Here is a 136,581-nt window from a genome sequence, read left to right on the forward strand (position 1 = left end):
AATACTAGAGTTGCAATTCTCTCTATTATTTGTTTTAATGGAATATAAGAATACCGTAGTCCAACGTCATGCGGTCGTGTCTTGAATACCACCCCCCTACTTTTTCTGTTGACTCATGGGTTACTACGATTGATGTTGCATGGGTAGTTTCACCAGTGCGTGATAGCATTTTTGTAATGCAAACGTTATCCCGTTATCCCCGTTATTTGTTTATATACCATACACAAATTGTTTCCCGTATAGTATCTTAACCTTTTTTAAAAAAAAATCACATAACCATTGACATACCATATCAGCTTCAGTTTTGACCATCTAGTTTATAGTAAACTGAGAAATAACCATTTGGTGAACTAGGCGTTAGGTATGGTTACCATTCAAAAACAGCGATTTTCCCAAACATATTTTTTTCGATATTATACACGATATGGTAAACTGATAATCCAAAATTTTGTACTAAAACTATTCTTCAAATAGTATAAAAATGTTATTTTGCAGTAGTTTCCAGTTGTTCAAGTATCATTTCATGAATGGTATATTTATATTGATTTATATTCTGATAATCGTTCGTGGAATAGCCGTGATATTGTTTTGAATATTATAAAGATTGTTAGTGGCGATTTCTTAATTTTTTGCAAAACATGATGTTTTTGTTTTTCACCTGCAGATATCATCACTTACCAGCCATGTAGCACATTTCACTTTGTGAGTGGTCATATTTGTATTCTTCCAGGCTGCGAGGGGTGCTGTTTTGCATTCGTTGTGCAATGTCGACTTCGGGTGGTGGCCAATCATCCCTAGAATGTGCAGGTTGAGGATCAAAGGCCGTTTCTTCAACACTAGTATCATCAACGTGCATAGCCCACACCTCGGAAGTACCGATGACGACAAGGACGAGTTCTACGCGCAGTTGGAGAGTGAATATGACTGCTGCCCAAAACATGATGTCAAGATCATCATCGGGGATTACAACGCTCAGGTTGGCCAGGAGGAGGAGTACAGACCGATGATTGGACGATTCAGTGCACACCAGCTGACGAATGAAAATGGCCTCAGACTAATCGACTTCGCCACCTCCAAGAACATGGCTATACGTAGCACCTTCTTTCAGCATAGCCTCCACCATAGACTCACCTGGAGATCACCGAATAGAACAGAAACACAAATCGACCACGTTTTGATAGATGGTCGGCACTTCTCGGACATCATCGATGTCAGATCACATCGAGACGCTAACATCGATTCGGATCACTACCTAGTGATGGTTAAGATACGCCAAAAACTATCCGTTGTGAATAACATACGGTACCGTCGCCCGCCACGGTATAATCTCGCGCGACTGAAACAACACGACATCGCAACACAGTACGCATCATCGCTCGAAGCTGCACTGCCAGAAGAGGGAGAGCTTGAAGAAGCCCCTCTAGGGGATCGCTGGAATGCCGTGAAAACAGCTATCAGCAGTGCTGCGGAGGAAGTCCTGGGACACGTGCAACCGAATCGACGTAACGAGTGGTTTGACGAAGAATGTCGGCAGATTTTGGACGAGAAGAACGCAGCGCGGGCAACAATGCTGCGTAGAGCCACCCGTCAGAATGTGGAGCGATATAGACTGAAACGGAGGCAGCAAGTTCAACTCTTCAAGGAAAAAAAGCGTCGCCAGGAAGAGGAGGAATGTGAAGAACACGAGCAGCTGCACCGCACACACGAAACACGAAAGTTCTACCAAAAACTCAACGGATTCCGCAGAGGCTTTGTCCCACGAGCCGAAATGTGTAGGGATAAGAATGGAGGCATTTTGACGGATGATCGTGAGGTAATCGAAAGGTGGAAGCAGCACTACGATGAACACCTGAATGGCGTGCAAGCAGGAGACCTCAACAGGAGCGGAGAAGACGTGGTCGGTGCAACGAACGACGAAGATGTGCCACCCCCCACAATAAGCGAAGTTAAGGATGCGATCCGGCAGCTCAAGAACAACAAAGCGGCCGGAAAAGACGACATTGGAGCTGAGCTTATTAAGATGGGCCCCGACAAACTGGCTAGCTCGCTGCATCGGCTGATCGTCGAGATCTGGGAAACAGAAAGCTACCGGAGGAGTGGAAAGAAGGGGTTATTTGCCCCATATACAAAAAGGGCGACAAACTAGACTGCGAGAACTATCGAGCGATCACAGTCCTGAATGCCGCCTACAAAGTGTTTTCCCAGGTCATCTTCCAACGCCTGTCACCATTAGCCAGCAGGTTTGTAGGAAGCTATCAGGCCGGCTTCATGGAAGGACGGTCTACAACTGACCAAATCTTTACACTGCGGCAGATCCTCCAAAAGTGCCGTGAGTTTGGAGTCCCTATACACCATCTTTTCGTCGATTTTAAAGCCGCATACGATTCAATAAACCGACAAGAGCTATGGAAAATACTAGACGAAAACGGCTTCCCGGGGAAGCTGACGAGACTGATTAAGGCTACGATGGAGGATGTGATATGTTGTGTGAGAATTTCGGGTGGAACGTCGGACCCATTCGAGTCTCACAGGGGGCACCGACAAGGTGATGGTCTCTCTTGCTTATTGTTTAACGTCGCGCTAGAGGGTGTTATGAGACGAGCGGGGTTAGACATGCGGGGCACGATTTTCAACAGATCGGGTCAATTTATTTGCTTTGCGGATGACGTGGATATTGTCGGCAGAAAATTTGAGACGGTGGCAGACCAGTATACCCGACTGAAACGTGAAGCAGATAGGATCGGGCTGAAGATTAATACGTCAAAAACTAAGTATATGCTTGCAGGTGGGTCCGAGCACGACAGGGCACGCCTAGGCAATACGGTAACAATCGACGGGGATGAGTTCGAGGTGGTCGACGAGTTTGTGTACCTCGGCTCTCTGGTAACTGAGAATAACGATACCAGCCGGGAGATAAGGAGACGTATTATCAGTGGAAGTCGTGCCTACTATGGGCTCCATAAAAAACTACGGTCGCATAATCTGAGTCTTCGCACCAAGTGTATCCTGTACAAAACGCCAATAAGACCGGTCGTTCTCTACGGGCATGAGACGTGGACAATGCTCGAGGAGGACTTGCGAGCACTCGGAGTTTTTGAACGTCGGGTGCTAAGAACCATCTTTGGCGGTGTGCAGGAGAACGGAGTGTGGAGGCGTAGGATGAACCACGAGCTTGCGCGCCTCTACGGTGAACCCAGTATTCAGAAAGTGGCTAAAGCTGGAAGGATACGCTGGGCAGGGCATGTAGCTAGAATGCCGGATAGCTACCCTGCAAAATTGGTGTTCGCTTCAAATCCGGCGGGAACGAGAAGGCGAGGGGCGCAACGAGCGAGATGGGTGGACCAGATGGAGCACGATCTGCAAAGTACCGGGTGCCCGCGGAACTGGAGGCAGGCAGCCATGGACCGAGTGAATTGGCGGAACCACGTTATGCAGGCCATGTAAGTAAGTAAGTAAGTAAGTGCAATGTCGACTTAAACTTCGTTCTGCTCGGAGATACTGGATAAAAAAAATTATTGTATAAATACTAGAGCCGAAAGATTTGTGACCAATTTGATTACCTTCCATTATAGTTTGACAAAAACCTGCGACTACAGCGTTTGCTGGAAGATATCTCTTCGTTTTTCGATGGAGCTTCAACCGTTGAAGGTATGGTGAACAAATAGTGCTCACTATCCTATTTGGGGATACTGAATATAATATTGTAGCTCAATAGTTTAAGTCATTCAATTTAGTACAGTAATAACTGATAAAAGATATTACCACGAACAGTTACCATACTTCATTAAGTACAGTTAAAGTCCTTACCGATTCAGCAATGGTTTGTGATTATGCGGGATCGAAAGTTGTGGATCGCATCTTTCTCCCTAGGGGTTACTCTTTTCGCGCATGCATACACTAGTAAAAATAGCAGCTAGCGAAAACATGAGCGAAACATTCCAGCACGTTTATATTCTGTCAGTTGCTGCCAATTTTCACTACTTCCGAAGTGTAAGTAAACTCGTGCACTTCGCTTCGCATAAATTGTGAACTGCAGGCTGGTGGAATACCTGTGTATTCCACAATCGAGTTTCCACGACAGATTTCGCTAGCGAAAATTAACGCTTTTCCACATGTCAAATTTTTCACTTCGCTTGGAACTGTAAATTATGCTTAATATTGAACAAATTGGAGTTACTCACAAGCAAAAGAGCAACTTGGATAAAAGCAGTCTTGCCCCTCGGCTTGAATTAAAATCTTGTTTTATATCTCTACAACCTATTTCGCATTTTTTACATATCACACTGGTTCTTAACTGACAGCTCTAACGTCATTCGGCTGCATTGTTACAGAAGGGAAGGTACTTCTGCTGCAGGAATGCCAGATCCGTCATGTTTGCGCATTGTGAAGTAATAATCTCAATATTCTTGTTCAAAACATAAACAACTAAATTGAAAATCAACTAACGTTTCTCGTCATGTAGATTCAATTTTTATTTTTTGACAAAAAATGCAGTTTGCACTTGCTACAGAATACAATCTTAACAAACCTGGACATATAATGATTTTGGTACACTCACAAAAATTTGTTTTACGGTAAGTCTGGCACCCTTGCTTGTCATGCTTTTGAAGGTTTTGTTTTGTTTTTCTCGGCCAAGAAAAGTTTCACGAAAAGAATTCATTGTGCATTTGCATTTCATCGCGCCATTCGCACTCTAGTTTCAAATTCCAGCAGTGCTTTACGCTTTCGGCACGTCCATTAGAATAAAATTCATATTGATACCGTTTTTTCTGTGCTTGTGATTACTGCAAATAAAATAGTATAGTGTTTTGGATGCGGAGGTATTGCATATGTTTTGCTGAAAAAATGGTATAGAACAGATCACGATATGTAAGGCGTATCGATAAATTGATTAGCAGCAGCACATTTAGCAAAACAATTGAGCTATCTATCTATCGACGTCTTCGTTTGCGTGGCAAAAGGAAATAAAAAGAAAAATGTGCATGTAATATTCGAATCGATAAGCCGAGCTCAAAGTTCACGATTACTCAGAATCCGGGAGCGGCATGATAAGAGCAAGAAACGCAGCATTATCTCGGATTGGTCTCTAATCACTCGTGAAAGAGCTGCGTTGTGATTCAATTTAGCAGAAATCGTTTAGGCGTACGTAATCATGTCGAGCCCAAAAGCGGAAACAGAACCAATCGTGTCCTATAATCCCGATGCAGATGATGAAGGAGCCGTTCTACTAGCGGTTAGTGCAAAAAGCGAACCTGATCTGACTTCGGAGTTGAAGCAAAGTACCGACGAGTTGTATTTGTTTGATACGTTGATAGAGTTGTGCAGGAATAATATAAAATATTTCGAGGAGGATGAGACGGAGTCCGGGCTGAGGATCCATGGTGCCTTTGTAGGATTGATTGACCACATCGAAACTGCGAAACCATTGGTAACGGAAGTTCAGGGATTTGTCCATGAATACGATCTTGATCCAGCTAGTCCGGGCAATGGCTTTAGAAGCTTTTTGTATGTAATGAATAGTTGCGTAAAAACAACACTGAAACTGGCGAGATATGTTATGGAAAATCGGGGAACAATTTTGTTCCGAAAGGCTGTCTATGTCAAAGAGGTAGAGGCATACAATCACCTAATGGCAAGTCTATGTACTTGTCTCAAACACTGTCATACACTCCGAAAGTGGAGCAAACCTGGAGAACTTTTTCCCGAGGCACATTCCGTTGAAGAATTACTCAGTAAAGCTGAGACAATAAACCAATTTTGCTTCTACGGGCGATGTCTTGGCTTTCAGTTTTGTGAATCTATGAGGCCGCTTCTCAAATTTATCTCTATCGGAATGGCAGGTTTTTCCGAGGGGTACTATTCCGAAGGCGGTCGAATTTCCAAAGCCACTAGCCTTATGTATACCAGCACTAAATATATGTTAGATCCGGAACTACGAGCCCGTCGGATCGTTAATATCTCTCAGCATTCAAATGTAGACTTTTGCAAAGCCTTCTGGTTTCTTGCGGAATCCGAACTGTTGCACTCGCTTCCGTCCTTTGTTGGATTTAAGGTAAAAGTTAGCCGTGTCATTACTATCCCTCCGGAGCCGCTCGCGCTTAAAGCCGAGAAATCTGACAAAATGATAGACATTCCCGTACCAAAAAGCTATAGCGGACCTGGCCCGATAAGTGCAAGACTAATCAGCGCCGTCAAACGTAAAGGCATGATAGGAGAGAAAGTTAATACTCGAAGTACAATACATCCTCCTTCTTCAAGTTTGCTATTTCATTGCCATGGGGGAGGTTTTGTGGCACAGAGTTCTAAGTCTCATGAAAGCTACTTAAGAGAGTGGGCAGTGCAGTTGAACGTGCCAATACTCTCTATTGATTACAGCCTCGCGCCAGAGTCGCCATTTCCTCGTGCTTTGGAAGAAGTATTCTATGCTTATTGCTGGGCGCTCAAAAATTGTGAACTATTGGGAACGACGGCAGAAAAAATTATCTTCGCTGGTGATTCCGCTGGAGCCAATTTAAATCTAGGTTGTGTAATGAGATGTATCGAAATGGGTGTACGACGACCGGATGGTATTTTCCTAGCCTACTGTCCGGTGCTCATCAGTTTTGTTCCCAGCCCTGCTCGAATGTTGTGTCTGATGGATCCGCTATTGCCGTTCGGATTCATGATGCGCTGTCTTAAAGCGTATGCTTGTCCTAGTCGTGACGTTTTGGAACACAATCGCCGTCGGTTGCAGGAAAGACAAGCTGTTGTTAATGCTGGAAGCTCTACGGTAAACAACTCGACGTCTTCTTACGAATTAGTTCAGCATAACCGAGACGCAGAAGAAAAACCTGAAATTAAATCTGTCCTGGACGACGCCAGATCAGACCACTCCGGATCTCCGGATAATTCCGCTTGGGATCAACTAAATAGTATTAACACTGTACAGGTATGAATATCTAGGTGGCAGGTTCTTCTGCAACAGATTTATTATTTTTCTTTTTTAGCTTAACAATCAGCATCTAAGTCCTTTAAGTGACACAATCAGCGACACTCTGGCTCTGAAAAGTCAGACAGTCGGAAATACTATCGATCTGATGAGCCCTGATGAGAGTAATACAATTACTTCGCTGGAAGAGGATTCCCAACCCATTACTCTTCAGCAGGTCAACTTGGGAACTGAGCAAAGCAATGTCACAGTTATTGATGACCTCGATATTGACTTACCCAGCGACATGAGTTCCGAACAGAATACAAATAAAAACGTCTCCGATTTCATTGAAAGGTGCGGCAATCCGAGCTTGGCGTTTTAATAAAAATCCTAACTGACTGTTGGTTCTTTGCAGATACGTGCTGGACACGACTACGAACGCCGCCGGCGAACTTGAACCTATATTGAGACCAGTTTCTCGCACTGCTTCTGAAGAAAATGTCGTACTGGACATTGGCAGAGAAACACTTAGCGTTCAAAACCTGCAGGAGAAGTATGTCAGACAATTTTTACTCGAGTTGAGGAACTCCAGGCATTAATAACATTCGCTTTACAGAGTCTCAACTGTTGCCAGCAGCTTAGTCAATCGTGTTTCGTCTACATTCAACGCTATCACCATGTCAAAACCGATCAGCAGCAGCGAATCGCTGTCAGAGTTTCAGAGTAATTTGGATGCTCTCATTGCCCGCAGTCCGTCGGATGAATTTATTTTTGAGGTGCCGAAAGATTCGCACCTTTCACCGTATTGGGCTACGGACGAAGTGCTGAGTCAATTTCCGCCAACTAAAATATTAGTAGGAATTATTCTGATGCAGATGATTTTTTGTTGCTACTCACACTGTTCTTTTCTAGACGGTTGTATTAGATCCATGTCTGGATGATTGTGTTATGTTCGCGAAAAGACTGAAGAACTTGAACAATCCGGTAACACTGGATATTTTGCCGGGGCTTCCGCATGGCTTTCTCAATTTTGCTTCGGTAAGTACCTATGAGTAAAGCTTGTTTAGTGAAACTTGTTTCACAAATCATATTTTTTGGCTTGATTTTTTCAGATTTCCAAGGAAGCGCATGAGGGCTCAAAAATGTGCATTAAACGAATCGCTGAGTTGTTGGAACAGTCCGACCAGGCGCCGGACGACGGAACCTCGAAAAACTGTTGTTAGCGATTCAGTGGCTGCCTCTTCGAATCAAAGCATTTGTTTCGCAAAGGTAGTGAGCGTATTGCTAACGTTTAAAGCAGCTGCAGCAGCATGTGCATAGTGATTGTTGAATTTATAATGCTAAAATTTAGCAAATGCTTTCAAAAGTTACTGTTGACAAAGACTAACAGCCGAAATTTTTGTGCAATCATATTTGTTACTGTTTTTTTTATATTAAAAACATTGCTCTTCGTTAGCTCTTAGTAAATACTCAGAAATCAGTAAAACAAAAATCAAAGACTTTGAAATGAAATGGAAATACGATTTCCCAAAAATCTTTTGCCTTTGCTTAGGGTCCAAAATTGTTCGCAAATAAAAAAATTAAACCCGAAACGCCTGAACCTTTTAGAAAAACATTCAAGCACTTAAGCTCAAACAAAATTTACTTGAAAGCAATACTACGCTTAGCAGTTAGGCGCAACCTCTCGGTTTGATATTTATGTTTTTTCATAAAAAACTACAAAGAAACCTGAAGTATTTAACTCGAAACTAAACCACTGATCGATAAGTTTTGCTCACAATCATTAAACTAACTCTAACCGCCATTTTTTCGAATAATCGAAATTAATATTGCTGTTTATCTAGTGTCTATTCGATTGACTGCTATACAATCTCATTGTGTTAATTCGTGTACTTTGAATTTCAAAAAACCAAAGATATACAATGATGACAACTAAATGTTCCATCTACTTACTAAGTGCAACTATACTGAGTTTCGATTATTAGTTTTTAAAATATTTACTCGGGAATGGTTTGGAAAATATATTTACAACCTCATCTAATTTCCACAAACGACTAAACCACGTCATCAAACGATAATAGATGTACCTTCGGAATGAACATTTCAACTAAAACTATTGTTAATTAAAACGCAACTTACATAATATATTTTCAGTGTTAAATCAAAATGAATATAATACTGTATAAATCATAAATTATATACATGTAATAAATTGAAATCACTGTTCAACACTTTACTTGTAGTGTTTGTTCGGAAGCTCAATAACTCCGAAACCCGATTTTTTTATAAGAATTGAAGACCGTCCCAGAAACTAATAACACATTTCTAGAGAGACCTCTCAAAAGGTCCTATATGCTTTGATAGATTTTTTGATCGATCACTTTCATTCAATCGCCACAACTTATTAAATACCTTTTATGACACGTTATTTGCACAAGTTGATAGCGGGGGGATCACTCTAGCCTTCTAAAAGAAAACTACGCTAGGGAAAAATACTAAAGCTGAACCATTACCAAAATTAAAAGACGCTACGGAAAAACGATGAAAGAACCATTTTCTCTGGTCTGCTGTCCGACATCCTTATGACAGCCCACCTCCCGATTTTCACCGTTTGGATGAGGAGTGGTTCTCCCAGTCGCACATGCAATTCATGGTTCATCTACCTCTGCCACGATCCATCTACCATCTGCCCTCTACCTTCCGCTCAAAAACTCCGTTGGTCCACCACGAGGTCCAAGTTTCATGGCCCCAGAGGACGACCGATTTGAAAATGTAAGAAGCTTCTGGTTCACCGAATTTCTGAGGACCAGCTAGAGTATGCGAAAGACAAAAAGACGCCCACAGATGTCTAGGGCGGTCTGGAGAATCATTTCGAGCGCGTTGGAATTGTGAGCAAGTAAATTAAAAAGTTATTTCAAAGAGCTGGATCTGGCTGCATGCGAAGACGTGGAGCAACTTGCTGAAAGAAGATATGATATGTGAACTCTTGCAAGTGCTACCCAAATAGAGACGGAATAGCCCACTCGTACGAAAGGTGATTTTAGTTGCAGGCGAAAACAGATTCGGCGCTTTCCGCTCATCATTTTCAAGTTTATATTACGAGCATTTTTGATAAACGCTCATGGAGAAGACGTAAAGACGTTTTTCTGTACACTTTTCCTTGTTCGGTAACGTTTGTCTGAGTTCGTTTTTGTCTGTCCAAGTCAAAGTCCGAAGTTATTCTAAAGGCAATGCGAAGAAACACACCCCGCAACTGACTGAACCGAATTTCGAAAAATGGTGTTTCCAAGCTGAAATTTCATTTGAAGGTAGATGAAGTTTGATCTGTGCTGACAGAACCAACTTCGGTGGAAAACGATGCTCTCACGAATTGAAGAAACTTTTGATGAAAAATCTGCTTCAAGACTAAGCAGTTCACACGATTACGAGAAAAATCTTCATGCAAACTCATTTTGTAGCATTTGGTGATTTTGTCCGGCAATTCAAGACCGCAGGAGTAAAAATGGTGATATGGTACCTCAACTATATTTAACTTCACGCGACAGCTATGATCCCCTGGTGACGGTACTCGAGAATCGGTGGTTGACCGAAGAGATAAAAAGGCAAACCGCCAGGATGACTTGAATGGTTCGGGATTTGTCGGAGATAGAAAGAAGCAGCAGAAGAAGTTTACTGGCAAGTATCACCGCTGTGGCGAGATCGGGCACATCCAGAAGAGCAGTCGTTCGCAAAAAACCAAGATAAATTGGATCTCGAAAGCCGGAAAAAGGTAATGATTGACTGTACTCCAAATAGATACCGGCTTTGGGACAAATGGGCGACAAAGATCGTTATTGCAAGAGACTTCAAGTTCAACTAAGAATGTTTCTCTCACACTGAGGCGGACACAGAAGACCACTTGTCAGTAAGTTGGCCTTGGAATGTTGACAAGCGCTCTTTTTTACTTACTCACCTTAATGGCGACAGTTCGTTGAGATCTTATGCCGAATCCAGAATACGCCTCCACAAAACTCGGTCTTGGGCTGCTCCTTTCGCCATCCGTGCTATGTAGCCAGCCCACTGTAACCTGCCGTGTTTCATCAGCTTGACACTATCAGCGTGTTTGTATACTTCGTACAGCTCGTGATTCATAGTTTGCCTCCGAGTATTGATCGCAGGATTCTACGCTCGAAGACCCCAAGCACTCGTCGATTGGTCTCCTTCCACGTCCACGATTCATGTCCGTAGAGCGCCACCGGGAGGATCAGAGTCCTATAGAGCGCAAATTTCATACAGATCTGTAGGCTACGGGACCTAAGCTGACTACGCAATTCATAATAAACCCTATTCGCTGTCCCAATCCGTTTCTTCACTTCGTTGCCACATGTCACGAGAGTACCAAGATAAACAAATTCGTCAACCACTTTAAAAGTACTCCCCATCCATCTCCACCGCAGCACCAACACCCGTAGAACTATCACGCTCCCTGCCAGCCACCATGCACTTCGTTTGGAAAGTATTTATGGTGAGTCCAATTCCAGCAGCTCCCCTTCTGAGAGCCAAAGAAACTCAGAAGCACGTGTGACTTCGTGATGATGGTGTCATCCTCTGCACACCTGCCCTTTGTTCTGCAGTTTTTAAGCAATGTTGAAAAGCAAGTTCGAGATCCCGTCACCTTGCTTCCGACCATTTAACGTCACAAACGCGTCCGAAAATTCGCCCGCTGTCCTGACGCTTGATGTGAAACCGTCAAGCGTCGCACGTAACAATTTATTTAGTTCTGTTGGAAAACCATGTTCAAGCATAATTTGTCACAGCTCGTCGGGTTTTACTGTATCGTACACCGCTTTAAAGTCTATAAACAGATGATGCGTCTGCAAGTTGTGTTCTCGAAACTTGTCGGTGAACATATGGTCCGTTGTAGATCGTCCCACTCGAAAACCGCTTTGGTATTCTCCAACAAAGGGTTCCTGCAATGGCCTCAGTCGCTGGAACAGGATACGGGAGAAAATTTTGTAAGCGGAATTGAGAAGGGTTATGCCTCGATAATTACTACAGCCGAGTCTATGTCCCTTTTTGTAGTTAGGGCATATAAGTCCCTTACAAACAGTGCGGACTAGTTGTGCGGACTGAGTAGTTTTTACTCAGACCATATCCTTAGGATAATCTGGTGGATTGCACTACACAGCCGCTCGTTCCCGACCTTGAAAAGTTCGCCCGGTAGCCATCCTTCCCAGCAGCTTTGTGGGTCTTTAGCTTTTTGCTAGCATTCTTCATCTCGTCCAATGTTGCTATTTATCGGTAATCAAGTTCTCCTCCCTGTCATTACACATGGCTGATACTGGCACGGTCCAGTTCCTGGTTCTGTTGATCGTTCCATAGAAGCTTCTCGTGTCATGCCTGATGAAGTAATTCTACGCCTTCACGAGGACACGATCGTAGCGCTCAAGTTTCTTACGGTAGTGATGCCTCTTTTCGATAGCTCTTGACTCCCGGTATTTCTTTCGCATCTAACACGTCACACATTTAGCTGATACTAACGTGTTGGCGTAGGTCCGGTTCTTCTCTTCCGTCACCTCAGGACACACAGCATCGAACCACCCACTAACTACGCGTGGTTTCCGTTGTCAAGCCTATCGCATTATGGTTGTGCTTCCCCTGCTCGTTCATGTCCACTCCAGCTGGTTCATCGATGAAGCCTGATGTTCAAGTTATCTCTGCAGAAACGTGTAATTACTTCCAGCTGGTAGTTTTTCACCATGTTTTCCGTGCCAAAAAAGGCATGGTTTTTATCCGATGAAACATAGATCTAAAAACGGTATTTGATCGAGTAGACCACAGAATACTTTTAGCTAAACTGGGAGTGTCACCTAGTCTTATGCAATGGTTTGCATCCTTTTTGATAAATCGAACACTCTGTGTGAAGATAGGGATTCAGTTTGAGTACCGCAAGGTAGCAATCTTGGACCGCTACTTTTCATGTTGTTCATCAACGATATTTCTCTACTACTTCCGGATTGTACGCCGAATGATGTCAAAAATTGTACGCCAAGGATGTAAAACTTTTCAAAGTTGTGAGAAATACTGCGGACTGCATTGAGCTTCAGCAATTTTCTTTCTGTGAGCATTCAGGAATGTAGCGTCATCTCCTTCTATCGGACTCTCTTTCAAACTGCACTACAACGAAATCATCTCTGAAGCTAAACGACAACTTCGATTTATGTTCGAGTTAACCAACGAATTCCAAAATCCGTTTTGTCTTAGATCGCTGCACTACTCTTTATTAAGATATATTTTGGATTTTTTCTCCGTTGTATGGCGTCCATTATAAAACTCCTGGATTACTAGAAATGGCAACGTGCAACGAATATTTGTACGCCCTTACACAATGTACAGTACGTTCAGATCGACCCAATACGTTTCACGTCGGCCAGCTGCAATGCGGTTGCCGATTCGTTTGACTTCAATGCTACTGCTTTTCAAAATAGATTTCATGTTCGTAGTTAGTTTTCTGTCATCCTCTATTGACTTTGTTTTAGTTTCAAATTATTCATTGAGATTAATACCATATCAAATTAATTCTTAATGAACTATACAAACAGTGCTGTATTTGAAAATTCTGTCCCTTGACCTCAATACATTAATAGGCCTGCAGGTAATAATACGATCTATCAGTTCTCTAGTAGCACGAACTTACACTTCATTCCGCTTTGTCGCCTCGCCGCTACTTTAGTAGATGAGGTATTTGAAAGAAGAGCTCACAGTTGGGACTGCCGGGTTCCAATCGTTATCCTTTTTCGTTTGCCCACGATGCCTAGTTTCGCGAAGCAGTTGCTGTCAGGAATGTAACTAGAGAGACATCGCATATCATAGTTCAGTCGACCGCTCCGGATCAGCTGCTGCTTGAGTCGCCCCTGACATGGAGACAAGGGAACAGACGTTTAGATAAGCTGCCCTTAAAAAAGCAGCTCTGCCTTCTCTGTCGGCATACGGCCAACTTCTCAGCGGTTCACTGATCTTTACGGATGACTAGTGTCCTGGATGGTACCACGTGGAGGTAGGGATAGGAGTTGCTGGGCATTATTATTCATACCTTTTTTATGCCACGGGTTTCACTGCTGGTACGCACTACTCAGCCTAAGAAGCCGATTGTTGTTACCTAACCGCGACTTCCGTTAACAACGAATGAATAACTTGATCATTCATCCTTTTCCAATCACACAAATAATATAATTATGAAAGCATGTTTTGCTTCTAGACACCAGTGTAAATCGAATGCTAACAACTAATCATTGAATTGGCTGGAAAAAGATTTTCGAAAACTTTTCAAAAGAGCTTCACATTTAGAACATCCAGTTGCTCAAGGGCTCTGCAAACATTAATTAAGTTTCTGAGACAACTTCTCTTCGACACAGATATAAATTGGCTCTAAAAGCATAACTGTCCCATATTCTGTGCAAACCTTATGGACGCTGGGACAGTTATGCTTGGAGCGGCAGTAAAGGATGTAACAAAACGTGGCAGGCATCTACTCTTGACATCCGTAAATGGCGTACTCGCACGTGATTGGTTTATTGTACACGGTAACCCGACCTTGAAACTTTTCCATATTACAGAAGTGTCGGCAACTCGTTGCCATTTGAAAAGAATGGTCGAGTCGAGATGACATTATGTGGTTAAACAGTTATTACCGTTTCAAATCCGATATAACATCCGAAGTAATTTATAGATTTGCCTTTCAAAGTGAACAAACCATAAATTGCTCCTTTTACTGGAAGGACCTTCTACGTGAAACTACCATAGCATCCAGGCTAACATTTGTACTAGATCAGAAACGATATTCGTACGCGCGGGAAACGCAAAGAGTCATACATGTTAGTAATCTGTTGTATTAAAGTTTGAGAGAATGCACTTCTACGCTTACTTTTATTGGATTTCTAGCAAACACAATGAGATATTGATTCATCTAACGTCCTCTTGGTTTCCAGCCATACTAACTTTAATGGCTCGTTAAAAAACACAACACCTTTATAAGTGAAACTATATTATTAAACCATTTTTACTGTTGCGCAGCAAACTGAACTGTAAAATATGCCTAAGTCAACGATACAAGTGGTTTTCATCGTCGAAAAAGCATCCAGAAGCTTATAAATTAACTCACAAAAATTGTCCACCTTCCCATCATTCGCAGCTTGCTGAGAATCGACCTCCGCTTATCGATTCTTCTCGGGCGCCTGCTGCTGTGAGGTCGAATTCTGAATACTTTGACTACTCTGATTGACCTGATTGTTGTTATTGTTATTATTGTTTCCCACTGCTATACCGTTGTGATGATGGTGCTGCTGATGGCCAGATCGTTTGACTAAAGTTTTCTGCAAAACATGAGCATCCGCTGGCTCGATGCGCTTGTAGTAGTGCTGTTTGGTTTCGACGATTTCGAATCCAAATTTCTTATAAAATTCGATCGCTCCTTCGTTGTCCACCTTGACATGCAAGAATATGCTATCAAAGTTACCGTCCTTCTCCACGTAGTTCAGTATGTGCTTGACCATCACGCTGCCGATTCCGAGCCGTCGATACGGATGCAGGCAGCCCAGCGTCATAATGTACAACCTTCGCATATTCTCAGTGGTGTCTATGCGGGAACAGACCGCTCCGACGACGACGTCATTATAGTAGGCAAGTTTGGCCAGCTCTCCCGATTCCAGCACGTCCAAGTAGAACTTATCATTGTATAAAACCGGCAGCACCACCGTGTTGATTTTCTTCAGTTGTTTCAGGTTGTGGTGGGTCACATCACCCAGTTCAATGTTAGCTCTGCAAAAGCATGTTAGGTTGAACGTAAAAAGCTTTCATCGAAGATAAAAAAAAACGACAAGAGGAAGAAAACTTCATTTTGAGGTTAAATGTTGAAGAACGGAGTTAATCAATTTTAAAAATATATTCAAACTTACCGCGTCATAATATCCTTTACGAGACAGAATGGTTAAACAGTGGATTTCTTCCAACAGCGCTAATTAGTTACGATAGCACTAACGATTAAACAGGGAAATATTCCTATTGATTGAGAGCTGCTAAAGAATTTCTGCACTGTCTGCGCTGAAAAAATAATCGAAACTTTGTGAAAGCAAACGTCAGATTGATGTTAACTTGCTTTTGCATGTTCTTATGCTGCAGGGGCACCAGAAAAAAGAGAACCGAAGAGCACAACGAAACGTAAAAATTTTGTTTTTTCGTTCTTATGCATTTTAATTCTGTTTCTGCATTACGCTGTTTCATGGTGTAACATTAGAGTGCAAAATCTTTGTTGTGAAAACGAAAAATACTTGAGTAGAAACGCAAAAGTGATTTTTTGGGTTTATTATCTGCTGTGTTTTGAATTTAAAAGCTGAGAAGTTGATTCATACTATTTAATTAAAATGGGAGCCGTTTTAGGCCTGCTTTCGGCAGCAAATGTAAGTATTTTGAAGATATTTCAATTTATTTCATGCGAAGGTCAAAACAAATATTTAAAACTTGATTCGATTACCGATAAGTTGATGATTCACTAAAAAAAATATTCTGCATGAAAATGTAGTTGAATTGAAAATGTGCAACACACAAAATCAATATCTTCTTCCACTTTTCCTCAGCTTGCCTGCTGCTGCACCGGAACGGCTTGCTCACTGTGCTGTGCACTGTGTCCGTCGTCGCTGAAATCCAACTCGACAGCCACCCGATTTATGTACGCTCTGATGCTGCTACTTGGGGCCATCGTGGGAGCAATAATGCTTGCCCCCGGATTGCAGGAATTCCTGCAGAAAGTGCCATTCTGTGCGAATTCAACATCCACTACTGGGCATCTTATTCCAACGGCGGACACAATAGATTGTAGTTCCGCCGTCGGATATCTTGCCGTTTACCGCATCTGCTTTGCACTTTGTTGCTTTTTCGCCCTCTGGGCAGTGTTAATGGTGGGAGTACGTTCATCCAAAGATCCTCGGGCCGCGCTTCAAAATGGGTTCTGGGGCATCAAGTTTATGATCGTCACTGGCATCGCTATCGGGGCGTTTTTCATTCCGGAATCCGGATTCGGTCCTGCGTGGATGTGGGTTGGTTTGATTGGTGGATTCGCTTTCATTCTCGTCCAGCTGGTTTATATTGTGGATTTCGCCCACCAGTGGGCAGAAGCGTGGGTTAGCAACTACGAGGAGGAAGAATCACGCGGATGGTTTGCAGCGCTGTGCTGCGTTACCGGTTTGCAATTTGCCCTATCGCTAACTGGAATCGCTCTGCTTTACGTTTATTTCACGCAAGCCGATGACTGCTCCTTGAACAAGTTTTTCATTACATTCAACATGATTATCTGCTTGGGAGTCAACATTTTATCGATTTGGCCGAAAGTTCAGGAATACGCACCGAAATCCGGTCTGCTGCAGAGTTCGATGGTGACTCTGTACACCATTTATTTGACATGGTCTGCCGTTGCTAACAACCCAGATGCTGAATGTAATCCCGGCTTTTTGGCCATCATCGGAGATAAGCATAACAAGGTTCACTTCGATGAGACTAGCATCATCGGTCTGGTTATCTGGATGCTGTGTATTCTTTATTCAACCTTGCGCTCGGCAAATAACGTTTCTCGCTTGGCTGATCCAGAGAAGCAAGGTAAGTAGATTTTTTGATGTTCGCTTCATTCACCTCATATCTTAATTCCCCTAGACCTTTTAATATCCCAGTGCGTTGTATGCTTTACAGTTCTTTACTGTTTAATTTTTTGTCAATCGATTTTCAAGAGCCAGTTTTCCTTCGAGACTTCAAAAATGAAGTAATCTCTCACAGCAATTGATTGAGACTGTCAAAAATTGGTCGCGTAAAAGTTGTACTTCTTAAATTCTAGTGTCGTGTCTAGATCTCAATGAAGACTTTTGTTGGTTCTAAATTTCTAGTAGCCTTCCGATATCCATGTTGTTATATCCGATGTAATGAGACTAAGGTGCGGGCTAAGAGTATCAGCTTGCTTTATACCACGTCTTTTCGTCATAGTTGGAGTTGTTTGTCCAAACCATTGCAAACATGTTCTTTCCACTAAGCCAGCTTTAGTGACTTTGTTGATGAATTGTAGCGAGATCCCCATGTCAAGTAATATTGGATCCAGTTTCGATACATGGATTGTGTCAAATGTTTGTTTTAAATCTATTCAAACAAGTGTTGGTAGGTGATCGAAAACTTTTTCTTTAGTGTTTTAGTAGTGTTAAGTCAACGCAAGCGGAAGAAATAACGAGAACCGGGGACTTTCCATTCCGAGTCAAGCCACGTTTTTTTAGACGCCTTCCATGACACGTTTACAATTTTTTGGTTTCGACTTACTTTTGTGATTCTTTATTACCATTGGTAGATCCGATATCGATTACTATTCATTGTAGCCTTTGCGTAGATTCCGTGGTCACATAAATATTGCATTATACCATGCGTAGAGAAATACCAAATATACCAAATGCAATGTGATTTATCACCAGGTTTCCCAGTTTAATTTAGAAACGTAGTCCGTCTCACCATCGGCTCTGGTGCAGACCTTGTAGCCTCTCTTATTAGGTTTGATTGGCATATATTATTTGAGAGATGATTTTTCTTTGAAAAGAATCATCGATTCATTAATGGAGTGAGATGATGCCGGTTTTGCTCCTCTCTGACATGCAGCGTGCAACAAAGCTAGAAAAGGACGGACTTTTATTGCTTGATGGCATCAAACGGTTGTCATTCAAATGCAAGGTCTCTACGATCTTTTTAAACCTCCCAAAGGGCATAATAGATGCAATTTCGCCTGGTCGAAAGAAAGGGTCAGTAAACCAATGCAGTTCGATTCGTGGCAATGGTTTGAATCCCATCAAAATTGTGAGACTAAGAAATGCCCTGGTTTCCACTACTGAAACTGGTTCGGTATAACCGTCATCCGACTGATCATCATCTGATTGACCCTCTGAATCCCCCATCAGATATATTTTTAAATGAATTAACTCGAATTGGAGTATCATTTCGAAGAAACTGTAGTTCCAAAGTACTAAAACACTTGCGATTGTTGCGATAGGAACAGGAAGTTGGTTGATTATCTGGATCGCTCCTTTTTGGTTCAATACTAATTGTTCGTGAACTGAGAGGGCATCCCTCTTTTATTCTTCTCGTTTTGTTCACTGTTGGGCACTGTCCAAACCATTGTATAAATGTTGGATATTGATTGTTTTCAGCGAAGTATGAATACTGTCAGTACTTTTGAACAGTTATTTTACAAGGAATAGTGAAGTTTTGGAACTAAGATAAAAACGACGTTAAGCAACCAGTGTGGGTGAAACCGGCACCTCTTGGAGGTAACACCGACACCTAAGTTTGACAATGAATTTGCTCGAATTAACTGAACGAATTTGGATTCGGAAACCGCCAAATGAAATATCTTAGGTTTTTGGCCGTTGCTGTTGAATTTGGTTGTTGTGGGTTAGCTGGTTCTGAAGAGATTGCCGGAACAAGTTCCGGTGAACATTATGTATAAAAACAATGAAAGAATTTGATACTCGGCAAGTCTATCGTGTGGCACCTTAACTAGTTCCATCGAAGCCACGATCACATTGAGCACATCGGAGTATATTCCAGATACCACCGGGGAAGCGGTAGGTTTTGTGGCTTGATTCAGTACAGTCGACACCTCTAATAACCCTTAGATTCAATCATAAATCACAGAAGAGCTTGAGTTTATGGTTTTAAGCAGTGACGGAAACGAAACGAACATGATGCAATCACCGTTTGATCTCCACATGTACACATCATGAAGTGTACAGACCGCGACTAAACTTGAATCCTCTCAACCCATTGGCCCCGACGACTCTGTTGATATTGGTGCGGTTTTTGCATGCGAAAGTGAAGGAAGGAAATATTTTTGCTTTTGTTTCCACACATAAATTGACAATTGTATATGAGAATTCGCGTAAGTGCGAACAGCCTTAAAAACCTCTTTTACTTGTGTCAGGGCCAAAAATGAAATGATGATATCCGGAGTACTTCGTGATAAGGGCGAATCTAACAAACTGTAAACAAATAGAGATTTTACCGAAAACGTATAAAGTGAGCTACTATCTACCTTCAAACTTCGAAAAAATAATGTATCTCTATTCTAACTATTAAAAATTACGATGTTTGTGAAGAGCGAAATCTACTTTATATCAAAATGAAAAAGAATTAGGAATATGCCCTTTTTGTTGTTTACGTTAGTAAAAGGCGAAACTTGACTTCGTCTTGATGAATGGGCGGAATCAAAGTTGTCAACAAAATAAACAATAAAAGCAAAGGGCGTATTCCAATACTATAACGTAAACACGGCGTATAGTAAAGGGCGATACTGTCGAGCAAATCAAAATAAGGCGCAAAGTAAAGGGCGATACTTTCGAGCAGATCGAAAAAGTTGCATAGTAAAGGGCGAAACTATAAATTATCGAATATACAATGTAAAGCGACTGAAATTCAAGATTTAGGTTTACCATGTGTTTAATTGTAATTAAGTTTGGAGCAGTAAACAATTTAATTTTAATTTTAATCTAAATTAATCACTATATTAACTTATTTTTAAATTGTATAATACGGGTTTGATCTGTGCGTGGTGCCAATGAAGAATGTTGACCGTTGCCTGGTCTCAAGAGTACTGACTTTGATAAGCTAACGATCCTGTGGTTTAAGCTGCTGAACGTTCGGATAGCATAGTGTGAGATCTCTCCGTTTGAGTGAGAGAATTAGCGTAGATGGGCTATGAGATGAAGTGGAGTCCTGATCGGATGACAATTGTTCGAACTTGTAGAGTGCGCGACAATCTTAATTAACCCCTTCGTGACTGGTGGAGCGAACATCTTGCCCCGCCTGGAATGACCATTTCAGATATGACGCGGATGAAGTAGATAGTTTTCGACCATGGTGTGAGAGCCTCCCGATGATGTCCCTCGTTGACATGGGGCGTACTCGATTAATGCGGGAAATAGAAATGGAAAGATAAGACCCCGGTAGCGGGTTTCAAATAGCTAAGATTATTGGAGAGGTCCTCACCTGGACCCTAAGGTTCAAGGGCCTTGAATAATAATTTTCCATTACCGTACTGGTTGATCTACAATGCAGTAACCGGGTCGTCTGATGTAGATGTTGTTGAAAGTAGGTTGATTTGAAGAGAAACCTCTAGTTCGACTGCGGCTGCGCTGTTGGTACAGGTGATTTTTGTTTGGATTCAAATGAAGGTATCGGAAGAAACCCAAGTTTCGCAACTGGCCGTGTAAGGAAGCCATTCGCTGTCTGAAGCGTAACTACCCGTGTCACTCCGTCTCTTCCAGGATGTAATGCGTGTATTCTTGCCGTCACCCAGCGCATTGGTGGCTGGGACTCATCTGCGATGATAACGAGCTGGTTCTTATTAATCTCGACTGGTGGGTGTGACCATTTAGGACGAGGCTGAAGCGAAGTCAGATATTCTACGTGCCAGCGTTTCCATATATCCTGAAGTATTTTCTGCACCTGCTGCCAATGGCGCAAACGATTGAGAGGAATGTTGTCATAATTGAGCTCTGGCACTGATTGGAGAGCACTACCAACCAAAAAATGGCCTGGTGTTAGTACGTGCAAATCTTCGGGATCATTCGTAAGCTCGATGAGCGGGCGTGAGTTTAAGCAGCATTCAATCTGGGTTAACAAGGTTTCCATATCGTCATAGCGCAATAGACCCTTTCCCAAAACACGAATGAAATGCTTTTGAGCGGAATGTTTTGCTGCCTCCCAGAGTCCCAGAGTGCGGTGCCTCCCAGAGCACCGCACCAGCAGTTTCGTAAAGGGGTGTGATTCCGGTAGTAGGATCTGGTGTTTGGTATCGTACGATTGTGCTGATTGACCTAAACGGCCACCGATTCGCATGACGTTGTCGGTTCCAATTATCGGACTGAAGCGGAAAAGGCGAGATTTTGACGAAATCGGTTGCTGCTGTTGAAGAGCCTTCCATTCGTCTGGAAAGCAATCACGTTGTACTAATCGCACGAGAGTTATTTCAGCGTTAAGGATTTCTGTCATAGTGGGTGCAGCATATGGTATTCTTTCATTTTTTTAAAGTCGAAAGTTAGCACAAAAACGTTGACAAAGGGCTGTAGTCCGAAGAAGACGGTGATACTTAGAAAACTTCGAGGCAAGAGTTTCTACGAACGAAGGACCTTCCGGTGCAGCTTGTATTGAAGCCTCTTTAGTTACTTCTGGACTGGAATGCAGCTCAGGAGCTGGTAACGGCCACAACTCTCTTTCTTTTTCAAGCCATTCAGGACCCTCCCACCACAACTTGTTGGACAACAGGTGTACCGGTGTTAATCCTCTCGAAATATGGTCGGCGGGATTCTCGCTGGTAGGAACATAGCTCCATTGACAGTTCTGAGTTGTTGTTGAATGCGAGCCACCTTGTTAGCAACAAACGTAGTCCAGGAAGAAGGTGATGCTTGTAGCCAGCTCAACACAATTTTTTAATCCACCCAAAAGTAGGTAGTATCGATGATCCGAAGCGCATCTCGAACCTTGACATATAGTTCAGCTGCCATTCTTGCTCCACATAATTCCAGTCTCGGAATGGTTTGTTGTTTTAGTGGTGCCACCTTTGAGCGTGATGTCAGCAGGGCAACCCGTGTTTTACCCGATGCGCTAACCGACCGCAGATAGCAGCAACAACCGTAAGCCAGCTGTGATGCATCGGAAAAAAGGTGTAACTCCAGCGAACGTGGGCTTGGGCATGAGATAAACCGATCGATTCGAAGGTCGTTCAATGAAATAAGCTGAGAGCGATACGAATTCCAACTCTCAATCATTGTCTGTGGCAGCTCGTGGTCCCAATCCCAAGGTTTTCCATTTTTTTCTTTAAGCGTCCACAATGTTTGCATAAAAATTTTGGAAACTAATACCACAGGGCCGACCAAGCCCAATGGATCGAAAAGCTTAGCTATCCGCGAAAGCACTGCTCGCTTTGTTATAGTTGTGCGAATTTCGAGGTGCTCATTACGGATTACGTATTTCAGTTTATCGGTGCTTGGCTCCCAGTGCAGGCCAAGTGTTTTAATTGATTGGTCCTTGTCTAAATCAACTAACGATTGTAGTGCCCTGTCAGCCTGGGGGACGCCTTCGAGTGCTGCAAGACTGTTGCTCGCCCACTTTCTAAGCTGCATACCTGCTGATGAAAACATGGAATCTAGCTGGTGGCGCAGTACTGCTGCATTTTCAACTGTGTCAGCACCTGAGTATAAATCGTCCACATAAAAATCTTCACAGGTGGCCTTTGCTGCAGCAGGGTAATTTTCGCGTTCATCTTCAGCGAGTTTTTGAAGGACACGGGTGGCTAAAAATGGTGCTGAAGTGGTACCATATGTAACCGTTTTTAATTCGTACACAGACACAGGTTCCGAAGGAGAAAATCGCCAAAATATCCGGTGCAGTGGTGTGTCTGCTGGATCCAGCCGTATTTGACGATACATTTTTGCAACATCTGCAACAAGTGCCACAGAATGCAATCGTGATCGCATTAGTATGGAGCGAATGTCCTCCTGTATAACCGGGCCAGCGAACATGGCATCATTGAGAGAAATTCCATTTGTACCTTTACATGAAGCGTCAAACACGACGCGCACCTTGGTAGTGCTGCTGTCTTCTCTGGTAACCGGATGGTGTGGTAGAAAAAAGTTTGGTTGTGTTGTTTCCTTTGATTCATCGATGCGTTCCATGTGTCCTAGAGTTATGTACTCTCGCATGAATTTATGGTAGCTTTCCGATAACTGCGGGTTACGGCTCAATCGTGCCTCGAGCATGCGGAATCGGTGAAATGCTGTGCGCCGATTATCGCTAAGTTTGTTTCTGATCTCTTCGTTTAGTGGCAATCGAACAGTGTACCGCCCAGTTTCCAGGCGAGTTACGTGCTTACAGAAATGATTCTCGCAAAATACCTCCTGTGGTGAGTAAGCTGGTCCTGAGTCATCCTCGATGGCCCAAAATCGCTCTATAGACCGATGTAGATCTGCGGTAGCCGCTAAATTGCAAGAGATTGATCCTCGTTCATTTTGTGCGTCGATTTTTCCCGAAACGACCCATCCGAAGACGGAATTGATCAAGCATGGTAGTGTATCGCCTAGCACAATGCGCCCGGCAACGTTGAACGCGTCAAAAAATATCTCTGCACCCAGCACAACATCAATGGAACAGGATTCGTAGAAGGCAGGGTCAGCTAATTGAATTCCAGGTGGTAATGACCACGATGAAGCATTAACCGAGAGGGACGGTAAATCAATTGTAACCTTGGGGAGAATCAACAATTCTATCTCATTAACATACTCGGAGATGCGGGATTTTACAGTAGATCGAATTTTGAATCGCACTGGTGTGGAGGATTGCCCTATCCCCTTGATTGGGAGATCTGCTCTAGCACGCTGAATTTTCATGCGTTGACTCACTCGCTCGGTTACGAAGCAACATTCACTACCTGAATCAAGGAGAGCACGGACTGTGTGCTCATTTCCAACGTCGTCTACGAGAATGATCATTGCAGTCGCTAACAAGACTTTTGTTCTTCTTTCCTTCTGCGAAGTGCAGCTAGTGATACCGGTGTGAGCTGCTGGAGTGGATGAGTGCGGAGCTTCATTGGAACTAAACTGGCTGGGTGGATCGTGTTGGTTCAATGGCTCAACCGCCTGAGCGACTGACGCAGAACTGTTTTGGTTTGACCTCTGCATGCACAGCTGTGTGTGGTGTCGGCCTTGACACTTCCGGCAACTACTTTCAGAAGAGCAATCTTTTGCCATATGACCCGTCGTAAGCAATTTCGGCAAAGTTGATTGCGTCGAACCAATTGTTCCTTTTCACTTACTGACATTTGAGAAAAGGAAGAGCATTGATAGAGCGTATGCTGTCCTGAGCACACTATGCAGCCGCGGAAACCTTTGGTTACTGTTCCGGGATTGGAAGACCGGAAAGGAACAGGTTTTGTGGAAACGATATGTTGCGGTGTGTCGACGTTTCCCTTTCCTACTGTTTGTAAAACGTTAACCCGACGCTGCAGGAATTCTATGAGTTGACTAAATTTAACTGCTTGATTTGCTTCAGCGTATTCTTCCCAATCACGTCTGGTCACATTGTCTAATCGAGTGCTAAGAATGTGAATAAGTAACACATCCCAGTGTTCAGTATTTTCGCCCAACTGTTTTAAAATTTTTACATTAGTTTGAAACTTCTCAATGAGTGTGTGCAGTTCGGTGGCTGTCTCACGTTTCAGGCATGGGAAGTCGAATAAAGTTTGCACGTATGTCCTTTTCAAGCGACGAGGGTTTTGAAAGTGAGTAACTAATGTTTGCCATGCTACCGGATACTGCTCGTTACTAATGGGGATAGTCTGTATGAGCTTGAGTGCTTCCCCGGACAGAGATGAACGCAAATAGTTAAATTTTTGTATAGTAGAAAGCGTGGCCGAAGAGTGTACCAACGATAAGAACAGATCATGAAAATTCATCCAACCTTCGTGTTCGCCACTAAAGATTGGAATTTTGACGTCCGGAAGCTTGACTTGAAGTGGATGGGAGGGTTCTTGAGGTCTTTGTTGCGTAGGTTGGTGGTTAGGCTGGCGATTGTGTAAAAGAAGCGTACCTTTGGCGCGATAGTATGTTTTTTCGACGTCAGTCCTTTCTTTGTCGTAGGCATTTGAAACATCTTCGTCCTCTTCTAAGGATTCCAGTTCCGTTTGCACCGCATTATATTCATTCCACATCACCACTAAATTTTCTAACCGCACTGAAACTTCCAGTTCATCACGATCCGCTTGGTAATTGGCGATGAAGCTTGTTATTTCCGAGAAGGATTTTATCACAACGCGTTTGCGATTTTTCAGGCTGCGAAGCTTTCTTTCTGCCGACGACATGGTGCTGAATGTTGGGAAGTCCTACAAACAAAGACCGCGTAGACCCAAAAGAAGCAAAAAAACGAATAGGAACCTCAATTACCTGATTGAGGCAAATTACTGCCTTGTATCAATATAGAAGTTGCTGGCTGGTATAATTTCGTCTGTTCGTGGCAAAACTATTATCGGAGTAGTGGCTTCGGTATATTCACTAAAGTTACAAATTTCCAACTATCATCTCCCGTGGAATTTATCCTCGTCTCGCAGAAGTATATTCGTTGCGCAAGCAATTATCGAAAACCAAGCCACATGAAAAAAGACCCGGTAGAACAATCGATAGAAGCGTAAAACAATGGAACCTCACTCACCTATTCGGTGCATTAACAATGCCTTGAATGTAATTAATTGTTCTTCCAAATCAGCCGCGATGGCGCTTTCGCCTTCGATCTTTTATTGACGGCAATTTTTAGCGGATAGACGGAATTCATTCGACGTCTGATCCGGTTCGAAGGACCATGTTTGATTGTAATTAAGTTTGGAGCAGTGAACAATTTAATTTTAATTTTAATCTAAATTAATCACTATATTAACTTATTTTTAAATTGTATAATACGGGTTTGATCTGTGCGTGGTGCAAATGAAGAATGTTGACCGTTGCCTGGTCTCAAGAGTACTGACTTTGATAAGCTAACGATCCTGTGGTTTAAGCTGCTGAACGTTCGGATAGCATAGTGTGAGATCTCTCCGTTTGAGTGAGAGAATTAGCGTAGATAGGCTATGAGATGAAGTGGAGTCCTGATCGGATGACAATTGTTCGAACTTGTAGAGTGCGCGACAATCTTAACTAACCCCTTCGTGACTGGTGGAGCGAACACCATGTACAAAGCTAGAACAATTTTGCTTTTTTTTTGGGGTATTTGGATGACAAATATCGTCCCCTTAATGCTAGAACTGTTAAGAGTGTATTTCGGTTCTGCCCAATTGGCAATTCCAGTGTAAAAGTGTAATACAAACGTCAAATATATTTTCTCTCTTGTTCTTGATTTCATACGGTACGCAAGTGTCGAGTTAGTTGTCCGAAACCCAAAAGGTTATGTAGCTCAGTTAACGCGGTAAAAAAAATTTTTTTTCGAGATTCGCATAAGATATCGGTCAGTAGTGCGCGATGGAAGAGGAAGCCAAAATCCTCAGGATCAGGCCGTTTGACGGAAAGGGCTTCAACAATTGGAGCTTCCGGATGCGAGCATACCTCCAGCAGCTCGAGGTACTGCATTGCGTGGAAAAAGCGGCGGAAGAAGAAGATTTTTGGGAAATTCCAGTCGGTGCTGAGGCTGCCGAGGTAGCAGCGAAGGAAGTAAAAAGGACAGTGCGCATAAGGCAGGACAACAATTGTCGTTCGGTTTTAATTCAAGCGGTGGCTGATAGCCATCTTGAATATGTAAAAGACAAAGAGAGCCCAAAGCAAATATGGAATGGATTGCATCACGTTTTTGAGCGTAAAAGCATAACCAATCGTTTTCTGCTAAAGCGACGCCTGCTTTCGATGCGATTCAACGAAAACGAAAATATGCAAGACCATTTTCTGCGTTTCGATCAATTAGTGCGTGAAATCAAAGGTGCTGGCGCTAAAATGGATGAAGAAGACGTGATTTGTCATCTTATGTTAACCATGCCAGAATCCTACGATGCAGTTACCACTGCTATGGAAGCTGTCTCGGAAAATCTTACGATGGATTTAGTACGGCAGAAATACCTGGATGTTGAAGCCAAACGCAAAGGACAGAGAAGTGCATCAGACACGGAAGAGGCTGCATTCGCTGTAAAATCTAAAAGAAAGTTGAAATGCTTTGGTTGTGGTGAACTTGGCCATAAAAGAGCGCAGTGTTCAAAATCGATTTCGGCCAATAACAGAGCTGATAGTCAAAGGCAAATGAAACACGTTGCACAAAAGGCCAACGTCGGGGCAAAAACTGTTTCGTTTGTAGCTGCGGATGATCGGCAAGAAATCGCAGCGGCTAGTAATGTAACTGATAGTAGGTGGTTTTTAGACAGCGGTGCCTCTGAGCACATGGCCAATAACAAGCTATTGTTCGAGAGCTTGGAGAAATTGGACCAACCGGTGGTCATCCAGACAGCAAAAAGCGGTGTTAATTTACTTGCGCACTATAAAGGTAAAATTATTGCCAATGCTTTAGTGAATAATGAGACAATCCAAGTTAGCATGAACGATGTTCTGTATATACCGGAACTGTCACTAAATCTACTATCGCTTCGACGATTGGAAAATACCGGTAAAAAGGTGGTTTTTTTTGATGGGCGCGTGATCGTTGAGGATGATGGCGAAATGGTGGCAAGCGGCAGACAATTAGGCCGATTGTATTGTATGGATCTTGTTTGTGTGCATGGGAGCGTAAATGAAAAGGCGCTAATAACGGGCAAGGTGAGCAGGAAAATGGAGCTTTGGCATCACAGGTTTGGCCATCTTGGAAATGACAACCTGTTGAAGCTTGTCAAAAACAAAATGGTTCATGGTATGTTAATGGGTAATGATACTGACGAGTCGGTGAAATTTCTTTGTGAGCCGTGTATTAGTGCGAAGCAAACACGAGAGCCGTTTCAAACCAGAACCGGAAAGCGTACCACTAGACCATTACAAATCGTTCACAGTGATGTTTGCGGTCCTGTTACGCCAGTGTCGTGGGATGGAAATGCGTATTTTGTTACATTTACGGACGATTTCACACATGTTTCGGTGGCTCATCTGCTTAAGTCGAAAGATGAGGTCTTGGGCCGTCTAAAGGAATTTGAGGCAATGGCGACTTCCCACTTTGGAACAAAAATTGCTTGTTTGCGGTGCGATAATAGTGGCGAATACACCGGTAACAGCGTGAGAAATTTCTGCAAAACTAAAGGAATTCGGCTTGAGTACACGGTGCCGTATTCACCCGAACAGAATGGTGTTAGCGAGAGACTAAATCGTACTATAGTGGAAAAAGTGCGCGCGATGCTAGAAGCATGTCGTTTACCGAAAAATATGTGGGGCGAAGCAGTGTATACCGCGGTGTATGTTTTGAATAGAAGTCCCAGTGTTGCGATTGATGGTGACATAACACCTTATGAAGCATGGAACGGGCGGAAACCGGATGTCGAAAATCTTCGTGTGTTCGGAAGCGTTTGTTACGTGCATGTTTCAAAGGTGTTGCGAAAGAAATTAGATTTCAAAAGTGAAAAAGTAGTCTTTGTAGGATACGCTCCGAATGGTTATCGTTGCTGGAACGGGAGAAAAATCTTTGTTGCTCGTGATGTGATTTTTGATGAAGGCAAGTTTGGGTCGATGCAAGACACAAAATGTGAATCTAATAGTGAAAAAGTGCTGGTTGAGTACTGCCCCGTAACGGCTACGAAGGATACGGTGGAGCTGGGAAGTGCCAGTGAATCTAATGGTCTGGAAGAATCGGATTCAGAAGACATGCAGTTTGAAGAAGCAAGTGGAGAAGCAGCTGAGGAGAGTGACGTGCCTAGAAGCCGAAGAGCGGTGGTCCCACCGGCTTGGCACAGTGACTATGATATGACGGTATTTGCTCTCAGTGCTGAAGAGTTTCTAGAAGATATACCATCAGACGTCGAAATATTAAAACAACGTAGTGATTGGCCTATGTGGAAGAAAGCAATCGAGAATGAGCTTGATTCATTGGAGAAAAATAAAACGTGGAGCTTGGTTGAGTTACCTGAAGGGAGAAGGGTAGTTGATAACAAATGGGTTTTCAAAGTGAAGAGAAATAGTGAGGGTGAAATCAAACGATACAAAGCCAGACTTGTTGCTCGCGGCTTCTCTCAACGTCAAGGTTTTGACTATTCAGAAACCTATTCCCCAGTAGTTAAAATGACCACTTTGCGTATTTTGCTGTCTCTTGCTAATCAAGCTGATTGGGATATTCACCAAATGGACGTTAAGTGTGCGTTTCTGAACGGGGTTTTGGACGAAGAAGTGTTCATGCGCCAGCCGCCTGGCTTTGAGCAGAGTGGATCGTTAGTTTGTCGGCTGAATAAGGCAATTTACGGTTTGAAGCAGGCCTCGCGGAGATGGAATCAGCGATTTCATGAATGTATGATTCATCTTAAGTTCAATCGAAGCGAACATGATTTCTGCCTGTATAGTTTATCGTCGATGGATGGCATGATAACGCATATACTAATTTATGTTGACGACATTCTTATCATCGGAAACGCGAAGCAAGTGATCGTCGATTTAAAGCGGAAACTATCGGCGGAGTTTGAGATGCGAGATCTTAAAGAAGTCAAGTGCTTCCTCGGTCTAACCATACAACGCCGTCGAAATGAGGGATCGATGACCATCGATCAGAAGACATACATCAAGAGTGTTTTCGAGCGATTCGGAATGAGTGAATGCAAACCATCTGCTATTCCAATGATGCCACACTTGAAACTCACGAAAGAGGAGGATTCTAAGAAGTTTACCAGTAAGCCATACAAAGAACTGGTGGGCTGCCTCATGTATTTAATGATAACGTCAAGGCCGGACATTTGCATAGCAGTAAATTATTTTGCTGGGTTCCAGTGTTGTGCAACTGAGGAACACTGGGTACATTTGAAGCGTGTTCTACGTTACCTACGTAAAACAATTGACTATCAACTTGTGTATTCTCGACAAAACTCGTGTACGACTCTCGAAGGTTATACGGATGCTGATTGGGGCAACGACCCTAATGATCGTCGCTCAGTATCGGGATTTGTAATCAAATTATACGGTTCAACAGTAGCATGGGCGACCAAGAAACAGTCTTCGGTAGCCCTGTCGACTACAGAAGCAGAACTAATGGCGCTCTGCCTTGCCAGTTGTGAGCTGATGTGGATTGCTAATTTGCTGGGATCAATTGGTCGAATGATTCAAGAGCCAATTACAGTTTTTGAAGACAACCAACCTTGCATTGCCTTAACAATGGAGCCTCGAAAACAGAAAAGGATGAAACACGTCGAAATTCAGTATTTCTTTGTAAGAGAGCTCGTTGAAAAGGGTAAGCTGCAGCTAAAGTACGTGCCTACACAACAACAAACAGCAGATATAATGACCAAAGGTTTAGCATCACCAAGGTTCAAAATGCTCCGTGATCAACTAGGATTGTTCAATTGAAAGGGGATGTTAAGAGTGTATTTCGGTTCTGCCCAATTGGCAATTCCAGTGTAAACGTGTAATACAAACGTCAAATATATTTTCTCTCTTGTTCTTGATTTCATACGGTACGCACGTGTCGAGTTAGTTGTCCGAAACCCAAAAAGAACTAGATAACTCTAAATTTGTCGGTTTTAAGTTAAGTATGGCATCATATTTATCGCGTCGAGCTTTATAACATATCCAAAACTCGTTGAAGTACGAATACAAGAAAAAGTGTTATTCATCAATTATAAAAATAGATATCTCAACTTAAAACAAGTGTGTTTTGTGCTAAAACTAAAAAACTCGGCTCTTTGTTGATTTTTTCGTTGCTTTAACAGACCTGAAATGATAAGGATGCGTTTCAGAAAATCTGAGCCATTCAAAATGGCATTTGAATCGTCATAACCAAAATAGATCAAATTTTCAATCTCGTTTTTCTCGAAACTTCAAATTTCGATTTATCTAGTTTTAGCATTGAGGGGACGATATATTGTTCCACCGTTATTTAGGATTTGAATTTGTGATTGAAAACTTTGTTTGTCTTTTTTGAGTTTTGTAGTCATTGTAAGATTCGCCCTAATCACGAAGTAGTCCGGATATGGCGCATAGGTTTCTGGGAGAAAACCGAGCCTTTGATATCCCTATACCAAGTAACAGTGAATGACAATGAGCTCATGTCCTGGGCTCAAATTAATTTGTGCCCGCTGTCAGCAGTAAGATAAAGATGTATGAAAAGAAGCGGTGATATGCTATCTCGTTTTTACATATGTTGAGATGTTAGCCCTTGAAACATGGCGTGATGTCAAAGGGGTGGAGAAAACAGACACATGACTAGACTACATCTAGAGGGAGACAACTGGGTATAGATTTGCATCCACTTTGGGAACCACTCGCTGATTGGTCGAAATTGAAAACCCCGAGTGCGCTAAAATTTATCATCAGGCTTGCTGGCACTGTTGCTGAACAACATGTTTCGTTGTTTTGATTTATGTTTTTTTATGATGTCACCTGTTATAATTTAGAATGTTTGAGCATTCAAAATAAAGTACAAAGCGTACAAATACGGGTGAAGTAAGAGACCCGACTTGGATAATCACTTATATCAATTACCAAAAGATCTAAAAGTGCGCAAGGAGTTAATACGGTTTTGCGTGAAGCATAAAAACAGCATACCGCCGCTCAATGTCGGAAGTAATTAGTGTAATGTAAGCTTACTTTTTCTTTTGAATCCGTTCTAGATAAAGTTTGGAACATACCTGTTCAGGCATATTGCTTGTGCGGAGAGTACAATTCAGATGGGTCAATGAATGAATCATAATCATTGATGGATTTTTTTTTTATTCTCGCTTATTTTCCGTCGGTCTAATTCCGCCACTGTTGTGGCCAATCACCGACGCCCAGGGAGGCGACTCCACACCCAGGACCCTAACTCACGACCCGTTTATTAACGGACCGGCGCCAACGGCTTTACTTCCTCATGCGATGGAAGGCGTGATCCCAGAGATTTTTCGCCTCAGAAAATCTCCCGGTGTCGGCTAGGATTGAATCTAGACCAGTTGGGTTGGTTGTGAGTGGATCACGCCACCTCACAGCCATCGACACCTATGTCGGCGGTGGGATTCGAACCCAGGCGTCGAACGTGGTTGGCGGAGACGTTACCAACCACACTAGGCCCCCGCTTCATCATTGATGGATGACACGTTTGATTTTAATGGATATTGAATATGCAGATTCTCCGACAACACTCAGATGGTAAAACAATCGCCTGCAGGAGGAATTGTGCTTAATGCTGATGAAAGCATTAAAAACATTCAAGTATTTTTCGAGTGAATGGCATCACTTACGAAAAATACAACAGGGATCATCGAGGTGGATGAGGAAGAAGAGTAAGAAGCCAGATGTCTCCCCTTAGGACTACATCAGCTCTGAAAAGCGATTCGCTTATTGTGTCTGTCTCTCCATACGCCGGTCGTTTGGAAAAAAAAGAATAACAACAGAAGAATATCATGTCGCCTGAGCAGCAGCAGAGGTGTGGTGCGGTGAGAGGGAAAGTGTGGGGAAGAGGCTACTTTGGCAGCGGTTGAGTTGAGTGGGAGTAGGAGAGCATCATTTTCTTTCTTTTTCTGACGAAAAATCATATTCATGAGTCAAATGAGTAAGAAGATCTGATCGCTCTGTGTAACAGAGACGAATAACTTAAAATAACTTAATATACCGAGTTGTGCACATTGAGAACCACGTGTTGTGGTGTACACTAATGAAAAGAAATATATCGTAAAAAGGAAAGCAAAGAGAGTGCACCAACACCGATACTTTATTATTCGCACACTGACGATGATGTCAACGCAACTTATGTCGTTTTCGTTTTCACGGTGTAGCTACACTCGGAACACACTTTTGACATCGTAAATGTTTTATTTGACTTTCCGGACTACACTTTTTCTGTCCCGGACTACACCCGAAAAAAAAGCAGAGTGTACTGTAGGAAGTTACCAACACATTCACACGTATGTGTCAAAACTGGTTGATTTCGGTTCTCGTTACACGTGGTAAAGTTTCAGGTAAAATTTTTTTCAGCACATTTGCGAGATAGACATATGAAACGAGACAAAATGACGATGGCGAGAATGACCAAAACAAAACGAATTGACAGCTATCCCATTATTTCGCATACCAATGCAACTACACTGAAAATGATTTATTTGAAGTTGCAAAGTGTAGTCCGGAAAAGTGTAACTACACCGCGAAAACGAATTTGACATTAGGCTTGCTTTATATGTATTCAAAATCGCTAGAGGTGACTTTTTCACATCGTTCTCTCTAAGTCGATTTATTAATTTATTTAGCAGTGAGGTATCGGTAATAGATGAAAAATATGCGTCAGTAACATCCAACTAACCTCAAACCATGTCGAGCTTACCCTACTCACTGGATGACGGACTTACCCCGACGGCACACATATTTTTGAAAAGAGTATCTCTGCTAATTTGTCGTTTCAATTCACCTCAGATTGAATTCCTATGATTGCTAACAAAACAGGCAACAAATTATATATTTTATTCTTTTCAAATGAATAAAAGCTTAAGTTCCATTTACGAAAAACTACATCCGTTTATGCATCAGATGCAGTTGCACGTGTTATATCTATTTTTTTGTCGTTTGACGTTTCACGGTGACTTCGATATGTGTTAAAATGCCTGAAATATTCAATACCAGCACTTCACCTATTCCAAAACAGAGGTTAATTAGTGTTTTCTAGTAAAACCCTAGGGGTGACGGTCTTTTCCGCAGTACCCCTATACCACAGATAACATACATTCAAGCTAGAACAAAAAACTCCAGAAATCGCGTGTAAGATTTCAAATTCTTACTCGTTTTGAATGTTAACGACATCTTTCTGCAACTTGCGACTTTAACCTTTCTAGTGATGGCAGCGCTGGATTATATTCAAAGCTGCCAGACGCATGAAAATTCTCACAAATTATAGAGTTGCTGTTTTTGCAACGATATAACACTGATTTTGTGAAGTTTGTGTATTTTTTCAATCAACACTAAAACAAACAAATTTATCACAAATCTACTATATAAAAATGGAATTCCGTAACGCTTGATCTTATTGATATTATTCCCTCCGTCTCTGTGGTGTACAATAATCATCATCATTTGAAATCGTTTTAAATCAGAAAAATAAGCGGTGTCATAAAGGTTTTTTAACCGGAAAATGTTCGCTGATGTTCAGGAAAGACATTTGGTGAAAAATAATTAGTATCTGATTACTACAATTTAAGATATTATTCACAAAACTAAGTAAAACATACAAAATTATGACTTTTCAAGTTGAATTTACCTCTAAAACAAAATTCAAAGCGATGACATGTGATTCTTTTTTCATGAAAATGTTTGTTAATGTTCAGGAAAGACATTTGAGGAAAAATAATTAGTATCTGATTAATAAAACTTGAGATATTATTCACAAAACTACGTAAAACATGCAAAATTGTAACTTTTTTTTCTGAATTTACCTCTAAATCAAAATTCGAAGCGATGACATGAGATTCTTTTTTCATTAAAATGATTGTTAATGTTCAAGAAAGACATTTGAGGAAGAATAATTAATAGCTGATTACTAAAATTTGAGATATTGTTCACAAAACTACGGGAAAAAAGCAAAATTATGACTTTTTAAGCTGAATTTGCGTCTAAATCAAAATTCAAAGCAATGACATGTGATTTTTTATGCATTAATATGCTTGTAATGTTAAGGAAAGACATTCGAGAAAAAAAAATAGTATCTGATTACTAAAACTTGAGATTTATTCACAAAATTACGTAAAACATGCAAAATTGTGACTTTTTGTGCTAAATTTACTTCTAAACCAAAATTCAGAGCGATGACATGAGATCCTTTTTTCATTAAAATGTTTGTTAATGTTCAGGAAAGACATTCAAGGATAAATAATTAATAGCTAATTACTAAAACTTGAAATATTATTCACAAAACTACGTAAGACATGCAAAATTGTGACTTTTTATGCTCAATTCGTCTACAAATCAAAACTCAAAGAGACGACATGTGATTTTTTTTCATTAAAATGTTCGTTGATGTTCAAGAAAAACATTCGAGTAAAAATAACAGGTATTTGATTACTACAATTCGAGATAATAACCACAAAACTACGTGAAACATGCGAAAACATGACTTTTCATACTGAATTTGCCTCTAAATCAAAATTCGAATCTATGATCTGTGATTTTTTTAAGATGAAATTAAGGAAAAATAAATAAAATTAAGTACCTGATCATTTGAAATTTAAATAAATTTAATAAATCTACGTGAAAAATGCAAAACCAAGATTTTTAGGCTTAATTTGTCTCTAAAACATAATTCAAAGCGATGACATGTGATTTTTTTCAATGAAATGTTCGTTCATGTTCAGGAATGGCATTTGAGAAGAAATGTTAGGTATCTGATTACTGAAAATGTAGATATTATTCACAAAACTAAGTGAAACGTGCAAAATCATGAATATTCATTTGCCTGCAAATGAAAATTCAAAGCTATGATATGTGATTGTTTTCCAATAAAATGTTAGTTAATGTTCAGGAAAGATATTTGAGAAAAAATAACACGTATCTTATTGCTAAAAGCTGACATATTACTCAAAAAACTACGTATGTTCGAAGCATTTTTGAAGATGATTTTCTGCATGCAAAGAAACACCTTAAAATTCTCTCTGTGATTTTTTTTGAAAAACATATAATATATACAAAACTTTGACTTTTTAAGCATAAGCTCAAGTCGCATCTAAATAAAAATTCAAAACGATGACATGTGATTTTTCTTTCAATAAAATTTTCGTTGTTTCTTCAATATTTCCAAATATTTTTTTTTAAAGAAAAATCCATGTTTTGAATCAGTGCGAGTCGAGCATAAAAAATTTACATTTCTGATGTATTCGTAGATTTGTGAATAGTAACACATTACGGGATTCGATTTACTTTTTTATCTTTACCCAAACTAGATCTTGGAACATTTAGCTGGGGGAAAGGTCCCATTTCATTGGTTTGAACATAGATTAAGAGGCGACTTAAGCATTGAAAGTCATTTTTCATTTTCTATATGGTTTTGTGGATTAAAGCACAATTGTTAGTTATCAGAAAACCTTCACTTCTTCTCAGACGTGTTCCTTGGACACCAACAAACATTTTCGTTTTGAAAAAAAATCACAAGCATCTCTTTAGATTTCATTATAGAGGAGAAATAAGCATGAATGGTCATGCTCAATTCTTCTTACTTACTCGAATTTCCTAAAAAGAGGTTTTACTGTAAACGATTGTCAAACAGCCTGAATATCACCCAGTATAGGTATATTCGAAACTGGGATGACTCCACACAACATTATCCAAAACGGCGGCTTCCGGCTTAAGAAAAATAACCTAAAGTGGTATTTGGCCAACCATTTCAATAATTCCGAAAGTGGAACTCCATACGTCGTTTGGAAATCCGATATGGCGACTTCCAGTTTATGTGTGTTCTGTTCTCAAAATATTGAAGTATTTTAAGTAAGTTGTGCTAAAGCAGTAATGAACTATAAAAAATGATTCTTAAATTTAAAACCTTTGATCCCGAGCATCGCTGGGAACGTTCAACTAGTATAAACTAAATTGAATAAAATGGTCGATTATGTACAAATTACGACTGCTCAAAATTTCTACATTGAAAAACGGCAGCCCTTATTGCGATAATATCGTTAAGAGCTGGAAAACTATCGATGTTATCAAATCATTGACTACTAATAGCGGATTTCTTTATTCCACTGCGTTGGGGCAAATCTGCCGAGCAATAAAAAAACGGCATCACGATTCACGACGCAAGTAAGAAAGAGATGCCAGATAATTGTTTACAAGCTACGCACGTGCGGTGGTGGGTTGAAGCTGACAAATTTTACAGTGCGCTTCGATGACCAGTTCGCGACCGATATACCTAAAATTATCAAACATTTCATTGAGTTTCATCTCATGATTTAAATTGATAATTATTTTCAATTAACCTGATTCTGGAAACTCAATGACTAGTTTCTGAATAACTTGCCTTTGCCGTTAAAAGTTTTCCATGCCTCCCCATCAAATTTGACATCAAACTGGTGGAATCTGAACTTTGTGGAATCCGAAGTGTGTTTTGTATTTGGCATGTCTGTTTGGCGACCGCAAATTCTATAACTGATTTTTCTACCCACTGTAGGGTGTGCACCGAGCAACGTATCAAATTCAATTGCTCTTGAAATTCTACTGTCAAGTTTTCTGTTATTTCACGGCTGCAATCATATTTGCAACGTTATCTACCATAACAGAAAAAATCTACTCAATAGATATGCCACATGAAGTTGAGACTTCTAAAATATTCTTTTTGAGAAATGTAGCCGTTTGTCTGTCTTTAATTTCAATCATGCCTACAACATACGTTGTTACACGTACACAATGGACTTCCTGTATAACAAAAACTTTCAACCCAATAACTCATCTTACTGGTTGGGACAGTAATTTTCTAGTGTACTTACCAATAGTCCGAATAACAACTCGGCCGTCTATACCATTCTGAACGTTTATTTCCTGAAATGCTACGGTACCGAGAGGAAGAATAATCTTTCACTGAGATGAGTTGACTTCTTTCACTGTAGCAGCGCGAATTTCCATACCTATGCTTCAAACTATTGCCGCAGCTATTGCGATTAATTTTGGCTCCAATCGCGTCAAACAACTCTTTGAACCACTCTCATTCCACGCAAGATAATGGTAAGTACCGTGAAGGTGCCATATTCTGCGCAGTTAAGATAATTTCAAAAGTTTAACCCTAGTTCGCAGATTTTTTCCATGCATTCAAACAAATAATAAGTCCCACATGTTGTGTGACTTTCAAAAATACAGAAAAAAGTAGGAGGTTGTATCCAAGACACGACCGCATAAATGACGTAGAACTACGTACGCTATTAACAAATGCATTGAGTGTTTCATTACCCTAGTAACACAATTGGTTTTATCAAAGATTTATAGCGCTTTTTTGGCTGTATTGAGCGCTATAAAACTTTGATAAAACCAATATTTTTACTTGGGTAATGAGTTATAATGTCTACTAATGAAGGGTTGTGAATTTCGTGAACCGGATTCAGCAGTTAGCAGAACGTGCCGAGTTAAAAACCATACACAGCACAAACACACAAATCATACCATATCATAGACACACACACATCATACCATATCATACAAACACATACACATCATACCATATCATACACACACACACACATTATATCATATCATACACACACACACATCATACCATATCGTTATACCATACACACATCATACCATATCATACACACATCATACCATATCATACACACACAGCAAGCAAGCGACCAATCAGAGGACGTTATTTTTATTTCAACAAGGCTTGACAATTTTCAATAGTGCAATAGTTGTTAGATTCAAATAACATTTTTCTGCATTTGGGCAGATGCGTGTATAATTTTCCAATCGATTGCTGCAAGAATGAAGAAAATCGGTTGAAAACCAACCGACCTATAAGCATTTGAAAAGGGACAAATTTCGTCCCAGTTTTTCAGTTTGCATCCCTGTGTGGTATGCTAAAGTAAAACGTAGTTCTACGTCAAAAGGCATTTTGCTGTCCAAAATTGGAATCGGTGATGACGATCTTTATGCTGCCCCAACAGTGGGGGAATAATGGCAGTCTGGCGAGGCACGCTGAGAAGAACCGCGCTGCTACTGAGACATGGTGACCAACCACAGCGCAAGTGATTTATTTAATTTGAAGGCAGCCACAGGCGCAACGCGCTGTTACTTCTGAGTGCTGTATCTGCTTCTACTGCTGTCAACGTTATGGACGGTCCATCCAGCTCACCTTCCGACTAATGAATGTAGCTAGTTTTCCCAGAAACACTCTTTCATAGCCGAAGGGTGCTACGTAATAGGCCACGCCTTTCTGTTCAGTTGTCTAATTCTATAATATTCTTTAGACGAATTATTCCACAATTCGCATTCAATATTTGTTTCCAGCGAATAAACACCGATGGTGCTCTCACACACGCAACGATTTTAACCCGTATTTTATTGCGGTTTGAAACATCAAGCGATTTCGTTTGCTCATTGTTGCGTGTTGCATCATGTTGCAACTTGGCAGCTGGGAGACGACGAAATTCTGTTAATGCTGATTCATTGAATCGACTTCATATTAGCTCTGCATATTCGAATTAACTGCCTTTGTGAATGCGTTCTAACAGGGCAGTTTGTTATTCAAAATCGGTTATGTTGATCGCAGCCTTTGTGCTGTCCCAACTGTGGGGGTATTAACTAAATAAACTACAACATAATTTGATTGCTAGGATCCCGCGAAGAACGTTTGCTTGTGTTGATGCTAGGAAATTTTCACCCTTCAATTACTTGTTTATTTGCCTTGAAAAAAGGCATTTTTCTGTTCAAAATCGGTTGCTGATCGCAACCTTTGTGCTGCCCCAACAGTGGGGGAGTTAAGATACACGGACAACATGCACTGTGGAAGCTATTTCACCTTCTGTAAATTAGACGGCCGCGACAGATGTAACTGCTAGAATCCGCACAGAATGCTTGCTTACGTTGTCAAAAATTATTAACTTTCAATAACTTGTTTATTTGCCTTGAAAAAAGGCATTTTGCTGTTCAAAATTGGATTTGGTGATGACGATCTTCATGCTGCCCTAACACGGGGGAATAATGGCAGTCTGGCGACACACGCTGAGAATAACCGCGCTGCTCCTGAGACGTGGTGACCAACCACAGGGCTAGTGCTGCTGCTAAGGAAGGACGACTGCTGTTGACAACTTGTCGCTGTCCAGAACTATTATGAGCAGCTTCGGCTGAAACAGGCTCTCATATAGGCCAAATAGCATGTTTTCAATTGCAAGGTATATGATTCTGTCGACCGTGCTTGGGAAGCAATCATATAACGACCAATCAGAGGACGTAGTTTTTGTTTAAACAAGGCTTGACAATTATCAATAGTACAATAGTTTGAATAATCAATCATAAATTTTCTACATTTGGGTGGATGCGTGTATAATTTTCCAAACAATTGCTGCAAAAATTAAGGAAATCGGTTGAAAACAAACCGATTTATAAGCATTTAAAAAGGGACATATTTCGTCCCCTTTTCGTTAGTAGTTTTCCTATTCACATCCCTATGTGGTAGGCTAAAGAAAAACGTAGTTCTACGTCAAAAAAATTAGACACATGTACAACCAAAAACAACAGTATGAGAAAAAAAATTTGCATTTATGTTTGGTGCCTAATTCTGCGCACTTGATTGGGCATGTTCCTAATTCTGCGCAATTTCTGTTCCTAATTCTGCGCAGCCAAAAAATAACAATGATTGTTTTAACAAAATCGTTTATTAAAAAGAAATGAAAATCAATCATTTTCTGTAGAAGTTTTTCCAATATTTGAAGGCTTCATTAATGTTTGTTTTCGGCGCTTCTCTTGTGCTAACTGCCTTCTCTTTTCACGGGCTGCTTTTCTCTGCATTTTTTCCGCTACGATTTTATTCTTTTCTTGCTCCAAATCTTTGTGAAATTTGTGAAAACAGCGGGTGCTCGAGGGCGATATTTTCTCCCAGGCTTTGTTACTGGAATAGTAACCGACGGTTTGGTGAAACTATCCTCGAAAGAATGCATTGCTTCCTCCGTTAATTGTTCGTTACAAACGGAGTCATCTTGACTCAAGATTCTTGAGACGAAGTGGCCTGTTGCTCAAACAATGCGAATCTTGCCTGAACATTAAGACGATCAGCTGAAACAAGATAATATCTGGTTAAACATTGTATAATTCTAATCATCAATGTGTAAGACTCTACCATGTATGTCCGACTCATGAAATCCGCGAAATCTCGTCGACTCTTCGTTTTGTATTCTGCTGTGATGTTCATTGTATTCCCGTTTAATGGTCTGCCAAACATAACACCAATTTGTGTCACCAACAGGTCTGGCCCAAATTGTGTTTGAATAATTATCCTCAAATCTTTTCAGTTGACCAACAGAAAGATATGATTCTAACCGTGCAAAACAGTTTCAGGTTCGAACTCATTAGTATCGCTAATCGGTTGCTTCTGGGCTGTTGAGACTGATGTTTGGGGAGTTTTCTTTTGTAAAAGCATTGCATAGTTCACCGCATCTGGGATCCACGGATAAAGACCGCATTTGCGGAACCCGTTGCCCGCTTCAATAAAGGTGCAAAATCATGCCTTTTCAAAGACTCACCTGCACGAAACGTACGCCAATCAATGAGCCGCTTGTTCCACTTACTTTTCAAACCTCTGAAAAATGCGACATCTAGAGGCTGAAGCACATGTGTTGAGTTTGGAAAAAGACAAATCAATTCAATTTGTTTCTCATTGCAAAACTCAGTGGTCTGAAGAGAAACGTGCGATCTATGGCCATCTACGAAAAGTAAATTGGGAAGAGCTACCTTGAATCGCAGTTGCCATGGGTGGAAAACATTTTTTAAATATTCATAAAATGTCTCCTGTGTCATCCATCCCGAGACTTTTTCCCAATAGACCAACCATCCGGAGCGCTATTGACGATTTCTGCTGTCAGATGTTGTTTGTACGGAAACAATACCATCGGTGGTGCCAGAACTCCTGCCGCGCTTGCAGAAAACAACACCATGCAGCATTCCTTTTCGGAATTGGCATTAGAAGTGTGCACATATTTTTCTCCTGTTTTGGCGAACACAGTTTCTTTTGTTGGAACAAGACGGATGGAAGATTCGTCCATATTAAAAATTCGACCTGGGTGCAGCAGAACTTCTTGCAAGCCAGCCTCTAGGATACAATTATGTACTTCTTCAAACAAGCTTCGAATTTTATCCTCTGTGACAGGTTCGCTGTTTCGATAGAGCACTCGGTACTCTGCAAGAAATTTTAGGGTGTCGTTTTAAAAAATTATTTAACCATTTGCGACCAGGAGCATGGGTTCCGACGAAACTAGATCGCCCAATTGATTTAAGGTAAAGTGCCACAGATGTCTTCAACCGCTGAGAATCCACCGGAAATCCAGCTTTCGCCATCTGAATGATCCAATCGACGATCCGGCCTTCCTCTTGCGTTGTTAACGCTGTTGGCCTCCCGGGGCGCGTCGCAGAGTTCAACTCGACACCAGCTGAAAACTTTGCACGAAGTGTGCTTTCGGGAATCCCATATTCCCTTGCAGCTCGACGTATGGAAAAGCTTCTTCTTACCTTGTCCACAGCCGCAATATTTTGTTCTTGTCATATTGCATGTACTTCCGCTTAATTTTGCCAGAATTCATCTCTGTATTTCTTTTTTACCTAAATCATGACTAATAGGGTAACGGGGGTATTTTGGCCCACATGCATATTTTGGCCCACCCGGTAACATTTTACGCATTTTATCTGATAAATTCAATGAATATTAGAAAACTATGCATGCAACATTGAATAACACACCTAAGAATCATACTACACTATAATTTTCGGCGAAAAACTGGCTCTAGGTAGTGTTATTTTGGTATTTGTTCATACATATTCAAAGTCATGGCTGAGTCAACCCACAGTCAAGAGGAAGTGGTAATATACAAGTCAACGTCCGGAAGCTATTGCAACAAATATGTATGCTTTTGAAACAATTCGTTGTTGTAATAACATCAATAAAATGTCATAGAAACAGTTTGTATACTCTAACATGTTAGAAAAAGTTGAAAAAGTGGTTAAACGCATGGCCGAAATATGTTTGCCTCTTTCTGAAGCAAACATATTTTGGCCATGCCAAGTTTTGACATTTCTTTGATTACCGTTCGGCCGTTGCACGTGTAACAGTTTACAGGTAATTACTTCTTAATTTATCACATTTAACGATATGAAATTAGATGAGAATGCCTGTTAAACCGTTATAAGCCAAATCATTTCATTTTCAGATGCCTAAAATTTACAAAAATTCACAGCAGAAGGATGTTCTCCTCAAACCCACTATTTTGCTCTAAAAATACCGATGATGATCTTAAATATAATTAGTCCGAACTATTTCCATACACGTCTGTAGATATAAAGGTGGGCCAAAGTAAAAATTTGGTGGACCAAAATATGTTTTTAGTACTTCGTATAAATTTTGATATTTCTAGGATGTTTTTCAATACATTGCATTGTTAAACGGTGTATATTAAAATAGACACATAGCTTTCAACAATGGTATAATAGAGTAGGTATTTATTTTGAAAAATTGTGTTTGCTTTTAATGAACTGTGCGAACACTTTCCAAAGCTGGCCAAAATACCCCCGTTACCCTAATCGATTTCTGGGCAGAAATATTAAAAACAGTTTCTTTTGTTGGAACAAGACGGATGGAAGATTCGTCCATATTAAAAATTCGACCTGGGTGCAGCAGAACTTCTTGCAAGCCAGCCTCTAGGATACAATTATGTACTTCTTCAAACAAGCTTCGAATTTTATCCTCTGTGACAGGTTCGCTGTTTCGATAGAGCACTCGGTACTCTGCAAGAAATTTTAGGGTGTCGTTTTAAAAAATTAATTAACCATTTGCGACCAGGAGCATGGGTTCCGACGAAACTAGATCGCCCAATTGATTTAAGGTAAAGTGCCACAGATGTCTTCAACCGCTGAGAATCCACCGGAAATCCAGCTTTCGCCATCTGAATGATCCAATCGACGATCCGGCCTTCCTCTTGCGTTGTTAACGCTGTTGGCCTCCCGGGGCGCGTCGCAGAGTTCAACTCGACACCAGCTGAAAACTTTGCACGAAGTGTGCTTTCGGGAATCCCATATTCCCTTGCGGCTCGACGTATGGAAAAGCTTCTTCTTACCTTGTCCACAGCCGCAATATTTTGTTCTTGTCATATTGCATGTACTTCCGCTTAATTTTGCCAGAATTCATCTCTGTATTTCTTTTTTACCTAAATCATGACTAATAGGGTAACGGGGGTATTTTGGCCCACATGCATATTTTGGCCCACCCGGTAACATTTTACGCATTTTATCTGATAAATTCAATGAATATTAGAAAACTATGCATGCAACATTGAATAACACACCTAAGAATCATACTACACTATAATTTTCGGCGAAAAACTGGCTCTAGGTAGTGTTATTTTGGTATTTGTTCATACATATTCAAAGTCATGGCTGAGTCAACCCAAAGTCAAGAGGAAGTGGTAATATACAAGTCAACGTCCGGAAGCTATTGCAACAAATATGTATGCTTTTGAAACAATTCGTTGTTGTAATAACATCAATAAAATGTCATAGAAACAGTTTGTATACTCTAACATGTTAGAAAAAGGTGAAAAAGTGGTTAAACGCATGGCCGAAATATGTTTGCCTCTTTCTGAAGCAAACATATTTTGGCCATGCCAAGTTTTGACATTTCTTTGATTACCGTTCGGCCGTTGCACGTGTAACAGTTTACAGGTAATTACTTCTTAATTTATCACATTTAACGATATGAAATTAGAAGAGAATGCCTGTTAAACCGTTATAAGCCAAATCATTTCATTTTCAGATGCCTAAAATTTACAAAAATTCACAGCAGAAGGATGTTCTCCTCAAACCCACTATTTTGCTCTAAAAATACCGATGATGATCTTAAATATAATTAGTCCGAACTATTTCCATACACGTCTGTAGATATAAAGGTGGGCCAAAGTAAAAATTTGGTGGACCAAAATATGTTTTTAGTACTTTGTATAAATTTTGATATTTCTAGGATGTTTTTCAATACATTGCATTGTTAAACGGTGTATATTAAAATAGACACTTAGCTTTCAACAATGGTATAATAGAGTAGGTATTTATTTTGAAAAATTGTGTTTGCTTTTAATGAACTGTGCGAACACTTTCCAAAGCTGGCCAAAATACCCCCGTTACCCTAATCGATTTCTGGGCAGAAATATTAAAAACTTTTATGGAATCTTCGCTCTTTGCTGCATATCGAAACTCTTCGAGTTCGTCCTGTATGAACCTACTTTCTCGTTCTTTAAGTAGTCCATTGCAGACAAACCAAACGGGTTCATGCCTAAGTGATCAACGGCCACAAATCTTCTGTTCAACCGAATCTCCGTGGCGAAACTAGAAAAGCTTGGAATCGGAGGGCCACAGCTTCACTGGTTTCAGTCGTATTTGTCTGACCGGTGTTTAGTAGTGAACATCGATGGAGTCTTTTCGACATCTTTCTCCGCTCCCTCGGCATTCCGCAAGGCAGCCATCTCGGGTTTTTGATATTTCTGATGTACTTGAACGCATCAATTTTTGACTCCAAGGCCCTGGACTTTTGACAGCAGCCGCGAGATACTGAAGACCCGCTTCTTGACTTTAGCACGTAATTTTTAGTATAAGAAAATTATTTGGGTCACAAGGCCTGTTGATGTAATTTTTAACAAAAAAAAACTACACTGTACCTCGGCCTGCTCGATTTTCAGATATGTATACTGTCCTTATTCACTATCGCTCGTGCGAAGCGTTAGGACTCAGTAAACGTAGAATAACAAACTGTCCTCTCTCAATCAATACAATGATTTATTGTTATAATTTATTTAAAATTGCTTCCGTTCGCATTTATGTAAGCGAAAAACTTAATCCAAATTTGTGAAAACCTTTTCCTCTTGGCTCCTCTGCTTTTTTCTGTGTTATCTAATTCATCCCCTTGCACGTTATAACATCACCATCGGTCACTTCATTTTCAATCTCAAATAAAACTAATATTCCGATAAATGTCTTCTTTTGCGCTTTTGTAACAACCTGCACTTTGTACTACTACTATCTAACCGATCGGTGGCCTGGTAAAATTGCACACGATTACCGTATGGATTGTTTTGTGTATTCCAATTATCGCTAACACGTTCAGTCTTAGCAGCAACGCTGAGTGATGATGGCGGCTCCAGTACCGGCGGACACCAGGGTAATGAAGTACGCGACAATGAGGAAGAAGCGGTCGCCTATTCATGGTCACTGTTCCACGTCGTTTTCATCACTGCTACATTGTACGTGATGATGACCCTCACCAACTGGTACCAGTAAGTACAACCCAAATGCACTGTGGAGATGTGCTTGTAATTTCAACCCATTTCATTTCCACAGACCAAACTCATCGCTGGACACTTTGAACGCTAATGCTGCTTCCATGTGGGTGAAAATTATCTCCAGCTGGTTTTGCGTAGGGCTCTACGCTTGGACACTGGTAGCACCGATGATTTTAACAGATCGCGAATTCTATTAAATGTTACATAGAAAAAATTACCAGCAGCCAGATGATAGTAGTAATGATTCTCTCCAAAGTCAGTGTTAAATTACCAGAGAATAAGGTTTTATTAGAATAATCGACCGATATTTCTATCAATTTCGTGTCATAAGGTAGCTTTCTCAATAAGAAAAAAATCGAACAAATATGAAAATCTGTGCTAGTAACAGTAGATTACATTTATCTCCTATTAACTTTACAAGTATGTAGTTTCCATGTATCCTAACCGATAAAATGCAATATTAATCCAACCACGTTCAATCTGATAATAAAGGCCATTTCCGACCCTAGCAAGTCTTATTTTCTTTTCGCGGCCAGCAGAATTCGCTCTACAGTTTTTTCGCGTCCCAGAATTTCCATCATCTCGGCAACACCGGGTCCCTCTCGCAGCCCGCTGAGACTTCCACGCAGGGATTTCATAAACTGATCGAACGCAATCTGGTTACGTTTGGCAAATGCTTTCAAAAAGTCACTGATGTAGGCTTTGGTAAACGGAACATCCGTTTCGGTGGCAAAATTTTTGGCCAGCACTTTTAAAATATCTGCAAAAAGAAATGATCATGTTTCGCTAGTTTTTTTTCTCATCAAGCGATCGAAACTTACCGGCATCTATTATTGCGTCTTTTGATCGCTGAGGTAGTACCCACAGGAAGGAAAGCTTCCCTTTGACTAGATCCTGCAAAGAACCAATCCTCGTGATAGACCATTCTAAAACTTCCCGCACATGCTTTTCATCTAAATCTAAGCTTTTGAGGTGATCTTTGTACTCCTCTCGTACCATCCTAATGACTTCCTTCACCAAGCCATCCGCCTTCTCTGGGGAGTGCTTCAACTGATGGGCTATTTCCTCTCGGTTGCACTGCCACAGTAAATCTGGATTCAGTCGACTAGAGTGTGCATTGATTTTCTTTATATCGAAATTGTCAACCAGGTCTTTCAGCTGGGGTCCTGTAATGTCTATCAATTCTCTATCAAAACCACCGCCACTCTGAGTGATAAAATTTAACAGCGCTTGAGGGAATATGCCGATACTTCTGTAGTGCTCCAGTTGCACATCTCCTTGACGTTTACTTAGCTTGGATCCATTCGAATTCATTACAAGCGGTAAATGTGCATACTGCGGCGGCCTCCATCCAAACGCTTGAAACATTTGGATATGCTTGGGAGTTGAAATTTGCCATTCGACACCTCGTAAAACGTGCGATATCTTCATGTGATGGTCATCAACTACATTAGCAAAATGATAGGTAGGGAAACCATCCGACTTAATAATTACCGGATCTCCTTCATTCTGGGCCACGAAGTAAACGATCTTTCCATAAATTAAATCTTGAAATTCGTCTGCCTTTGAGTCTAACTTGAAGCGTATACAGAATTTGTCATTTTTAGCCAGCCGTTCAGCGATTTGACCCGGCGTCAAATGTCTACATTTATTGTCATATTTCGGCACTTGTCGAAGTCGGACAGCATCTTTCCTTAGCAAATCGAGCCTTCGTTCCGAGCAAAAGCAGTAGTAAGCTCTGCCGTCTTCCATTAGTTTTTTCACTTCCTGCTTGTAGATATCATATCGTAAACTCTGAACATAGGGACCGTACGGTCCTTCATTCCAGGGACTCTCATCCGGTACTATTCCTGCCCATTTTAAGTCTTGATAAATTTGCTCGGTTGCACCCTCTACTAAGCGTTCCTGGTCCGTATCCTCTATCCGAAGAATGAATTTTCCTCCATGTGACTTGGCGAACAAATAGTTAAACAGGGCTGTTCTTAATCCTCCCAAATGCATGAACCCTTTGGAGAAGGTTTGGTTTTTTACGAAGTTAAAATTTCAATACTAAAGATAAAAACATACCCGTCGGACTGGGAGCGAAACGAACCCGCACAGTCGTGCTCGTATCCGGAACATTGCTGTACAAACTGCGTGTAGCACCGGTTCGACAAATTGATATAACGTTTATTGATTTTCTCAATAACGATTTTTGAATCATATGCATGATATTGAATAAAATCTCGTAACAACTTTTTACTCAACATGACTGTTTACAAACTCACGAGTGACCAGAAATGCCAGATATTTAAAAAAAAATATCAAAACTGCTCAAATCCCGGAAAATCTATTATTGAAATCCAAAAAAAAACCTACCCGAGATTAAAAAAAGTGCGCTTTTACAGGCTGTAGAATTTTGCTTTCCAGAAAATCAGCACAAACAATAAGAGATAATGCACATTACAAAGATCTTCACACATAATTTGAAAATCAGCGTTTTGCAAATAAACCCACATATCTAGTAACCCTGTAAGTGACGTTTGATTAAAACAGAAAAACAGGTAGTTTTATTTTTCTGTGTAGCGAGAATTCTAAAATCTAGTGAGGAAAGTGGTTAACTTCAAATTAGTGCAAGTACCATGCAGCAAAATTCACTGTGATAAAAAGCGATTAACACGCTGCTTTATTTTAACTCTAATTTGATTAGGATCTACTCAGTTTGGTATTCTTATGCAAAATGTCAAAAAGTGAGTTATCGGGTACTGGATAATTGAGTAACATTTACCCAAATTTTCATAATTAACATGTTTACTCAGTTTTGAGTTATTATCCATGATGTTTACTCACCCCTGAGTTTATGTATATGTCAAAAGTTTTCAACAGCGATATTATTTGTTTCCGAAGAACAATTGGTGTCGCTTTTCATTTGTTTGCTAGCAGTAAGTATTTGATCTTTCATCAAATCAATAATTTCCTAATCAATTACATTACAAACAACATGTAACAATATTCCATAACAATTTCAGCCCAACATCATTATTGCAGAGGATTTGAAAACCTAAAAAACATCTCTTCAAAATGAACAACCGCATGTTGTGTGTCCTGCGATGCCGTTTTAAGTCGGGCTTTTATTCGTGATAATGAACGGAAACATTTGAATCGATGTACAGTGCCCAATACATGCAATCGATACAATTTAAATCCTTCGCAGTGTTTGGTGACGGATGAAGACGGATTTTCTGGTGTGCGTACTGTACAAAAACATGATTGTTCTGAATTTATTATATTTATTGAGTCAGATTTACAGAAACCAGGAATCATCAAATTTCCAAATTTAGGCAAAATGGGTAACTTGTACTCATTTTCGTTAATTCCTGGTTTGCATAAACAGAGTAGATTCTATTCAGTTTTTGACGTATGACGCCCTTACTCAGAAGTGAGTAACCGTAAAAGTACTCAAATTAGGGTACCTCCACTTTTTTCAAAAATGGGTCTTATCTAACTCACTTTAGAGTAACAAATAATGAGCGTGAAAGTTATGATATTTGGGCTCTATTAGTTTTTTCCGTTTTTTCTATCATCTGAAAGAGCTGCATTTTCTAACCAAAACGTGAATTTCAAAAATTTTCTATAGTTGTCGTTCTATCGAATTAAAACTTCCCGAAATCGCTACAATGACAGTACGCCCATGTAACAACTGTCATTGTAGCGATTTAAAGCGATTTTAAATTCTTCTTTTCAAAATCGAAAGACAATGATATAAAAAAATTGAAAAATCACGTTTTGCTCAGAAAATTACACTCTTTTACTAGGGGTAAGACACTATTGATATATTGCGAAATATTCCCAATATTCAATATTAAAAAGTATTTACCGTTCCATTTTCGGACACCCCTCTATCTATTGCCGTTACATCAAGCGTTACATTATCTTTGGAGGATGTCAATTGACAGATAAACGATAAATATCAAAATATATCAACCAATATAGACCTTCCTATCTGCACAAGTATTAGTGGTCGATTTCACTAATACAAGTTTAATTTTGGTTGCAAATAATCAACACGCTGGTAGTAACAAAAAATTTCCTCCTGCCCCGAGATTTTATTCAAGTTGTAAGCCGATTTTTAGTTTTATTTCATCTGGTTTTACACTAAAACAAAGTTAGCTAAAACAGGTAACACTAATGAACTAGGATTCATAAGTGCAATATTTTTCGAAATTGAATATCAGCTGATTTATTGGTTGAGAACAAATCGATTTTATTAGGATACAGACTAAGCCTGTATTGGTGAGATCTGGCGTAGAAAGCTCTATGGTGTAATATATGCGAAATATTTTTCATGAAAATAAAGGTGTCTAGCCCCTAGCTCATTTAGCTCTCTTAAGGCATCCATAACTGTGCGCTACTATTTAAGTTGTTATGGCGATTTTGTACATCGCGGCTATATTGCTCACCCTCCCGTTTTCACACCGGTCGTTGCTATCGTCTCTGTTTGACATTTCTCCAGCATGCACCTTTAGTAGCGCTGCTATCGGGCTGCCAAATTTGAGAGCGCGATGCTTGCCGGAGGCCCAGCTGCTATTTCTCTAGCTCGTTTAGTAGCGACCGGTACGGTATGAAGTGGTGATAGAGCGCTGCCAAACGGGGTATAGAAGCGCACCGTTGAGGATGCCCTTAGCACAGCTGAGATATAAAAATTAAAAAATCCGTGAATAGCTAAACAACCCAATTATTCACAATTTCTCGGTCAAAACCTCAAAGTTGTTCAAAGTTTTCTTTCTGTATTGATTGATTATTGAATACATTATTGTTTTTAAGTCGTTTTGTGCACGTGAAAAATGCAAATGCATAAATAATCCATATGGTTGATTTCATGCGTTCGTTCATTGTTGTTTCGGCTGCTTCTGATGTACGTGAATAAGCACCACCCAAGGATACCATAGTGTTCTAAGAATCGTAAGAATCACCGCTCGTTTTAAACCTGTTTCTGTCAATTTGACACGAAAAAATTAAAAACTTTTTACAAATGCATTAAAGCACTGCTTCACTACGCATATTTAACTCTCGATAATGCTAGTTTACCGTAATGTTGTTAAATAATAACAATGTTTATATAAAATTTATACGCATTTGGCTAGCTGAATTAGTGCCAATAAAGTGCTATCTTCTAATGTTTACGGTTACTTGGGTTGTTCAGCTATTAACGGATTGCTGATTTATATAGGCTGACCAGACGTACCGTTTTGAACGGGACAGTACCGTTTTTTCGACTGTTTTCAACCGTCCCGTCTTTTTGCCATTTTGTACCGTTTTCGGATACTCCTTGAAAAAATCTTAAATAGAGCTTTGCATTGAAATTTTCGTAAATGGAAAATAAATTTCCAAGCAGCCAGGATTTTCTAATATTACTGAGTACGTTTTGTGCCTTCCTGACAGTACCGCACCAGTGGAAGGACATCTCCTATCGTGAATTGATGAAAAAGTCGCGATTGAAAGTTGAGACCATGATAATTGTTAGTCAAAATCTCGATCATCATGTGACAAATTTCAGGAACTCATTGCAAAAAATCACACTTTTCGGGATCGGGCAAGTTCATCAAGGTAATGAATAATTGTTTGTATGCTTTGGTTGGTAAAATTTTTCAAAAATCAATTTTATCATGTGTCCCGTTTTTTGAACCCATTTGTCCCGTTTTTATCCCACGAAAATCTGGTCAGCCTAGATTTATAGGTGGTCGTCGTGCAGCCAAACCGATTCAAGCGCCAAAACATTATTCTGAGCAATCGGCGTTCAAAGTTAAACCACCCCGTATGTTTCTTATAGGCTGTTCCATAGAATTTTTGTTATTATATCAATATGAACTGTTCAAATGATTTCATTTTTCATGAAAAATATTTTGTTTCACATCCAAAGCAAAGCAACGCCTTGGTGCTACATTCCGATTCGAAACTTGACTTAATGTTTTATTATACACAGACTTCGCAGCCAACCCATCAACAATTTTGTTGGATAACGGCTTGTTAAGCTATAGTTCAGCCGAAATCCACTGAATAATAGCTTGTTAGGCTGTAAATCAACAAAATTGTTTGCTGGAAACTGCTAAGTGTGAAGGACAATTGCGAAGCTAGTGCTCAATCCTATTGACACTATTAGTCTCTCCCGAGCAGAGACTCGAACCAACGACGACTGGCTTGTTAGGCCAGCATGGTACCTCGAGACCAGCTGAAAGGACACACATCTTTCACATCAGCTGGTATTGATCACTCCATTTTTTTCAAAAATGGTCCTCGGTTCATTCTGGTCGCAAGCCGACAATATATCAGCTAAATGAATGTTATTTTCTTAGCAAAACGTGATTTTTTAAATATTGTGTCGTTGCTCTTCGATTTTTCAATTGAGAATAAAAATCGCTCCTAATCGCAGTTTTGTCTCGTGATTTAAGGGGTTATATACCTTTTTGGTCGAGAAAAATGAGGGAAGTTTGAATTTATTTTTAAGTGCATAGCACCATTTTCATTGCATTAAAGTGGTATTTTTCTGAAAGTACAGTTTATCAACAACAAGAAAATATGTTTGATTTTGAGATATACCAATTATTATTAGAGTAATGGCCGTTTCCCCGAAACGCTATTTTTTTGCAGAGGCTTGCGGTGATCCTGATAGAGACTCAGCGGGTCAACTGAAATCGAAAAACTCATATTATTTCATTTGTTTAGAAGTGTGCCGTGTCCTTGAACGATCGCTTTATGAGTATTTTGTTTTCAGTGCAAACGGGAACGTTTTTCCCAAAAAATGCACGTTTTGAGCGCTAAAAATTGCATTAAAAAATTTGTTGCGGCAAAATGTAACTGTATGTTTCAAAAAGCGATCGTTCAAGGACCGGCGAATGTTATAACGAAAATTTAAAAAAAAAGATGAAGGAAATCGGTTTAGTACTTTTCCCGCAATCAGGATCACGGCAAAGTCATTTTCCGGAAAAAACTATTCCGAGATAATCGCGTGTAAAGTTTCAAGTTTTATGCTTTGAAGCTTATGCGGCCGTGGCGAGGCGCGTTGCGAATCGCTCTAACTTTCTTCCTATTGCTCAGATCTCTATGAAAATTTGTGAAAATGTTCTCAAGATGTTGTATTTGAAGATAATGTAATAAAATTTTTTCCGGTTTTTTTGAAAACTAAAAAGGTATATAACCCCTTAAAAATTAAAGAACAACAATAGAAAATTTTCAGAAATCACGTTTTTTTTTTAGAAAATACATATAGCTAAACATATAACTCATACATATAGCTAAACAATCCAACCGATCGGAGTGCAACCAAACCTAACATTATGTTGAGTAGATGGCATTTAAAATGTTTATAAAACCATCTGTAGTAGAAACTGCCAAGATTTTTTTTTTCAGTGCAGTAGAGGTGAGTTATTTTCACTCGATTTAAGAATATGTACCTTTTGTTAGCGTATAGACTGTCGCAAGATTCGATGCATGTTGCAAATGTAAACACACATCGCAGCTTACAAGGATAGCAAACTAGGAACAGTCATGGAAGTAAATCTGTCGTTTTAAGCGATATTGCAAGTTTTTGTCGAGCTGTCGACGTTTATGTGTTGAATCAGCTGTTTCGTTGATTTGCCTGTGGTCTCGAAGCTTGTTACTTGTTACGGCACATTTCGTTACGCAGTCGAAAAAGTGTAGTGCTTTCTAATTGTAAGTGCAATAAAATTTGAATAATAATTAGTTGCAATTTCCTAACATCCTATAAAAGTGACAGGAACGCGCGCACGTTTATTGTAGCTCATAGTAAAACAACGTACCACATAGTCGAATGTTACGTGCTGCGTGTATCGCAACTGTTTATCTAAAGTCTTAAAAATAAAGTCTCTTTCAGACACAATTTCAACTCCTCAACAGTAGAGTATTGTTGTAACACTTCGAAGCCATATAGATTTTAAGCGACACATAATGCAGCATTAACCAGCGTTAAACTAGGACTAACATATTGCACGACATTTCTAGTAAACTTTTAAAATGAGAAACTTTGTTCCGGATTTGATAATATGGTAAGTGTGCGGCTTACGATTTTTCAATAATAACACATAATCATGTTCTACAATTACAGTTTCGTATTAATAATTACCATAACAGTGTTTAGACTGTTTTCAAGCATCCTGCATGAAAGTCTCGGCGATGGGCCAGCTGTTCCGCCTGTTGCCGTTGCAGATGGGACTGTAATTCAAGCACAGGAGGAAGAACTAACGTTATCGCAGTTGATCGACCGAAAGTCAAAAGAGTATTCCTGGCTACTGAGGCTGTCGGTTAACACGCTGGGGTATATTTGTATATTCATTCCCGGTTTATTGATTTACAAATACACTCGCCGCATTAAATACTTGGAGCGATCCGATAAATCATTGTTTGGGAATGTAGTGCGAGTATGCTTCGGAAGCGGTTCGGATGGAGAACGTGGATTAGAGAGCAAAACAGCTGATAGAGGGTCAGGCGCTAAAAGAACCTCTATGCAGGATTGTTTCCTTCTGGTTTACTGTCTGCTTGGATTAATGGGATCCTATTTGACGTGGGGCGTTCTGCAAGAAAAAATCATGACTCAAGAATATGTTAACGCTGACAAGAAGAAAGCACATTTCAAAGATTCTCAGTTCCTCGTGTTTACTAATCGTGTTCTAGGATTTCTAATAACAGCAGTTTATCTTACCGCAAAAAGTCAACTGCGACAACGAGCTCCTCTGTACAAATACTCGTACGCATCATTCTCCAACATTATGAGCGCGTGGTTCCAGTACGAAGCCCTCAAGTTTGTCAGCTTTCCTACTCAAGTGTTAGCTAAATCCTGTAAAATAGTACCTGTTATGATAATGGGTAAAATTGTGTCTCGCAACAAGTATGAGTTCTATGAATATATTACTGCTATTATGATATCAGTGGGGATGATCTTTTTCCTCACTGGCTCAACGGATGAGTCAAAAACAACGGCTATGACGACGCTGACAGGAGTACTGCTGCTGACGTTCTATATGATATTCGATAGCTTCACTTCGAACTGGCAAGGCGAGCTGTTCAAAACGTATTCGATGTCTTCGATCCAAATGATGTGTGGAGTTAATCTATTTAGTACACTGTTTACGGCAGCTTCACTTTCCATGCAGGGTGGCTTCTACAGTTCTTTACAATTTGCTGCCGAGCATCCGAAGTTTGTTCTGGATTGTGTTGTCCTTTCCATATCGTCCGCGATTGGGCAATTGTTCATTTTCTACACTATCGCTACTTTCGGTGCGGTAGTCTTCACGATAATCATGACTCTTCGTCAAGCTATTGCCATTCTACTGTCTTGCTTGATCTACAAGCATAGTATCTCGAGGCTGGGCATCTTCGGAGTGCTGATCGTGTTTGCGGCCATATTCTTGAGAGTATACTGTAATCATAGGATGAAAACCATCAGACGAAGACACATGGCGGATGCTGCAGTAGGCAAACCACGTTTGAATGTTTAGAGTTGTATTTACCAAAGGCTTAAAGTACTTTTATTTGAGTTGTTGAAATGACGCGCTAGTTTATTTGAGTTGTTGGAATGACACGCTAGTTTTTTAACAGTAGCACCAACATGCTGTGATTTGCTCAAACGGAGAAACCATACTAATGAGAGCAATTAGCATAAAAACTTGTAAAATAACGAAATAGGTTTGTAAGTGATAGTGACTTCAAAATAATTAGTGTGTGTTAAATCTCAGAATATTTTATTTTGTTTTATTTTATCTGAAACCGTACTAGAAAATCTATAAATATAACAGGTAATATCCAATTGGCAAAGAGAAAAATAAACGTGCAAACGATAAATGAACCCATTGATATAATCAGTCGAGTGTAGTTGATTTTATCACACGTGCAAATGACGCCTATGACAATTACAACTACTTACAAGGTACATACTGCTGTGCCAATCATAGTTTTCCCAGCGCGCATAAGGTTTATGTAGAACATGAGACAACTATGTTCGGAATGGCAGCATAGGTTTATCTCGTCTACGACTCCGCATTCTGTGGTATATGGACTTAGGGTAAACAATTTTCAGATCATCGTTGTATTTTTTCTGAAATCCAGGTTTTGAGGATGTCCTGCGAAGACAACAGCTTCAGTCATGTTTCTAGAGTAGTCGTGAGTCTCCTAAGCTCTCCTAACTGAAAGAGCTCATTCCTCTGAGAGTAAAAATTGTCATTCGAAAACTTTGAATTGTATGATTTTGAAGAAAGAGTTAATTTAACGGTTATAGCTCAGCCGCATTCTGTATTGTGGCTTCGTAAAGGTCATTACACTCTTGTCCGTTAGCCAGTGTAATTTATTTGTTACCTGTGTCATTATACAATGGTAAATATTACCCAGCATAATACTCAGTGCTTGCGAAAAGTAAACCTCGGTCAGCATATTTTACTGATGTGGGGTGAAAGTTTGTTTCGCGTTTAGCGGAGAAAAATATGCGCGTTTGACATTGGCATTAAAGCAACAAGTTACGCTGACGAAGGACAGGCAATAATGCATAACCCCAGCATCAGCTACTCGTGGATACACGGGATCAAGCGGAGGCACAGTTTCGAATTTATTACTTGTGGACGCATGGGTCTGGGTGGAGACACAATTTCAAATTACATCTGGTATCAATATGGTTCACCGGTGATCTATTGTGATTATTATTATTGGGCCATTCTCGCTTAAAACAGACTACTAGTGACAGGAGGTCTTCTTGTATTGATTTTTTGATCAAGTTTGCTTGAGCGCGGTAAAAAATAATAATTGAACTTAAGTTATTTCCAGTCGCTAAACCCCTCGTTTGCCAAAGGACCAAAAAATCGAAAAAAAAATAAAATTTTTTGATTTATACTTCTAGGACTTTCATATAAAGTTTAAAAAATTTTGGCCGTCATCTTGAATTTATTTAGTAAAATGGGCCGTTAGTAAACCACGTGGTCACATTTTAATCACTTCTTATACGCCACCTAGCCCCCCTCCCCCTCTCTCGTGGTCTTTCGTGGTCTTTGGGTTAACTCCCCCTCCCTTCTGCCGACTTTAACGACGTGGTCTTATAATGTGTCAAGTGCCAAAAGTTCACTCAATTTTTTATTTTTAATATTAAACTTTCATTAGTTTCCATATTTCGGAGAAAAAAAAATGCAAAAGCTTCATTCTTGACTTGGTAACAACAATAAATTATAAGTCGGGAAAAAATTTCGTTGACCCCCCGCCTCCATGCGTGGTCTTGAATGGTCTTTTGACAAATCCGACGCGTCCCCCTCTTTATGACCACTTGATTCAGGAACGGCCCCAAATCACGTGTCATTAGTGGCCTTGTTTCAGCGAGAATTGCGCTATTGAGAGTAGGTGATATGCTTATTATTTATCCGTGCGTGATAAATACTTCACAAGCCTGTTATTCCTTCTGCCAAGTATCGTCAATTTTATTTACCTGGAGAAGTTTAAACTGTGTGTCCCTCTGTTTTATTATATGAGGAATTTATTTTGTCAAGAGTTAGTCGCAGTAATATAGGTAAAGATTAACCAGAAGTAAGGGTAAGTGGAATAAACCTATGCTTAAGTCCTTTGACAATGAATTGATTCTTTTAAGATTCGAACCCGCAACCATTCTTTTATCGAAGCGGATCTGTAACCTTGCTGCTACGAAGCTTACCAAAGCCACACTTAACTGATGGCTGATCCAGATTCACTACCACCAGATGTACTGATTACTAGAATCATCTAGCCACCATTGACTTGTGACATGATGAACGTTGTATAGCAAGATCCCTGATCGCTGTTCGACAATAACTTTGACAGCTCATTACCCTGCTTCAAACTCACTGACTACCCTGACGCATGATGTGGAAGCTTCAATGGTATCATAACGTATCACATTCTTTACGCCATAATATAACATAACTCCTTTTTCCTCACTGAGTCGTACGCTACCTTGAAGTCTATGAACAGATGGTGAGTCTGCAAGTTGATTTCTTGAAATTCACCGAAGATTTGTCGTAACGTGAGCGTGAATCGGTCGGTAGTGGACCGTCCCCTTCGAAAACCTCATCCGTATTCGCCAACAAAGGTCTCCTGCAACGGCTTCAGTTTGTGGAACAAGATACGGGAAAACAATTACTACAGCTGAGACGATGGCCTTTTGTGTAGGTCGTGCATATGATAAGCTGTTCGCATACGACTTTTTTGGCCGGAATTCAAAGCTCCCTTGCAGTTCATTAGCAATTGCTTTCTTCATCTCACCCATAATGTTAAACTATAGCACTAATTGAAACACGCTTTTAGTCGAAGATGAAGTAACGTTGTATTTCTAATTAACTTAACAGGATGAAAAGAGAAATACAAACTATGAAACAGAAATGTGTTTTATCTCCTTGATGTTGGTATAGACTCGTTATTTATTTCATCACCATGAACGGTGAATCTACAGCTTGTCAATCATTCTTAATATCCATCTTGCTCTTTTCGACGCCGCTGTCTTCCTCTCTGTTCAACAGCGCGCTAAATATTGTTTTCAAAGCCTGGTCACCTCTAATTTATTGATAAAATCAGGTTTCCTTCCCTGTTGTTGCAAATACACGGGGGCAGACACGATTTGGTTGCTGATTCTGTTAATCCTTTTGTAGAGCTTCTCACATCGTGCCTAGACAAGCAACCTTTCACCTCGGCAGAAATACATTCTCGATGCTTACGTTTTTTTCCGGAGTCTCTTTTCAGCGGCTCTAGCTGCTTGATATCTCTGCTCTGACGTGACGCAGACGTCGCCAACATATGACCTCTGGCGTGGTTTTTCTCATACGTCGGTCGCTGGCACTCAGCGTCAAATTACTCATTGGGCGTGTTCGCCGCAGCTGTACCAAACACATCTCGCGCTATAGGGCTAGTCGTGCGTAGATATGTCTCCCCTGTTCATTTAGGTTTCTCCAACATGCTTATCGATCAGCTCCTGCGAATACTCTGCAGACACTCCTCCAGTTGCTAAACACTAGATGTTCAACCGTATTTTACTGGTTGTCCTAATTTTCAATACGTTTGACCGCCGGGCGTGGATATTCCATACAACGAGATATTGATCCAAGATAATATGTGGTCCTACGAACGACCTTACGTCTGTAACGTCTGAAAAGTGCCGTCTATGATGTGCTTCAGAATATTCCGGCTCGTAAAATAAGTGCTATAGATAGTCATGCCTCTGGCTGCAGCGAAATTAATAAGCCTCAGGCCATTATAGTTTGTAGTAGAGTGGAAGCTTTCTCTACCAATTACGGGGTGGTAGAAGTCTTTCTGCCCAACCTGCGCATTTGCATCTCCAGAAACGATCTTGATATTGTGTTCTGGGCACTCACTGTACATCTTTTCAGGAGATCATAGAACTGATTCTTCTCGTCATCGGGTTTAGCTCTGTTCGGTGCGTATACATTGTTAGACTGTAATTGAAGAATTTTACCTTACCTTACTAGGGCTGCGATACCTAGTCTCGTGACGAGGCTGCCGTCTAAAATATGTAAGTTATCGCTTACACTCCAGCTTTTTATTGGACCGATGCACCCGGCGGGCGGTGCAGCACTGAGGTACTTCTTCACAAAGGTTTTAGATTGAGTGGTATTCAATTAAAATAGACGAAATAAATATATGTTATAATAATTAACACAGTGCAACCATTTTTTTACCTTGGTTTTATGTATGTTTTTTCATGTATTTTGACGCAAAAACAAATTCCATGCAACAAAAAAAATTTTGAACACATTTCATCTCAAGGGGCAACAGTTTGAATTTTTGAGAAATCGGAAATTTTCGATGTTTCTTCGACGCCATTTTTTTAAGCCAAATATAAAAATTCTAGGAGTTCGTCCACATATTAGCATTTTCTTACCCATCTTTTTCAAAAAACAGATCTAAAATCAGACAAAAACTGAGCTCGAAACGGTGATTCTACGAAAACGGTTTCGACATGGTTTTATTTTATTTCACAAAGCGAAATAGTATCGAGTTTGTATGAGGATTAATGGCAAAGCGCTAATATCTATGAGTGGGAGTTAAATTTGTCTTATATTGACTGAACAAGTCTCAGGAATCGATTGGTAAGTATCTGATCCACGTAAAATGTCAACAACATGTCAATTTTGCCTCAATTCTCCTACAATACTAAAATTGATTTATCGCGACGTTAGATTAACTTATTTGAAATCTGTTTAATGTATTATCAAAATCTCCCAGATGGTCTCAAGGTACGATGCTGGCCTAACAAGCCAGTCGTCGTAGGTTCGAGTCTCGGTCTGGGAGAGACTGTTAGTGTCAGTAGGATCTTAGCGCTAGCCCCGCAATTGTCCTCTACACTTTAACAGTCGGCTGCGAAGTCTGTGTATAAAAAACAGAAGGTCAAATTCCGAATCGGAATGTAGCACCAAGGATTTGCTTTTTAACTGTACAAATTGAGCTACCTCAAGGGTTGCAGATATAGCTGACATGGTGTCGTATCGTCTTGAATTTCAAAATGTCGTCTGGAGTTAATTTCCGGCTTCTGTACATTATCATGGTTCCGAAAATACCTATATTTCATTGGTCATTTTTTGCTGTTCCCCAGAAAATGAAAGTCATCATCTTGAATTTGAAAATGACATCTGGAGTTAATTTATGGACTCTGGGCATCACTCTGATTCCGGAAAATGTCCAATTTAAGTGGTATTCGGCCATTTATGGCTGTTTTCCAGGAACCAGAAATCGCAGACGTGATTTTAAAAGTTTCGTCTGGGATTTTATGTCTGGTCAGGTCAGGTCTGGTTGGATGGTGTTAAGGCATTTTTGCTGTTTATCAGAAACCGGAAGTGACCATCTTGAAATCCACAATGGCGTCTGAGGTTATTTCCAGGTCTTTAGTTGACGTTCTTCAACAATGATTTGTCGAAATCGGCGTTCAAAACAAGGTTCTAATCGTTTCAATAGTAAAACAAATTGCACAGTAATATTATAATTTTTCGCTAACTTTCCAATTTATTGCTACAAGAATGAAGAAAATCAGCTGGAAACTGACGGAGTTATAAGCATTTTTGATCGGGCAATAACGGTTGCGCTAAAAAAATGAACAAAAATTGCCGATTTTTCACGGGTTTACCTCTACACGCACTGACAAAACTACGCATGCAGCTTCAATCATATGAACCCATGAGTCAGCAGAAAAAAATACCAGCTTTATCAGCCGAACTCCAACCGTGATGACGAAAACAGTGAAGCTACTCTGTTTCGAAGTGTGTGCGTTCAAAGAACGGTACCCCGTTGCGTCGAAAAAGGACATCGTGCGGCAGTTCGTGGACACCGGATACGCCCGTTCTGGCTTTTACAACATATTGGTACTACTAGACATTAGCATAGAAAGAAAGCCCGGTTCCGGACGGTCGACGACTCTAAACGACAAGAAGCTCTAAGGGATCACTATGGTCGGAATCGTGAAATTTCACGACAAAAATCTGTAAGTCGAAAACCATAGATACTAGAGATTTCTTGTCTTCTAGAAAGTTGCTTTACTAAGAGGAATCTATCTTTTGGTATGACTTGTTACTAGGGTGGTCCTATTGTACTCAAAATAAAAATTGTAACTTTTTTATCTTACTATTTACAGCAATATTGACTTCCACAAAATTGAAGCTAATTTAATTTCATGAAACTTTGTTAAAAAAATTATTGCTCTACCTCGTTTCTTCACTGTTTTAGGTCAATTTTTCCAAATTCATTCGGGGTGGTTCTAAAAAAATTCTTATTATTGCTCTAGTTTTTCAGCTTTAGTCGGATTTGAAAGTGGTGTTCGAGTGACTTTTAGGGCGTGAAAAACTGCATATTTTGACACTAATAGATAATTGCTAACTTTTCAGAGAAAAAAGTTACAGGTATTTTTTCGTTTTAAAATGACACTTTTTGGAGGCACCCTACTCCTTTGTTTGCACATATATGCAACAACAACACGTTTAGGATGAAAGTTCATAGTTTCACCTTCAAAATGCATTTTATAGAATTAGTCAACTTTTGTTCCCTTTAGGGTTAAAATGCATTTAAAAACTTCGAGTTTTAACACAAAAATTTGCTAATCTAGCATTCAAAACCATCTAGTTATTCCAATTCGATTTGGTCATCTAAACGCATTAGTGGACTGTAGTTTTTTTAAAAGAGGGCCACTTTTCCGGACATAATATAAAACACGTCCGACACTTCGTAGCTACATCGGTACAATGAATTTATTTGGCAATAAGCATATTCTACAAAGCATGTTAAATAAGTGTTGGTTTTAAGGATATGAAAATTATTAGGTATGCTCAAAATTTGACAAACATTCTCCCGGCGTTGAAATTCATTTCAAACTTCGCTGTCCATGTTTAGTGGAAGCAAACATATCTCTGTAACTGCTCTTTTTAAATCTCCTTTGGTTGTTCTCAGTGAAACGACCCGGGTGACTCCATCCGATCCAGGGTGTAACGCTGTGATCCTCCCAAGCTTCCAATGCATTGGTGGTGCATTTTGATCCACGACGAGTACAAGTGCACCCATAGGAATATTCCTATGTTGGTGCCATTTCGATCTGTTCTGTAACTCAGGCAAGCATTCGGCTGTCCATCTCTTCCAGAAATGCTGCAACATAGTCTGAACTAGTTGCCAGCGGGATAAAGTCGATTCACGAAGATTAATATACTGAGGATCAGCTACGGCCTGCATTTCTCGCCCAATCAAAAAATGGGCTGGCGTTATTGCTGTTAAGTCACTGGGATCATCCGAACACGGTGCTAGGGGCCGTGAATTGAGGACGGCTTCAATTTGCGTCAAGGTGGTGTATAGCTCCTCATAGGACAACCTTCTATCTCCGACAATTCTTGTGAGGTGAAACTTCACTTGTTTGACGCCTGCCTCCCAAACGCCCCCGAAGTGAGGGCTTCTTGGTGGTATGAAAGACCATTCAAAACCCTGTATTGAACAGAATTCCGTAATCTTGCGAACATCCAATTGATTTTTGAACATTTCAGCCAATCTCACCAACTCATTTTGAGCACCGACAAAGTTAGTGGCATTGTCTGAAAACATTTTACTCGGAATTCCACGTCGACTAGTGAACCGGCGAAGGGCTGCGAGAAATGCTTCGGTTGTCAAGTCAGATACTAATTCGATGTGTATAGCTCGCGTCAGCATACATACAAATAGGCAAACTTACGATTTCGTGGTTAATGGTTTACGTCCCACGGAACTAGATTTGAGTAAGAACGGTCCTGCGAAGTCAACACCCGTGTTTGCAAATGTTGGTGCTGGCTGTACACGATACGAGGGTAAGTCGCCCATCAGTTGTATTGTTTTTATCGGATTAGCCTTGAAACATCTTGTACAATTTCGAATCACTTTACGAATTGTCGTTTTAACATTCAATGGCCAAAATTGTTGCCGAATTGTCGCGAGAAGTCCTTTTTGTCCAATGTGAAGATTGACGTAATGTTTGTTTCTCACAAGTGCCTCAGTAAACGGATGTTTAGCTGGAAGTAACATTTGATGGCGACTGTCATAAGGAATAAACGCGTGCTTAATTCGTCCGCCTACTCTTAGAATCCCATCAACCGGGTCCAGGAATGCCTTGAGGCCGCATAGACGGTGCTTCGATTTGGTACTCTTCTTCAATGTTTGAATTTCTGGTTGAAATGATTCCTGCTGAACTAATCGCACTATTAATCGCAAGGATTGCGCTCGCTCTGCTGAAGTATGTGTTCCCTTAATCATTACTTTACGTTTCGATATAACGTAATTCGCAAACCTAACGACTTACGTCATGGATTTAAAGATTTTTTCATAACTACTCACTCTATCAAAAATCTGCAATCGCCTTGGGGTCTCATTAGTAACTGGCAGGCTGACTCCAGAACGCATTTCCGGTAAATCTTCATCGGGAATTTCAGGTTCTTCACTAGCTTCAATAGCTGCTGTTCTCAGCATCGGTGGTCCTTTCCACCAAACATCGTTCACGTATAAATCGCGAGGGCGCTGGCCACGGGATATAAAATTTGATTTGTCGGTACGTGATGCCACTGAAAGTGGCCCGTTAGTTTCTGTACTTCAGCCACTCTGTTAGAGACGTAGGTTTGTAGGCTTTGCGGAGGTTTCTTAATCCAACAGTATACAATTCTCGAATCAGTCAATAGGTTAACAGAATCGAACCGCAGATCAAAAGACTGCAGAACCTTGTCAATAAGCCGTGACAACAGTACTGCTGCTAGGAGCTCCCCGCGAGGGGTCGTTATAGCCTTGGTTTTATTTGATTTCTTAGGAAGAATTCGGGATTTGCTTGAAATCAAATTCATCGTTGTTGTTCTGTCAGAATGTACGACGCGGGCGTAAACGCACGCCCCATAGGCATGGTCCGAGGCATCGGAAAATCCATGTAGCTCTACGGTCACAGCATCTTCAGAAGAAATATATCTAGGTACTTGAAGATCGTTCAATTGCATCAATTCCTTCCGAAACGATTGCCATGCTCGCAGCAAATCTTGAGGGACTGGATCGTCCCAATCCGTTTGTAGCATCGAAATCTCCCGCAGTATTAACTTCGCTGTTGTAATGACAGGTCCGATCAGTCCAAGAGGATCAAATATTTTTGCTACCTCGCTCAAAATCTTTCTTCTGGTGATAGCACTAGCTTCACATTTCACAACGTTGAATGAAAACCAGTCTTCCCTTGGGTTCCATACAACACCCAAGGTTTTTACAACCGCACGCGAGTTGTCGTCAGTAATATCAAATCTATCTCCTGTGAGCTCTTCAGAAACATTCTTCATTAAAACCTCTACATTTGAACACCATTTGTGCGTACCGAAACATCCTTTGGCAAGTAACGCCTTCACATCTTGTAGCAGTTTGTAGGCATCTGGCAGTGTGTCAGCTCCCGTCAAAATATCATCCATGTAAGTTCCTCTTTTGACAGCGTACGCAGCTTCTGGAAGTTCATTTTGGTAGTCTTCTGCAAGCTGATTCAGCACCATCGTAGCTTGGAATGGGGATGGGGCCAAGCCGTAGGTGACAGTTTTTAGCTCCCACGTTGTCAGTAATTCATCTTGGCCTTTTCTAAACAGTATACGCTGGTATCTGCTATCGGGGCTCAACACACCGATTTGTCGAAACATCATCGGGATGTCAACTGTAAAGACATAACGGAATCCTCGGAAGTTCATCAAAATAGAAGCTAAATCACGCTGAACGACCGGTCCAATTTCGAGAACATCATTGATGGATACACCAGTAGAGCTTTTGGCAGAACCATCAAAAACAACTCTTAACTTGGTTGTCGTATTCGTAGGCTTCAACACGCCGTGGTGCGGCAAGTAAAATGCAGACTCTGGGTCCTCATTTCCGTCTAACTCGATCTTACTCATATGACCCAGCCGTTCGTAGTTCTCCATGAAGTCAATGTACAGCTGTTTTAGCTCTGGTTGCCTATCGAGACGTCTCTCCAGATTCAGGAATTGTCGAGTTGCCATTTCGCGGGAAACACCCAATTCATTTTTTCGTTCATTGAAGGGGTGCCGTTCAAAGTATCTGCCATCCTTATCTCGAGTATGAGTCATTTTAAAATGATCTAAGCATTCTTGATCGTTTCTCCTAGAAGTATTTATCTCATCACATGATTCCAGCCGATAAAAACACTTCAGTAAATCTTCAAGTCGTTCTTCATTGGCAATTTGGCAAAATGAATGAGCAAGAACTGCGCTTTGTTCAGTTAGCACTCCTCCGGCTATCCAACCAAGTTCAGTCTTCATAAGAACCGGTAAGTTATTTGCAAGAGTAATACGATCATCTTTCACAAGATCCCAGAATATTTCAGCACCAATCAACATATCGATGCGTCCTCGTTTGTTAAATGCTGGATCGGCCCACTCGATTCCGCTGGGGATTGGCCAGTTCGAGATATCGAAAGACTTTGACGGAACATCTCCTGTGATTCGTGGAGCAACTAGAAACTGCAATTCCGTTGCAAATCCTCCATTACAAGATTGTATTGTGGTTCTAATCATATTTCTAAGACGTGTATTTGAACCATTTAATCCGCTAACCAAATAATCTACTGGTTCCTTTCGCTGCGATAGTAGATTCGCAAAACGTTCTGTAACAAAATGCATTTGCGAGGCCGAATCGAGCAATACACGGCATGGATAAAGTGCACTGCTATCACCGTGAACCATCATAACAGCTGTAGAAAGTAGAATCTGTTTAGAATCGTTAGCAGTACTGACACACAAAGAAACGGCCGATTGCTGCTTAACATCCTCAATTTTCTTATTGGAATTCTGTGTTGCTTGCGATGCATCGTTTTTACATGTTGCCGAATCTGCCTGCGCCGGTGTGGATGAGCTATCATTATGTAGCACAGTATGGTGAGGTCTCGTCCGCCTAGAGAGGGTAGGCCACCGACATACTGGTGGAGCGATACGATAGCAGGCCTGCACAATGCATGCCTCCGTGCAAGACGGAGGATGCAACGCGCACGTTCCGACGAGCAAAGAGCGGAACGCGGTGTCGCATTCAGATCCGCTAAGGGGTGACGCCTACAGGATCGTTATGACCAAGACTAGAGGTGCGCTAGTCCCGGCCGAACAATCACCAGCGATGCTAGAAACGATCATTCGGGGCCTCTTCCCAAGCCACGAACCAAGTCCCTGGCCTCCGGCTGATGAGTCACCACCTACCGTGAGTGACGGCAGCCGTGCAGAGGCTGACGATGCGGTAAGGGTGACGGAAGATGAATTGATCGAGATCGCAAACTCCCTGAAGGTAGGCAAGGCTCCGGGACCAGACGGAATCCCGAACTTGACCATCAAGACGGCCATCAAAGAAGCCCCCGGGTTGTTCAGGGCGGTCATGCAGAAATGCCTTGACGACTGCCTCTTCCTGGACGTGTGGAAGCGCCAGAGGCTGGTGCTGTTGCCGAAGGTTGGGAAACCACCAGGTGACCCATCGGCATACAGACCAATCTGCCTGCTGGACACGGCGGGCAAGGTGCTTGAGAGGGTAATCCTCAATAGACTGGTGAAATATACAGAAAGTGAGAACGGTCTATCAAGCAACCAGTTCGGTTTTCGAAAAGGTAGGTCCACGGTGGATGCAATTCTCTCCGTCACCAGAACGGCTGAGGTTGCAATCCAACGCAAGAGGAGGGGCATTCGTTACTGCGCGATCGGCACGCTTGACGTGAAGAACGCGTTTGACAGTGCCAGCTGGGACTCCATAGCCTTAGCGCTACAGAGTCTCAGAGTGCCGACGCCGCTGTACAAGATTCTGGGCAACTACTTTCAGAATCGAGTGCTAGTGTATAACACAAACGAGGGTCAGAAAAGCGTTCCGGTTACCGCAGGTGTACCGCAAGGTTCCATCCTGGGTCCGGTACTGTGGAACGCTATGTATGACGGCGTGTTAAAACTAACACTCCCTCCAGGGGTGGTGATCGTGGGCTTCGCCGATGACATAACTCTTGAGGTCTATGGCGAGTCTATTAGAGAGGTAGAGTTAAAGGCCGCGCTATCAATACGCGTAGTGGAAGACTGGATGCACTCCAGGAAACTGTAACCGATCGTTACAGTAAAATCAAATGTTTTTTTTAATAGTATGAAATGTACCTAGTAAACGCTCACCTATTTTTCATGTAACGTACTAAGCTTCCACAGTTCAACTCTTACACAAAATCGATGGGCTGTCGCATACGGGGCGAAATGAGTCGACTAGCCGCCATACCAAATTTGAACTACGAGCATTGGCGGCTATCGAGTACGCGCCAACAGCGCATTTGAATTCAGGCGAGCGAGTGATAAAGAGGTGCGAGTTATTTTTAAAAGAGGTAATTGGTGGTAAAAGATTGTTGAACCGGAGAAACCGAGGAGTAAAAGAGGACAATCATAAGAATTATTCAGGTAACCACGGAAATAAGTGATTAATTCATCCGCCACCGTAAAATACCTCTGAACCTGGCTAATTTTGGGAAAATTTCCCGCCCATAGGACCTTTTTTTTGTTGCATTTGATAAATTTGCGATTGGCGATCGCGATAGCACTCGGCACCCGCTTCGGCCTAGGCAGCATTAAGTTGCCTACGTCTAACCGTAAAAGACCAACGAGCTCTCGGGCAACGGCCCTAACCGTAAAGGAGAGGATTCCCTTCTCGGTTCGGCAGAAGTCGGTATCGTCCGTCGCCAACCGATCCACGCCAACGCAGGAAGCGCCTGAGAAGACCCTTGCCTGGAACGCCTTTCCAGGTCGCCTACACACCACCCACGTAGTTGCAGCCGCCCTGTCGCTGACCGGCGGAAAATCATCGTTCGACGCGGGACGCCGCACATCGAGCCAGGAGAGTCGAGAGAAGTAGCGGTACGTACCTGTCGTGACACCCGTCGAAGCACACACCACACCGTTCAATAAAACACTTTTTAAAGAAGTTGAGCGTTTCAGTGAAATTTAGTATCGCGAAATCCCTCCAGTTTGCCAAGTAGCGCGCCGGCCTTGTGACTAAGTCCAGGTCTCGTGCTGCTGAAGTTTGTCGGGAAGCTACCCTACTTGGAGGGTAGTGACAATTGGCGCCCAACTAAAATCGCGAAAAGGCAAACGGAGGATCGAGTAGCATAAAAAACTATTTAGTTTTTCACTGAAACGAGGGGAGAGTACACAATCAGTGTTGCACTGTTGTGTAGTCTGTTACACTACCACTTCTTCTAATCAGAACAATAGTTTAAAGTTGCGAAGTGGTTAGTTTTCACGGATGTCGAAAAAAGTGGTCACGGTAGAAAGTACGTGCACCGAAAAGTAGTTAAATTTCAAAAAAAAAAAATCCCAGGTATCACGTAGGTGATTAAGAGTCAAATCGTTAATCAAAAGGTCCTGAATACATTAAAACTTATACATTCAATATACTTAAACCTAACATTATACACTATAACACATTGACATCAATTATTTATTATTTTTACTATTGTGCTACTTTTTCCTAAATAAATTATTTAAGTTTGAATTTTCTAATAATATTATAGTTTAGATTTGCTTGTAAATATATATTTTTTTTATTAAAATTAATTTAACTTTTGGAACTTATTCTAAAAAGACAATGACGTCTAAATTTAAATTACAATACCGGTCGTTGAATCCTGAGCACTTGTTGGACGATGAAATCGAACACGAGTTGCTAATACGCCAGCAAAAATTTTCTAGTGGTGATTCGCGAGATGCAAAAAAGCGCAAACTGCGTAGTTCGCTTAAGCTCCAGCCAGAAGTTGAGGATGTTCCGCTGGTTTCTAAGGAAGCACAGGAACTAGAATTCCGTCAGATCGAGGAAAAACTTGCGAAGATTCAATATGTGCTAGAGAGAAAGGTGAAGAAAAAAACAGATTTACTACCATTTAAAACTAGGTTAATACATTTACTATTCAGGGTAATGAGACTGAGAGATTTGTTGAAACGTGATACGCGCGGATTAGAAGCATTGGCAATCCAGTTGCTCAATGATAATTTTACCGCGAAGGATAAAAGGAAAAACACGAAAGATTTGAGTGAATCTGATGTCACTGAATCAGAAGAAAGTGATGAAGTAGAATGGGATACAGCAATTGAAGAAGACAAAGTGAACAGGAAAAAGCAAAAGAAAGGTACGTTGAAAGTTAATAGAATAGCAAGTACGCCTAAAACGGCAGGAAAACATAGAAAAAGTAAACCCACTAGCTCCGATAAACTAATAGCACGAATAATGTTGCAAGTGGACAAATACTTAGAACAAAAGCTTAGTCAGTTGAACCTCGCAGAAAATCGTTCGAGCGTTAGTTCGGAGAAAACTGATAAAGAAGCAAAGGATATAAGAACTGAGAACAGGAATGATGCAAATGAACGTAAGAACAGAAAGCAGAATAAAGCGAATCACGATTCTTATAAAAAGAAAAAAGAGCTGAGTAGAAGGACACGTTGTCAGGATAGGCAAGATAGCGATGAAGAGGCAGATGAGAATACGGCTAGTGATAGTAGTTCCAATAGCTATTCTAGTTCGGATGAAGGGCCTCGAAGACAGAAATCGTCTCGTCAGCCACGTCCGGTGGCGGATTGGAAGTTAAGGTATGACGGAAGAGATGAAGGGAGGAAACTGAAAAAGTTCATTGCTGAGGTAGAGTTTTTGGCTGAAGCTGAGAATATCAGCAAGCGTACGCTTTTCAAAGAAGCCATTCACCTTTTTGCGGGTGATGTACGGACTTGGTATATGGAGGGAAAGCGGAATGCAATTTTTCGTAACTGGAACGAGTTGGTCATTGAGCTGAAGCAAGAATACCAGCCACCAGATTTAGATTTCCATTACGAGCAGCAAGCAGCAAACCGAATACAGCGAAAATCAGAAAAGATTACTGATTATATCAAGGCAGTAACAGAGATTTTCGACTATATGTCCATTCCACCAACCGAACAGCGGAAATTTGAAATTATATTTCGTAATCTGCGATCGGATTATAAAAATGCGTTGGTAGTCAAAAATATCAGCACTTTACGCTCCTTACAGCTCTGGGGGAGAAAGCTAGACTCGGCCAACTGGTATCGCTACCGGCAAAAAGAAAATGAGACAACTCACAGACAATCTTATGTTCACGAGGTAGTCCAAAAACCGTACCATCGAGTACCCTACGACAATAGAGATGGAAAAAATAGTGATAAGGAGTGGAATAATGGCAGAAACAAGAATTGGCAAAAAGATGGAAGAAATGAATGGAATCGAAACCAAAACAAGGACTGGAAGCAAAAAGGTAGCAATGAACCAGAAAAATGGAAGAGCAGCAGAGACAGAGGCGAGCGTAACAAACCTGCCGAGCAACGAGAAAGGCACCTCCCATCCCCACTATCACCACTGGAAGGAAACAGCAAAAGCTTATTGGACAAGCGAGTAGCAGAATACTGGATACCCAACAAATACACCTGTTTCAACTGCCGTGGTGAAAATTACTACGACGAAAGTTGTCTCAAAGAAAAAGAACGTTTTTGTACGAGATGCGGATTTGACGATTTCACTCGTGAAAATTGTCCATACTGTGCAAAAACGCGCCCAAATCGACGTAGGAGGTCGTCGAAGGCGATCTCAAAAGCCTCCAAGAATATTTGTCCCAGACAATAAAGATGTCGAAGAGTTGACTGTCGCGATTGAAGGAGATAACCGTCCATTTGTTGGGATAGAGGTAATGGGTGTAAAGCTGATCGGATTACTGGATAGTGGAGCTCAAGTTTCGATTCTAGGTATGGGTGGGGAAGAGCTGTTGAAAAAATTAAAGCTAAAAAAATTCCCAACCAAGATGAAGCTTCTGGCAGCAGGCGGAGAAAATTTGGCCGTACAGGGATACGTCCATCTCCCAGTCACATTCAACGGTGAAACAAAGCTTGTTACTACCATAATTGCCCCAACATTAAAGCGTCGGCTGCTCCTAGGCGTTAATTTCTGGCACCTCTTCGGAATAGAACCCACTATTAAGGATGGTGTAAATACAATAGAGGAAGTGGCAGTGGAGCCAGAAGATGAGATCTCTTTGTCACCCGAACAGCAAAAACAATTGGAGGAAGTAAAAAAGGAGTTTAAGGGATTTGTAGACGGACAGTTTTTGGAAACAACGCCTCTGATAAGCCATAAAATTGAGTTTACACCCGACCATGCAGAAGCGGATCCAGTTCGGCTGAATCCGTATCCGTGGTCACCGGAAGTCCAAAAGCATGTGAACGAGGAACTGGATAAGTGGATGCGATCTGGAGTGGTAGAGAAGTCTACTAGCGACTGGGCGCTTCTAATAGTGCTAGTTCTTAAGAGCACAGAAGACGAAGATGGCGGGAAACAAATAAAGCTCAGGATGTGCTTAGACGCCAGAAAATTGAACGATAGGACGCGTAGAGACGCCTACCCACTGCCTCACCAGGAAGGCTAGGCTCGTCACGGTACTTGTCGACAATTGATCTGTCGAAAGCTTTCTGGCAGATACCGTTAGACCCTGCTTCTCGTAAATACACCGCATTCCGTGTTTTTGGAAGAGGTCTGTTTCAATTTACGAGACTGCCATTTGGCCTTGTTAACAGTCCTGCAACACTGTCCAGACTTATGGACCAAGTTTTAGGATACGGTGAATTAGAGCCACGAGTGTTTGTCTATTTAGACGACATCGTGATTGCCAGCGACACTTTCGACGAGCACATAGAAAGCCTCAAGGAAGTGGCACGCAGATTGAGAGAGGCCAATCTTTCAATTAACATTGAAAAGTCGAAGTTCTGTGTGCCAGAGTTACCGTACCTTGGTTTCATACTGTCTAAGGCAGGATTGAGGCCTAACCCTGATAAGGTAGAGGCGATCAAAAATTTTGAACGGCCAACGTCAGTCCGATCTCTTCGTAGGTTTCTCGGAATGGTAAACTATTACCGGCGTTTCATTACGGGGTTTAGCGAAATTACAGCTCCGCTAACAAATTTATTGAAAGGAAAACCGAAAATCATAAAATGGAATGATGATGCCGAAAAAGCGTTTTTAGAGCTGAAACAAAAATTGATAACAGCACCTATTCTAAAAAATCCCGATTTTACGTTACCGTTCACTGTGCAAACGGATGCCAGCGATAGTGCTATTGCAGGCGTTCTAACTCAGGAACAACAGGGGGTGGAACATGTCGTTGCTTACTTCTCCCGCAAGCTGACCACACCGCAGATGTCATGGAAAGCAGCGGAAAAAGAAGGTCTAGCAGCACTCGAAGCCATCGAAAAATTCAGACCGTACATTGAAGGAAACCGATTCACTTTGGTAACCGATTCATCCGCTTTGTCATTCATTATGAATACCAAGTGGAAATCGTCATCAAAGCTCAGTCGATGGAGTATGCAGCTACAGCAATATGACATGGTTGTTCGTCACAGAAAGGGATCCTTGAATGTAGTACCTGATGCACTGTCACGGTCCTTAGAAACACTGGAAATTAAAAGCGGCGATAGCTGGTACACCAACCTGTATCGTAAGGTAGAAGAGTTCCCGCAGAACTATTTCGATTTTAGAATCGAAGAATCGAAACTCTACAAATTTGTAGCGACTCGTACCGAACTGTTGGACTACAATTTTGAGTGGAAACTTTGTGTGCCAGAAGAGCTAAGGCAGGAAGTGTTGCAGGGAGAGCATGACGCTGTGATGCACCCTGGGTTTGAGAAGACCATTCATCGGCTCAAACAAAAATATTATTGGCCGAGAATGGCAATTGATCTGAAACGTTACATCCAATGCTGTTCCGTCTGTAAACAATGTAAGCCTTCTACAGTTGCAACTGCGCCGGCAATGGGTAACCAGAAACTCACCAATAAACCGTTTCAAATATTGGCACTAGATTTCATTCAGAATCTTCCTAGAAGCAAGTCAGGAAAATGCCATTTGTTGGTGTTAATGGATTTATTTTCCAAATGGGTACAGTTAGTACCAGTTAGGAAAATAGAAGCTAAGGAAGTGTGCCGTATTGTAGAGGATTGTTGGATGAGGAGATTGGGAACTCCGGAGGTAATCATTACCGATAACGCGACAACATTTGTCGGAAAAGAATTCCAAGCACTGCTGCAACGAAGAGGAATTCAACACTGGCCAAATGCGCGGCATCACAGCCAGGCAAATCCCGTTGAAAGAACCAACAGGACGATCAACGCATGCTTACGCACATACATGCGAGATGATCAACGGATATGGGATACCAGGATCGCGGAAATTGAGGAAATGATCAACTCCACTGTTCATTCTTCCACTGGTTTAACACCATACCGCATCTTGTATGGCCATGAAAAACTTACGCGAGGAAATGAACATAAACGCGAGGTCGATCGTCAGGAAAGCTCGATTGTACAGCGGGATGAAAACCGGAAACAAATGAACGAAAGAGTTTTCAAGCTGGTCGAACAAAATTTGAAAAAGGGTCACGACAAAAATGTAAAAACTTATAATATGAGACATAAAAAATTTGCAGCCACTTACCAAGTGGGCCAGCCCGTATTGAAGAAGAACTTTCGATTGTTCTCAGCGGCTGATCATTACAATGCCAAATATGGACCTCTCTATCTCCCATGCGTAGTCGTTGCGAGAAGAGGAACAAGCTGTTATGAATTGGCAGATGAAAACGGTAAAAATCTGGGAGTATTTTCTGCAGCCGATCTTCGGCCAGATAATTGACATCGGAAATTTAAGCACTGAAAAATCCGAGTATCTAGAAGCATGCTTCAGATTATGGCAGGCTAACAGCGAGATGCACTCATTGACGTGTTTCAAGTTCATCGAGTGCTAGATGAATCTGTCATAATGTTCATCGATCGTCGTGCGTTAAATGAACCTGGACCGCGGCGATGAAAGCTTCGTGCAGCAAGAGAGAAAAGCTCCTTGCTGAGAAGAGATCTGGAAGAGAATCACTAAAATAAATTTGTTGCATGAAGATAGAAATAGGATTAAAATTAGTAGATAAACTGTTAGAAATAATTATTAAGTAGTAACATAGGCAGTTAGGTTAGGGATAGGAATAAGCAAAAAAAAATAGGAACCACATACCGAAACTACTCACCACTCATTCTGGAAGCATAAAGTATCGCAAACGGCGAATGAAATGCGTTGGTTATCAGGTTCATTCTTCAGGTGGAATAACGTGACAAATTAGCTTTTACGCGTGAAAGCACCATCATTTAATCGAAAGGAACTCCATCCTTGGACACCTGAAATTCGCTGGAAGGCCAACCAGCCGAATGAACCTGGAAATAAACTTTTCTTTTAGCCTAACATTAAAGCGATACATAATTTTAATACTTATCGTTTAGTTTGGTATTTTTGTTTGTTGCGTCGGTCAATCCTCATATTTTTTTATTATGTAGATATGTCACGTGCAAGTATAGTCCTTTAGTAAATTGCTCCATCTTTGTTATAAACTCAACTACTTTTACACTAATAGCACCGCAGCGTTCGTACGCTATCCCGGACGAATAGATACTGATAAGTGATCTCCTTCTCTTGCGGAAGCAAGATGAAACTGAGATGAACTTAACGAAACAATAGTAGGAACAATACTCACCACTGATGTCAATGAACACTCAGTTACACTGAACAAAAATATTACACATGTACAATTATGGCAGATTTTCGAACGAAAAATGTACTCTTAGTTGCTACAAGTCGTGACGTTCCACTGATTCCATGTTTTTTAACTACTACGTGTTGCGATGTATTTGTTCGTTTTATGTTCAGTAACCACTTGACAGCTTCCGAAGCTTTTCGTTCTAAATAATTGAACTGTATAGTTCAATTATTTAACCGGAGTGGGGGATAGTGTAACCGATCGTTACAGTAAAATCAAATGTTATTTTTAATTGTATGAAATGTACCTAGTAAACGCTCACCTATTTTTCATGTAACGTACTAAGCTTCCACAGTTCAACTCTTACACAAAATCGATGGGCTGTCGCATACGGGGCGAAATGAGTCGACTAGCCGCCATACCAAATTTGAACTACGAGCATTGACGGCTATCGAGTACGCGCCAACAGCGCATTTAAATTCAGGCGAGCGAGTGATAAAGAGGTGCGAGTTATTTTTAAAAGAGGTAATTGGTGGTAAAAGATTGTTGAACCGGAGAAACCGAGGAGTAAAAGAGGACAATCATAAGAATTATTCAGGTAACCACGGAAATAAGTGATTAATTCATCCGCCACCGTAAATACCTCTGAACCTGGCTAATTTTGGGAAAATTTCCCGCCCATAGGACCTTTTTTTTGTTGCATTTAATAAATTTGCGATTGGCGATCGCGATAGCACTCGGCACCCGCTTCGGCCTAGGCAGCATTAAGTTGCCTACGTCTAACCGTAAAAGACCAACGAGCTCTCGGGCAACGGCCCTAACCGTAAAGGAGAGGATTCCCTTCTCGGTTCGGCAGAAGTCGGTATCGTCCGTCGCCAACCGATCCACGCCAACGAAGGAAGCGCCTGAGAAGACCCTTGCCTGGAACGCCTTTCCAGGTCGCCTACACACCACCCACGTAGTTGCAGCCGCCCTGTCGCTGACCGGCGGAAAATCATCGTTCGACGCGGGACGCCGCACATCGAGCCAGGAGAGTCGAGAGAAGTAGCGGTACGTACCTGTCGTGACACCCGTCGAAGCACACACCACACCGTTCAATAAAACACTTTTTAAAGAAGTTGAGCGTTTCAGTGAAATTTAGTATCGCGAAATCCCTCCAGTTTGCCAAGTAGCGCGCCGGCCTTGTGACTAAGTCCAGGTCTCGTGCTGCTGAAGTTTGTCGGGAAGCTACCCTACTTGGAGGGTAGTGACAAAACTGGAGCTAGCGCACCATAAGACTGAAGTTACTGTTGTAAATAACAGAAAGTCTGAGCAGGAGGCATCGATTAGTGCCGGTACATGCACTATCGCCTCAAAACGCTCGTTGAAGCTTCTGGGGGTTATGATCGACGACAAGCTCACGTTCGGGAGCCACGTCGATTATACCTGCAAGAAAGCTTCCATGGCTGTGGCAGCGCTATCTCGCATGATGGCAAACAGCTCGGCGGTTCGTAGCAGCAGGCGCAAAGTCCTTGCTAGCGTGACCACGTCCATACTCAGGTATGGAGGACCAGTGTGGTCCAAGGTTTTGAGTAACTCGTGCCATCGCGGCAAACTCGAGAGTACGTACAGGCTAATGTGCCTAAGGGTCGCGTGCGCATTCCGAACAGTGTCGTACGAGGCGGTTTGCGTCCTGGCTGGCATGATGCCCATCAGCATCATCGTCAAAGAGGATGTAGAGTGCTTCGACCAACGCGACACGAGGGGTATTCGCAACACCATACGGTCATCCTCAATGGCCAGGTGGCAGCGGGAGTGGTCCAACACTACAAAAGGTAGATGGACACACCGACTCATTCCAGAGTTAGCAGGCTGGATTAATAGGCGCCATGGGGAAGTAACCTTCCATCTGACACAGATCCTGTCAGGCCATGGCTGCTTTAGGCAGTACCTGCATAGGTTCGGGTACGCCGAGTCCCCTATGTGCCCCGCTTGTACGGGTGCGGAAGAAAGCGCAGAGCATGTGTTCTTCACATGTCCGCGCTTCGAGCGGGTACGGTACGAAATGCTGGCAATAAGTGGGATGGACACCACGCTAGAGAATATAGTAGGATGTGCGAAAATAGGGAAATCTGGGATGCGGTCATCACGGCAGCATCACAGATCGTTAGTATTTTGCAGGGCACCAATCGACGGGAAACCATCGACGTGCCCCAGTTAGTTAACGGTTAACTAACTGGCCTGTATAGGCTGCTCTGCTACCCATAGAGGTAAGTGCGAAAAGCACGACGGGCCCTCTCCCTGAAGCGATCCCTGAAGCTCTTGGGGGTTATGGTGGACGACAAGCTCACGTTCGGGAGTCACGTCGACTATGCCTGTAAGAGGGCCTCATCGGCTATTGCAGCACTATCTCGTATGATGTCCAATAGCTCAGCGGTTTATGGCAGCAAGCGAAGACTTCTTGCCAGCGTGGTTTCGTCCATACTTAGGTATGGTGGGCCAGTGTGGTCCAGAGCGCTAGGTACTAACAGTTACCGTGGTAAACTGGAAAGTACCTACAGGCTCATGTGCCTGAGAGTTGCGAGTGCGTATCGTACGGTGTCATACGATGCAATCTGTGTCTTGTCCGGCATGATGCCTATCAGCATCGCCATCAAGGAGGACAGAGAGTGTTTCGACCAACGTGACACAAGGGGCATACGAGGTACCAGAAGATCATTCTCGATGCTCCGCTGGCAGCGGGAATGGTCCAACTCCACAAAGGGCAGATGGACGCACCGACTCATACCGGAGATATCCGGCTGGGTCGGGAGACGACATGGTGAAGTGAACTTCCACCTGACACAAATCCTGTCAGGCCATGGTTGTTTCAGGCAATATCTGCACAGGTTCGGACACGCGGTGTCCCTCATGTGTCCCGAGTGCGTGGAGGAGGAGGAGACTGCTGAGCATGTCTTCTTCGTATGCCCCCGTTTCGCAAGAGCGAGGAGCAACATGATGGCTGTGAGCGGGCCTGGCACTACTCCGGACAATCTAGTCCGGAGGATGTGCGACGACCCGGACATCTGGAACGCGGTCTGTGCGGCCGCCTCTCAGATTGTTCTGGAGCTGCAACGTGTGTGGCGGGTCAACGACCAACACGCCAGTGGTAGCTAATTACCAGTCTCCAGGTAGTTAGCTAGGAGGTTATAAGAGTAAAGAGGGTGCATCACGCACAAAAGCCACTCCACGAAGTAACCGTCGTTCCGGGAAGACCAGGGCTGGAGACTGGAGGGGTTATAGTGGGTCGGGACAGGGATCAGTAGGTGTCTGGGCGAGTGTAACTACCCCAGCATCTCTCCCCTAGTCTCATCCCCACACCCTGAGTTCTCTTCTCAGGTGTCTGTTTGCAGATTTCCCCGCCACCTTTAAAAAAAAAAAAAAAAAAAAACAGTCACGACAGTTACGAGACGACGAGCATCCATTCGTACGATGGCCTCTTTGCAGGCAATTGAAGCAGTTTCCCCATTTTTTCAAAGCACTGTATTTGTCACTCAAACTTAATAGTTCAAATTGATCACACTTCCAAAGTTCATGATTTTTTTTCACACATCATACACTTCTGTTCATGTTTTTGTTCATTCGTTGCCACTAGAGTATGGCTTCTATACACTGATTTCGCTTTAACACTTTCAGCTGCAGGCTTCACGTTGATGTCCACCTTTTCCAAGATTCGGCACTGCTCTTGCAGAAAATCGATGGTTGCTTCGTAGTTGGGATAAACACCTTTCTTCTGACGACTTTCCCAAGCCATTCGCGTCGTCTTGTCCAATTTTGAAGTGATTTGATTCAACAATATTTGCTCTCCAAGTCCAGTAACTGGCAATGCCAAATTTTTAAGCGCCTCAACGTTTTCGGTACATATATCAATAAGCTTTCGCATACTTGCCGTATTCTCTTTAGTAACCCTCGGAAGGTTGTTTAGAGATTCGATGTGTTTGTCCATAATAAGACGTTTATCTTCATATTTTTCGGTTAAAAACCTCCATGCGGCATCATAATCATTACTGTTTACTATATACTGGTCAATAATTCCAGCCGCAGATCCCACGAGTGCATTTCGTAGGTGGAAAAGTTTTATGGCAGGTTCTTCTTGTTGGTATCGGTTCATAATAGTGGTAAACATAGACTTAAATGAGAACCACTTCTCATACGAACCGTCAAAGTTCGGAAGAGGGGCATGGAGAGGAGGCAAATAGTGCGGTGCTGGTACCGCAACTGTTGGGCCAACTACTGGTTTGGGAAAATTTTTCTGTGAAATTGCTCACCTCAACTAGGCTGTTTATAATTACTATATAGCAGCTAGGTTTTTTATCAATTTTTCGTTTAGACCGAGTGCCAATGCAATGATGATCCACCTCCTCCCTGTTTAGGTACATCGACACGAGCGTTGAACTTTTCCAATAAAATACCTTGCACTTCTTTCTATTTTTCAACAAGTACTAAAAACACTACTGGAGAGTGCTATGCAATGCTATCAACATAAAAAAACATGAATTTTACACGTTGTTACAAAAAAACGCCATATTTGAGTATATTTTATGCATTTATTTTGCTTTTACAACAATATGATACATAAACCACATTTCAAACAACTATATGTTTTTAACAAACGTTAGAAACTATTTATTGACATCAAAATAAGCGCTTTATCATGCCCCAAAAGTCACTCGAAGAAATTTTCCAAATGAAAATCGAATTGGAATAACTAGATGGTTTTGAACGCTAGATTAGCAAATTTTTGTGTTAAAACTCGAAGTTATTAAATGCATTTTAACCCTAAAGGGAACAAAAGTTGACTAATTCTACAAAATGCATTTTGAAGGTGAAACTATGAACTTTCATCCTAAATGTGCTGTTGTTGCATATATGTGCAAACAAAGGAGTAGGGTGCCTCCAAAAAGTGTCATTTTAAAACGGAAAAATACCTGTAACTTTTTTCTCTGAAAAGTTAGCAATTATCTATTAGTGTCAAAATATGCAGTTTTTCACGTCCTAAAAGTCACTCGAACATCACTTTTAAATCCGAATAAATCTGAAAAACCTAGAGCAATAATAAGAATTTTTTTAGACCCATCCCGAATGAATTTGGAAATATTGACCTAAAACAGTGAAGAAACGAGGTAGAGCAATAAATTTTTTAACAAAGTTTCATGAAATTGAATTAGCTACAATTTTGTGGAAGACAATATTGCTCTAAGTAGTAAGATAAAAAAGTTACAATTTTTATTTTGAGTAAAATAGGACCACCCAAGTAACCAGTCATACCAAAAGATAGATTTCTCTTAGTAGAGTAACTTTCTAGAAGACAAGAAATCTCTAGCATCTATGGTTTCCGACTTACAGATTTTTGTCGTGAAATTTCACGATTCCGACCATAGTGGGATGCTGAAGAGGAAGACCGAGGGAAAAGTAGCTACATCGCTGCATGCGCTTGGCCGGGAGGTCGGTGCAACCGGCCAAACAGTCAAAAGGAGCCTGGTGAACATGGACATACCCAAGTAACCAGTAAGCACTATATCATTGCCCTACAACAATAATATATTTCATTACAGATTTCTGGGTAAGAACTTATTCTGACCTTAATGCTTATTGATATGCATCACTAATGCTGATTTGAAGCACCCATGAGATTTCTCTTTTCTGACATGTGAGTTAAGAAAACAAACGAAAAAAAAATTAGAACCTTAATTATTTGTTGTCTGGAAAGAATGCAAAAAAAAATCAGAAGAAATACATTTGGTTTATTTTGAGCATGTGTTTTTCCTCAACATTGTTTGGAATTCAACTGGGACTTTTTTTTATCTTCTGATATTGACGGTTCAGAAACCACGAGCCCAGGAGATGTAGATCCTGGGTCAAACTCACTAGTTTGCAATTGTTTTGTATTGGGTATTTCGGAATGTTTCATGCGCTCATATATACCCGAATTTTGCGTCGAAAATTTGCACTCCTTGAAGTTTTTTTCCATTTACGTGGAGTAACCATGTTCCGTCTATTTTTGATTGACCACTCGATATCGCTCGTTATTGGTACTTACGAAAAAATGTAATGCGTACTCTATATGCATTTAAAACACTTCATCGTAGCACTTACGGTAGCCCTTTTGAGCGCATATTTTGCTCTCAGTTAGCATAATGCCCTAAACATTAAAAAACATGATATAAAGCTATTTGGCATCAACAAGGGTGAATTAGTGCTGATGAAATGCTATCTCCTAATGCTTATGGTTACTTGGGTACATGTCAGGATGCAGCAGTCCCGCTCTCTAGTATCGGAGCTGCAGGCAATGACGCAGCGGCAGCGCCTGAATGAAATGGTAAAATCGATTTCCCCGGCAAATCAGGACGTGGCGGTGGTGATGAACGACGAGACCTGTCTCACCCTGGATGGCAACGACTGGCAGGGCACTTTGTATTTTACTTCCTCCACAAAGGAAGTAAGCACCAAGGTGAAGTTTCTTTCACACACCAAGTTCTCCAAGAAGGTGCTGCTCTGGCTGACAATCAGCGAGAAGGGGATATCAAAGCTGCTCTTCTTTCGCTCCAGACTGGCCGTGAATGGGGGAATTTATTGTACGATGTGGCTGCCTACAGTTGCGCCATCCAGAAATATCATCCAGAAATATCATGAGGCCGAAGACGTGGTGTTTTGGCCGGATCTGGCATCGGCTCACTATACAAAGCGATCGTTTGAGGAAATGGAACGGTTGATTATCGATGTGATACCCAAGTTGGCGAACCCGCCTAACGTTCCCAAGTTGCGTCCCATCGAGGATTTCTGGATAAACCTGAAGCGTAAGATCTACTCCAACAATTTTGTCGCGAAAACTGAGGAGAAATTTATAAATATGATGAAGCAAGAATTAAAAAACATGCCCTCACGCATATTGTCGTCCGCCATGGCAAATATTCCGGTTAACTGCCGTACGCAAGATCGTAGATTCTTTTTGCGAGTAAGCTAACATAATTACCTTCCATGGGAAATTTATCAAACTCAATTATCTGTCTTAGTTAATTTTTATCACCATCCGAAAAAAAGTCCATTTTTTAACGCATACGGTATTCGTGACGCTCTCGATGTTTGCGGTATTTTCATTTGAATTCCTATCCTAGAATGTTGTTGTAAGACGTAAATTAACTGAAAAATACTTATTTTACTACACCGCGTCGAGTATTTTCCCTCTTATACCCCTTTCACATTACACCGCATATCACCTGATTCGTGCTATCGAGGCCATATCCCATACAATCGAGCTGTCATTGGATGTCACCTCGGCTACATGATATCGCGGATATCATGTTCGAAAACCAATAAAAACCAGATTTGCAGCAGTTGGCAACACGGCCAAAAGATATTTGACGCAACCCTACAAATTTCGCTATCTGCGTATTGGCAAAATGAAAGGATGCCTGCTTGGGACAGCACTTTTTCTCCCGATTGATTTTTTTTTTGAAAATATTCTTCTGAGCGTATACTCATATGAAATACCGAAAAAATAAAAAGTTTTCATCAGGTTCGACTATCAATCAATTTTTTTAATTAATTTTTTTTTGTGCTATGAATGAGTTGTTTTATTCATGCCAAGAGAGTACGTTGTAAGAACAACTTTCTACAATGTTTTTGTGCAATTGAATCGTTGAATGTAATCATGAAACTTTTGAAGTAAAAGCTTTAAACTGCCAAATAAATATACTCACGAGCGTTAGAATAATATCGAGGATGAAGTTCAGAGAGTGTAAATTGAAACGAGTATTTTAATATTGGAACGCACGAAATTCACGATAAGTCCAAATTTCAGATTTTTCCTCGCGTTAGACATTCTGTTCAAATGTTTTATTCGCCCCTGGAGAAAAATCATTCTTTCAAAAAGTTAATTTAAACTTTAATTTAAGCTTAAAAAGTATTCCAAATGTAAAATTTATTGATTCTCTAATCATTCTTAATCATAATACGGTTCAATATTTTTCATACGATTGTTAAAATAAGATCATACTCGAGATGTCTGTTGATGCCACGCAGCACAGCAGTATATTTTAGCTTGGCATGGTATAAAACAATTCACGATGCTTTTATGATTCTCCTCCTCCTCGTTGTCGTTCCAACATTCGAATCTTTTTACGACTAGCGAATCACACTTAACCAATCAATTTGGGCCTTTTACTTCGTGCGTCTGTCGACGTAAAATCTAGCAAATTTGACCTAACGTAACATTCAGGCACGAATTCGAAATCCGTCGATAAAAAAGTGAAAAAAAGCAATTAGGTTAAACTGCCGATTAACGAAATAATTCCTAAAGGTAGTGTAGGACACGATGATAAAGCGAACAGGAATGAATTAAAAATAATTAAATGAGAAGAAAAATTCGGAGAAAGTTTTGCGGTCATAAAATTTCTTGGATCGTTCGAATTAGTTGAGTTATCGATTGAGAGAGATTAGTGATTTCACACATCCTTAAGCAAATACGAATTTCAATTTTTACTTAAAGCTTAAGCAATTGCTTGTTCTAGATCTTCGACTATGTCTGTGAATCCGACCTGATTTTCTCTAGAAGCTTATTTATTTGTTCATATAAATTTTCTTGACTTTTTATTATTCATGGCGACGGTTCTGGTAAGCATTATACGAAGCCGTATTCAAGAACAACAATGATTAGTGTTACCTCGAACCTTTGAGCACACAATCAATCAGCTGCAGACACGTGTTCGCGGCAGGAAATCAACCATATGAAAAACACGCCATCGACAACAGTGAGAGTGAGTTCCGTTTTTGGTTACGAAATTGACAGCATTTTCGGAGGATTCATTCGCAGGTTTCCTGTTCACTTCGTGTAGAAGCAACAGGCACACGTGATCCGTAGTCCTGGTTGCAAGGCAGCACAGTTATAATGCAGGGTGGGAAAGTTTTCTTATCCTTTCGTTTGCTTAGTTAAAGACCAGTAGTAAAACTCTTGTTCCATTGCAGCTGGAGCTTTAGTACCTACCTGTACGGGTGAATTCATCCATTTGCTCACTCTTGGAGGATTTTCTTCTTTGGTTTGCCAGGGACTGCTCTAGTGCCTACACCACTGCTCGCTTTGTTCACCGCCTGCAGGCATTGGCAGAAATAAACGGTGCGTTGTCAGCCAAGAACCTAAAGCCCGCATTCATGTTTAGCCGCGTGATAAGGATTGTCGTGCTTTGGGTGGCGCTCCACCGGTAGGCAGTTTTTGTGTTGGTCTGGCACATACCCGTTTGTAGAGGAAAATGAGTGGTCGCATTGGGCGAATAGTTGGCAGTGGTTATGAATGAAAATAGTGTTTTTTCTTCTTAATTAATTCATAGTGTTGTGAGTACTGCCTGTGATATTCGTTCGTTCGGTTCTAGGGAGCGTTGCGCTTCGCGGGAAATATATGTCGCGTTGGTGAAAGTGTTGGAAGCCGGCCAGACAGTTGTTTCGCTTGATGGCATGTTGGGGTAGCAGACGTATTAAACGAGTAATGCGTTGTGAAAAGTTTTCAGCTTAGAGCGGATTGTTTGTATTCAAACCAGCGAAGTTTTTAATTAAATTGAGTCAAGTTTATTAGATTCAAACAAGTTTAGTATTTATGAAGGATAAATTTTTGTTTTTTATCTTTGTGTTTTTGTGTTCATTGATAGTTTTGAGATCCTTTGTATTCGACTTAAAAAGAATAAAGAAAAAAGATCCTGAAATTAGATTGGACAATCAGTGACAGTAATGTTTCAAGTAAACAGACATCTGTGTGAATAGAGGGGGAAATCTTATACGTGAAGTGTGATCGATAGATATAGGTTATGAATTCATGTGAAACGTTCATTCATATATTTCCAATGAGGACAGAGTGTTTTTACTGCGAAGTATTGTGAAACCCCGCAACAGGGTGCACCGTTTATCTATCTCATTTCTATTCAAATTTTTACAAAAGAAATAAAACACAACAATCCCAGAGATAGTAAAAAAAACTCGGTGAGTCGAAAGAAGCCGGCTTAAAGGGCTATTGTTTTTTTTTTTTCATTGCTCCTATCCATCCATTCAAAGGCGTGGGGACCATAGTAATGGAAAATCCCAGCTCATCACACTCACCGGCAACGCCAGCATCCCTTCGTGCCGTTCAGTGGCCTTCAGCGGCATCGTCAGTTCTCTCGTCACCACCGACTGTAAACAGTGCTAGTGGGGGTTCGAAAAACGGTGCTACCGTGTCCCATCAGCCGCAACCGCAGCAGCTTTCCTTGTCCCCGCGGCGGCGAGCGCGACTGCAGCGCTCGGAACGATTGCAATCGGAAAGCTCACAGACATCGTCCAGCTCAACGTCGAGCTATCCCTCCTGGGAAGCATTGATTAGAGACAGTTTTGGGCAGATCGTTTGGCCGGTTAGGATTACTAGCTGGGATTTGGTTAGCAGCCACAACAACACAAGGTGAGCTCAGCTGTAAATACAAATTCTCTAGATACGGTCGAAAAGTACCGTAACGCAGGTTTGCCAATGGTGTTACTTACAAGAGTACTATGATGGTTACCCGATCAGAAAGACAAAACAAAAATGTAACAGAGGCTGTTAGTTTGTTATGTAAAAAACCTTTCAGGATGTGTTTTAATTTTGATCCCGTTAGGTGTTAAAATAACAGAAATCATAACAAAAAATATTCTACTTATAATCAACCCATATCAAACTTTGTTACTAACATATCAGCTTTCTAACAAAATTAGATAGCACCTAGATCAGTATAACAACAAACATTGTTATAAACAACAGGTTTTGATAGAGACGAAAAAATTGTTAGATTTGTTTTAGAACAACTCCATTCCATGATTTGTTATTATAACTCATTCAGATTCAATTTTGTTATAAAAAGCAAATGGGAAAATACAAAATCGTATCAAAATATGATATTTGTATCTCCCTTTGATAGAATTTTGTAATTTTTTAGTTATGCCCTTCTGATCGGGTATGCAGAGATCATTTTCGTTGAACTATATTATTTCCATCTAAATTCAAATTGATGTGTTTTGCATATATTTTCAATGTCTTAAAATCTAACCAGTTCATTTACTGATACAGGTGGGAACAGCGTTTATAAAATTGTGAAGGTGATGGAGAATCTGTTATCAGATACCTGAAAGGTAACTTAGGGAGTGGGGTTGAGTTTGCTAGACCCGACCCATTAAAACTCCTAGTCTCCAGCCCTAGTATTGTATGCTTCCTGAAACTACCGTGGGGTATTACTTCAGGGAATCAGCTTTTGTGCTTGATGCACCCTCTTTTAAGATTGGCCTAACTACCAGGAGACAAGAAGTTAGCTTAATCCGGCACTTCGATGGTCATCCCGTCGATTAGTGCCTTATAGAGCTTGGACTATCCGGCAATCAGTCGCGCTGCGATGTCTGGTCCGTACACCAATCATATCGCTCCCCACTTGCGCGAAATAAGGCATATGAAAAACACTCGGGGTACCACGGCGAATCTGCATGACCAAAACTATTGTGCATGCAGAGAAAAATCGGAAGCGACAAGTCGCTCGTCTGCCAAGGATTTTCCAGCGAATTAGTAGTATTTTAATATAATGTAGTCTTTGATTCAACATAAACTGTTCCGAAATATGCGACTGTAATATTTACTAATAGTTTTGATTGTTTTCTAGTCGCAAAACTATGTCAATTTAATCAAAGAACATTGAAACTGCATTTTACTGTGCGAGAAATAGTCATACAAAATGACATCGCTAGAAATTTTCGCGTCGCTGGACTCACCAGCGAATTGCAACTTGCTTCAACTAGCTTTGAGTATTGGAACCGAACTGTGACAATTCCTTACCTTGATTCTGGATTCTTCACTGGAAACACGGTTCGGTGAAGATAATGCACCTGCCTACGCGTTGTCCTTGCTGCATCCCGCAAACGTAATACGCATGCCGTTGGAAGATTCCATGCGCAAAACCGAAAGTTCCTTAATTTTTTACGAAGTTGACAATTTTGTTGGAGAGGTGGAAGTTTGATATCAACATTGCAGCAGGCTGAGAGCAGACCGTAAGAACTTGGTAGAGCTGGATCTTATAAACTTGCTAGCTGAATCCCGTCCTTTCTGTCTTGCGACTGAGAAAACAATTGAAATTGCACTTGCTCTACCATGTGAAACAAGCACGATTGAACGCTCGTTCAGCACATTACGTCGGCTGAAAACCTGGCTGAGGTCAACAACGGTTGAACAGCGGTTGAGTGCCTTCTGCTTGTTGAGTGTTAATCGGCAGATGGTTAACAACAATCGTAAAAAAATACTGAATTAGCGCTAGAGCGATTTGCGGAGGATAAAAGGAAGATGGTTTTTAATTAACGACATTGTATTGCTATCTTTCTACGGTACGTTTAGTGTAAATTAAATTACAGTTTAGTTTAGTTTAGTTAAGTGTTAATTCGGGGTTGGACAAAGAATAATCAAACTTTCCACTCTAATGTCAAGGACAACTTTTCACTGGTTGCCTTGATGTATCATCTCCCCCCTAAAACAGCCAATTCCTTTGGAATCTGGATCGATCAGGGGATTCTGGCTCTTCATAATCTAACTGCTCAGGAACATTTTTTTCATTGTCTAATAGCTGTTCAATAGCAGTATCGAGAGGTTGTTGTTCTTCAGCCATGAGTTGTGGTGGAGCTTCTAATGGTGACGGAGGAAGTTCTTGAACACCTTTATGTTCAGCTGGTGGATTTTTATAAGCAGGAGCCCTCGGGATATCTGCATCGTTTGATTTGTCTTCTTCGATCTTCGAACAGGAACAGTATCCTTCTTGGTGGCCAATGCGGTTGCAGTCCTTGCAAAGGTGGTTATTGAAAAAGCAGTCTTTCATCAAATGCACCTTCTTGCTTCGTCAAATTTCGCTGATACGGTGCACTCTTCCTGTCCCTGCCGGCGTGAACTGTAGATTTCGAGCCGCTGTTTTGTTGCTCGATGTTTGTGGTTCCTTTAAGTTGACAAAGTGTTGATACTCATCAATTAACGATTGGACATTCTCTAGCATGAAAAGTAGTCTTGTCCGGACATCCGCATAGCTTGTGGCTTCAAATCCGCTGACGAAAATGAGGCACTTGAAATGGTCCGATGTTAGATTCTGGAACTGAAAATCTTCACAGGCTCGATTGACGTTGCCGCCGCACACTGGGGCGACCTCATACAGAAGCTCAGACAAAACCTAAAATTTTTTTTTCCGGAATTAGGTTCAAAATCGATATTTTGCAGAACCTAGTATGCCTACATACCAAGAATCAAGCATAGGTTGAAAAGAATTCGCATGTTTTAGTACATCGTGAGGTAGGAGAAGTTGGGGTTTAACATTTGATAAAACCAAAAAAATTATTTCGATCATCTTTACCAACCTACAAAATGCAGGAGCTCCCAAATAATAATGATATTATGCATGAAATCTCTTCAATATGAGTTGAATTGAAGGAAAAAACTTAGCTAGCTGAGTATATCCTACTATACCACGATTGAGCACAACGTTTCACGCAGATAAAAAACCCAATTTTTCATTAATTTCCAACATTTGAAAAAGTAATTTACCAGCGAGTACCCACTCTATATTCTTCTCAAATTTGAAGATGCCAGTCTCAGCTTTCCAAAAAACCCAACTTTAGCTGCCACTTTCTGCCTATTCAAAAGTTATTCGATTTTTGGTACAACATGTTTTTAAGTATAAATCATGCGTTTCGCGGCAGCTTTCTATGACGACATCACATTTTAACAAATTCGTGAAGCGTACAGCCAAAACTCCAGCGTACAACCAAATCTCCAGCAGAGAAACCATGCAAGATGTATTAAACGGTATGTTGGTTATATCTGACCCCTTTTTCGTCCAGTTCAAGAACAAACATCGATTTAACTGATACCCGCAAAACAAAAAAAGCGGTCGTGAAACTCCTTTACGTTGAAAATGATATGGAAGACGATGAATTAATGTTTCTGTAATCTATCCAAATTCAATCATTTTGTTATATATCATTAATCATGATCAATACGTTTAGAATGTGTATGTGTATGTGTGTGAAATAAGTGACTTAAACTTTTTTATGCATGACTCAAACAATTAAATGACCCTAACAACTGATCTAAGAACACAGAATTGCTTAGACTTTAACTTGAGTAGCAAAAAGAATTTCACTTTCAAAATTGAGCGATCTAGATCAAACAGTAATCCAGGCATGTTGTACATGAATGTACAAGGAATCCTGCCAAAAAATTCGCCTGCAAATGTCAAACCTTCTTGTTCTGACATTCTAGATAAAAAAAAGTCCTCTGGATCAAAACATGATGTGCAAAATGGTAAATCGTATATAGTTGATCAACTTCGCGTGATACTTGTGACCTCTATCCCTTTCCGACCGAGCCCACACAATTGTGTAGGTAAAAAATGACGGATAACAAAACTTGAATCAAAGTAATTCCTATATAAAAACACTTGCTTGGTTCGGTTTTTTATTTTTCGTAGCAGCTGCGATGTTAGCACTAGCTTTGAATAAGACTTTCAAAAAGCGAAAGAGAAGATTTAGTTTGAGTCACCTTCTATCTACGCATTCATATGGGCCCGGTCGGAAAGGGCTATAACATGAATCTAAAAAGTTATTGGGCTTATTTCTTTAAACAAAGTGATTTAGATAAGTATAAACTGATCTAGACCAAACATTGAAGATAGATCACAAGCATTCGAACAACTTTGCCGAAGACACCAATATTCTATGATTTGAATTTGAGCAGTCATGGGGTTTTGTTTTGTGAACAATAAAATTAGTTCTATCTCGTTAACAGTCAATCCTACAACATTTCTGAAGAAACAAAATGGCTAGCACCATTTATTCAGAAGATAGATGTCAGCGCCATCTGTAGGAAGTAAATTGAAGCTACTCGAATACATTTTTCATAACGATATTTTTATGCTGTACAACATTGCCGAAGACATAAACACTGTGGAAACAACCATTTAGAAGTTAGGAGGTTTTGTCGCACCAACAGACCAATCTGACCACTGTGCGCCGTAGCTGATAATATCTTCAGATTCGCATTTCACTAACTGCAGAAACATGAACCGCTTCCGGAACGTTGACGTTCAATGCCCAAAGACTCTATTAAGAATCTTGACTGTGTCTTCAAACTTCACTTCCTTGGGAAGCTTTGGCAGGATGGAGTTGAGATATCGGCTGTGCGAAGGGGTGTCCAGCTTCCGGAGAAGTAGACGAACCTTCGCCGCATCATTCAGCTGGCATGGCTTGCATAGTTCTCGAAGAGGTCCTGGTAGAGGTTAAACCAACGTAGAAGACAAACTCGGTGATGTTCGGTGAAAGGGACTCCAAAATCTGCTCCGGGGTTTGATACTGAGGCTGCCGCTGAGCTGCCATCTGCTGTAAAAGTTGAGCCATCTTGCGAATCATATCTTGAATTCCTGGTTGCGGCTGTTGATCAACTCTATATTATGCCATGGTCGTGGATTCTTGAGATCCTCATCGCCAAGTTGCCTCGATGTAACCATCACTAGACACTAGGGTTTATTACTACTTTTCAAAATACCATTTTTTAACTTTTAAAATTTTGAAAAAAACCCCCTGTTTGAAATTCTGGCTACGCCCATGGATCTAACGCTCGATAGTCTCTTGATAGTCAAGGTCATCGGAAAGAGTAGGGACGAGCGGCCAAGGGTGGCAGTGCTGTCCGAGCTACTCGATGCGATCAACGAGTTCGCGGCGAATAAGAGCAATATCGTCAGAGATCTGAAGCAGAGCCTCCTCCTCCCTCGGAATCTTAACAAGAGTACACCGACCTTGTGGCTCGGGTTGAAGCCTCCGGAAAGCAAGCAAGAGCTAGGTTGGCAGCTGAATAAGCAGGTTCAGACCGATCCCCTTTCATGCGCTGTGATCTGTGCTACGGGGCAGGTCAGAAAACGAATGGGGCAGTTCCGGGAGGAAGTGGCCTTCGATGAAGTGAATAAGCGGTTGGTGAGGCTAGCCTCGCAAGCTAGCACACCAACTGGTTCATGTGCCGGAGCGGTGACTGCGGGAAACCCAGAGGTTTTTGTGATAGGCAAAGGGTACCAGGAGGGTAAAAAGCGTCGAAACGGAGCGGCAACAAAACGTTCACCAGTCACCAAAAAGGCGAAGAGCAGGAGGGACGCTCTCATATTAAAGACTGACGGGTCTAAGTACTCTGAAGTCTTGAAGAAAATGAGAAGCAAAACACAGCTCAAGGATTCAGGGGGAAAGAATGCAAAGATAAAGGGCGCTTCTTACAAGGCGGTAGCAAAGAGGCAAAGGCAAAGAGATGCAGTTTCGGCATTCACCACGAAGGAGACTCTCCAGCTTAAAAACCTGTACAAAATCACCGAAGGATGCGATTTTGTGCAAGCCCTCGAAGAGAAGTGCCAAAGAGAGATATCACCATCGTATCGAACCTCTATCGCATTCCTTCCAGAAACGGTAGCCAGGTTGCGGATAGCTCTAGTACGGCGGACATTTGGACGATGAGTAGGTTCCCGGTGCATGAGGTAGTCTCAACCTCAAAAGAAGGGTTCGCGGTTGCCGAGATCAACGGAGTGTTCTACTGCAGTTGCTATGCTGCACCACGTTGGTCTACACCGAAAGGTTCACCCAGATGGTCGACCTGTTATCCATGGAGCTCACGGTCTCAATACCGTTCGTCGCGGTGGGCGACTTCAACGCTTGCGCTTCTGAGAGAGGAAGTCGCTCTACGAACCAGAAGGGTCAGATCCTCTTGGAGGCAGAGTTACCACTAAAATTTTCGATTTAACTGGAAAAAGGCTGAGGAAAAAACTGGAAAAAACTGGATTCCGAATAAATTTAAAAAAATCAAAAAAAATGATTGTGAGAGTGCTTTTCTGTTATGGGGACTGAATCCAGTGACAGTTTTTTTATAGCAACTAATCAGAACTGTTTTGTTTCGGGCTTACATTTTGTTCAAATTATGGACTGAAAAATTTTCTCTAACAGCAACAAAATTTAAAATTACGCAATCAATCTATCTCAGAATTAAGAAAATAGTGCAACATTTTCTTCTGTACATCAGTGAAGTTTAAATTTCAATTATTTCTGACTTCGCTATCTTTTGGTATCTAATTCTTCTAACAATTTTTTTCATGGTCTGGTAAAATCTATTTGTTTGGTTTGCATGCAATCCTTAATTTGACCGTGTTTCGTGCGAGAAGATAGAATACTGAAAATGCTGTTAAGAGTTGTCAAAATAATTTATCAATCCACAAAATTTACGCAAATATCTGAAAAAACTGGAAGATTTTGGGAATAAACTGTTTGATTGGATCACTTGAAAAAAATAAAAAAACTGGAGGAATCCAGTTTCAACTGGAACATTGGAAACCCTGCTTGGAGGCTTTGGCAAAGCTTAACTTAGATCTAGCTAACGTTGAGACCAAATGTACATACAGCAGAAGAGTGCGGAGTCGATCATCGACATGTCCTTGTCCAGTCCAGGACTGATCACGAACTGTAGGATAGACGATGGCTACACCAATTGCGACTACCTGTCGGTTTTCTATAGTGTAGACAACAACGCGAGGCAGCAAGTGACGGATAAAGCTAACATTAAGAGATTCGATGCCCAGTAATTTAAGGAGGATAGTGAAGGAGACGTTTTCCACGCCACGAGCCGATTCTTCGGCCTCCACCGGTCCAGTCTCACGTCCGACGTTTCAATATCTTAGATTCAGACCAGTGACTCTGCCTACCTGCCGGACATCCAATCCGTGAGCGACGACAGCAGTGAGGAGGAATCAAGGGTTACGAATGAGAAACCCCTTAGAATCGCCAACTTCTTTAAGGTGAGCTAGTCACTGGGAATGGATTGATTCTCGAATAAGGTCCTCAAGACGGTTAATGAAGTGCTCCCCGGGCTGTTCCGGGTAGTAAAACAGAATTGTTTGACGTGAATATTGCGTTCAATAGCGCCAGCTGGGACTCGAATTATCTGCCGCCTCGAAAAAAAAGGCAAGAAACGTTGAAGTTAGAGCTCTTCATCTACTCGACCAAAACAAAGTTTATAGTGGCTGGTAAAGAACGTGGAAGTACTAGTGGTGTTTATGCAGAGGTGGGGCTAGATGGGAAAATCTTCGAAGTAGTTGAGGAATTCGTATACCTTGGTACCCTCATGACAGGTGACAACGACGTGAGCCACGAAGTCAAGCTTCACAGCTACATATAGGACTTTCTACGGACTACTTAGCCAGTTGAAGTCCCGTAGTTTATGAAATTTGCACAAAATTAGTGCTTTATAGAGAGATGATTATGCCAGTTGTCTTTCACGGTCATGAATCATGGGTGCTAAAGAAAGTTGATCGACGAGTGCTCTGTGTTTTTGGATATGAAGCGTTCAATACTTGGTGAAAAATTAGAAGATGGAGTGTGTCGCAGATGTATGAAACACGAGCTATACAAAGTAAATATACAAATATGCTGCCGTAGTCAAGGAGATAAAATACGACAGATTACTGGGGGTTGGGTATGTAACCAGAATGCCTGACGTCGAGAGTCATCAGAACTATACTCAGCAGAGAACCAGGAAGATACCCCAGTCTCCGAAGTTGGCTCCGCATCGGGTGGTGGTGCGCTGTCGAGGAAGACGTAAGAGGCTTTCGAGAAGGCTGGAGTACGGGTGCCCAAGACCGACAAACCTGGGCATTAGGGTGGGACAAAAAATAAATGTTAGCTCCCATGCACTTTTCGTGTTCCTTATGGGTCCCATGACAACTGTGTAACTTTTCAGATCGATCGGTGAAACGCCCGATTTGCGCCCGATATTTAAAGTTTCCATACGATTTTATATGGGAAAATCCACTTTTTCAATACTTATTCTCTATAAATGTCCAGTTGCCTCCTAACTCTTCTGAAGACCGTAAGACGCTACGATGCTTGTAGAAACAGCTATTCACCCCAAACTGATTGAAAGTCTGACGGACGGCTCACCATTGAAATTTTCCAGCAACACTGCTGCAGAATGCTGCTATTGCAAACTTGCTTAAATATGAGAAACAATTTCGCGTGGAATTAATTTTCAAAGTGTGATTTTTGCTCATAGTATCTTCGGGGAAGCCTCCTAGATGAATTTAAGCGATATCATTTCTTATCACATGGTTGAATTTGCAACAGCAACATGCTGCAGCAGTATTGCTAGTAAAATTAAACGGTGAGCCGTTCGTCAGATATTCATTCAGTCTGGGGTGAATATCTTTTTTCACAAGCAAAGTAACGCCTTGCGGTCTTCAGAAGAGTTTTCCCAGAAAAATTTCCTTTAATTATCATGTATTGATATATTTTTAGGAGCCAACTGGACATCTTTATAGAAAAAGTTTTGAAGAAGTGGTTTTCCCATATAAAATCGTATGGAAGCTTTAAAAATCGGGCGCAAATCGGGCGTTTCACCGATCGATCTAAAAAGTTACACAGTTGTTATAGGACCCATAAGGAACACGAAAAGTGCATGGGAGCGAAAAAATAACACCATCGCTTTTTTCCCATATAACCGTTCTGCATTCGACCACTGAGGAAACTTTTTCTATTGGCAAACGATGCTATTGGTTATTTTTTGAATAACGATTCGTTTTTGAGAAGCTATATAAAAAGGCTATGTAGAAAAAGTATTGATGATTACAAATATTTTTAGAGCCAAAACGATTTTGTTTACTGTTGTGACAATTTTGGCAAAGTTGTAGATACCGTGCTGGATCGAAATCCGTACACCTAAGCACATGACAATCTTCGACGGTCAATATAAAATCAAGAAACCACATATGGCTTTAAACAGACATGTTTACTTATAGGTCAACTTATATTTTATCACTATTTCCAAGCAAAATGATTTAAATCACTCTGAAACTCGGAAAAATCATGTTTGAATAGAACATGTTTTGAATCGAAATCCGTACGCAGTTTTTTGTCTGAATCGAAATCCGTATACTTTTGAATCGAAACCCGCACGCACGCGATATAGACTGGATCAAAGTCCATACAGCAATGAATCGAAATCCGCATATTGTGAGAGTCAATTGGCTCCTAAAGTTTTACACAAATTTCTAATTTTTTTTATATCAGCTGAAATAGTGTAATTTTCTGTGCAAAACACGATTTTAAAAAAATGTTTTTTAGTCACCGGAACGCCGGAACCTCTCGAAGCTTCCCGGTATGACTTTCCATCGCGCACCTCAGTCACAGCTCTTTCTAAAATGTTTGCCGTATATTTATGCTTGTTTTCTTCCATAATATTCTGAAAACAAGAGTAAAAGTTCAACAATACATGCATGATACACACGCTGTACGGATTTCGTTTTAGGCGATTAACAAGGATCAAAATCCGCACGGCACAGTTTTTGCTGAATAAATGCAATTTACATTATTCACCAAACAATATACAGCTTGAAAATGTCAAAGACTTACCTTTTCAATCGATTTCAAAAAGATTCACGAAGTAAAACACTTATATTCCACTTGAAAAACGTTTTTACCTGAATAAAATTTCCTTAGTAAATTCTCTAACGATGCGACGAAATGACAACTGAAACCGATACACGATAGATTTTTTATTTTTATTATTTTTATTTCATGGCCTACTCACGCATAGTTTAATTTAACAGAAGGCCAACAGTTCAACGGACATATACATGTAACTATCATATGAATTTTCATTTTTAAATTGCTTAAAACTGACGAAAAACATCAAGGTGTACGGATTTCGATACTGTACGGTTTTCGATCCAGCACGGTAAGCATTGTGCCTTTTTTGAAAAAAAAAAACCTAAATTAATCCACCTAGCGATCAGACCCACCCTTTCTCATTCAATTTTTTATTTGTGAAAACAGATTTACATGAACGCTTCAATCCAATAAATGTATATTCACTCTTTAGGTACTAAAATATTGATGTTGTAATGTCTGTCTGATCCATATAGGCTCGTAAACTACCGAACCGATCGACGTGAAAATTTGTATGTTTTTGGTGCCGATAAAGGTTCCTATGATAGTTTGAGACCCCTCCCTCTTCTGGAAGGGAGGGGTCTCATACAAATGAAACATAAATTTCTGCACAACTCAAGAACAAACCAAGCAAATGAAACCGAATTTGGCATGTGGATGTTTTAAGGGGTAACTAATATGTCTATAATAGTTAGATGAAACACAAATTTGTGCACATCTCGAGAACCATTCAACCAAATGGAACAAAATTTGGCAGGTAAATGTTTTTAGTGGTAACAAATATGTACATAAGGGTTTGACACCCGAATCCCTCTTCTATAAGGGAGGGGTTCCATAAAAATGAAACACAAATTTCGCACAGTTCAAGAACCAATCAAGAAAGTACAACCAAATTTGGTATGTGAATGTTTTTAGAGGTAACAAATTTGTCCATAATGGTTCGACTTCCCTCCCTTTTCTGGAAGTACATGTTTTTCACAAATTTCTGCACATCTCGCGAACTAATCAACTAAATGGAACCATATTGGCAGGTGGATGTTTTAGTGGTAACAAATATGTTCCATAATCCACCTCAGACAACATTTTGGATTGTAAGATGGCAACTTCCGGTTTCTGGAAAACAGCCAAAAATGGCCGATTTCCACCCAATATAATAATATCCGGATCAAGAATGATACACAGGAGCTAAAATCGACCACAGATAGCATTTTGAATTCTAAGATGGCGACTTCCGGTTTCTGAAAACTGCTGAAAATGACCAAATACCACCCAATATGAGTTTTTCTTTAACCAGTATGCCGTTCAAAATCCAGAAATTGTCTCCAAATGCCATTATGAAATCCAAAATGGCGACTTTCGATGTCAGAAAAACAGCGCAAACGACCAAATACCACCCAATATGGGTATTTCCGGAGCCGTAATGATGCACTGAGCCACAAATCGACTTCAGACAACATTTTGAATTGTAAGGTGGCAACTTCCGGTTTTTAGAAAACAGCCTGAAATGGACGATTCCCATTAAATATGAGTATTTCTGGAACCAGAAAGATGCACAGAAGCTAAAAATTGATCACAGACACAGTCTTGAATTTCAAGATGGTGACTTCCGGTGTCTGGCAAACAGCCGGAAATGACCAAATACCATTCAATATGAATGTTTTCGGAACCAGAATTACGCCCAGATGACAGAAATTGATTTCACAGGCAATTTTAAAGTCCCAAATGACGACTTTTGGCTTCTGAAAAACAGTCCAAAGTGACCAAATATCACCCAATATGAGATTTTCTTCAACCAGCATCCTAAATACCATTTTGAAATACAAGATGGCGACTACCGGTTTGTGAAAAACAGCCTAAAATACTATCCAATATGAGTATCTCTGGAACCAGAATGATGCAAGGAGCTAACAATTGTCCTCAGGCACCATTTTGAATTGTTTAATGGCAACTTCTAGGCAACAGGGGGAAATGACCGACTAATACTCAATATGGATATTTCCGTAAACGTGATGATGCATAGAAACCAAACATTGACCCTGGACACCATTTTGAATTTAAAGACGACCACTTTAATTTTTGGAAAACAACCAAAATAACTAAATACCTCCCAATATGGGTATGCCAGAAAATCTGCTGAAAATGACCGAATACCACTCAATATAAATATATTTAGAGTTAAAGCGATGTACACAAGCCAACTGTCGAGGATGTTGTCATTTCGATTAAAACCAATCATTTCAAACGAGTTGTTATTTGACTTTGATCATATCCTATGGCCGATTAGTTAAGCATTTGCAGACTTTAAACACCTCGCAAGGAATCAATGAATTTGAAACGTTCAAATAGTACGATACCACACTTAAATTATGTTAAGGCCACATATATCGATCAAAGCAGGTATAATTTCAAATAGTCTTTGAATTTCTTTTCTTTCCATAACTTTTGAGCCACATATCAAATTGTTATGAAGTTTGTTATTTGTGAGTTTGAGACATGACTCGTTCGTATGACACTAGTAATGTTCAAATAAGTCATGTACTCTTTGAGATAGTAGACTTTCGTTGTATTGTTAACAATTTAATACATAACAGTTGCTTAAGTTCGATTATAATCAAATGAAATGGGAACGTATATGGCAGCCAAACTTTGAAACCACGTGTTCAATCATAATTCATCAGTCAACCCTTAACTAGCCCGCTCATCTGATATCAATATTGATCAAATCGGTTGTGTAGTTTCTGAGATAATGAAGTTTCGTGATTTTCACAAGTCGGTACATTACAGATGAAGTTACAGTTCGATTACAGTAAAATTCAATAGGGTGTTATGAGGCAGCTAGACTTATCAATTGACACTAATTTTGTGGAAATCGGGTTAGCCATCTCTGAGAAAAGTGAGTGAGTCCAAGTAGTCATCGGAATATGTTCCTTTGCATAGCTGGATTTCACATTTTTAAACATGACAGACAAACTAATGGTCCGATTGCAAAAAAAATCAATAGAGTCTTATGGGGCAACTAGACCTTCCATTTGACACTGATTTTATGAAAATCGGTTCAGCCATCTCTGAGAAACATGAGTGAGATTAAACAGTCTTCAGAACACGTTTCTTTTCATAACTTTTGAACTACAAGTTCAATATTTATGAAATTCAAAACTTAAGGGTTTTCCAGGTAGCCCGTTCATTTGAGACCAATTTTGTTCAAATCGGTTATATAGTTTTTGAGATAATGATGTTTTATGATTTTTACTATTTGATACATAACCTCGAAACTAAAAATCCGATTACAATGAAATTGAATAGGGTCTTATGGGACAACAAGACCTTTCATTTGCAATCAATTTCATGAAAATCGGTCAAGCCATCTCTGAGACAAGTGAGTGAGAATAAAAATCTGCACATACACACACACATAAACAAACGCACACATACAGAAAATGCTCAGCTCGTCGAGCTGAGTCGAGTGATATATGCCATTCGGTCCTTTGGAGCACTTTTATACTTTCGGTTTTGCAAGTGATTACTACACCTTTCTAGGAGAAAGGCAAAAAGTTCCAAAAAAACCTAAATTAATCCACCTAGCGGTCAGACCCAGCCTTTCTCATTCAAACTTATTATTTATGAAAATAGATTTACAAGAACGCTTCAACCCAATAAATGTATATTCACTCTTAAGGTTCTAAAAAATTGATGTTGTAATCTATACATAAAAAACCTAAATTAATCCACCTAGCGGTCAGACCCAGCTTTTCTCATTCAAACTTTTATTTGTAAAAATAGATTTACATGAACGCTTCAATCCAATTAATGTATATTCACTCTTTAGGTACTAAAATATTGATGTTGTAATCTAAACATATAAAAATGCAGTCCGGTCTGTCTGTCTGATCCATATAGGCTCGCAAACTACCGACCCGATCGACGTGAAAATTTATATGTTGGGGTTTTTGGTGCCGATGAAGGTTCCTATGATAGTTTGAGACCCCTCCCTCTTTGGAAAGAGAGGGGTCCCTTACAAATGAAACATAAATTTCTGCACAACTCAAGAACAAACCAAGCAAATGAAACCGAATTTGGCATGTGGATGTTTTAAGGGGTAACAAATATGACCATATTGGTTCGACACCCCTCCCTTTTCTGAAAGGGAGGGGTTCCATACAAATGAAACACAAATTTCTGCACATCTCGAGAAGTAATCAACTAAATGGAACCAAATTTGGCAGGTGAATGTTTTCAGTGGTAACAAATATGTTCCACAATCGACCTCAGGCAACATTTTGGATTGTAAGAAAGCGACTTCCGGTTTCTGAAAAACAGCTGAAAATGACCACATAGCACCCAATATGAGTGTTTCTTCAACCAGTATGACGTTCGAAATCCAGAAATTGTCTCCAAATGCCGTTATGAAATTCAAAATGGCGACTTCCGGTTTCAAAAAAAAAAAAGCGGCAAACGACGAAATACCACCCAATATGGGTATTTAAGGAATCGTAATGATGCACTGGAGCCATAAATCAACTTCAGACAACATTTTGAATTTTAAGATGGCAACTTCTGGCTTCTGGAAAACAGCCTGAAATGAACGATTCTCATTGAACAGCCGGAAATGACCAAATACCATTAAATATGAATGTCCTCGGACCCAGAATTACGCCCAGATACCAGATACCAGAAATTGATTCCACAGACAATTTTAAAGTCCAAAATGACGGCTTTCGGTTTCTGAAAAACAGCCCAAAGTGACCAAATACCACCCAATATGAGTATCTCCGCAGCCCGAATGTTGCAAGAAGCTAAAAATTGACCTCAGACACCATTTAAAATTGTAAGATGGTAACTTCTGGTTTCTGGAAAACAGCCAAAAATGGCCGATTTCCGTCTAACATGAGTATCTCCGGATCTAGAGAAATCGACCAAAGACCCCATTTTGGATTCAAGGTTGGCGACTTCCGGTTCCTGGGAAACAGCCGAAAATGATCGAATAACACCCAATATGGGTATTTCTTCAACTAGAATGACGCTCAGAGGCCAGAAATTATCTTAAATACCATTTTAAAATCCAAAATGACGACTTCCGGTTTGTGAAAAACAGTCTAAAATAACCAAATACTATCCAATATGGGTATCTCTGGAACCAGAATGATGCAATGAGCTAACAATTGACCTCAAGCATCATTTTGAATTGCTAAATGGCAACTTCTAGGAACAGTCGAAATTGACCGAATTATACTCAATATGAATATTTCCGTAATTGAAATGATGCATAGAAACCAAACATTGACCCTGGACACCATTATGAATTTTAACACGACCACTTTTAAATTCTGGAAAGCAACCAAAATAACTTAATACCTCCCAATATGGGTATTTCCGGTGTCAGATTGATGGCAGAAAATCTGCTGAAAATGACCAAATACCACCCAATATGAATGTATTCAGAATTAAGACGGTGTACAGAAGCCAAAAGTCGAGGATACTGTCACTTCGATAAAACCAATCATTTCAAACGATTTGTTATTTGACTTTGATCATATCCTGTGGCCGATTTGTCGAACATTTGCAGACTTTAAACACATCGCAAGGAATCAATGAATTTGGAACGTTCAAATAGTACGATACCACATTTAAATTATGTTGAGGCCACATATATCGATCAAAGCAGGTATAGTTTTAAACAGTTTTTGAATTTCTTTTCTTTCCATAACTTTTGAGCCACATATCAAATTGTTATGAAGTTTGTTATTTGTGAGTTTGAAAGATGACTCGTTCGTATGACACTAGTTATTTTCAAATAAGTCATGTAATTTTGGAGATAATAGACTTTCTTTGTTTTATTAACAATTTAATACATAACGGTTGCTTTATAATAGTATATAAGTTTATAAGTTCTATTATTATCAAATGAAATGGGAACGTATAGGGCAGCCAAACTTTGAAACCACGTATTCACTCTAGCCCGCTCATCTGATATCAATATTGATCAGATCGATTGTGTAGTTTCTGAGATAATGAAGTTTCGTGATTTTCACATTTCGGTACATTTCAGACGAAATTACAGTTCGATTACAGTAAAATTCAATAGGGTGTTATGAGGCAGCTAGACTTATCAATTGACACTAATTTTGTGGAAATCGGGTTAGCCATCTCTGAGAAAAGTGAGTGAGTCCAAGTAGTCATCGGAATATGTTCCTTTGCATAGCTGGATTTCACATTTTTAAACAAAACAGGCAAACTAATAGTCCGATTGCAAAACAAATCAATAGGGTCTTATGGGGCAACTAGACCTTCCATTTGACACTGATTTTATGAAAATCGGTTCAGCCATCTCTGAGAAACATGAGTGAGATTAAACACGTTTCTTTTCATAACTTTTGAACCGTATGTTTAATCTTCATAAAATTCGAAAGTTAAGGCTGTTTTAGGTAGCCCGTTTATTTGAAATCAATTTTGTTCAAATCGGTTGTGTAGTTTTCGAGATAATGATGTTTCATGGTTTTTACATTTTGATACATAACCTCCAAACTAAAAATCCGATTACAACGAAATTCAATTGGGTCTTATGGGGCAATGAGACCTTTCATTTGCAATTAATTTCATGAAAATCGGTCCAGCCATCTCTGAGAAAAGTGAGTGAGAATAAAAATCTGCACATACACACACACACATACAGAAAATGCTCAGCTCGTCGAGCTGAGTCGAGTGATAGATGCCATTCGGCCCTTTGGAGCACTTTTATACTTTCGGTTTTTGCAAGTGATTGCTATACCTTTCTAGGAGAAGGCAAAAATGCAGTCCGGTCTGTCTGTCTGTCAGATCCATAAAGGCTCGAAAACTACCGAACCGATCGGCGTGAAAATTTGTATGTATGGGTTTTTGGTGCCGATAAAGGTTCCTATGATAGTTTGAGACCCCTCCTTCATCTGGAAGGGAGGGGTCCCATTCAAATGAAACACAAATTTCTGCCCATCTCGAAAACTAATCAACTAAATGGAACCAAATTTGGCAGGTAAATGTTTTTAGTGGTAAAAAATATGTTCATAATGTTTTGATACCCCATTTGGAAGGGAGGACTGTCATACAAATGAAACACAGATTTCTGCACATCCTGAGAACTAACCAACTGAATGGAACCAAATTTGGCAGTTGAATATTTTTAGAGGTAACAAATATGTGCATGATGGTTTGACATCCCTCCCTTTTCTATGAGGGAGAGGTCCCATACAAATTAAACACAATTTTTGCACAGCTCTAGAACCAATCAAGAAAATACAACCAAACTTGGTATGAGAATGTTTTGAGAGGTAACAAATATGTCCATAATGGTTCGACGTCCCTCCCTCTTCTGGAAGCACATGTTTCTGCACAAATTTCTGCACATCTCGCGAACTAATCAACTAAATGGAACCATATTTGGTGATTGAAAGTTTTCAGTGGTAACCAATTTGTTCCATAATTGACCTCAGGCAACATTTTGGATTGTAAGATGGCAACATACGGTTTCTGGAAAACAGCCAAAAATGGCCGATTTCCACCCAATGTAATAATATCCGGATCTAGAATGATACACAGGAGCTCAAATCGACCACAGATACCATTTCGAATTCTACGATGGCGACTTACGGTTTCTGAAAAACAGCTGAAAATGACCAAATACCACCCAATATGAGTATCTCCGGAGCCAGAATGTTGCAAGAAGCTAAAAATTGACTTCAGACACCACTATGAATTGTAGGATGGCAACTTCTGGTTTCTGGAAAACAGCCAAAAATGGCCGATTTCCGCCTAACATGAGTATATCCGGAACTAGAATGATACACAGCAGCTGAAAACGACCACAGAACCCATTTTGGATTCCAGGTTGGCGACTCCCGGTTCCTGGGAAACAACGGAAAATGATCGAATTACACCCAATATGGGCGTTTCTTCAATCAGAATGACGCTCAGAGGCCAGAAATTATCTTAAATACAATTTTGAAATCCAAGACGGCGACTTCCGGTTTGTGAGAAACAGCCAAAAATAACCAATCAGGCACCATTTTGAATTGTTTAATGGCAACTCCTAGGAACAGTCGAAAATAACCGAATAATACTCAATATGGATATCGAGATGATGCATAGAAACCAAACATTGACCCTGGACACTATTTTGAATTTAAAGACGACCACTTTTAGTTTCTGGAAAACAACCAAAATAACTAAATACCTGTGTCAGATTGATGCCAGAAATTCTGCTGAAAATTACCGAATACCACCCAATATGAATATATTCAGAATTAAGGCGATGTACTGAAGCCAAAAGTCGAGGATGTTGTCATTTCGATAAAACCAGTCATTTCAAACGATTTGTTATTTGACTTTGATCATATCCTATGGCCGATTCTCCGTGTGTTTGCAGACTTTAAACACATCGCAAGGAATCAACGAATTTGGAACGTTCAAATAGTACGATACCGCATTTGAATTATATTGAGGTCACAAATATCGCTGCTTTGATCGATCGTTCGTTCGTTCTAATCGTTCTAAATAGTCTTTGAATTACTTTTCTTTCCATAATTTTTGGCCACATATCAAATTGTTAAGAAATTTGTTATTTGTAAGTTTGAGAGATGACTCGTTCGTATGACACTAGTTATGTAATTTTTGAGATAATAGACTTTCGTTGTTTTACCAACAATTTAATAACGATTACTTAAGTTCGATTATAATCAAATGAAATGGGAACGTATAGGGCAGCCTAACTTTGAAACCACGTGTTCAATCATAATTCATCAGTTAACGCTTAACTAGTCCGCTCGTCTGATAATAATGTTGATTGTGTAGTTTCTGAGATAATGAAGTTTCGTGATTTTCACATTTCGGTACATTACAGACGAAGTTACGGTTCGATTACAGTAAAATTCAATAGGGTGTTATGAGGCAGCTAGACTTATCAATTGACATTAATTTTGTGGAAATCGGTCCAGCCATCTCTGAGAAACATGAGTGAGATTAAACTGTCTTTAGAACACGTTTTTTTTTCGTAACTTTTGAACCACAAGTTCAATTTTTATAAAATTCAAAAGTTAAGGGTTTTCCAGGTAGCCCGTTCTTTTGAGACCAATTTTGTTCAAATCGGTTATATAGTTGGTTAGATTATTGGTTAGATTAATCACCGTGAACGTTTACTTGTCTGTTTTATTGGCTCTTATCGGTGAAAATTAAATAAAACAGCTTTATTTCGCGTAACGCGTTTCGGTCTACTATTCTTCGACCATCATCAGACGCCTGAAAATATTTATTACTTTTCATTATAATTTTTCTTTTTTAAAACAATTGCACATTTAACACTTACAAATGGCTGTGTGCAACCTATCGGTCTTGTCTGACTAAACTATACTAACATGAAATTTTCCTGCTCAACTCCCTATGTTGCCCACTTCATCATCGGTAGCATTCGTTCGTGTTCGCGTTTTCGGCTCTCTCCTTAACCGAGCCAATAGTCCGTTGTAGGTGGTGTTGAAATTTCCACACTCACGCTGTAGGTTAACCGTTCGCATTTCGCCTTCCTTCTTGATGTGAAATACCTATATAGTTATATAGTTTTCGAGATAATGATGTTTTATGATTTTTACTATTTGATACATAACCTCGAAACTAAAAATCCGATTACAATGAAATTGAATTGGGTCTTATGGGACAACAAGACCTTTCATTTGCAATTAATTTCATGAAAATCGGTCCAGCCATCTGTGAGAAAAGTGAGTGAGAATAAAAATCTGCACATACACACACACACACACACACACACACACACACACACATACACACACACACACACACACATACAGAAAATGCTCAGCTCGTCGAGCTGAGTCGAGTGACATATGCCATTCGGCCCTTTGGAGCACTTTCATATCTTCGGTTTTGCAAGTGATTGCTATACCTTTCTAGGAGAAAGGCAAAAATATTCTTTGAAAATCTTTTTCTACAGTGCATATTTCATCAAAAGGAAAAATTTATTATCTATAACTTTGAAGAAGGCACTGTTCCGTTCAAACAAACCGTTTAGATGCTAAAAGTGTTTTGTTTTCAATAATAGATTAATGAATAGGCGCGGGAAAGACAGGTCGGTCTCAATTTTATATAGACTCGATTATATATGATTCGATTATATATAGGCAGTGGTGGGCACCATTCCGCTAATTCGCTAATCGCTAATTAGCGACGCTGATTTTCAGTTAGCGATTTAGCAATTTCGCTAATTTTTGAGCTAATTAGGGGACTGTTGGCGTCGCTAAAATTTCTTGCTTCGAAACGCTAATCGCTAATTCGCTAAATTTGTAGAGAAGCGACAAAAAAACTTTTTTCAAAAACTGTGAGTCGCTGATGGCGTACATGAATTGCTTCGAATGATGAACATATGTTTCATTCAAACAACGTTTAATTGACTGAACTGTCTAGAATTTTCTGACACAGGTGCAAAAATAGGATTCCAGTTATCGTAAAAGCCACAGAAGCGTTCTGGAGAACAAGCTCAATGTGATCTAGATTAAATTTTTGGAGTGCCAAAAGTTTCTGCATATTGCAATGCGCTAGAATTTACGACAACTTCGGTCTTACTTTTTCGATTCAGATAATATTTGAGTTTTTGAAAACATTCCAAAAACCATTTACATTACATACAAGCAGAATCACTTTTGTTGCTCACATAATCCAAATGTTGCTTCATAAAATCCCTAAGTACTGACTGTTTTGTGAATTTTTTAATCTTTTATTGTAAATAGTACTCAAAAGTAATTATTTTCGTTTGTTCTTACAAACAATGAACATATCCATATGACAATCTACGTATAACAATTTGTTATTAACAAAGACAAACGAACGTACCACGAAATTTGTTTTCGTGGATCAAATTAAGGTCAATCCAAATGAGTTTTAGTTTTGCGGAATATTCCAGTCGCAGCGGTGGTGGCGCTGATGTGCTACTTCCCTTCAAACTCACTTGACAGTTGTCGCACACCGTGCTGCCAAAAAAGCAGAGAAGCAGACAATTTAACTTTTGCGGAATATGTCTAGTAGGTGTCGCACAAGTTAGTAGGAAACAAATTTTTCTTAGAATTTTATACGGAGTGGTACGTTGTTTGTCTATGGTATTTATATGTTAGCGATAAGCGAAAATTCCGCTAATATGGGTTTAGCGTTTAGCGATTATCGAGCTAAACATTTCAGTTAGCGGATTAGCGATTAGCGTCGCTAAATTTTCAGTTAGCGGTGCCCACCACTGTATACAGGAATGTCATGTAGAAAATCTCATGTAGTTTTCGACGAGTTTTCTACGTAGAATACTTCTAATAGAATACCTAACCAAAAACGAGTATTTTACGAAAACCTGCAAAGAGATTTTTCTGGTAAATTACATGAAGAATAAACGAAATTCAAATTTAAAAATTTTATTTATTTTTAATTTCTATGATTATTTAGTGTGAATTGAGAACGAATTTGACATTTAAAATCATTGCTTTGAATCTCCATCGATTGAATTTGTTTTCGATATGTTTTATAAGTTTTCGGATTAGCAATACCTTCCGTTTTCAAAATAATCTAGGGCTTTTGAGCCTGTACAAACAACAAACCCAGGTATGTTTAATTTTATCTTCGAAACTTTATATAAATTTGTAAATTAAATTTAATAGCAATTCAGAACCCAAAAAATTAGTAATTACTTAACTCAAAACTGAATGATACTATATATAAAAAGTAAATAACAATCAATCAGTTTTTAAAACCCCTTGTTTCTCAATTATGCGAATTAACGGAGTTACTCAGTTTATGAGTTGTTCCACTTTTTACGAAAATGCGTCAAATCTTACTAATTTTAGAGTTATTTTTCCCAAGGTTGTTAAGAATTCTTCTTGCAACCATTTTGAAGTTGCATGGAATTTTTGGTTGGCTTTTTATATATGCCAGGGGAACTATAAACCATTGAGATGTTGGGTGCGCTTCAAATATAAAAGATTTGACAGCGATGGCATAGTTCTATAGAAATCAGGTCTAAGATGCGCCTTTGCTATTGCTGTTGAAAAATACTTTCTTGCTTCTTCGTGTTCCTTTTTTTGTTATATTAATTCTTTCGTTACTTAAATACACCTAATCAGCGCAGCGAATGGCATTTTATGACTCATATTGTGAATTTTCGAGGGTTTGTTAGTTTTATACTTGCAAGAGGTTTCCTACCGTAGAAAACGTAGAATACAGTTAGAGATTACTTACGAGCCCCGAAAAATCGTGTAGAATACCATCCCTAATTATATATAATCTTAGACTCGATTATATAAAGTAGTATTTTTTTTTTCAATTTCAATTATGACTTATCTAAAGCTGATTTTTAGTAATGGAACATCCATAAAACAGGTAACGTTTGATTTGTCTGACAGCTTCTGAGATCTACACAGAAGGAGAGAAGGACGAGAATAGTTATTGCTGTGCTACGCAATTAACGAACGTTTTTCATTGATGCACAAATTAAAAAAATCAAAATAATTTAAAAAGTTCAAAAATTCAAAGAATATATTTAAAAAATAGAAAAAATATTTTCACAAAATTTAAAATAAATAAAAAAAATTAAAAATTAGAAGAATTTTTTCTAAAGTTCAAATAATTTAGAAAAAAAAACGAGTTGTCAAATCAATGATCAAAATTTTTCTCAAGGTTTGACTGATATTACATTAAAAATAACTACAAGATCAGGGTTGTTACGAATGTGATTTTTCAGTCATCTGCAGATGCTGATGCGGACGCGGGTATGTGATTACGGATGCAGATGTCAATTTTCATGCGAATGTTCCGCATTCGCAGATGTGGGTCCGAATATCCGTACCATCCTTTGTGTTTTATTTTGCTTAACGTGTGAGGAAAAAAAACCGAACAACTTTTCAATTGGTCTATGATTTCGAAGTGCTGCACAAATCGAAAAATCCTTTTCCACAAAATGAAGATCCACTTTTATATAACTAGTAACACTGCCAGTCGATTCTGTCAAGTGACGCTTTGTTACGAAAAACGCGTTGTCGGAAGAAGACCGTCGTAAATTGATTTGCAATTTTGGTGAGCGAAATAAAGAAAAATCTAAAAGTGAAGTGTTCCACTATTTTAAAATTCATGGATATATAAAAAAACAATCATATACATTATTGACAAACTCTTCGAGAATGGAAACGCCTTCAAAAAAAAATCTGGTTCCGGAAGAAAATGCACTTTACAAGAGAGCAAAGTTCGACCGAAATTCAGGGATCGACGCCTGGTCGGTCGGCGAATTCATATCGTGAGCTGGGCAATAAATATCAGATTGATCCAAAAACAGTGAATAAGTATCTGCATGAAATGGGTTTAAAGCTTAGAATATAAGTACCATAAAAATGACAAAGTAGTTTTTCGGCCAGACCTTGCATTGGTACATTATGCTAATGTAACTTTAGCGGATTCGCGGCAAGGCAATATCGGGTTTATTCCGTAAGAGTATAATTCTCAAAATGTGCCCCGGCTGTCTATTGGAACTTTCTGAGCAAATTTGAAGCTAATGGTCTACCATAAAGGTTGAAGAGCAGAAAGAGTTTGATGAAAAAAAAAACAAGAAGGAGCTCAAAACAATTGAAACATCCGAAGTTCAGGAAGCTATAAAGCAAGTATTCCAGAGGATCAGGAAATCAGCGCGATGTGAAGCTGATTTTCCTATGAGGTTTGTTAATGAGTTACATTACATGAATAAACAAGCAATTATAGAAAAAAACATGCGCAAGATTTTAATTTGAAATTGAAAGTTTGTTCGGATTTTTTTCCTCTGATTCGATTATTCCTAACATTCTATTATATTTAGTGAAAAAAATCGGAGACTATATTTATTCGATTCCGACCTGTAATCCCAAAACTAGATCCCCGGATTTTGTGCTGATATAAATCATACGTCGGGACTATTAACAAAAGACGGACATTTCAGGTTTCGTTCATCTATTATATTATCTCTCTTCGAATTATGAAAAAAGTTTCAAAAACATCAACCATTGAAAAAAGTTCGGATAAATTTTCGATAAATAAAGTACGAAAAGTTGTTTAGTGTAGTAAGTCCTTCACACCCAAAAAGTTTCATTGAATTCCGAACTGGCAATACCATAAATAAATTGGCGCGAAATCCGCCATCTTAAAAATATTAAGAGATTTGTGAGTAGGTACGTTCTTTCTACGATAAAAAAAACGATAAAAAAAAAGATTAAAGAAAGGTTTTTATAACCAAATTAATAAAATATGCAAACTTCACGGGTTTGTACACATTTTTCGCAAGATTCTTCAAATACTGTCTACGGGGAAACGAATGTTCTGTGGAAGGAAAAACAAAAAACGTGGCTTTGCGTGGAACAACTATTGCGTCCAAGTTGCATATGTTTTATTTGCTTATCCTTACAGTTAGTCTTCCATTATATCTTAGCATTTGTGAATGCGCGACAAATAAAGCACAAGAGTATAAAAGTTTCTCAAACAGAAACTATCATTGCGAGTGCAACCTGCACCACTCAGCGACGTGGTAGCAAGATTCCAAATGTTTACGTTAAATGTGTTCAACAATTCAATTTACCTACCTACAATGTACAACTTTAACAAAGTACCCCAAGACACGATCAGTGCACGTTGTGAACATTACAGAGAGAAAATTTAATTTAAAACTTTGTGATACGTTACAAATTTCCAGACAGAGCCGGAGGGGTTACTGTGCACTTTTGTATGCGTGACCGTTCACCCAACCCGGAAACTGTTCCTAGTACCTACTTGCATTGTACGATAGATACGGAATGTTACCATCTAACAAACAAGGAATTCATTGAGTTTTGGCATGTTTTAATGTAAACCGTCACCGTCATCACATAGAGCTGCGGTATGTGGGTCGTATTTTCTACCGTCGGCGCGCTTTTGTCTGAGAACACAATCCATATTAGTCTTGTCAGTGGTTTTCGCTTAAATAAACAATTCATGAACCCGACGTTAGACTTTGCGTTCAAAATTGAGCTCGTTTGCATATGAACTGTGTTTGCTTCTGTTAAGCGCAAAAATGACCGCAAACGAAAACCCAACTTTCATGGCATTCCGTACGCGTGGTGAATTTGTTGGATTCGTTTGAAAAGCACATACCTATGCTGATACATGCTGTTTTTTGTTGGCTGATTCAGTGCAATGATTGTGATGCGTTACACAGAACATGTTACCAAATTTAAAACTTTGAATAGTTGAAAAAAAAAGGAAACTGTTTTGGAATTCAGTTTCCGAATAAAGGCTAAAACAGAAACGCTCTGTTAGCTTTTAAACTGATGTGAATCTACTTATATGAAGTAGGTCAAGTCCGATTATGATCGTAAATTGAATTGTGGTTCCGAAAACGCTTCTCCACTGTTATGCGAATGTTTGTTTTATGCAGTTCGCATTGCGATTTAATATTACGACTTGGTGGATGACTTATAAACCCAATGCTCATCTATTATTTACTTTTGGAGAGGTTGTGAAGGGTATTCTCAGGCGAATAAGAAGCTGGTCAATCTCATCTGGTTTGCAGTAATGAATCATGTGCTTCAGTTTAGATTTTCCTTGTATTTGTATCTTTCTCAACCTACAACACTGATAAAGTATTCAACAAAATCTTTTATCGACATCCTCAATGGATAAATAATAAATAATATATTAATAAAAAAAAAATGAGCATTACGTTTTCGTCAAGAGATTGTTCATACTTATTGGCATCGCGTCCAGACGTCTTTTTATTAAAGCATTTTTAGAGCGTGATGCCAAAGACTTTCTTTATGCGTGCGTGTGAGTGATACTTTAACAACAACAAAAGGATTTTCGTAAAGTATCGATTCTTTAATAGCCTCCATCTGGTCTGGTCGTTTTTTTTTCAGAAAATCTTTCACTAGGGTAAATGTACCCTTAGTGGAGGTAGTACCAATAGTGGAGGTAGTGCGATATAGAGAGTTTTTTCTTTTATTTTGAGTAAGACTGGCAAAAAAAGTATAATGCAACATGTTTGTATGGGTTTTATGTAATTTTTAAGGGAAAAATTCCCATTTTACAGCGAAACACTAAAGAGAAAAAACATTTTTCCAAATCACTAGCTGAATACCGCTTGATTTTTAGTGTTTTCTTAAGCTGCATTCGATTTTATTTAAGGGATATTTATTAAGTTAAAACAAAGTCTCATATAATTTTTAGTACTTATTGTGTAGAAAACTCATCAATTTGAAGATTCATTAGCACTTAAATCGTTTTTGTTTGATTTAACCCCGTTTTTTTCAACTGCGCCATTATTGGTACACAGAAACACCGTTGCTCCCATAGTGGAGGCATTCGAATGTTTACAAGTGTCAAACGAAAACAAATCGTTTACAGTTCAGATTTTTGAATATTCAGCGCATATACATTGTTTGCGCAGCGAACAGGTTTCGAGCTATATCATTGGACCTCAGCTCACCAGTGTGTCCATTCGCGCCTCGCCGTGTATGCGATTGTCGCATCTTTTGTTTGCTTCGTCCTCCGCTTTGTGCCTTGTTACACTCCGAACGCAAAACGATCAGCGACGATCTTATTTTCCGTTTTTTTAGAGATACCACTCGCTTACCCGCCTCTACGCGTTGACGAAGGCGTCCACATATAGGTAAAAACTCTAGAATTCTTGTACTAAAAAAACATTTTAGCTTCATAACTCATTTCAAAATGGATTCTGCAGCGAAAAAAACACATAAACACGATGAAGGAGCTATCACCCGCTGCATGGAGTTGGTCCTCTCTAAGAAAAAGTCACTGTACGCAGCATGCAAAGCTTATGGCATCCCTCAGTCTACCGTTCGTTACCGACTTAGTGGCAAGTGGACTAGAAAAGCCCGGAAACGGCCACCTACTGTTCTAACAGGAGACGAAGAACAGAAACTCGTGCAATATTTGAAAACGATGGAGAAGAAAGGATTTCCGCTAGTTAAGGAATTACTTCTGCATAAAGTGAAGACATTCTTCGGAACAAATTCTCGACCCAATCCGTTCACGAACAATGTCCCAGGTTTGTATTCATTATAATGAAAATCAGTCAAAAAATTGTTAACATCTTATCGGTTATAGGTCGAAAATGGCTGGAAGGATTCCTTCGCCGGCATCGTGAAATCACTTTCCGCACGCCAGAAACTGTGTCTTCCGCAAGTTCTAAAGTAAAAGAGGCAGACATCCGCGGATGGTTCACGAACGTAACGTCATAACTCGAGGAAATCAACCTTATGTCAGCCGCATCGGATGCAACCCGCATATACAACGGCGATGAAACGTCATTCTACCTACACCCACAAACGAAAGCCGTGCTAGCTAGCCGTGGCAATAAGAATGTGTATGAATGCGAGCATGCAGACGGGCACAAAAACAACAGTAATGTTTACCTTCGGAGCAGACGGATCAGTTGTACCTCCAGGAGTTGTTCTTCCTATGCAGCGCCTATCTGTGGAAGTATTGCAGAAGTTTCCCGGAGAGTGGGTATTGGCAAAAGTGCAAAGGGGTGGATGGATACCGCCAACTTTATGCTATACACCAGGAACGTTTTCTACCCTCATCTTCAAAGGAAAAAAGTGCAGTTCCCAGTGCTGTATTTCGTGGATGGTCACTCTTCACACACGACTGCGGAGGTGGCCGATCTGTGCTTGGATTTGGGAATTGTGCTGATTGCTTTATATCCAAACAATACGAGTATAACTCAGCCAGCAGACGTCGCCATTTTTAAACCATTGAAAAGTGCCTGGAAGACTGCCGTATCGGAGTGGCGGCTGGAAAATGGAGGTGAAAATCTATTGCTGAAACACTTTCCTGACGTACTGCAAAAGGCTATGAACAAAGGAATCAAAACGGCCAGTGTTAAGAACGGGTTCAGAGTTTGCGGATTATTCCCTTTTGGTCCTGAAAATGTGGATAACGACAAATGTATTGCCAAGTCAACTAGCGAAAACCCTAATAAACCAGTAGCTCAAGAAACAGACAAGGAACTTTCCACCTTCAATTCCGTAGAGGTCAATCCTGAATTGAATGAGGAAAAAGAAGGTGTAATTATTGAAGATTCGGTTATCATTCCAACTTCAATAATCAAAGCTGCTATAGATTGCATTGGTAGGGAGCGCATTAACAGCTTTAGTAGCGGTTCTGTCTTATCTGCAGAAGGAGAAACCATCCGGCAGCTATATGAGATGTTGTTGATGCCTATTGATTCGCAGTTATTGAACAGTACGACTCCAGAGATGACTGTGTCAAGTGACTACATATCTGAGGATAATCCAACATTTATTGAGGAGGTAGGTGACGATAGTTTCATATCAGATGACAGTATTCCACTCAGTGTCATGAAAGAGAAGACTGGACACAACATTCCGAGCCGTAAAATAAGCATAACCGAATTGCTTCAAACTCCGCCAACTCCTCGTCGGAGCAACATTCACAGGAATTATAAAAGAAAATTCCACCCGGTACTGACGGCCTCAGAGCGGCTAGAAGAAATCCGACGACATGAACAAGAAAAAAAAGGTGCAGCCAGGAAAAAAGCCAGAGTAGAGGAAAGAGAGCTTGCTAAAATAAAAAAAGAACAACTGAAGAAAGAAAAAACAAAAATTCGTGAGCGAAAACAAGAGGAAGCTGAGCAACGTAAGAATAAAATAGAAGAACTTCGAAAAAAGAAACAGAAAAAAGCTGAACTACGAAAACAGGAGAGAGAGGAGAAAAAGCGTAAAAATCTAATGGAAAATAATCGAGAAAAAAAGCAAAAGATAGAGTTACTCGAGGCACTGAAGTTAAAATGTCAGAGATTATTCTCGTCTGATGATTTTTTCAGGTTATTTTTTTTTTATATCATTTTAACTGACTTTTAATATAAGCTATCTTTTGAATACATTGACTTTGTATTCAATGCATTTGAAATGCTCCATGGTTACTGGTTAATAAATCCCATATTTTCATTAAATGTTGTTAATTTTCAATTGCATAGAAAATGAGCGAAAATGAAAATGAATCCAGTCAACTCGATTTTCTAGTTTGAATTATATCTAAACTCACCCTTTTATAATATTACCAAAATTTCACAGATTCTTCTTAGTTTCATTCACAATTCTAAATGAAATGTTCAGCAGAGTTATAGACAGTGGACTGTAGATTATATAGAAAATGACGGACTTATGTCCCATTTTTTGTGTAATAAAATATTCACATTGATTTCCATATTTATTTTAAACTCATCGTTTTTTGTTCTCTATACTTGTGACTGTTCAACAAACTTCAAAATGTACAATCTTCATCCATTTCATTTATAGAATTTTCAAGTTTTTAAAACTACCTCCACTATAGGTACATGGTACCACCATTATAGGAACAGTACCTCCACTAAAGGTACAAAAGCTATGATAACAATTGTTGATTTTTTTCAAATTCATTAGTTTTAAAAATGCACAACGAGTTATTTATCAGCAAAACAACTAAATTGTCTATCAAATCATATGTTCATACATCCAATGTTAACTAAGTCTCAATTGGATTCGTTAAAATTTCTCAGAAGTAGCTACTATTTGCGCCACTATTGGTACATTTACCCTAGCTTTGTCCTGAATGCATAACATTAATTTTAGGGGACAGGTGTGTAATGTTCGTAGATACTCTTCAGAATGATTAATTATTTATTTATTAGAAGCTATAATAACCATTTTGGGCTCGGGTTGAACATTTAAATCTGTTAAGTTTTCAGGAGCCATTAAATCAAGCTAAATTTTCAACAAGCTGCTGTTCGGGGTGTGAATTTAACGTCACTCTAGCTTTAAACTGCAGGGCACATCAGTTGTGAGGCACAGCACTTAACCCTATCATTACTGGAAACCTGTAGGATAGCCAGAAAAAAAAACAAAAATATGTTCCCGTAGCAACTTTCAGTTGCAGATATGGTACCAGAGCAGCTGACAGGTGAATGGACGATGACGACGACGACAACGATGATGCAGCCATTCCCGTTCTGGCAGTCTGTGGTTGTAGAGTTAAAGTGACAGAATGTCATTCTGTTGCTATCAGAACGATAGATGATAGCGGGAAACGGAACCAAACGAAGTGGAAAAACGAAAATTATCATCCGGTTGGAATATCGCCGAGAACCGGATGCTGTGTACTACGAAACAAGTAGTTGGGATAATTCTCGAGAGGAATTCTCGGCTTTGATATGTTGTATATATCCGTGTGATGTGGTGACGTGTTTACGAACATAGCGTTTATCATGCCACCAGGTACTTGGTGCAGAGTTTAGTATGAAGTGAAAGCTAGTCGCGATCGGTTTGATTCGTTATCTGGTGCTGTTTGCAAAGCGTGGTGAGGTTTTAAGATAGTGCCATAGAGAAAGATACGATGTGTACCAGTTACAATGTACTTGTATAAACTAGTGTGGAATAACTAGGCATTTAACAGGACAAAAAATGAAATTTCAGTGTTAATATGAAAGTGCTAGTGAAGGTTCCGTGTGGAATTTGTATTAGGGATTTGACGAAATTCATAAAAACTCCATTAGGTGTTACATGGGATTCAACTATACCATATTTTTTAGTTTTCGTGTGCAAATTAAAAATTATAATGCGTCTTCTTTTATCTTGAAGTTTGATGGAGGTCCATGGTGATTTTTAGCTTACTGAAAATTCGGTTGTGCCTTCAATATGTTGACTAAATTTGAGAAACACGCAAAATATGAGCGCGAAGGTTTTTGGTTTGCATTAAGTTGTTTTTGGTCCGTACTTAACAGAGAGGTTTTTATTCGTTTTTCATCTGAGTTTGTTTCAGAATACTATGTTTTATAGTGAAGGAGGAAATTTCTGAGTGCCACGAAACAAATTTTTGTCAGCCACACTTCTAGATTGTTGCTTTCCGATCGGTTGGGCCAAAAATATTTGATTTCCTATGTGAAGTATGAATGTAGAAATTCTGGTGGGGTGTTTACGCTCGTTTGAGACTGCCTGTTGGCTATCTCAAGTGGGCTTTTCCCCATATCAGAAAAACCATCATGATATTAATGGCTAGATGGTCAAATAAGATTAATAAATAAATGATTGGTGCGGGTTTACGGGTAAACGATATTTAACGATGCTGTATGCATTTTTGGGCACTTATTATCATGCGGTTTCTCAGGCACCAGTCTTGCAAGAGATCGATCATCCGCTAAAGTTCCTTCCAGTCTCTAATGTTCCGTATGATGAAAGATATTTTTGAGTCGTCAGCATGCACTAATCTAACTCCATATGGAAGAAAGCAGGATATGTAGTCGAAATATCAATATCAAGAATAATAGTAGACCAAGGGTGCTACCTTGGGGAACACCAGAGCTGTTTGAAAAATAATCGGAAATAATCAACAGCAAAAAAACTGCAAAAAAACATATTTATTTAATTCATATCTCGATGGTTTCTTGGCGGATTTTCAACCTTTGAATACCAATGAACACGGAATGAATTCTAGTTTATTGTAAACATATAAACCTAAAAGAAACAAGATGTCAAAAAAAGTTATAAGCCTTGCAAGAATGCACATTTAAACACACACTCCGAAAATCCCGTCGAACTCCTTAGTGACTTTTGGAAACTAGAATAGTTTTACAGTAAAATGAAACTGGTTTAATTAAAATTGATTCATTTTTCGCGAAGTTCTGACTATTTGAAGATTGACAAAATTTTGCCTGTCTCAATCATTTTGTCTAGATTCTTCTATCGAACGATTGCAGATAACAGTGAGTTGGAAACTGAGTGATCCGACGCATTTAATTAAAATCAAAGACGGAATGCCATCTGGACCAACATCACCCGTAATGGTGCATAGAGCCGACGGCTGCTCGCTTCAGCCTTGGCCCAGGTCAGATTCCTATCGACTTTTTTGATTCCTTTGTTGAGACTGCGTCGCCACGGTCTGCCTCTGCTACAACGTCCTACTGGATTCCAGTCCAGTGCTCGCCTGCAAGTTTCGCTTCCGCTCTTTCAAATCGGATAGCCTACCCACCTCACTTTCCTTCAAGAATTTCTGTTGCTATCGGCATCTGATGGCACCAGGAATAGAGCTCGGCATTTGAGATCCAGTTGTGGGGCCACCAGGTACCAATTATATACCGCAGGCATCGGTTGACGACGACCTGCAGCTTCTGAGTGTTCTCCGTTGACACACACCACGTTTCACGGGTTTCTCCACTAATTGCTCTGCTACTGTAAGGCTACCAAAACAGCCCACGGTTCGGAACGCGATTAAGAACGATAACGATGAGAAACAGTAGCGGCGATAATATACATCCTTGCCTTACACCGGTGACTTTCCGAATTGAGTCGAGCAAGGCTCCGTTAAGCAGGACTCTGAATGTGCAAGTTTCGTACTGCGCTTCGATAAGCATGACGACTTTATCTGGGACTCCTTTACGTTTCAAGGCACTCTATAGGTTTTATGGTGGTGTACTACGTCGCCAATTGTCGCATACCTACAGTCAAATCTTTCTTCTTGGAGACTTTCACTAAGACGCCTTGCATTCAGTCGGCCGAAAATGTCGTGGTATTCCAGAATAGTTAATGTGGCATTCTTGCAGTTATCATGGGATCTGCTTTGAGCATCTTTGCTGATATGCTATCGACCCCGGGGGCCTTGGTGATTTCATACATCGGATAACTGACGCGAGTGATACGTCGCACCCTTGGCGGATCCTTTCGAGATGTTGATGGCTGGTTGGCTGTCGAAACTTGAAAAAAGTTGTTCGAAGTGCTCAAACTGATCAGTAAGGTCGGTGAGTAGCTGTCCGGCCTTTACAAGCATTCTTGGATTTATCCAAACTCTAATCAGGCATCGTGGAAATCGTAGAGGAGGCGGATACCGCTGGTTACTGCGGCTCTCTCCTCTTCATCACTAGTGCCGTCTACGAGAGCGTTTAGCCACGACGGGCTTCGTTCTTGGCTTCCCTAATTCTATCGCGGCATAAGCTTCTCTCCGCACTAGGTTTCATCTGTGAACCACACTTTTCTCTAGGTGCGCAACTGAACCTCGGTAAAAGCCAACTACCGATCTCTTAACAGCTGGACCTTCTAATCGGCAACCGAGCCTCTTGTCCATGTGTGACCATTTCTTGTCCTTTGTTTCGCGTTGCCGTAAAATCCATAATCTCTCTCACTCTGTCGGTTTTTGTATATATTCAAAGGTTTCGGAGACAGTAGGTGGTTGGCCTAAGGTCTACTATTCCCGTGATATGGCTGCCATCTTAGGAGTAGTTTTCGGGAAAGATCATTTCTATTCAGCCGCTAGATACCAGTCAGACGATGTTTGAGCCGTGTCTCCATGATGAACAGACGCTCGGGTTGGCAAAGTATTACCTTTAACGTCGAAAGATGGTTACCGCATCAATGTTTGCGTCGTACCCGCTCACTTAACTATCGTCGGATTACCAACATTGCCCAGACTGTGTCCATGTTTCAGTTGGCAGTCTAAATGAAAATCTTCAAAGAGTAGTAGATTGGGCCTCAAGAAATGCGCTACGGATAAACCAAACAAAAACCAAAGCTGTTCTCTTCGGTACCAACCAGTATCTAAATCCAGCTCTCCCACCTCTTGCCGTTGAAGGGAATCACATCCAGTTCGTAGGTAACGTGAACAACTTGGGTATTATCTTCCAAAATAACCTCAGCTGGGATAAAGCTATAACTACTCCATGCGGTAAAGTATATGCTGGCCTTCGCATTTTACGCGAAACTACGTCAGATCTACCTCAGCACATTAAACTCCAGTTGTTCAAATCCTTGGTGACGTCATCCACCTTGGAATGAGCATGCCTATGATGTCGAAATCGGAAGTTGCCCTAAATGATTGTTTGTAGCCGGCCCTGGTCGATCCCTAATCAGCGTGCAGCTTAAGCGCCACTCCGTTAGGAGACTGCACGCCACGCTATGTTTGCCCGGTGAGACTCCCCTAAGGGTCAGTCAAAGTTGCCATAAAGATGATGAGATAAATTAAATGCTCCAAAAGCGGGTAGAAAACCCTTTTATCAGCCATCAGAAATCTTCAACACCTACGTAAACGCAAAGAAAGCTTGCGGTAGGGAATCATCCATACCTTGATGTTATCATCACAGGCAAAGTCGCTATTTGCCGCTAGACAGCGCAAACATCTCGAACAATGAGCTTTGCTCGGCATTCAAATTCCGCCACGCGGAAGACACAACGAACCGAACTACACGAATACGAATGACGTGAACATATTAGAACGTACTAAATCCTTCCAGTAAACACATTACATCATTTGTTTAACTAATCAAACCGTTTATTGAAGACAAAAAGGACAGGTTTGTATTTTATATTACTAGCATGCTTTGTGCGTTGTATTGGTATATGTATTCTTAACTCTAGGCCTATCTTCTATTGTTCGTGTGCTTTTTCTCCCTACTGTGCTCGTGGACCCATGTGCTTTATATTTCAATCAGCTGCTTTATAATGAATCTGCAGTGACGTCACCGGCTTAAGCAAATGCTTGCATCCGGGTGTTTAATTCGGTAAGGTGGCGTTCATAAAAGTGGTTCTATCATATTGCGTGCACGTCAAATCTGCTCACCTTATATTTTGGGACACGGCGGTAGCATGCCGGTCGCGGCCGACTTAAGTCGGGAAAATTAATACAGCATCCATAGGGCGTCCTTTACGGAGGCCTCTCTAATAGAAAGAACGATACGACTCACCGAGACTGCTGCAACGGTCGCTGTTGTTGCTGCTATTGGTTGCTTCGCTGGATACTGCTACGGCTGGCTGCTGATGATGATGTTAGTTGCTTTGCTGGCTACGGCTGGCTGCTGGCGATGACGATCACATGTGGCAACTGGCCGACGGGGGATGAACTGCGGCGGGGATAAACTCGCTTCCTTAGTGCCGCTTACAGGGAGATATCTCGACCTGAAACGGACACTAGCTCACCGGAGGGCTCCTGTCTACAGGATGTTACGCGATGATGCGGATTTTGGGAATACCGCGTGTCTTCCGACGATGTAGCGCTGTCGGGAAATTTCGTCTGGTGGGAAAAAAACCAGTGCGCGGTGCGCCTTTCGCTGCCCCTTTCCTCTCGTTCGTCTTGGCTGTCGAATAAATTGTGAGTAGCTGGCTGGCTATTGTACAAAGGGTCATTAGCACGTGAGCGGGTCATTGACATTATGAAATGAGCACATTCACCTATCTGAATTTTCTCGCACACTTTATTTGAATTGGCGAAACTATTTGCACACCTATCTACGATTCTTTTGGCTGTTTCATTTTGGAATCTTAAATTGGCTCTATCTGTCCCTTTACAACCTTACTTCGAGGTTTCTTCAGAGACTATCGCGCCAAGTTAGTCTGAACGGGATTGTGAGTGGCTGACACTCAGAGAGAAATTATGCGATAGGATTGCGACAAGTGTACCGAAATAGCTAGCCTACATCTTGGCGCCAGCAGTTATGTTGATTTCGAAGTTACTAATAAATGCCACGGCTACATGTTGCCGCTACGTGTAAATCTAAATCGCTTCACCTCGGTCCGGTATCTTCAAGGAAATCTTCTCGGATGTCCCTTCCGTCGTTTTCATGAGATGAGAGCATGTCTGCAGTTGTGGAGAATTATTCATCGGAATAAACCCTTCGGTCTTGTCCGGAAGATAAGGCTGCTCCAACGACGTCGGTCACTCAACTTTGTGGTTCCATCACATCGTTCCTTTTTGTATGGCGAACCATTTTTTGTGAGAGGAGTGGTTTATTGGAACGCGCAACCCATGGTGTTTAAACTAATACAGTCGGAAACATTGTACGAAAAGGCTGCACTAGATTACTTCAACAGAGAATAGGATATTTAGTTTAGTTTAGCATTGTTACTAGAATTTATGTACCTGCATTGTAAAAACCTATAATGGCACAAAAAAAGACATTGTCTTACGTCATGTGAAATAAATGAATAATAATAATATTGTAATCATATGGCTTGAAGTCCGGTATCGTTAATGATAGCAGTAAAACACTTCATCATTGATGTTGTTCTTCCCTGTTCTCTCTCTCCAATATCCTCCCATAGCTTTCTATACAGTGCCAGTTTTGTGCGAGCCTGCGGACTACGGAACTTCAGCTGGCTACGTAGTCTGTAGAAAGTCCCATTTGCAGCTACGATTCGTCCTTTGACTTTGCGGCTCACGTGTCACGTAGGTATCGAGATATAGTTCTTCATCTAATTTCATCTCAGTACCAACATTACAACTACGTTTTCTGCCAGCTACCAGCGCCTTGTTTTGGCCGAGATGATGATGAGCTCCTGCGGTTGTATTCGATTACATCGATGTCATCCGCAAAGTCTAGAGGTATATGAGATTTTATAATAATGTTACCATTCCTTCACATGTTTGCTCTTCGTACTGTTCCTTTCAAGGTATTGTTAATGTATTGAATGAGTTTGAAAACGCGTCCCTTTGCTTTAATAGGTTTGAAAACGCGTCTTTGTTTTAATCTGTCCAACGTCACGAACTAACAAATTTCTGGCCCACTATGCATAAGCATGATGTTGACCGCTCCAGCATCATTCGAATCAGCTTAATCATTTTCGTTGGAAAAACGTTTTCAGGTATTATTTGCTCATTTCACTTGAGTCATACGCCGCTGTTGAATTAACAAACAAATGATGGGTAGACAGTTTGTACTCCCGAAACTTATTTAGGATCTATCGGAAGGTGAAAATTCGATTCATCGTGGAGCGTTCTCCTCAAAAACTTTACCGGAAAAAGTTTCCGCCAACGGTCTCAATGTGTTTATAGTGTTTTTAGCTGAGTCGATGTCCCTTCTTGTACTTACTTACTTTACTTTTTTGGCCGATGGACCGTTTATCGGTTTAGGGCCGAAAGAATTAGTGATGTCCAGCTTCTTCTGTCTTGGACGGCCGTTCATCGGTCACCTCTAACACCAGCAAATCGTGCATCTTCTTTCACCGCGAATATCCACCGAGTGCGAGCTCTGCCATGAAGCCGATGGCCTTTTGCTGATTCTTTACTGAAGATAGTTTTGGCCCACTGAAACCTGTCGCACTGTATTACCATTACTATATCAGCATGTTTGTATACCTGGTGAAACTCGTGATTCATGCGCCTGCGCCACACTCAATGTTCCAATTTATCGCCAAATATCGATCGTAGGACTTCACGCTCAAAAACTCCCAGAACTTATCGAGGATCTGTCGCATGATGGAAATTTAATCCATCGTAAAACGTCCCTGTCGAAAACCAGACCGGTATTCGCCGACGAAGGATTTCGTTAATGGTCTCAATCTGAAGAACAGAATAGAAGAGAGCATTTTGAATGCGGCGTTGGTCCTTCCAACCAGTTGTTCGGCATTTGTTCATCCGTCCAGAATCTCACTCTGATGGATCGCATAGTACAGCCACTGCTTCGAAAAATTCGGCCGGGATACCATCCTTTCCTGCGGTCTTACCGTTTTCAGCTCTCCCAACGCCTCCTATATCTCCTCCTATGGTGGCTTCACAGCTTGTTCGTCACTCATAATTCTCATCCTGTTCCTGTTCTGCTCAACTTGCTTCTCACGGTTCAATAGCACTTGAAAGCGCTCCTTCCACATAGCTGCAACAGTCGGTTTATCCGTAAGCTCTGCACGTCGTTTCTAGCAAAGTTGTCTTCTGCACTGGCGAACACCTGCTACTCGTGCTCGCGCTTTTTTCGACGGTGGACTCTATTTTTGGCAGCTCTTGCCTCATTGTATCTCTCTCTGTTCTGACGTAGTGAACATGCGGCATCCTGGCACGGTTCATCTCGTCCGTCGCTCTCTGGCACTCAGCATCAAACCAGCCGTTACGTTGTCTTCTATGTGTCGTACCTACCACCGCTCTCGCAGTCCTTTGAATGGTACCGTTAATACTATTCCACAGCCCATTTATGTCTCCCACTCGCTCCCTCTGCTGTTCTGCGATGCGTTCATCCAGCTCTCTGGCGTATTCTATTGCCACACCATCAGATTTCAACCACTGTATGCCGAAACGCATCGTCTTCTCTGTGCAAGATTTCAGCACGTTCGAGAACCATCGAACAGTTTTTTTCGATCTTATAAATGATGAGATAATTGTCGGAGTCAATGTTTGGTCACCGAAAAGACTTGACATCAGTAACATCCGAAAAGTGTCGACTGTCAATCAGTATTTAGTAATTCGCTGATGTAAGATTTCGTTAACGGTCTCAATCTGAAGAACAAAATACGGGAGAGCACTTTTTATGCGAAGTTGAGCAACGTAATGCCTCGATAGTTGCAACAATCCAGTCGGTGGCCCTTTTTGTAGATAGAGTAAATGAGGTCTTCCAATCTGTCATTTGGCATTTGTCAATCTGCCTTAATTCTCAAAATGACTGTACAGCTGCTTAGCTCCATGATGTTCGGTTGGGATATCCCAGCAGCTATGCCCTTTTTCAGAGTGCTGATCGCCTCTTAAACCTTCACCTGTGTTGTTGGCTTCAGAGCTCGTCCGTTGGTATCAATTTTGATCCTGTTGCTGTTTCACACCTCTCCATCCTTTTTATTCAGGGTATCTAAAAGTACTTTCTCCACTTAGCAGCAGCCGTTGGTTTATCGGTAAGCAGGTTGCCGTCCTTGTCATTACATATAACCGGCATAGCAAAATTTTCTAGTCAAATATTGTTGACTGTTCCAAAAAAATGTCGTTTGTCTGTGCAGTTTTCCACAGTCCATTTATATTTTCTATTCTCTCTTCCTGCTGTTTTGTCTTTCGTTGATTCAGTTCTACGGTGTGATTAGTTGCCACGCCATCCACATTCAACCGCCGGATGTTTTAACGCATCGTTGTTTTGTACGAGATTTAAGCACGTTCGAGACAACTGTGCGTGGATCTTATCTACGAAATAGTGGACAGAGTCTACGTATGTCCTAATTAGGCTGTATTGATGAATTTTCCTTAATCCCTAATATGCATATCTAGTAAGCTACGGCCCTACACCGGATGACTCTTCATTTTTAGTTACCCAACAAAACCAAACCAACAACGCCTCGTTCTGCTGCCTTGCGACCACTCTGTAGTAGATGTGGTACTTGAACGAAGTGCGTGCAATAGGGACTCCTGCAACCTTGCCCCGGAACTGGGCCATCAAGTCTTCTGGTTTGCCGCAATCTCCACCCTCAGCCGCCTCAACTCTCGAGCAAGCAGGGCAGCCCATACCGGCTCACAGAGTGTTCGAACGTTCCAATTGATCCTTTCTATATATGGGTCATTCCATGTCAAGTGTCCGGCATCGACCATCTCCAATTTCGACCAAAATTTGTGAGTCGATGTATTTTGGGCCAGAACTTATAAGTACAAAGTGTTGTACCGATTGGTGGACCCCTCGGCCAATGGGACTGCCTCCCCTTTTGCGAACCCTGGAGAGCTACAGGTGATATTGACATATCATTTTGAAGGGTTTAGGACGTAGGATCGAACTACGTGGTAAATTTTCTCCTGCAGTGTTGCCAACATTGCATTCTTTTCGATTTAAAACATAAATTGCAATTTCCTCAAAATACCCCCCCTTCGATTTTGATTTTGACCACGCCAATGTGTTCAGCAGACGATTTTACATAGGAATCAGTTATCAGAAAAAAAAACAAAATGTAGCGTTCAAAGGATTTTCAAAATTGCAAGATTTTGGATTTTGTCTACGCACGAAAGCGCTTTGGACGGTTGGACGATATTCGCCGTGTGGGCCGATGCACCGTTCTGTTGAAAGACGTAATATTTTTTCCCGTAGAGGTCTCGATGTACCGAACGACAATCTTCTCCAAAACCTCAGTCCCATAGTACGCGGCGTTGATTTCCACGATTTTCTCAATAAACACCAGTGAGAGCTCCCTTTCCTGGATACAGCCCTCCAAATCATTTAAAACGCGGCACTTTGAACCCGGGGGCTGTTTATGTGGGACGCTACCGTGCTGGCCAACGTCGGCGCACCCAGCCGAGTATTTTGGACATTGTGCAGTTGTTGCAAGACAAAGAGTTTTTCATAAGAAAACATGAACTCCTGACTTGCGTGCCGTGAAAGTATCAGTTTGGCTCTGTCCAGTCTCCCGAGAACCTTACATTTCTTGTACGATTAAGGACCTTCGTCATGATGGTTTAGGTAGTCCCGATCGACACACCCAGGTTAGCAGCGGTCTTCCGGATCGAGCGTCGGTTAACCTATATATAAGGCTAAAACTGACACTAATACCAATACACAGAATGTAAATTGTGCGCACTTACACAACGATGAAAAGTTGTATTCGAAATTATTGAATACCCTGTAGGGCATTTTTTACTCTTTTGTCCACCAGTGTTATTTTAATAAACAATTTACTATTCTAAAAAATAATTTGATTGGTCGTTAAGTTTAACCCTTCAATGAATTGTTATCTGGCTTCAAAATTGGATTGTTTCTGTATTTTTTCCCTAATTTGCAATAATATGGATTTTCAAAACAATTGCTGTCAAAATGATTTGTGCTTTCAGCGAGACCTATGATTAAAATCTAAATGATTTCATAGTTATCAGGTCATTCCGTATTTTAGGATTTTTTCATAATTGATTCAATCGCATTTAAGTTAGTTTTAGTCAGATGAAAATTCTCATAAAATTTAAACTAGAATCATAAACACTTCACTGCTGGCCAAGCATCGAACTTTTTTTGAAGAACTAAAGTTTTAATTAGATATTAGATCATACCGTTGGAGTGTTTAATTAAATTCATTTCGTTGGTTAGACAGGTAAATAACAAATCAACCTCGACTGCGCCTCACTAGGTAGCCAATTGGTCGACAGCAGATGAGAGGAGTGGAAAACGAAACTTTTCTGTTACGAAGCTCTTGAAACACATTTTAGATAGGTGTATCCTGAATAAGAAAGTCCAACACGGCTTGTCTGAAGATTTGTGGCCCTCGAGCGTAACTTTCCACTTGCTTCCGATAAAACAGGTTTACTAAGAGCAACGCAAACAATAACAGCTGTTGCTTATCTAATCATAGGGATTTTCTTCGGAAGTTGGAACGAATTTCCTCGCTTCTGGCAAATATCAAAATCATTGGACTTACAGCTTTCGCAGTGAAAGTAGCTAAAGCTATCAGCTGTTACACCTCCCCCTCCTGGGTTTTCTGGCTGATCCAGTGGAAATGAGTATGAGGGAGTGATAGAGGCTGTCATCTTTGGTCACACACATTGGCATATGCAGCAGACTGATTCGTGGTAGTTTATTGTTTGTTTGTCAAGTCATCGGGGTTTGTCGCGCTGATAGAATATTGATCAGACGGTGTATGCATAAGCAAACCGAACATGCTGCTGTGTTTGGATATAATTTAGCTGTTCTGTTTCGACACTTGGGATTTATTTGATCATCGCCATAAGGGGATTAGTACGAAGCTGGCGTTCAACTGGTATTATTCTGCGAACACCGGGTGAAAGAGTAACACTAGCGTCGGTTTTAACATTCCATATATTACTTGCTGTTCAATTTATTTTCCAATTATACGTGAAGTAAACTAGCAGAGTTTTGTAATTAAGGTTTAAGATTCCACACCAAGCGTTAGTTTAGATCTAAAACTGCAGAAGATCTGTGTTATCTGTACGGCATCCGCTGTCTACTCCGTGGTGATTACGTGAAAATATGACCGACAAGAAAGGTCTGTTCCGGAATGTGCAAACGCGAGTGGAATCACCTCGAAGCCACCAGGGTCGGAGCTACATATTTCATGGTTCGAGTTTGGATGAAACAAATCTGCGGGCTGTAGGGAAGAAAAACACCCCGAAAAGTTTCTCGTCGCGGATCAGTGGCGGAAGTGTCAGTGACGATGGATCCGAGGCCGTTGGTGGAAACTTGTCAAAAATTTCTCGGGCCCAAAGCCTGGGTGATAAACTGCTCTCGGTAGCGTCGTCACCAAAATCTAAATCCAAAGCGAAAAAGAATTTCGATGGTTTCACAGCGAGTGCGTCGGTGTTGGCGAGAGGAGGTGAGTTATCCTCGGCGGTGGCACGCAGATGTTCTACCATGTCGACTGGCAGCGCCATGCTTTTGGATGGAAAGAGTTCGCTTTATCATGATGAAATATTGAAACGGAATCAGCGGAACCGGTTGCGGAAGCGGAGTACCAGTGTCTGCGTGGAGCAATGGAACGATCCGCTGGCTGGAAGGTAAGGCTAAGCAAAATTGGATTATTATGTTCAGGATTTTAATCTAGCAATCTTGCCATGCTTGGTTCAACGGCAATGGCAACAAAAAAAGTTTTCGGCATTAAACCATCAAAGCTTAGGTGTTGACAAGCCGTTTCAATGTAACTTGTTTATTAGGGCCATGCTAATAGCATGATTTAATGATTACTTTTCGCCAATCAACAGTCGAGGGTGATTGAATTTATGCCAGCAGTGGAAATGCTGTCGTCTGAATAGGATGTACTTGTCTTTCATCTGTTGAAAATCTGTTATAGTGCTCTTTGCAGTATAATTTATGTTTTTTCGTTTCATCTGAAAATAATGGGTGTTTCCCTTGCCTAAAAGAAATGGAAAAATAATGCTAAATGTTATCGTGGTTGTCTACTGCATACGCTTTCTATTGCACGTATACAGTGCTCATATTTCATTGATGAAACGACTACCATCTGCCCTATCCGGATTTATTATGATATTATTCTAAATAATAATATCATAATTTGTAGTAATTTACAGTTGTAAAAATTTAAATCTTATTTGTGGTTCCTAAAAGAACCTATCGTTAAATAACTAAAATTATTTTATAATAATTACTTACGGTGGTGTATATAGAACCCACCCGTCCTCGAAAGCGTCATTTGTTATCAAATGCACATGGCAATCTACCAGTGTTACCGGCAACCACGAAAAACTGATAAAAGACAAAACATTAAACGTTGATACGCTCCATTGAACGCCTGCGATTTTCTTTTGTATGATGAGAAATGGATTAAAGAAGCAAACCAAGCGTAGTGAACCAAGGGTTAGATGAACTAGCTTTTAGATCCTTTACTTAACCGGTTGTGGTTGTCAAATAAATACTAAGAAATAAATAACATAACCGGCATAAGCGGGATTTTTTCACATTTGGAAGAAGAACTTTCTAGTTAACAAGATTAACTAACTGCTACGCTATTAACTGTCAAAATGTACGATTCGAACATAAAGAAACACCACAAATATTTTTTAGTTTACAAGTACTTTTTGTACTAAACAGTTGCCACTCAGCTTCAATGACAACTTTTGTTACTATAACATTTAAGTCGACTTTTCCTATGTATTGCTCATAATAGCAAATGTTTACAAAGCTCCACTAAGATTGCAACGCTATTTCGGTTTCAACCGGTTTTCATGTGGGTGATAGCCATGCCAGGGATGCGTTCTCGAAGCGTACGGCGAAACACGTAACAATAGAACTATGACATCGAAGGACTTTGCTTCTGTTCACCCCTCGGTAACGTATGAGACTAGTCGCATGAAACACACGCAGGTGAAGTAATGCATCACATTATAGAATAAGATTTTTAAAAACTTATCTGTTTATTTATAAGATGGAGATGTTTTACATCTGACCTATGGGAACATTTAGTAGAATGATTTAATTTGCAAAAATATAAAAAAGCTTAAACGTTTCCTTATTTCACGTCACGAATAAACATCTCGGAATATTTCAGCTAAACCTTCATGATCGCATATGATCGCAGAGAAACAGTGAGCAAACACCATTTCTTAGATCTGTGTCACAATTCCCGCGTTACTGTTTTTACGGCCCCGAGGTATTATGGAAGATTGGATTCTTACAAATTTGTTTGATATTTGATGCATTGCTATGCCAGCGTTAGTACTGAGAACAGCTTCTTTTAGTCTTCGTTCGTCTAGCATGAAGCCAAGAACCATATAAAAATGTAATCCTCTCTCTTTTTCTCTATATGGATATTGAAATCGCATATCCAATAAAAAGAATCTAACAAAAATGTAAAGAAATTTAACATGTTTTAAACGCTTTATAATTTGTAACAATCTTGAAAGTGCAATTTATTTTCAAAACTTAAACTGTTAAATTAATAACATTTCAAAATGTCATAGCTTATCGAATTCAAACTTCGAACTTCGCTTGCTTTCTTTACCAGTAGCCATTCGATAAATCGACCAAGCTTGCACCCAACGCAAACGGGGAACATTACATTACTTTGGGGCAATTTTTTATTACTTATTGTGTCTTATGACTGCACATTATACACAAATAGTAATAACCGAAAAGTAACAAAAATTATTACGGCCACACGCTTGTATGTGTTTCTGCAGAAGAACATACAGCCAAGCACCGCAATGCATGTGTTAGCAAAACTTCACTCGCTGCATTTGTATTGATGCAACGATCAGATTAATTTTTGTCCTCTTCATCCACACATAATGAGAATCTCACTCGTCAACTTCAAATGTCTAATTAGAAACACTTTCGTTTCGTCCCGCAGTGTTTATTTGAAATGGCAATTTTGCGCTATTGCTTCTAAAGTAATAAGGAAAAGTTTTGCGTGTGGATTTGATTGTTAGTAAATTAAGGCAATAATAAAATCAACCTTCATTATACGGTTGTTGCCTATGTTCTTTTTCCTATCCCAAATTTCTGCAACTGTGCGATACAGCCTCATACTGGACACCTGAAGATGGTCGTGAGGACTTTTTGATGCTTATCTGTCTGTCGGATAGGCACCAAAACGCCAATGATGCATATACAATAATATTCGGACCCCTGCACCTTCAAATCAACTAGTTAAATTACTTATTCCAGTGAATTTTACTCTGGTTCAATATTTAAAATAGAATTGTGTAGCATCTAATCAAACCAAGACAAAAGGAAACTTTTCTAATAAATGACTCATTCTAATTCTAATGAATGACTAATGAATGTTAACAATTTTCAATGATGACAAAATAGTTGAGATAAGCGCATTTTCACGAAAAGTAGGTAAATACAAAATATGAGTGCCTATATTTGATTTGAATTATATTTGCTTTCGATTACAGGACAAATAATTTTTCCACAGGTATTTCAACCATTTTGACTCAAGTGTAAATTTATTTAATAATTAATTTTAGCTAGGTACAATGACATCTACTACTTTGTTTCAGTAGGGAATAAAAATGTGAGCTAGAGCAAAAAAAAAAAAAAAAATTCCTCCTTTTTTGTAAATTTTTAACCATGTAAAGTTGGTGTAACCTAAAAACTTGTCGCAAAATGGAGCAGACCATTTATTTTTATTTTTGGAACAACTTCATTCGTTTTGTTGTTGTAAATTATATTTTCTTTGTTAAACTTCAAGACCTTGATGAAACAACACAAAATATATACGTAAAAAATATGTAAAATAGGAACACAAAATATTTTCTTTGGAAAATCTCGATTTACACAGCTCGTTTGAATATAACATTTTAGTAGAGTTTTGAGACACAATTTTTCAAAAATTACACCTGCTGAAACGTACACTTCGTTTCTTAAAATAAAACGTGAAGAATGGTCTAAATACTTATGGAAAAGTAGTGTCGAAAATGTATACGAAGTTTTTCCAGAATCAGTCGAATCAGTTTTATTTCAAATTATTACTTTAGAAGTTTTCCTAATATTATTATTATATTTAAAACTATTTATAAGTAACTTTTTATGGATACTGGATTATAATAAGATTTTTTTTATAAGCTGGTAACAGAATCTATTGCACTACACTTCATTTTTTCTACACTCTCTAATTCTCTTTTTCACTTATCACTATTTACATCCGCAGATACGTATTTCCCAGCAAACAATTTCAACAATTTTGTATTCTATCTCGTTTAGCTACTATTAGGCGGATTCCGGCTGAACTGAAGCTTAATAAGCTGTAGTACAACAATATTGTACACATGAAATTTTTTTTGTCCTTAGATGCATTGTTGAGGAGATAGCGAAAAAACCCTTATGTGTTTTATATCTGAGTAGGTAAACCAATTGGGACAAATTTTCTATCTCTGTAAGTTATCTCCTTTTGCGATTCTTTTTGTAAAAATTTCTATATTGGATCCGTTTCTATTTATCAAACATATTAACGATTCCTTACGGTTGATTCTTTTTCTGTTGGGAGGAGTGTTTTTTTCGTATATTATTTTTGCTTTAAAAACGAACAAAATTCGTTGAAAACTTATTGAGTTTAAAACATTTGAAGGTGGTAAATTTTCGTGACGCTCACGACGTTTTCGGTTTTACAATTTGTACCCCGTCAGTTGAATTCAATGTTGGCACAACTCAAAATTTTGCAGTTTTGAAACTTAATAGTTCTCGGCAAACGATGTCGAGTACTATTAAGTTTCATCTGACAAAGACCCGTTTTAAAATTCTCAAAAAATCCAAAGTTATAAGTAAATGTGCCTTTATTGCTCATATCTAAAAGGTTCCAAAAAAGACGAAATGTGGTTACAACTCGTATATCTTGCTTATTATATGTAGACCTAAATAGGTTCAATAAAAATAAGAAGTATTCACGGAAATGAAAAAAAAAAATTTTTTTGATGCTAATTTTCAACCTATTTTTCTCGAAAGTATGAATTTTGAGTTGTGCCAGTATTGAATTCAACTGACGATATGTTGCCGTAAGACGTAATCCTAAGTTGACTCTGTTGAAAGAAAAATGAAAAATGAAAAAAAATTGTATTAAATAATTCATGAATGCTTCATGATCACGTGCGATATCCGCTCTAACATAATGAATCTCATTTTATTTTGGTTAAGAGCTATCTTCTGAATAGCCTCGCCTTGATTTCAAGTTCCCTCAGTTTGTCCCAGTTTCGATGCACAAAAAAGGATTTCTTGTGGACACTCTGTCGAGCCGGTGGAAGAGCTGAATGACCCCTCAGGTTAAAGGCTCTATTATAAAAATCAAATCAAATCAAATCTGTCGAGCCGGACCGATAGAGCTCTCATGAAGGCAACAAAATAACATGTAAAGTGTCGTGTTGCGGCTTGAAAGGAGACAATGTTCCCGTCCCCGTGTCGAATGGAAGCAGATTATTGCGTGTTTGATATTGCCGATGGCATGAGTATAAAGGTCGAAATTCTGCTGTGATGTCAAACTATAACCGTCTTCTTCAAGACGTTACATCCTTGTTATTGAAGTGTTGTGTTGTTTCTAAAATGGACTGAGCACCGTGAGCCGAACGGGCCGAAGTTTTCTGTTTGAAATCGGATTTGTTTCGTATATACCACCGGTTATGCACAATATCAACGAATTGTAATAAACATCACACTGCTGTGCATTTGCAGTAGCATCAAACTACAGTTGCAGTTTAATAATAACCACCCATTATGCTCTTCCAAATACATGTAGCAGCCTTGAAAAAGACCGATTACTCCAATTGCAATTTTCATTCAATTATCGCATAAATACTTCATGGTCAGATTGCGTGCGATATTCGCTTTAACATAATTTTTTCGAACGTTGGAGAATGATATTACTGGAAATAGAGGGGTGACTTTTTTATTTCTAGTTATATCATTCTCCAAAGTTCGAAAAATTGCGCCGTGGTCAATTCGCTTACAGTATCCGCACTGACATAATGAATAAGTACTCCTTTGTTTCCAGTTATAACATTCTCCAACGTTCGAAAAATTTTATTTCGTAGGTCGCAATACTAATGTACGAAAAATAATTTTCATTTTATTCTGGTATAGAGCTATTCAGAGTTTGTCTCAGTACAAAAAATGATTCCTTGTGGACATTCTGTCGAGCCGGACCGATAGAGCTCTCATGAAGGCAACAAAATAACATGTATCGTGTCGTGTTGCGGCTTGAAAGGAGACAATGTTCCCGTCCCCGTGTCAAATAGAAGCAGGTTGTTGCGTGTTTGATATTGCCAATGGTAGACATGAGTATGAAGGTCGAAATTCTGCTGTGATGTCAAACCACAACCATTTTGTTTTGAGACGCAAAGGGGTAAGTGCTGCATTTTTGTTATCTGCTGCCATCTAGCACGAGAACAAGTGTAAAGTATCCTTTCAGGGGGACAGGCTAGATTGAAACCGGTACCGAAACTTTGGGAACATCCATAAATGACGTAGCTTTTATTTAGGTTTTTTTTTGACTCCCCCCTCCCCCATCGTAGCATTTCGTCACAAAGTCAAGACCCCCTCTAGATAATTACGTAGCTTTCTAGCAACCCCCCCCCCTCTCATGATATTTTTTGCCTGTTTTTATTATCAAAAACACATGAATGAAAAAGAAAAAAACAAGAAAGTAATAAAAATTACCCTCAACAGACAAAACAAGGATAAAATAAAATAATTAGATAAAAAACACTATTTTTCTTAGTTTCATATTTGCTACGAAGCTTGGCTTGACCCCCTACCCTCCCCCTCCTCACATTTCGTCACAAAACTGCAAACCCTTTTCTCCTCCCTCAAATGCTACGTCATTTATGAATGTTCCCTTTGCTTGCGACCTATCAAATTTCAACACGCAAAAGTTAAAGTCTCTTCCCGATTCGCACAAATGTTGCACAGAAATCGCACAATAAATGTGTGAAACGCATAACGCAACAGTTGTACTGCGAATACATTGACATAGAATGAAATCAGAATATGTATCATATACCGACACTTTATTTCTCACGTCGAGTGTATTAGTGACTGCTACTCATGGAGCAGTGAAAGCAGCAAACAACAACTTGTGAACTCACTAGATTTAAATAGCTATAATACTCGATCGATTTATCTCGATGGATTTGGCCATTAAAAAGTACCATTGAATGATTTGCAAAAAAACGAAACAAAATTCTGTTTACAACATTTTGTAATCAACGCTAGTTTCACCGCAAAACTAGCAAAACCCTCCATTCCACAAAGCCACAAAAGCGTTGCTGATTTTTCATGGCAACACTTGTAAATTGTTAATAATTATTTTTTGTCATTCTGTGCCGCGTGCTTTTTTCTCAAGCGACGAGAGAAATTTCTCTCTCGCTCGTAGAATTTCCATGTATGTGCGACAAGACTAGACACGTTACATACAATTTGCAGGTTGCTCTTTCGGTTCGGATTGCGACGCGCAAGGCGATATCTCGTTGCTTCACGAAATGAGCGAGACACCCGTGCTGTACTTACTTGATACCAATGTTGTTAGTCTCACTCATACTGTCGGTACGTGCTTGCTGCTAATCAGAGGAATGCATGAAGAAGAAAAAGTATCTCGAAAGCGTGTGTGCAAAAGACTTGAAAAGCGTAGCATATGTCTCGTTCTCAAGCAGAAAGGAGGAGAATAGTTTTGCTTCTCGCTCGCTTTGCAATGCTGCTTGATACCAGTTGAAAATGTTTAGGTGTAGTAGTTTGGAGCTGCCAAATACATTGGAGAAACGCTAGAGCATTAATTGCGTTATGCCCAACACGCAATCATTGTACTGGTTCCGAATTACATCAACAATTGCGCTAAAAACGCACAATTTTGTACTGGTTTCGCACCATCCAACTTTTGCGTGAAGTTTTTGCAAAACAACACTGTTGGTGATTGGTATTTGGCCACTTCGACGTCTAATGGCCGCTCCTGGCCAAGTTGCGGAAATCGGGAGCTCGGTAAAACTAGTTGTGTTCACAATTCGAGATGTCACATACTGTCCCTCAAACTACGAAGAAGCTATTGAGGTCGTCGAGAGGCATCGACGTAACGGATGGTCCAACGAAGAGTATCAGACGGTTTTATACGAGAAGAATGGAGCGCGGGCACTGATGCTGCAGCAAAGGACTCGTCAAAACATGATACGATATGAACAGACACGAAGACAGCAGACCCATCTTATTTGGGACGAAAAGCTTCGCTTGGAAAAGCTGGAGTATGAGGAAATAGAGTAGCTTTATCATTCTTTGGAAACATATAAATTCAACAAGAAACTGAACGCATCCCGCACAGGTTTTGTACCGCGGGACGAATTGTGTCGAGATGAGGATAGAGAAATCTTTACGGATGAACAGGTGGAAGCAGCACTACAAGGAACACCTGAATGTCCCAGAGATAGAGGACCGAAATGGTCGAAGGCCGACTCTAGCAAGCAGGAAAGTTTGTAAGAAGTTATGAAGTCGATTTTGTAGATAAGTGATCGATAACGGACCAAATCTTCATGCTGTGGCAAATACTCCAAAAGTGTAGCGAATATCAAGTCTCCACGCACCATCTTTTTATCGATTTCAACGCTGCTTATGATACCGTCTACACGGTCGACGAACTATGGAAAATTATGGACGAAAACGGTTTCCCCGCGAAACTAAAAAGACTGATTCTGGTCACGATGAATGGGGTACAGTGCTGTGTGAAGATTCCTGGTGCGTTATCAAGCCCGTTTAAAACA

General features: G+C 40.3%; 6 protein-coding genes across 10 annotated transcripts; 3 read left to right on the forward strand and 3 right to left on the reverse strand.

Moving 5' to 3' along the window:
- The first annotated feature begins 4,597 nt into the window (after positions 1 to 4,597).
- Positions 4,598 to 9,144, forward strand: LOC129732817 (hormone-sensitive lipase). Its single transcript, XM_055694094.1, has 6 exons — positions 4,598 to 6,928; positions 6,987 to 7,264; positions 7,326 to 7,463; positions 7,527 to 7,764; positions 7,823 to 7,948; positions 8,023 to 9,144. The coding sequence occupies exons 1-6, from the start codon at positions 5,153 to 5,155 to the stop codon at positions 8,131 to 8,133; spliced, it is 2,667 nt and encodes an 888-aa protein (XP_055550069.1). The 5' UTR covers positions 4,598 to 5,152; the 3' UTR covers positions 8,134 to 9,144.
- Positions 9,145 to 14,850: 5,706 nt separating this feature from the next.
- On the reverse strand, positions 14,851 to 16,030 carry LOC129732821 (probable N-acetyltransferase san). Its single transcript, XM_055694100.1, has 2 exons — positions 15,844 to 16,030; positions 14,851 to 15,706 (listed from the first exon to the last, which is right to left on the reverse strand). The coding sequence occupies exons 1-2, from the start codon at positions 15,849 to 15,851 to the stop codon at positions 15,103 to 15,105; spliced, it is 612 nt and encodes a 203-aa protein (XP_055550075.1). The 5' UTR covers positions 15,852 to 16,030; the 3' UTR covers positions 14,851 to 15,102.
- A 49-nt stretch (positions 16,031 to 16,079) lies between these two features.
- On the forward strand, positions 16,080 to 47,076 carry LOC129732820 (serine incorporator 1). Of its 3 annotated transcripts, none has more exons than XM_055694097.1 (4): positions 16,080 to 16,344; positions 16,522 to 17,536; positions 46,400 to 46,562; positions 46,627 to 47,076. In XM_055694097.1, the coding sequence occupies exons 1-4, from the start codon at positions 16,309 to 16,311 to the stop codon at positions 46,763 to 46,765; spliced, it is 1,353 nt and encodes a 450-aa protein (XP_055550072.1). In that variant the 5' UTR covers positions 16,080 to 16,308; the 3' UTR covers positions 46,766 to 47,076. The 3 variants fall into 3 exon arrangements, with proteins under 3 accessions (XP_055550072.1, XP_055550073.1, XP_055550071.1); XM_055694098.1 differs by having other exon boundaries at positions 16,081 to 16,344; positions 46,403 to 46,562; XM_055694096.1 differs by having other exon boundaries at positions 16,082 to 16,344; positions 46,394 to 46,562.
- Positions 46,933 to 48,868, reverse strand: LOC129732819 (probable glutamate--tRNA ligase, mitochondrial). Its single transcript, XM_055694095.1, has 3 exons — positions 48,636 to 48,868; positions 47,390 to 48,574; positions 46,933 to 47,328 (listed from the first exon to the last, which is right to left on the reverse strand). Exons 1-3 carry the CDS (start codon positions 48,775 to 48,777, stop codon positions 47,084 to 47,086), a joined length of 1,572 nt encoding a protein of 523 aa, XP_055550070.1. The 5' UTR covers positions 48,778 to 48,868; the 3' UTR covers positions 46,933 to 47,083.
- A 5,153-nt stretch (positions 48,869 to 54,021) lies between these two features.
- Positions 54,022 to 56,406, forward strand: LOC129731773 (adenosine 3'-phospho 5'-phosphosulfate transporter 1). 3 transcript variants are annotated; one of them, XM_055692022.1, is made up of 3 exons: positions 54,022 to 54,257; positions 54,316 to 54,610; positions 54,670 to 56,406. In XM_055692022.1, the coding sequence occupies exons 2-3, from the start codon at positions 54,579 to 54,581 to the stop codon at positions 56,057 to 56,059; spliced, it is 1,422 nt and encodes a 473-aa protein (XP_055547997.1). In that variant the 5' UTR covers positions 54,022 to 54,257; positions 54,316 to 54,578; the 3' UTR covers positions 56,060 to 56,406. The 3 variants fall into 3 exon arrangements, with proteins under 3 accessions (XP_055547997.1, XP_055547998.1, XP_055547996.1); XM_055692023.1 differs by having other exon boundaries at positions 54,429 to 54,610; XM_055692021.1 differs by having other exon boundaries at positions 54,439 to 54,610.
- An 8,167-nt stretch (positions 56,407 to 64,573) lies between these two features.
- Positions 64,574 to 66,787, reverse strand: LOC129728978 (uncharacterized). Its single transcript, XM_055687453.1, has one exon. The coding sequence runs from the start codon at positions 66,785 to 66,787 to the stop codon at positions 64,574 to 64,576; it is 2,214 nt and encodes a 737-aa protein (XP_055543428.1).
- Between the last annotated feature and the right edge of the window lie 69,794 nt (positions 66,788 to 136,581).

Source organism: Wyeomyia smithii, chromosome 3, assembly GCF_029784165.1.
Source record: "Wyeomyia smithii strain HCP4-BCI-WySm-NY-G18 chromosome 3, ASM2978416v1, whole genome shotgun sequence".
Taxonomy (NCBI): domain Eukaryota; kingdom Metazoa; phylum Arthropoda; class Insecta; order Diptera; family Culicidae; genus Wyeomyia; species Wyeomyia smithii.

Coding starts and splice junctions, on each gene's coding strand:
- LOC129732817 (XM_055694094.1), top strand. CDS start 5,153: ATGTCGAGCCCAAAAGCGGAAACAGAACCAATCGTGTCCTATAATCCC. Junction 7,265..7,325: donor GTCTCCGATTTCATTGAAAG/GTGCGGCAATCC, acceptor GGTTCTTTGCAG/ATACGTGCTGGACACGACTA. Junction 7,464..7,526: donor GTTCAAAACCTGCAGGAGAA/GTATGTCAGACA, acceptor TTCGCTTTACAG/AGTCTCAACTGTTGCCAGCA.
- LOC129732819 (XM_055694095.1), bottom strand. CDS start 48,777: ATGCATATGATTCAAAAATCGTTATTGAGAAAATCAATAAACGTTATA. Junction 48,575..48,635: donor TTTCGCTCCCAGTCCGACGG/GTATGTTTTTAT, acceptor CCTTCTCCAAAG/GGTTCATGCATTTGGGAGGA. Junction 47,329..47,389: donor AGACGCAATAATAGATGCCG/GTAAGTTTCGAT, acceptor TTCTTTTTGCAG/ATATTTTAAAAGTGCTGGCC.
- LOC129731773 (XM_055692022.1), top strand. CDS start 54,579: ATGAGAAACTTTGTTCCGGATTTGATAATATG. Junction 54,611..54,669: donor GTTCCGGATTTGATAATATG/GTAAGTGTGCGG, acceptor CTACAATTACAG/TTTCGTATTAATAATTACCA.
- LOC129728978 (XM_055687453.1), bottom strand. CDS start 66,787: ATGGTTCACGGTGATAGCAGTGCACTTTATCCATGCCGTGTATTGCTC.
- LOC129732820 (XM_055694096.1), top strand. CDS start 16,309: ATGGGAGCCGTTTTAGGCCTGCTTTCGGCAGCAAAT. Junction 17,537..46,393: donor GGCTGATCCAGAGAAGCAAG/GTAAGTAGATTT, acceptor TAACACGTTCAG/TCTTAGCAGCAACGCTGAGT. Junction 46,563..46,626: donor ACCCTCACCAACTGGTACCA/GTAAGTACAACC, acceptor TCATTTCCACAG/ACCAAACTCATCGCTGGACA.